The sequence below is a fragment of the Lycorma delicatula genome, chromosome 7 (genome assembly GCF_047948215.1).
Source record: "Lycorma delicatula isolate Av1 chromosome 7, ASM4794821v1, whole genome shotgun sequence".
Lineage (NCBI taxonomy): Eukaryota > Metazoa > Arthropoda > Insecta > Hemiptera > Fulgoridae > Lycorma > Lycorma delicatula.
Window position 1 is genome coordinate 94193750 of NC_134461.1, and position 123995 is coordinate 94317744.

General features: G+C 29.0%; 1 protein-coding gene and 1 long non-coding RNA gene across 2 annotated transcripts; one reads left to right on the plus strand and one right to left on the minus strand.

Annotated features, from left to right (window-relative positions):
* Positions 1-813: 813 nt before the first annotated feature.
* GABA-B-R1 (gamma-aminobutyric acid type B receptor subunit 1) lies at positions 814-98243 on the minus strand. The gene is made up of 17 exons (XM_075371186.1): positions 98149-98243; positions 93635-93808; positions 90461-90559; positions 89236-89370; positions 88624-88794; positions 78385-78601; positions 75167-75315; positions 69569-69701; positions 69040-69167; positions 67289-67430; positions 47804-47954; positions 45725-45965; positions 39829-40036; positions 36365-36621; positions 31656-31793; positions 27338-27496; positions 814-1390 (listed from the first exon to the last, which is right to left on the minus strand). The coding sequence occupies exons 1-17, from the start codon at positions 98155-98157 to the stop codon at positions 1361-1363; spliced, it is 2541 nt and encodes an 846-aa protein (XP_075227301.1). The 5' UTR covers positions 98158-98243; the 3' UTR covers positions 814-1360.
* On the plus strand, positions 82691-88939 carry LOC142327844 (uncharacterized). Its single transcript, XR_012757110.1, has 2 exons — positions 82691-82881; positions 88626-88939. It is a non-coding gene; the product is annotated as an uncharacterized LOC142327844 (long non-coding RNA).
* Positions 98244-123995: the final 25752 nt, after the last annotated feature.

Sequence of the window (123995 nt, forward strand, 5' to 3'; positions counted from 1 at the left end):
AGTAATATAATAAATTAAGTTAAAAAATTATTACACTATGTATGACACCAAAACACAAAAAAAATACAATTCATAATAAAATATCCTGATTAAATGGTTTCTTGAATATGAAACCTAAACAGTTCAGCAGGTTACTTTATTCCTTGCTTACCTCTTCCTTTTATGATATTATGTACTTGTTACAACCTCACTTTTTTCTGTTTTAGTCTCTAAAACCACCATAGCTATTACTTCAGAGAATGACTGAGGATGATATGCAGGAATGTAAATGAAGTGTAGTCGATCTTGTACAGTCTCAGCTTGACCATCCTTACATCCTCAAATAAGTTTACATCATTACCTGTAGTGAGTGCATTGTCCAGAAGGGAAGCAAGGTTTCATTACTATTCTTTTAATTGAAATTTTACAATATTGAGTTTCGTACATAAATTAAAGAAGGATAATTAGAAAACATACAAGAATGTACATATAATAAATGGTCATTCAATATTCCAAAGGACAATGTAACTACATTTCTTCTCTAAATCTTAAAATATACCGTAGAAACATATTTAAATTATCAATAAAAATTTGTTAAACATACTGCAGTCATCCAAACATTTATGTATCATTATATTAATATAACTCTCTAGACAGAGTAAAAAAATATTGTCAAGAACACTCACCTTTAGATAGGAGCAATTTCACAACTTCTGTACATCTTGAGCCATAAATAATATATAAAATTCTAAAAAAAAACTATTTTTGCTCTATAATGAAGATGCAGTGATATTATGAAAGCATTATTAAAGGTGAATGTTCTTTACACTTTATCAAATTGTATCTTAGTTTTAATGTATTATATATATATACATATATAAAGTTAGAATTATTATGAATGTAAGAAAAATAGGTGCACAAATTGAAAAATAAGGGAATAAACAAACTTTTAAATTGTACAACAGATGTTATTACACAACAGTCTATTACAACTAATTTATAACAACAACAACAACAACAATAATAATAGTTATACAATAAAAAAATAATAAAAGCTCATTAATAAGTTCTGTATCTTACACCGTACTATGATTATCTTAAATAATTATTTTAAATAATCATTTAATGATTATCTTAAATAGACTGAAGATTGCAGATAAACATTAACGGGATAGAATACTGATAGATAATTAGAGGTAGAGTGTTAATGAGGACAGACAGGAAGGGTAAACGAATTGTATAAATAATTTCTATTTTGATGTTTGCTCGAATAAATATTCATAATTGGTATCAATATGATTCATAGTTCAGTCTCACACAGTCTGTTGTATAACGAGTGTTTCATTTCATTAATTCAATACGAGCGACGAACTGATTTGATCTAGAGTTGAGCATCTTCCCCTTTCCCTCCCTAAAAATAAAATAAAATTAACCGAAATTCAATATTCTGTTTTGAGTAAAAAAAAATAAATAAAGAAAATATATATATATATTTTTTTTTCTGAAGAAGGGGCATTCAAAATATTAGCAATACATAAATCAATTGAGTGCTAAAACCATTAAAAAATATTAATGTTTTAAAAATCCATTATGGTTAAAAAAAAAGTAGAAATTGAATTAAATTTAAAACATGCTGTTGATTAAACCTTATGTTAAAACCAAAAGTTTTAATTTATTAGTTAAGATTATAATAGATTAACAAAAATTTTTTTTTCCAATTAGAAAAATAATTTTATTAAAAGATCTGTAAAATTGTGGACTCAAAAATTATGTTTGAAAATTTAAAATCTATGATCCCCTTCGTGTACAAATAGCCAAAACTTTAAAAAAATAATTACTTTTATTCATTAAGAATGAGAAACATTTTGATTACTCCTTCTGTATTAAAAAAAATTCATTCACTTAAATGCAATGATAATAATGAAATACGTACATAAGAGAAAAATATTAAATATTCCTAGCTTCAGGTTAAATTTATAAATGTTTTATAACTAAAAGGTTAAAAATCTTATTTTATAAAGTTTCTAAAATAATACAGCTGAAAAAATTAGTATACAATGGAAAATCCGAAGTGATTAATAATACTTTTCTTCAACTGATAGTAAAGGCTAGCAAGTGCGTACTCTTCCTGTACATTTAAATAAAGCTGTTTTCCTAAATGAGATCATTGCTAAATTTAGTGATTATTTGTATAAGAAAAAGGCTTCATTTAAAAATGTAGATATAGGAAAAGGCTACAGTCTGACAAAGAAAAATATACCTAAATGTAAATAAATACAATCCTTAGAATAGTAAAAAATTCCCTTTTCTTCATGAATACAAAGCTATTTACAATATTTTTAACTATATCTTCCAGTTTGTTTATTTAAAAATAGTTAGAAATAAACAAACAATTGTGCATATAATTGCACTCAAATGTTCACACACGCACAAACTACATACAAAAAATTACACATAGTCAATTAGCAACTGGTATCTGAAACGTTTAAATTATAATGCAGCTGAAGCATTAAATAAAACATTTTTATCACTGTTTTAAAACAGCCAAAAAAATTTAACTCAATAATAATTTCTTATGTTTATCAAATATTAACTACTGTGTAAAGAAAAATATACTAAAAATATACTTGTTTTTCTCTGTAAAATTATGAATTTTATAGAGAAAAACAAAATGTCTAATGAAATTAAGTAATGCGTAGTAAAAATATTTTAAATAAAAAATATTTTACAAAGTAACACTTAAATTAATTTTGAGCATGTCCAAAATAATTTTACATAATTAATAAAAAATCAATATTAAAAAAAAAAATGTGGCTATTATGCTAATACATATTAAATAAGTAAAATCTCGTTATTACAACAAAAACTGTATAAAATCTGATTATATTAACTAATTATAATAAACAGTAAAAAATTAAGTAAGACCGCATATAAACCATATCATAAAACCACGAGATAACAAAGTATTCAGCTGCTGTTAAAAATTGTTAATAAATAAAAAAGAACAGATATGGACAATGTAGTACATAAGATACAGACATATAAATTGAGCTTTTACATTTCACTTATAATAAAAATAAATAGAAATTACTTCAAATGTCACATTAGAGCCACATTAAAAGTTGTGTAATGGTAACTCTTCAATCAATAAAAATATTTGAGGTGGAATGAATTATATATTTATTTAAAAATTACTATATTACATATTACAATAAAAAAATTATCTAATCATTTTTAGAAAAATAAATGATGCTAACACAATTAATAATCTAACTCCAATTAATAAGTATCATGTGAAACTTGAAAACAAAGTTTTAGTAAGTTGTAAAAACATAAGTAGTTTATTAAATCATAAAAAATAAACTAATTAACATGCAAAAAAAAACCAAATGAATTTATGAGGAAAACTTAATATTATGTCTCATATTCATAAAAACAAGTTTGCGGTAAAAACAGGACAAAAATATTAAAATTGAAGAAGCAGTTGACTGCAATTTCCTAATAAGAAAGTCTGACTGTGTCTTATTTTCTTCCCTGATAAAATTTTTGATGTCTCAGGTTCAAGATAATTCCTGAAAAGTATTAATCTTTATGCAATTCGCATTTCAAAATCAATGATCAGACACAAAAAGACAAAATGAAAGAATTGTAAAAGAAAACTCGCAAGTTCTGTTTGATTAATTCATTTGATTAACACTTTATAATTATTTAAAATATAACGGGTACAGACCTAACTGACAAAAAACAATGAAATTGTACAAATTATATAATTAAGAAAAATAGGAGGCATTGCTTTTCGCAGTACCAAGAGAGATAGATTCGTCAAGCAAGGGTAGATGGACCCATAAACAGACCTCCAGAGATGGCTCCACCAGAAGCATGGGGAACTGCGGTATGAGTTGAACCAGTTTCTTATGGAGACTTTAAAGCATACCTGATTCCTGTGCACATGGGGGCTGAAACTCTCTCCCAAATGTGACTATTGTGTTGGGGTGGAAACTGCAGAGCAAACTATATTTATGTGTGACGGTTTATACAGCATATGGAAGCATGGCTGATAGAATTCAGCATGCTAACCCCTGAAAACATCACAGGGATTAAGCTGCAGAGTGAGCAGACATGTAACGCTGTGATGAAAATGTTGGTCACAACTATTTGAACCAAGATGGTGAAAGAAGTTCGAAGAACCCCTCTGATTTCCTTTCGAGTTGTCCATAGTAAGAAAAAATGTTTTGACCCCCCCCCCCCCCCACAAGGAGAAGTGACAAAAAAAGGGACACCATTTAAGTTACAAAACTTACAAAGACAATGATTTCACTACCATGGTACCTATCCAAGGACAAAAGGTGAAAAATGATGTAAGAGGGAGGGTACTGGGTTAATCAACCACAGAGAAACTACCTCTGTCCAGATGGTTTATTGTGCCCAAAACTAAATAAAAAAAAAAACAGTCAAAACACTCTCAATAGGATATTTTTTTATATCTTTTCTTGGATAAAGACAAACAGTAATAATATATTAAATTATTATTTAAAGCTGTAAATGATTCAACTCTAATAGCAGATGTGCAGAAGCAAATTATAAAGATGTTTTCAACAAAAAAATGTAGAATTATGATTTTTTAACTATTCTTTAATGAAATAACAAATAATAGAATATAATTTTAAGGAAATCACTATTGAGTGAATTTCCAGTGTCTAATTTTCAATTTTCATTGAAAATTAGACAATAATTGTTCAATTTCATATTTTCACTTGAAAGAAAATTAGATAGCTTAGTCGTAGACTAAACTATCTAATCTAGCTTATAATCTTACATTTAAAATGAAAAAAATATTGTAGAAGATTTTCATATAAATCAAATTAACATTAAAAAAAAACTAAATTATACATGCATAGATGTACGTCAATATTATGCACAATAAGTGACTTAAGCACTGTATGAAAACAAGAAAAAGAAGCATGCTCAAAACCATGCATAATGATTATTTTTTTTCTCAACTCATACCGTCAGTTATTTTGACATACCATCAGTTAGTTTGTTATACTTACATATAACAGAGATGTTTATAAAATCTATTGAATTATGTATACAAAGAAACCAAATAAGAAAAGTTAATATAACGGTACTTATGTATTACAGCAGTGCCACTATGGTTAGGTTATATATAATAGGCGTGTAAATTTATGATGTTTGAAATAAAGTAGAAACATAAAACTAGAAATTGAATCATTCATTCAAATTTCTGGTGTCAAAATTGGGCAATACTTGTTAATATTTCTTGAAATACATCGTTGGATGTATGTTTTCAGTGTCACATAAACTCAGCAAAATACAACTCTATATGGTGACTGGCAATGCCTCTATATTTTTTATTTCTCCATTTCAACGAACCCCATAATCTTTCCATATTTTGTGTGTGTACACCTGTTTCTGGATCAACAAAATTATAGTTGTGATTGACAGTGAAGTGTTGATAACCATGCTTCTTCAATTCATTTGTCCTATACGCTCTCCATGAGTCAGAATAGAGTGTACCATATTCCACATGCATTAGGATTTCATTCGTGACAGTATTGAAGGATCTGTCAAAAACCTTGACTATAAAACATTCGCCCACCTCCCAACAAATTCCCCCAAAAACCCACTGTTGGGAAAACATTCATCCCACCTGATTTTTTCGTCAACTGAATAGATTTTCATCTATTTCAACTATTCTACCTGGACCTCCTATTTTTCTATGCTGATTTATTAATTGTGAAACACATACCTCATAAAGGTAGTTGTTCCAGTTTGTACACGTATGACTGCTTATGTCTAGCTCATGTGATCACCATTTGAAAGAACTCATTTCATACACCCAGGCATAAATGAAACAAACTCAGAAAACTTATTTTGCTGCTTTCCATCCAATTACCTGTGCACGTACTTATTTTACTGTGGCAACATCTCTTATTGCATTGTCAAATGACTCCTTCACTAGAATACAGTCATATCATGTTCTTTGGCACATTTTCATCCCTTTGGAAGAATACCTTTTTCCTACAAAAATCTAACAGCTTCCTCTTCGCAGTGTGAGACATCCTGAATGCTAAGTGTACACATTTTACTTATAAGTTCACCATTAACTTATATAATATTAACAAATATTTTTAATTTATCATTTTATTCATAGGAAATAGAATTTAGTTATTTAACTTGCTACAAGTCACGCTAGTTATAACCCCCCAACAATGGTGGTGCCATTATAATACACAAGTACCAATATAACTAAAATAAATCAGGCAAAATCAGTATTTATTACTGAAAACTTCAAATGAAAAGCATTTAAAAAAAAAAACAAGGACAAGATTTCTTAAACTGTATAGATGGACCACAAGAAGCATAAAAATAATTACATAAACTAATGTTTACTGCACTGACTGTTAGAAGTACTGCAGACTACTGAACTAAGTAAAGGAAATACAAAATGATGTTTTAATAAAATATTGGTATACCGATGGTTTGATTGCTAGTTGCAATGTAATGAATAAAATATATGGAAACATGTTATTAAATTTCTTATTAAATTTTTGAGGTAACAATAATTTCTATTTTAAACCTGAAAGAAGCTTTGGCTATGATCAAAGGTTAGTAAAGACCCTGATAGGGAGCTGATGTCGAATAGGTCCTAATACTAAATTGTCATTTCATTTATGGCTACTATTACAGGGAAATGGATTACAGCCATTAATATATATGTAATTTTCGGTTTACTAAATGTCAGCTATACCAGAAAATTCAATTTCCATGAGTTCTTGAGGATTTTGTGATTGCTCAACTTCTAGGGAATTTTACATGCTTCTGTGGGTTGTTGTAATGAAGATGTGTGAAATAGATTAAAGGAGGATTCTTTGTTTTCTTAAACCAAAGATTTTTAGCTAAAGAATTTGCTGTTGGGGTTCCCAACCCTAACAGAAAAGTTTCTAATTCTCTTGGTATGTAGATCTAGCAATTTGACACTGTAAAAAAAAATCATTACGGCAAACCAAAAAAAAAGGGGAAAACATCATTGAAAAGAATTGTGAAATAAACAGATGGAACACACCAAAAGAAACAACAATCTTGACAGAGGAATACCAAACATAAAAAATTAGGATTATCTAAATTTGGTAAAATAAGAAGATAATGGGCCTTCAGGACACTTTGTTTAAAGAAACAGAAAGACAGAAGAAAAAAGGGTTAACCAAGAAAAATGTGGGTGGATTATGTCTTGACAGCAATAAGTGGATATGACTCTTTTTGAAGGGTTGCAAGAGACTGGCAATAATAAAGAAGCTCGGAGAGGGTTAGTCAAAGTTATTTCCATTTAAAATATATGCACATAAAATTTGACTACTAAAGTTATTAAACTGATTTATAAGAACTAAAGATCACTAATTTACCACTTTAATTAAAGTGAATAAACAGAAATAATTTTTTAGCCCCAGGATAAATGTAGGTGCTATCGGTATATAGATTCATTTATAATGGAAAATACACTTAACTCAAAAGTTTAGTTTTCTTAAGTCAATTAAATTAGAAAATTCATTTAGTTTTCATCTCTATAACCTATTCCGTTCATACCATTAGCTTGCAGGATGTCTAAACCTGAAACTATGTTATTTATTCATAGACAGTTTTGTCTAAAACATGTTCTGTTTGAAAAGATGAACTCTCCAAGGAAAAAAGTTTTTTCTAGGAATGTTTTATTTTATTACCTGAATTAATTAAAAGATAGCATATAGAAAGGTGATAGATAAATTCTAAAATAGATAGTTCCACCAAGAAACCTTGTGGAGAGGGAGCAAAAGGTCAAAAGAAATAAAAGCTAACCAAGAAAAGAGTTGGTGGATTTGTCACTGAGGTGGAGGGAAAGACATCAGGAATTGGTAAGAAACCAGATATTGATTGATAAGTGCTAGATTCAAATAATGAAAATATTGACTATAAATGAAAATTTGATCACTGATAAACAAGTGAATGAATAAAAACTTTTTATGATTAAATGATTTATTCTTTTTGGTTGATGTACAATATCAAAGTCAAAAATCAAACATAGGTTTTCTACAGTAAGTGATCATTCATATTTTAATTATGTATTTAATTTTCTCTCTTAATCTGTTCACCAAATATTATAGAAAGTTTCAAGTGCTTCTAACCTTGACTTTTCTTTTATACTATAAATGGTTCAAAGCTTAAACTGGCTTGGTTCAACCATAACACAGGTAATTTCTTTAAAAAAATAAATAAAAATATAGAATACTGAATAAATAATGTAAAAGAAAACAGAAAGCAAAGTTCCATTAAATGAATAATTTATAAACATTGACAATACAAATTATTTTGAAGAAATAAACTTCAATTCAGTAAATATAGGGAATGCTAATTGAGGAAATGTAATGCATTTCAACTTCATTTTTGAGAAAAGGAAATTACTTAGAATTTAAATTAACAAAAACATTTAATACTATAGTTGTAATTTGTTTTCGGAAAATGGCACATTTCATTCTAGTGCTAAGAATTTTCAGTGTTCTATTGAATTAATAGAGAAGAAAGTGTATCTAAACATCCCCTCATGGCTTGATGCTCCTGTCCCAAACAACTATTTTTAATGAAAGTGTGTTAATCTAACGTCGTATTAAAGTTGCTCAACACTAGATAAATGGATCTTTTCGGAACAAATTAATGTTACATTAAGTAGAAATAATTTATTTTCATCATTTCTATGAGATGATAATGACATTAAAGACATTAACTGAACCCAAACAACCAAATTATACCAGTAATATATTCATTCAAGCAGTACAAAAAGTAAACATCCATTTTCCACATATGCTTCATAAAAAAGTAAATTACATTAAGATAACCTTGTTTAATGTAATATTGTGTTGAAGCATTTAGATCCTTTCCTTAATATCATGAAATAATCAAAGTTTATTCAAATTTTCTTTACACAAAATGCCTTAAAAAATAGTTTTTCAAAAACAGGTTAGCAAAATATTTCCTCAATATAATTAAAATCATATGCACCTCTTACAACCTGATGTTTTTTTTGCAAAATCTATCGTGGTGAGTAGCATTTTGGAAACTAAACAGAATGAAATCAGAATAAAATGCTAGTGGTCTGAAGCTTTGTTTAATTGACTGACATCTGTAGCTCACTGAAGTTAAACAATGGGACTTTTAAACCACTTATTAATGGCTATGACCACACAACAACAAACAAGAATAAAACTCAAAGTACAGTTTTTCTGCTATTATGCATATTTGTAGATAGCGTTCTTCTACCACACGGGGTTGCCTAGCATTATTTGTTTGATTGGCTTCTCCAAACATTTACTATTATAAATTTCATGATTTAACAATTTATCTTTTTTCTCAGAGATGTTTTATATTGATTTTATTTACAATAAAAATAATGAAAAAGAATAGAATTGCTTTTTCAAAAAAAATATTGGAGCAATGGTTAAAAGGAGAATTGAAAAAACATGTACATTCAAAACTGAAAATACAATATTTGAAAACTATGACCGATTCTAAATAAAAAAAATAATCACACACTTCTTCAAGGAACAGTTTTTCATTATTTACTTGTTCAAAATGTATTTATAGAAAAAATTAAACAGGCAGAAAATTAACTGAAACTTTGAAAAAGTGCTTTGTCCTCTTTTACAGGAACTGTTCTTTGTTATTTATTAACTGATTATGGGTTTTAGAAAAAAAATATTTCCAGGAATAAAAATAAAATAGAATTCTAACTACTGTTATAGAAAGCATTTTTTTTTTTTTTTAATACAAAGGAGGTTCCATTTTCTTTGCCTCAAAACTATTCTTTTTCATGGGAGAAATTTCAAAAGAGAATATTAAACCAAAATTTATTTTAAAAAGCTATTAAATTTACAAATATTTAACCATTTTGAATCAAAATTAACTTTCCAGCCAAACTATATACATTTTTTTTTTGTGATTTACTACCACAGGAAGACTTAAACAAAAATTCAAAAAATGTTCATATTTTTTTCCTCTTTCTCCCAGTAAAATGTAAAAACTAGTAAATGGAAGATCATGAATGGAAAAATGAATATTCTTGCTAATTTTTATGAGGGTTGTATACAAATACTGCATCTAAGTAGAAAGGTAAATCTATCTTTAAAATGTATCTATGTATGATGAAGTATTGTGAATTCAATATCATTCCACTGTTTGACCAACCACGTAGAGGAGAATTTGATCGTAAATAACCTTTTAATGAAATTATTTAATGGGAAACAATTTTAATTATTTGATAACAGAAACTGATCTAGAAACACTAATTTATATTCAATTTTATTCAATAATAATAATAATAATAATATAACACGTTACAAATTGCAAACTGATTATTTTACAACAAAATCATAACGTATTTAAAAAAACAGTTTCATAATCAGAAAAAAAGATTCACATCGTTTATACCAGAAACAAAGAATTTTAAAACAGCCAGATTAAAAGTAAAGTTTGAGAAAACAAAAGATTGAACAGATTTATAAATTGCAATAAAAGTAAAAGTAAGATATGTAGAAAATGTAAAGAGTAATTTAAGAAAAGAAAGTAATTAAAGTTTGTGAAGAGACTTTAGATAGAAATATAAGTTAGATGGTAGGAAAAAAGGTGATTTTTTTTTAATATGTACAAGAAGATAGATAAGCATAGAAAATGATAGTAGTAAAATATAATGGCTTTTGAAAATTAAAATAAATAGAAAATTTAAAGGAACAAAACAAAATGTCTACAGGAGAATTATTGTGATAAGAAAAACAGAATACTTCAAGGGATGATAGTTGTACTGTATAGAAAAATAACATAGCATTTTGGAGATATCATAGCATTGAAGATATCAATATTAGATGGAAACCAGTATGGATGAAAAAGCATAGTTTGAAAAAAGGATAAGAGAGCTGATGGATCACAGGAATATTTAGCATTATAGAAAGGGAAGACTAGCTGATAACATGTGGTAAGAAGAAAAAGAAACTAGCGATGAGTTCAGAACAGACTCTAAAGTTACATCTGAGTTTGATAGAGCTTTAAATGGTTTACACAAAAATAAGGAAGTTGAGATAGATGAAAGGTTACTATTTGTCATGTGGTACTGAGATGACGAAACATTAAACACAGGTTGTACAAGTTAGAATGAACATGATATAAAACTGTGGTGGTATTCAGATTTTAATAAATGTACAATAATTGCAATTCCAAAGAGATCAGGAGCCAGAAAGTTCGAGTGTTATCATTCCATCAATAAGACATCTGTATGCTCAGAATATGAATTAAGATAATCTATCAATCCTAATTCTTAATTTTTGAAGATAGTTGAAGAAAGATAATGTTAATTATGTGACATTAATATATATTGAGAAGCAATAAAATTACAATGGACAACGTCTTTTATAAATGAAAGCAGAATTTTATAAGAAATGAGGAACTATATGTAAAAATAAATTTCCTAGTATCAAGCACAGATTAAGAAATTAGAAATAATTTCTTTAAAAACTATTTACATATTCTAACAACTTTCTGCAAGTAAAAAATAAAAATGAAAAAGATAGAAAGATAAAGAAAATAATTCTAAAATTTGGTGTTATAGAAGAATGTTAAAAATTAAGTAGGCTTAAAAAGTTTGAATTTATGATGAATAAAAAAAAGGGATAAGACAAATTATTAAAAAAGAACTGAGTTGGTAGGCCATATGCTAAGACACCAGAGTAGGTTAATTTAGTAATAGAAAGATGGAAAAAGCAAAAATTAAGCGAAACAAAGAGGAATAGGATGAAAAAAGAATAGAATATATAAAATAAATAACTGAACAAGTCAGATGTAATAAATGTTGAAATAGAGAGACACAAGCACAGAACTGAAAGAATGGAGTTGTGCATCAAACCAGTCATGTGAGTGATGAAAAAAATCACAATCATTAAAAAAAGTTTATAACTGTACAAAAAACAAATAGATAAAATAAATAGGTATCATTCCACCTCAAATAAGACATTTCAATAAAACAACAAATATTAATGACATAAATAAATATTATCATTTAAATGTTATTAAGTAATACGTAAGCTAATAACACTATAATGATAATTATTAAAATTAAAATTATGAATAACAATAATGTTGATAACAACACAACAGATTATATAAAATATTGTTATAACGAGATTTCACTCATTTTTATTAATGCAACAAATAGCAATACAATAACAATAAACAAATAAGATAAATTACTTTAATCTAATTAATCAATAAAAATTAACATAAAAATATATACTTCAGTATTTTAAATTGTATAGAGTATACTATAAAATAAGAAGTGGTCCTCTTAAAAATCAATGTATATAATGAAACATTGAGACTTCTGTTATTTTCTTTTTCTTAGGGAAAATGCAACTGTTATACTCATGCTAAATTGTTAGTTATAAACACACATGCTAATACACGCTCACACACACTTATAAGCTTTAAATCTAAAAGAATACATCAGAATAAGTACACATATGTAGACATGCACTCATATCAATATAAAATGAACAAACATACACACATACACCCACAAAATATGCTACAAATAAATTACATTGATAACATCTCAAAATTCACAAACTCCTTGTTAAGCATGTTGGTATTATGTAGCTTTTTTCACATTTTTGTCCATAATGTTAATCTCAGTTCTTGAATAAATATATGTAGTAATCCATTAAACCACTGATATCATAATAGAGATCACACTATTTCAGGGAATATGTCAGCCCATTAGGTATCTTAATACAAAATTCTAAAATTTAAAAGAATATCTTAGTTTGATTCTTTCCTTTATTGTTTATAATTGTAAACAAATATAAGTAAATTTCTAAAAAAATGTATTTCATATTTAAGTCATTTATAGAAAACCATGCTTCTAATAATGAAATTTATTGTTTTTGCCAATAATTTTTAGTGTGATATTTTAACAATTTAACTTATATCCCTTTCTGTTGCTTCATTTCCATCCTTGATCATTTCTACAAGTTTTTCATTTTATAAATCAGTTTTATCATATCCAATTGTTATGCATTACAGATAAAATTACATTATGGTATCTTTATAAGTTCTCAGTTAATTAGTTCTGTGCAGGTGCTTCAATCACACTACAGTAGGTCGTATGATCTATGAATCCTACTGATGATCTATTGGTTAATTACTGTTTTTAGTAGGAACAATGAATTCATACAAGATGGACTATGCCAAAAAAGAATTTCAGTGTTTTGTAAATGGTAATGTTGCAAAAAAATAACTTCTTTATAGTATTATCATGCACATATTTAAATTTTATATTGTATATAAAATTATAAAAGTGAGATAAAATGATGAAGTTAATCTGATATTATTTTCATATAAGTAAAGCTTATAAGCTCATATTAATAAAGCTTAAATAATAATGAGAAAAGAAACAGTTATCATAAAATAAATACTGATAAAAATAGATAGCAGAATATAATTTAATCAAAGTATACAATATAAAATACTATAACATGACACTAAAGCCTGTAAAAGTTACATAAATTATCAGTGAGTAATAATACTAAATAATAACAGTAATAGTAGAAAAGCTAAAAGTTAATATATACATGAGATTGGTAGAATTGCTTTGCTTCAGAGGTAACATTACATTAAAGAATAAATGACTAGCACCATGAACTTTTGATCTAAAGGTTGGCAGGAGTTATCAATTATGTTATAGTTTTTAACCTGTTTGAGTTATTAATGTAGTAGAATATAATTTTTTAACTAAATAAGAAAAACACAACACCTGATAAATTTTATGACTGAAAATTGTCAGTTATCTTCTTTTTTTATCAAGGATGAACCACCAGGTGACATAAAGGTAGTTTTCAGTAATTTTAGTCATGTAAAGCAAAATTTGCAAAAAGTGGTAAAATAACATTGACCAAGAGAAAATTTCAGATGAAGAAGGTGTACAATAAATACAAATATTGTTTTTCATATTTGAGGAATATATGATGCTTAAGATAAATTATATATTGTTATAAGACCAAATATATACTTATACTGTTATAATATACTGTATATATACTGTTGTAATATTCCATTAATATATACTTATATTGTTGTAAGACCAGATGATATTTATGTCAAAGAACACACCCAAAATTATTACAGAAGTAATCTAATAAAGAAATTAACCTAGTAGTTGTTATTAGCCATTATTCTATTCGTTACAAAAAATCAAGCAAGCTTAAGTGCCATTTAATACTTGTGATAAAAAATTAAGAAATTGTTAAACTTACTGTTAATTTGTTTTCTTTATATTTCATATCCGTTTTTCCCATGATTCTTTATAGTAGGTGCCATTCCTACACAAACTGACTAAAATATGTCCATAACACATGGTGTAAATTTAATGGGCACATTTGCTTACAATTAAAGGGTTGGAGTGCTTACCCAAATGTGCACATACTCACTTGGATGGTTTGATCACTGAACTTCAGTGACCAAACAAAAATTAATACAAAAATTGGGTATAGCCAGTTTTCCAGTCTACTGAGATAAAATAAAATGTGAAATTACTCACAAACAAGAACCAACATTAAAAAACAAACTTCCTTTAATTCACCGTCATCATAACTTCAATATGAATATACAGACAACAAATATAGACACATTCACTTAAAACGTGTTAAACCACCCAATTTCTCATAAATTCTCAGCTTTTCAAACAGTATTTTCAGGCTACTCAATGTACCTGTGCTACTAAAAAATCAAATGGAGAAACTTAAAAAAAACCTGCACACATAAATGGAAATAAGGATATAACTATGTACTCACTGACTGACTAATTCACAAAATACATACAAACAAAAATTGAAAAGCTGGATTCAACATCTGGATTAAGGTCCAAATTCAAACCATCATTCATCAAACTAATACCATGCCCCAGGAATAAGTTAACTAAATTCCTCCAATTTTGTTAAGTTCCACATTAAAGATGAAACACATAACAGCTTTAAACAAATATACCAACCAATAAACACAAAAAAACATTTCACAGTAATATTTCCCAAGGATCTTGTACAAGACAATATTCTATCTCAATGGTTAGGTTATTTTTTCTCAACATATAATTTTTTCCTGATAACCTTGATCCATCCCTTCTTCCCCCATTTCTGATTTTTTGGATGTAGGTTTGACAGTCCTAGAGTTTTTGTATGAGTATATGTATGGTTGACATTGTGGATCTGTCTCTGAATCTCTGCTTCCTATCACATGACATAATATGCCTAACAACAAAAATGCCAATTGGGTAGAGCTAGGCTTTCTAGTTGCCTCTTAAAAAATCTCCTAACCACATCATATAAACAAATTAAAAACGTTGTAATATAAAAACAAAAATCTTCAGAACATAATGATTAAATATAATCATTTTCATTTATTTTATATATATATATTTTTTTTTTTTAGTGTGATCTCAAACATGTTTTGACATGTATTTTAACAATGAAGATGAGATGAATGAATTGATAGGTGGAAAAATGTAAAATCCTTGGTGAAATTTAAATCTAACCTGGCTAGACTAGAAGCTAAAATATTATTAGAAATAATTATATATTAGAAATATAATTAGAAAACAGTGTTTTGGAAGAATTTCAGTCTGAAATATTAATTTATGGGGAAAAGGCAAAATAATTGATTAAAATATTCACTAAAACAACCATAGCGGGGAAGACAATTTGTTTTTATTAATTATCATTGGTTTTATAATAAAAAATATATTAAATTAGTTATATGAATATTTATTAGCTTTATGGTACTTAAAACAAGGAAGCATAAAAAATAAGCAGCATGACAAACTTTTAATAGATAAACTTTAAAAAAATTTGTCAGATGTAGAATGTTATTTTGATAAAAACTGGTTCTTGAAAATAAGAAACTGTATTAAAATAATATACAGTTAAACAAGACCAACAATTACGAAAGGTAAGGCTCCATTACAAATAGCTGTTTTATTAGCTGCTTTTGCCAACAGGCTATACCACATTGTTACAATTTTGACAAGAGTTAAAAAAAATCCTGTAAAAAGTTAAAATAGATTTTAATAATTCTAGATTAAAAAATATGTGCATTTGCACACACACAACACACACAATATGTATAGAAAAATCAAGATATTATCATATACAATATTATTTAATAAACATGTAATACAAATAAAATCAGTATGTGTAGCTTTATCAGTACAATGATTAATAATATAAGTTATATTTTAATTATACTATAGTAATGTTAATTTATCTAACAAAAATGTACTTTAATAAATTTAATGATTAAAAACCTTTAGTTATGAGGCGCAGTTCAAAAATAAGGGCCGATCGGTAACAAATTGAGAACAGTTGAAAAAATTAAAAATTGATTAATGATTTCAAATAAATATTTATTTTATTTTTCTACAAAATCACCATTTTGTTACAAGATCTTTTGATATCGAGAAACAAGCTTCTTCAAACCCATTGCATAAAACTCTGAAGAATAATGCCTGATCTAGCATTCCCCTTCATCAGTTTTGGATGATATGATGCAGTTTAGAAAGTGCTTCACAATATACTTGTGATATAATGGATGTTCCAGGTTTCAAGAAATCAAAAGCATACCCTTTTGGTCCCAGAATATAATTGCTATATGATTTTCCTTCGAGACAGGGCTTCTTTGAATTTTTTTGGTTAAGGTGTACAGAATGACGCCACTGCATGAATTGTTGTTTCATAATTGTTCAAAATCCACATTTCATCTCAAATGATGATAACAAAAGAAAATTTGTCTCCCTTGTGGATAAAGCAGTCATTTTGTAATCTTTGTGAGTGCTTGTTAACATTTTCAGCATGTGTTGTATTCAAAGTTTACAATAGCCTAGAGTGTCAGCTACATTTCTCAGCAATGTTGTCTTTAAAACTTCTAGAAATTCTAGAAAAAGATTGCTAATTGTAAAGCGATGATTTTCTCTCACTTTTGCATTCACACATTTAACGAGATTGTCAGCCCGGACACTAGGCCTGTCACTTCTCTATTTGTCATGAAGATCTGAATTGCATCACTTTTCTTTCACTTATTGTGACAGATTCATATGTTTCACACAATTGATGGTGAATTTCAGCAGGATTATGTACTGTTAGGTTTAGAAATTTAATCACTAATTGAACTTCACAACTGGCAGGATTTGTTATTACCACACTCATTTTAACACACTATCTCACAAAGGCAAACAAAGGTAACTGAGTGCAATGTGGTGGTTACATGCCCAACAGATCACTTAAAGCTACTGCACATGCACGAACCAATTAGTGTTGCCAGTTGCTACTTATAACTCACTGGCCCTTACTTTTCAACCATGCCTTGTTTATTAAGATTGTGATCAAATAATTATAATTAGTTATTAGGAATTATAAAATTTAATACTTCTGACCTGAAAAATTTATTATATTGTAATTAAATGATTGTCACAGCAAATTGTTTTTCATTATGGTTTAGGTTATAAATGTAGAGTTAAAATGCTGTCATAAATTAAAAAGAAATTGGTACCATCCATTATATAATTCAGTCTAAAAGAGCTGCTTTTACTTACTTTTAGTAAATACATAAAGTTTATATTATATAATTACATTAAATGTAGTTTTATAGTTGAGCAGTAAAAAAAAGAATTACTGTAATGAGACAAATAAAGAGCACCAATGTACAGAGGATTTGTCGACCCTTTTTCAGTTCTGTTACTCTCACAAGTATTACATTAATGCATTATTTAAAAAAATAAACTATTCCTTGATAGATGTTTGGAGAATATGTAACCACTGGATTTACTCTTTATTATACATCCATGGGGTAGTAACATGATGACAATATTTTTAAAATATCTGTTTTGTCCACTTCTCCCTTCCTATATCATTCATACTGATGTTTTAATTCAACATCTTATATTTTTGATTTACATTTATGTATATCTTGTCTATATTTTTTTCTTAAATCTTTTGTCAAAGACATCATTGGTAGATCTCTGATTAATATGATTGATCTATATCACATACATAATGGTCTCTGTAATTTACTAAAAATAAGAGTTAATGGGTTGGATAAAGAAAAGTAATATTTATTGCTGCATATTTCCTTGTCCTTGCAATAGTACTATATATTATGTTGTTTTTATTTCTGGTAACCCCTTTGAACCAAAACTTGTTCCTACCTTAAAACTAATGTTTTTGTATTACAACACTGCTTTAACCAGTTTATTTTCTTATTCTACAACTAAATAATTACATGAATTTTATTTATTTCTATAACATGAATGTAAGATACTAATTAAATTTTCTCATGTATTTCCCTGTAAAAATACTGAAAAAATTTTTCAGTTTTTTCAAACCACCCTATTTGATATAAATTAGTATAAACAAGAATCAGATGATAGTGTTTAGGTAAAATACAGAAATTGATGAGAACCTCTGGTTTCAAAATCAATGATGAAAAGAGGCAGTGTACAATCAGTAAATTATAAAGCATATAAAAGATAAAAATCATTTTCATTTAAAATTTATTTCTATACTCAATCAATATTCAGATGACAATTCATAGTTCTGTTTGGTAAAAGTGCACTTATGCTTTCATATTCTTTAAGTAAAAAACCTAAAATATTTACAATGAATATTTTGAGGAGGTAATTTAATTTGTATTTCTTGATTTTTCCATATCTTTTTATGAATAGATGTAGTTAGTGTTTGTTGTAAAAGTAGATAAATATACAATCTCACTGTTTGATTCAAATTTTGTAATTTAATTTTTTTATGTTTCCAGAACTATTCATAGTTTTTTGTTTTTTCATTTTAGAATAAGTCAATGATTATGGCTAAAAAATGTAAGTGTGGAGTTACACAGCAAAAAAAAAAAAAACAGCAATTAAACAAACAAATGGAGAACTTTTCAAAAATGTTACAGCCGATAAAAATGTCACAACTTCTACAGTTTAAGGCTGAATGAAGCAAAAAGGTAGATTAATTCTTTATAAAAAACTGCAATTTACCAAAACCTAAAGAAAAACAAATAATAACTGTGAATATAACAATTAAATGAATTTACTTCATATAATTCAGTATATACTCCTTTATGAATACACACATAAATCCTAAAATTATCTTGGCAGTTGTAAGAGAATCCCTGGATATGAGAAGAATGGATATGAAGTTTTTAACTATATCTACAATATAACATTTTTATCCTACTTGTATTTCATTAGCAACAAAAGAAAATGTACAATCCATTCATAAAAAAAACAGTATTTATAGTTTTAAGCATAGAAAAACAGAGTGAAAAAACAGAATCTTTTAACAAAGATTGATTTTTGATCAAGTAATAAAAACTTCACAAGGTTTGAAGAACACAGTAGGAGCAAAAAAATTCTGCAGGCTGATTAAAAAAAATTACTAGATTGTGCAAACAGTATTGCCAAGTATATAACTATATAATATAAGTATAATAATAAGTATAATTAAGTATAAGTATATAATAAGTATAATAGTATAAACACTATTGCAAAGAGTGTGAAAGGTATTTTTTATTAAAATGAAATTGCTGCCAGAGTAGTCTTGTAAACAACTTTCAAATATTCTCACCTGGTTTTTAATATTGTCACACTGCAACACCAGTACTGAAATCTCTAACATACATAAGATCTGAAATCAACTTCACTATTTTATTTCTAGCTTTTAGTGAAATAAGTTTTTATCCTTCTGTTCTCATATCAGATGATTCTATACTTTGATCAATTTTTATTCATTATATTTATTGTTCAAAATAATCTTTCTGTTATCACCATTTCTTCAAGGACATCTTCTCAGTTAGCATTAATGCTTCTTTTAAATAAAATATATTAACATAGTCATTAAATTCTAATCTTTATTTCATAATAAAAGCATTTTTTCATAAATATCTGTTTAATAATATTTTTAAACTGTGGTATAAAAAATATTATACTTTCATATATTATTAAGATAGCTAAATTATCAGTTTGGTTCAAACTGTTAGATATTTTTATCCCATCCACCAGTTACATTAATTACTCTCAGATTGTAGTATGCAGAAAAAATATTGATCTTGTATTAATTAAAATTAAGTTCATTTTTTGAGTAAGAACTGGTTGAGAGGCCTGCAACTAAAAATTACAATTCCCTTATTACTATTTCATAATGAAGACAAAAATCTAGAGTTCTTAATTTTTTCTCCCAAAAAGTGTATTAAATTTTCACAAAGAATAAATGTTATTAGAAATATGGTAGCATCAATGTTTAATAAATTAAATATTTTCTCTTTTTGTAAAAATTTTGATACATCTCTAGTATCAATATAAAGACAAAAAGAAGGCATTTTAGCATAAAATTTACTATCTGATATATTTTGAATATGTGAGTACAAACATAATAATTTTTTATCACTTAATACAACATTTCTATTCAAATTTCTGTAATAAAATAACCAGAAAACATAATATAAAGTATTGTATCATGTAGAAGCTTTTTCTGCGTAAAAAAATATTTTTCAAAATAAAATTAATAACAAAAATATTAGATTTTCAATGAAATATCCTATTTTTGTGATGATATTAATCTAGATGTATGCATATTTGGCTTTAAATGGAATTTCTATTCCATGCATGTGTACAATATGCAATGTGATATATTGATTTTATCAGTACAAGTACTTATATTCATAATTTTTATTGGTCCCTTAAAGTTTTCACTTTTGTTATATGTAAAGTCCTTCCTTTATACGATTTCCTTTACTTCTTAGCAATCCAACTAAGAACCTCCTCAATGGTGAACTCGGTCTATTTTATTCTATCCATCTTCCTTCATATCCAAAACTGAAAAGCTTCAATCTTTTCTTCATTTCCTAACATCTATGTTTTACATCCATACTGGCACATAACATATTTGTTCTTGGTAAAAGCTTAGTTTAACACTACTATTCTTGTGTTTATGTCTACTTCATTTTTCTACATCTATTAATATACTTTCCAATTCTTTTCAACGTCTTCTATTCTTCTTCTTTTATCTTTTTCTCTATTATTTACCCTCATAATTTTGTTTTCTCATATTCATTTTTATTCCAGGTTTTAATTCTTTTTCTACTACAGGTGTTATCCTTTGAAGTGCTTTAATCTCATTGGTTAGTATTACCATATCTTAGAGTCCAAAAATTTTAAATAACAAATTTTTTTACTTGACATTACATACAATATATAAATTTTTAACATAAAAATACATTTTCTCTTTTCAGAATAGTTATTTTCAATAGATATCTATGTTTATTACCATCATCAAAATCACAGTAAAGTTTGTTTTATTTTTATTGATGTATTCCAAAACATTAAATATATCTTTCATTTTCTCTCTTTGATCACTTCTTCCTCTTAAATAACTGTGTGATATTGTTTTACTAGTAAATCCATAGTTAACTTGTACCATGTATTTCATTTTGAAATATATTATATCTCAGTGATGGAATAATCTCTACCAGGCACATTATGGTGTAAAAAATGATATGAATGAAATACATGAATTCAAACTGTAAATTAATTTCAATATATATTACTTTGAATTTCCCTGATAAAGACTTCATAAAGAAATATTTTAATATAAAACATTTTTTTATTACTTTGAAGTTGGTTCCATATACCATTATACAGTTTATAATCGTGATGGCAGTCACTTTTAGACCAGATATTCATTTTACTTCCTTTTTATTTGTAATTACATAGTTTTTAACCTCCAAATGTTACTAAAATATTACTATGAGTGAAACATAAAAAAATAAACATTTTACTGAAGAAGCATTTAGAATAAGCTACATTTTTGAAGAAATGAACAGCTATTGTATTATGCATTTAAAAATTATCACTTTATATCAAGATACAACTTCAAGAACAGTAACAAACTTGAAGAAAACTGCATGCACTGATTAGAATCATTCTCTTACAAGCACACCAATCTTCCCTGAAAAACTTTGACATAGTTATCAAATTCTGTAAACCTTAATTGAAGGAATAATTATTTCAACCAGAAAAATGATGCAATAATTCAATATCTGTAAAACCCCAACGTGAGTCAGGACGACTTAAACGGCCGTATCAACATCACTCAGTCCTCTGAGTACTGCGCAGCTGAAAGCAATGGAAAACTACAGCTGCTTTTTTTCCAAGAAAATGTGGCTCTCTGCATTTTCACATAGCAATAATGGAGGAGCCTTCCTTGGTAAAATATTCCGGAGGTAAAATAGTCCCCCGTTCGGATCTCCGGGTGGGGACTACTAAGGAAGGGGTCACCAGAAAATTAAAAAATAACATTCTACGAGTCGGAGCGTGGAATGTTAGAAGCTTGAAAAAGGTTGGTAGGCTAGAAAATTTAAAAAGGGAAATGGGTAAGACAAATGTGGATATAGTAGGAATTAGTGAGGTTTGGTGGGAAGAGGAAGGCGACTTTTGGTCAGGTGATTTTAGAGTAATTAACTCAGCGTCAAATAATGGGCAGGCAGGAGTAGGTTTCGTGATGAACAAGAAAATAGGGAGGAGAGTGGAGTATTTCAAAACGCATAGCGATAGAATCATTGTAATAAGGATAAAATCGAAACCTAAACCGACAACGATTGTTAACGTCTATATGCCTACAAGCACCCATGATGATGATGAGGTAGAGTGTGTATACGAAGAGATTGATGAAGCAATTAAACACGTAAAAGGAGATGAAAATTTAATAATAGTTGGAGATTGGAATGCAAGCATTGGAAAAGGCAAGGAAGGAAATATAGTGGGTGAATACGGGCTGGGCAAAAGGAATGAAAGAGGGGACCGACTTATAGAATTTTGCACGAAGTATAATTTAGTAATTGCCAACACCCAATTTAAAAATCATAATAGAAGAATATACACTTGGAAAAAGCCAGGCGATACTGTAAGGTATCAGATAGATTATATCATGGTTAAGCAAAGATTTAGAAATCAACTCGTTGACTGCAAAACTTACCCTGGAGCAGACATTGATAGCGACCATAATTTGGTGATAATGAAATGTAGATTGGGGTTTAAAAACCTGAAGAAAAGGTGTCAGATGAATCGGTGGAATTTAGAGAAGCTTGAGGAAGAGGAGGTAAAGAAGATTTTTGAGGAGGACATCGCAAGAGGTCTGAGTAAAAAAGATAAGGTAGAAAATGTAGAAGAAGAATGGGAGAATGTTAAAAAGGAAATTCTTAAATCAGCAGAAGCAAACTTAGGCGGAATAAAGAGAACCGGTAGAAAACCTTGGGTTTCAGACGATATATTGCAGCTGATGGATGAACATAGAAAATATAAGAATGCTAGTGATGAAGAAAGTAAAAGGAACTATCAGAAATTAAGAAATGCTATCAACAGGAAGTGCAAACTGGTGAAAGAAGAGTGGATTAAAGAAAAGTGTTCAGAAGTGGAAAGAGAAATGAACATTGGTAAAATAGACAGAGCATACAGGAAAGTTAAGGAAAATTTTGGGGTACATAAATTAAAATCTAATAATGTGTTAAACAAAGATGGTACACCAATATATAATACGAAAGGTAAAGTCGATAGATGGGTGGAATATATTGAAGAGTTATACGGAGGAAATGAATTAGAAAATGGTGTTATAGAGGAAGAAGAGGAAGTTGAGGAGGATGAAATGGGAGAAACAATACTGAGATCTGAATTTAAGAGAGCATTAAAAGATTTAAATGGCAGAAAGGCTCCTGGAATAGACGGAATACCTGTAGAATTACTGTGCAGTGCAGGTGAGGAAGCGATTGATAGATTATACAAACTGGTGTGTAATATTTATGAAAATGGGGAATTTCCATCAGACTTCAAAAAAAGTGTTATAGTTATGATACCAAAGAAAGCAGGGGCAGATAAATGTGAAGAATACAGAACAATTAGTTTAGTCATGCATCAAAAATCTTAACTAGAATTTTATACAGAAGAATTGAGAGGAGAGTGGAAGAAGTGTTAGGAGAAGACCAATTTGGTTTCAGGAAAAATATAGGGACAAGGGAAGCAATTTTAGGCCTCAGATTAATAGTAGAAGGAAGATTAAAGAAACACAAACCAACATACTTGGCGTTTATAGACCTAGAAAAGGCTTTCGATAACGTAGACTGGAATAAAATGTTCAGCATTTTAAAAAAATTAGGGTTCAAATACAAAGATAGAAGAACAATTGCTAACATGTACAGGAACCAAACAGCAACAATAACAATTGAAGAACATAAGAAAGAAGCCCTAATAAGAAAGGGAGTCCGACAAGGATGTTCCCTATCTCCGTTACTTTTTAATCTTTACATGGAACTAGCAGTTAATGATGTTAAAGAACAATTTAGATTCGGAGTAACAGTACAAAGTGAAAAGATAAAGATGCTACGATTTGCTGATGATATAGTAATTCTAGCCGAGAGTAAAAAGGATTTAGAAGAAACAATGAACGGCATAGTTGAAGTCCTACGCAAGAACTATCGCATGAAAATAAACAAGAACAAAACAAAAGTAATGAAATGTAGTAGAATTAACAAAGATGGACCGCTGAATGTGAAAATAGGAGGAGAAAAGATTATGGAGGTAGAAGAATTTTGTTATTTGGGAAGTAAAATTACTAAAGATGGACGAAGCAGGAGCGATATAAAATGCCGAATAGCACAAGCTAAACGAGCCTTCAGTAAGAAATATAATTTGTTTACATCAAAAATTAATTTAAATGTCAGGAAAAGATTTTTGAAAGTGTATGTTTGGAGTGTCGCTTTATGTGGAAGTGAAACTTGGACGATCGGAGTATATGAGAAGAAAAGATTAGAAGCTTTTGAAATGTGGTGCTATAGGAGAATGTTAAAAATCAGATGGGTGGATAAAGTGACAAATGAAGAGGTATTGCGGCAAATAGATGAAGAAAGAAGCATTTGGAAAAATATAGTTAAAAGAAGAGGCAGACTTATAGGCCACATACTAAGGCATCCTGGAATAGTCGGTTTAATATTGGAAGGACAGGTAGAAGGGAAAAATTGTGTAGGCAGGCCACGTCTGGAGTATGTAAAACAAATTGTTGGGGATGTAGGATGTAGAGGGTATACTGAAATGAAACGACTAGCACTAGATAGGGAATCTTGGAGAGCTGCATCAAACCAGTCAAATGACTGAAGACAAAAAAAAAAAAAACCCAACATGAAATATACTTAAAAAGAATAATAATTATTATCCCAGTGAATTCATTTGGTCTAAGAATTATTTTGGATGATTTTTACAGGCAAATCAAACATTGTGAGAAAAAGATGAGTGGAATTGAGAAACTATTTAAAATTACTAACTACTTAAAATTACTTTTACATCACAAACCAAACAAAGATCTAATAAATACATGGTTTTTCAAAATTTATGTTGTAATTATATTAGTGTTTTAACTGCCAGCAATAAAATCTGTTGATGCCAGGGTGAGAACAACATTACCAGTCACTTAAGAAGATAACAAGGATGATTGAAAATATATACATTACAAGGTAATTTTTAAAAAATGTAATATTTATTAAATTAGGTTTTGTACATCACTTAAAAAATTAATTTTAGACTCACGAGAATTGGAAAAATTCAAACTTTAAAAATTATCTAATTTTTTTCTGATTATTATTAACAGGAATACTACAGAATATGACAACATTACTGATACAGATTGGCATACTATCAAGCTGTGAAACGAAAACATTTAAACTTTTTCTGCAGAAATAACCAAGTAAAATTTGAATTACTCATTACTTTATGGTAAGTAATTGGTCACATAAAACTCAAAATCTGACTAATAGGTGCAAAAATAAGATGTAAAATCACAATTTTTTGCTATACTGTAATTTTTGGATAATTAATTGGTCATCATTTTGTACAGAAGTCTGGTACAAACTTCTAATTTTCCCAATTTTCCTTTACTAAACAATTCCTTCAAAATGAGTTAATGCTTGATGACACTTTCATTAAAAATATTTAACTAGTCTCCCCACAAGCATACTTAGGAAGCGGGATGAATTTATTTAATGAAAAAAGTATTACTTTACTTTACCCCCAGCAATTTTATTTTCTTGTGTTATTGTGCAATAATATACAATTACTTAAAATAATATTATTAAACTGATATCTAATATAAAAAGCAATAGTAAATAATTTATATAATTACAAAGTATAATTATTTAAAATGTCCACTTCAATACACACATATTATTAATGGAAGCAGAACACAGTTCAGATTATTAGTTTAGTTAGTTATTATTTAAAAAATATATATATTAAACAAAACTCAGATTGTAAGTCTTCAATCAGTAAAATGTTAAAATGATTATAATAAATAATAACTGGGATGTCAATGGGTTTATATAAAATAAGTGTGCTGCCTTGACATGTATGTTTGGAGAAAGTAAGTAATTTGAGCTGTTTCTATAACTTTGATTTAAAGTTTTTGTAGCCATGAATGTCATTAACAGTTTGTTGACAGTATTTACAAACATATCTTTAATGTTATAAAAATGTAAAATCAATTTTATTATGAATTACTAAGAACCTGGAAGTTAAGTATACAGTTGACATAAATCTATTTTTAATTCATGTAACCGAGTGAATGCACAAATATAGCGTGTTTACAATCATAAGATTGTTAATTTTGTAAAATATAGTAAAAATGTATCATAGACACATTGATAACAAGATTAAAATAAAATTTTTTTGTATTCATTTTAAGAATAACACAAATGATGATAAGTGAGTTCCATCCAAAATTCTCAGAAAAAGTTTATATTAATATAAATATTTACATTACACGTAATTACAGTCAACATAAACATAAGTTATATTTTTAATTTCTTCCATACAGCACAACAGTGTAACACAACGCATGCATTAAAAACATTCAGAGACATACATACATACATAAAACCATTTATTTTTCATATTCATCAATAGTGAAATTATTTATTATTTTGATACTGAATGATAAATTATTGTTTTTTATTTTTTAGAAGAAAAAAAATACATTGAAAATGTGAGTAATTAATTATATGTACAATCAGTTAAAACTAATTTTTCAAATAATAATTATTTTCAAAGATATGATTCAGAGAATTCAAAATCAGATGTACTAGCTCTAGATGAACGAGTATAAACAGAAACACCACCACCAAAAGCTGAATCAGAAGTACCTTCACCTGTAATGAAATCAGCTACGATAAGCGTATCTTTATTTACCATTAAAAGTCCAGCAGTTTGATCAGTGGTTGGTCCTATACCTCCACCATCTCTGCAGCGCCCAGTTCCTCCTGTTCCATCTATACCACCACCTGAACCACCCTTAGCTGCATCTCTTTCAGCTAGCCTCAATTTCAACAACCTTATCTTCTCTTCTTTCTGAAATATTAAAAATAAGTAATTTAAAAAAAATAATAATAATAAAATTTTTAAGTTTACTTAATAACAATAATAATAAAGATCAAAAAGTCAGAAATTATATTAAATTATAGGAAGAATTGGAGGCTCAGCTGGACTTAATAGATGCCTCCCTCAACTTATAATTAAGGCCTGAATATAAAACCTTCAACAACTGAGTCCCTAGATAAGCTCACAGATAAAACTATTGTCTAACCAAGCTACAGCTACATAACCAGCTACACCTTAGCATTGAAAATTGAGCCTGTTTAGTGACTGACCCAACAACTTACATGGTATTTTTCCAGAATGGAATCAATCAACATACAAAAGGATTATAAGCTACTTGGAAGATTGGGATAGTTCACAAGTTTCCTAAAGATCAATAACTATATTTTGTAGTATTCTAAATATCAGTTTTATACTCCCAGAAATTACCAGTTTTAATTTTTAATTACTTTCAGAAATAAAAATTGCTCATAGACAAATCAGGTGAATGTGAAACCCAGAAATTCTCACTAACAGTTTATTTAATTCATTCTGCTGTAAAACCTAAATTATGTTAGTGCAAGTGAACTGTCACATGTTGTCTCATTATACACATTCATCATTAACCAATTGTGCATAGATTCATGAAAGATTCTGTTGTACATATTACAACTTACTCTTTCATAAAAACATATTAGAGCCGTAATATAAATCTGAAAACAGTACACCATATCTTCCATTACATAGGAGAGTTGTATAACTCAAGGTTTTATGTGGACCAATGTCTAGCATGTTAAGACCAGACAGATTAAACTGTGTTTCATCTTCCAAATAATAATTCACTGTTAGCAACTTTATTTAAAAGTCAGTGACAGTAATTCAAATACTTGGCCCTGTCTGGCTTCTCAGTTCAAATATGGCTTTAATTTTAAAGAATTGCAAATGAATAACATGATGAATATTTCAAACCAGCTCTGTTGACATATACTAATCTTCTAATTTTCTTAGGAGTTTGAAATTATTTGATGTTGAATGTCAGGGAAAACCACTGATATCCTGACCATTGATTGTCAGCTATATTTAGAATTAGTTATAGATCCTGTTATATTCCATTTATCTAGCAACTTTTATATACCAATAGTTCCTTAAGTTTTTAATATAACATCTTCATTTTTCTTACACACACCCAAGGCTCAAAAAATAATCATCTGTTGCTAGGACTATAAATTTAATTTTTTTTTTTAATAAATAAATAAGTAAATAATATTGAACAAATAATTTCTTTTACCACACAAACATGATTGACTGACCATGGTCTGGAACCCAAGTCAAACATTACCTTGTATACCAGACCTATCACATATTAAGGATTGAAGGAAACAAACGAGATAGTCTGCTTTGAAATAAATCATTTGGTATGCAACAGATTCTGTTAGAAACCAACCTCTGCTAGCTGTAAAATTCCCAATATTACCTGCTAAAGCTATTTGTTTCGCCTTTATAATACACATCTCTGTAGAACTGTTCCTGATTTCTTTCATAAACAAAACTAGTTCTTGCCTCAATACAGGGAATTTTTTTGTATTTTGGTCCGCAAAACCATCATCTTTTGGAAGAAATCCCAAGCAAGAAATCCTTTTCTTTTGCCAATTTCGAATACATGACTCACTGATGTCATATTTTTTACTGGCTGCTCAGTTACTGATAATTTCAGCTTCTGACACAACTTTTAATTTTTTGGCAATGGTAAATGAACAAAGGATTGTTTTGTTTGAGAACATGACTTTTAACCATAAGATATTTTTTTAAAAAGAAGAATAATGTGACCGAGATATGACACATTTACAAGTTTGAAATCAGCAGAGTCCTGAAAGGTAAATGAAAAATGTGAAGGAAGTTCACTTGAACTAAATAAAACTAAAAACTAGAATGTATCATTCATGCATTAATCATTAATGATATCATGATCATTAATCATTATAATGATATGAATAAGAACCCGCACCCTGAAATTTTGAATAGGAAATCATGAAAAATGCTAGCAGGCTTATGCAAAAAAAAAGGCATTTACTTCAGTGAAGAAAAAATCTCACTTCTCACTAATCTGAGTAAACCTGGCATGAGGTACTTTTTTATCTTGTAAAATTCATTCATAAATTCTGACTGATTTAATTGTCAGATCCCTACAAACATTAGATAATGATGGCAAACATACATTGCAACTAGCTTTAGGAGCAGTTTTTTCATCTCTTGACTCTGTTATGTCAAAGTATTAATTTTACAAATTAATTATTTAGGATAATATACAACATTTGTAACAGTGTAATTAGTTAAAAATTAGGCAAAAACAATACATTATTAAATTAGAAATTAATTTTAAGCCATAAAATGGAATGAAAATTATTTAAATTATCTAAGTATGAACATTTATTTATTACTTATTAAGCCTGTTAACAATAGAAAATTTGTAATAGCAGCCTTCATTAAAAATAAAAAAATTGCAGACAATATTTTATCTATAACATTAGAATGTATTAATAATACGAGTATCAGAGTCCAAATAATCAGCTCCTTTATTTTTCTTTCCATGGTGCTCTTTACACAGATCAAAAATGTTTCACAATAAAAATGTTAAAATATTAATAAGCTTACATAAATTAATTAGTTATTTCTAAAAAGGATCGTTTTAAAATCTAACAATGAAAACTTGTTAAAAAGTTTTATTTCTTACCCTTTTTAGACTTCATGGTTGCCTAGCAACTGAGAAATAGTAGCAGACTAAATAGCACTTCCAATACTTGAAACCGAATTGTCTAATGAAAGTTAGTACATTTTTTAAATAGCATTTCAAAATTTACACATGCAAAATAAAATCCTTTTATTAATTTAATAATAAAATTAAAATACATATTGTTTGTAAATTGGTGTACTCACTCAATGATAGCTAACAATATTATTAAATAAACAAAATCATAAATCAGTATTTGTATCAAAACCATGTAGTTCAATGCTGCTGCTACCTACTGAGTAGAATTAAAGACTGAATTATCATTAGAAGAGTAATAGACATTAAAAACAAAATTAATTAACACTGTATTTAGTAAATTTTATTTTGTAAAATCTTCATTTCAATTTGTTTAAAGTATTTTAAAAAATAATTAATTTCTAGAAAGAAAAAGTAATTGAAATCCTCATTAGTTTTAATTTAACTTAAAATATTGGCCTATGGTCTGTTGAATGAACCATTCTGTACAAGACTATGATTTTTTTCTCACTTGTGAAAACCTACATACAATATAAAAAAGATAAAAGCTGAATTTAAGAATTATTTCATCATTATTAAATCAAAATTAAAAATTGTTCATTAAGCTATTTATTCAATAATATGTGATAATAATTAAATAAATAAAATCAAAAATAAGGAAGGTGGTATGATAATGAGATAGTTCAGTACTGTTATCTACTAAATAGGAGTAGACTGGCCAGAAGCTTAAATTTTCTTTAATTTTTATTATTTAGGGTTGGAATTTTGTCTTAAAATTTATTCCCACTAAAGAAGAATGCATGTTTTATGCTATTGGTAAAATTTCATTGAGTTGTGTTCATGAAAAAACTAATTGTTTTGACAGAGAAAGTTCATTAGCATTTTATAACATAGATTTATTTTTAAGTTGCACTAATTTAATATATTTCATTATTGGGAGGATAAGTGTGTAATTATTAGGTAGAACATTATATAAAAAAGTTTAATTTTCAATTCATTAATGTTTTTCACCATTTTGCAGAAATTTTTCTTGACATTTAGAGTTTTTTAAATTTTGCAATACATAGTCTGCAATTTAGTAACATATAGCCAGTAATTTAAAATAACAATATGTAGCAGTTTGTGACAATAGTTACAGTAAAATAAACATTTGTAATAGATTCAGTGGTTCTAATAATTAATAAATTGGAAAATATTGACATCAAGCATTTTTTCATTACAATATATCTTTACCAGAATAAAAGATTAAATATAATTAAAATAAAAAAAATATTATAATTGATATCAAGCTTAAAATTACATAAAGAATAAATAGGTATCCCTACTATTCACACAGTAACTTTATTCAAGACGACAATTTATACTTGCGTTCAAAAGTTGTGATGTTACCTGTGCAATTAACTTTTGTAATTCATCATTTTCTATTAACAACTTTTGATAACGATCTTCATCCTCTTTGGAGACACCAACATCAGGGTTATATTTTGACTCTGCTTTATCTCTGGGATGACGGATCACTTCTATAACCTATTTGTATTTTAAATACATACAAAACATAATAAATAACCATCTACAAACAATTTATTAAAAACTTAAATTAAGAAATAATTTTTCAAATCCAAAACAGAAGCAATTTAAACAGAATAATAAATAATTATTTAACAGAATGTACAAATATCTGAATCTTATAATAATAATAATAATTATTATTTTTTTTTTAAAGTCTGATCTAATAAATCTTGTGCAATAACTTCCAGCTTGACCCAAGAACAAATTAGCATTGATTATACTTTACGTTAAATCACTTTGTCTTTTTTCTGATCTTCCTACAGATGATCAATTCAATTTCCAGTTAATTCCTTTTTCCTGCTTTGTTCTACCTTAATACTTCAATACTATGTTTTTGCAATCTATTAACTCTACAATAAAGATATATAATAAAATAATATAAAATATAATAAAATAAAATACCAATGTGCAAAGCCAAATGTAAAAAATTACTTAGTCTAAGGATTGTTTTGTACTCCATGTATTTATAGCGAGTTGATCAGTACAGTCATTATAATTGTAGTTTGAGCTCAACGCATGTGATAACTAATCCTCAAAGTAGCCTTCAAAAATTAATTTGTATTAAATGCTGAGTCGACTTATAGGCCAGGATTTGTATTGTATCAAAATACTTAAAATCACTTTTTTAATATTCCACTGTGACACTAGTGATAGTATTTCACACTTTAGTTCAAGTAAGAGATGAGTATTCATCTCTTACTGTGAGTAAGAGGTGTGTATTCAAAATGTATGAAATTTACATTATCTGTTCATTTAGTAAACTAGTGGTATGAATTTTTGTACATGTACATTTATAAATTAATTTGTATTTAACATGTTGTCCTTTTTTGTGTGTTTGTGAAATATCACATTTTTTATGCTGATCTATTTGTGATTTGTTTTTATGAAGCAAATATTGATTCAGTTCTATAAAAGAGTATCTTTGTTTGAAGCTATATCACATTTGGAAAAGCCGGCAACAGTTTTTAAATCTTTTCCAGCAGTGCTTTATATTCAACATTTTAAAATGGAAATAATATAATAAAATTAAGTTGTGAAGTAAAATTTATTTAATTTTAAATAAAAATTGTAAATATTTTTAATATTATTTCAGCTTTTACGAATGCAAATATTGAACAATATTTGGTGCTATGAAGATAGTAATTATTTAAATGAAATAAAATAGTAAATTAGCATCACAATTTAAAAAAAAAAATGTTTTCAACTTTTTGATCACATGGGGGCTCATGCACCACGGGACTTTTTTAAATTATTAAAGAATCACTAAAATTGATTTTAAATAAAGTTAAGACAAAATTAAAAGATATTTTAGATTTTATTTTAAACTTTGAGCTCCCCCCCATAAGGGAAAGGATATTAAGTTATTTTAATCACTTTATTGTTACATTTTGAGCATTAAAAATCTGAAATTGCGAAAAACGATTTTTTTCATTTAGGGGCTCCCATACTCAAAAGAAAGCAATAGAGTAAAATTAATTTTTAGAAAAATAATCCCAAGTGTGATCAAAAGATTAAAATTTTTGTATTTTAAATGTAATGGATCTTGATAAAAAAACCTTCAACTTTTGTATGAAAAACCGTTTGTTAAAGTCACCCTGTAAAGATTTGAAATTTTATTTTGAACAAAACACGACACCATTCCTTTTCAACTTTTTCAAAAAAATAATACATTTTTCTTCCCCCCCACGATGGTAGTTTCAGTTTACTAAATTTGAAGAAAATCGATCACCACGGTCCAGAGGTTAAAGACCAAATACAGCCATATACATACACATATATATATTAAATAAATACATATTACATGAATACATACATATATTTGCACAATGTCTGTCTGACAATTATAAATTTTTTGGACTTCGGAGCAATCGAATAAAATTTTTTTCACAAATTAACTACAATTTACTTAAACCTTTTCTATTTTTGTTAAATTTATTTTTTTTAATGTTTCCTTAAGACACAAAATTTAAAAAATGACCAATATTTTTAGATTTTTTGACCAATTAATAAACAGAGTGATCATAAATTATTCAGGGAATTTTAGGTATTAATAAAAAAAATAACAAAGCAATGTACCAGCATAAATGTTTCATTGTTGAACAGGTCATTTCAAACAGTTTTGTTCGCAACAGTTATTAACTTCAATCAAGTCTGACAAATGTACTTTTTGTGATGCATAAAATGTCTAGACAATATTCAATTTCACACCACACATTACAAAGAATATTTGGAGTTATTCCATTAACACCTTCCATTATTTAAAAAAAAGCATGTACCTTAACTTAGTAGAACTGGAACTTAAAAAAGACATAATGTATTTTTTAAAAAATAAATAAAAGGTGTTTGTTACAACCACTGTTGCATACACCCTGTCTTTGACAAACCTCTAAAGAAAGAAATCAAACGGCGTAATATCAGGATTGAGGTAACCAGGGAATTGGTTCATCACAACTAATGCAATGTTGAGAAAATTGTTCAAGTAGGTAGTCCATAACATGTAAATCATAGTGTGATGGTGCATCATCACACTGGAGGTAAACGTGGGATTGCTCTGTTCAATTTATTGTACTGCACACTCCTGTAACATGTGCAGATAACTAGCGGTAATAACCATTGGTTCAGAAAAGAAGAATGGTCAGATTACTTCATAAGCAGTCAATGCATACCAAACATTAATTTTCAGGCTATCATGCTGTGTTTATCAAACGAGAGAGTTCTTATTACTACTTCAAATTCTACAATTATGACAGTTAACATGATCAGAAACTTGGATAGTAGATTTATCAGAGAAGATTACTTTTTCTAAAAACGCATTATCTTCATTCACTTTATCAAAAATGTCCATGGAAAAATTGTAATTGTGTGGTTTATCATCATCTTCAATGCACCAAGTGAATTTTGTATGCATGAAGTTTTAGGTGTTTGTGTAGAACCTTCACAATTGTTGACTGCGGTATCCCCAGTTCTATACTAACAATATGAGATGATTACCCAGTCTTCTCTGAAAAGTTTCTCTTACTCAATCCAATATTTCCTTAGAGTTGGGAGATCTACCAGCACCTTTTTTGAATATTGCACTTCCTGTATCCTTAAACTACTGATACCAATATTTAATATAGTCTTTATAAGGAGGATCACAGCCATACTCTAAACAAAAATGTCTTCAAACAGTAGTAACAGATCCGCTTTCATGAAACCATAGTACAAACATTAATTTCTCCTGCACAGTAGCCATTGCTCAACTAACGATCCCCCTGTCATTAAATTGTGTTGGCATATTCATTCAAGGTCATTAGTAACTCCTTAACACCTCAACTAATGTTTGAAAAAATTAATGCACATTAGACTGCTTTGATCATTTCTTATTAATTTCTAAAATGCACCAAATAATTTATCTTCATGTGTTTTCCTGTTAGAACTACAGCTGCTATAACAGAATATATTGCTATAGACAGAAAAGGAAAATGTAGAAAATTGTGCAGTCAAGAGTAATTTAATTATATATATTTTTTATGTTTTTATTTTTATTTATTTTGGAAACAGTGAGTGAATGTACAACATTTTTACATTCATTTATAAGTGTAACTTTAATATTGTCTTTTTTTATGTTATCTTTAGATGACATACATATATATATATATATATATATATATATATAGACAAGTCTTACCTCGACAGTACAAGGCAATATGAACATTCCTAACATGGGTAAACAAAATATTAGGCACTTAAATGTTACAGCTGAATGTAAACACTATAAAAAAGGTGTTTTTTGACCTCACAATCTCGAAAACACAAAAAAGAGTCAAAATATGTAAAAATATCATCTCAAGCAACCCAACTACAATGAAACTCTAACCTTCACTACTAGAAACAATTATTTACTTGAAACACACACCTCATCTATTGAACTTAACAATGTGGAGTACCTAGCAAATACAAATGAATATAAATTTAGATTCACTGACTCACTGCTACACAAATCAAATAAAAATAACAACTTATTTACATTACTTTACATTATTTAGATTACAACTTATTTATGCTCATAAACAAAAGATTCAGAAAGAATACTCATAATCTTCTAAAAGCTAGACACAATGCAGTTTTCAGTACCTAAAAAATGAAATAGATTATCACACATAGGAAACACTCACCAGACAATCACAGTGTCTTTAGAATATAGGATGCAAGTCTAATTTTTCATGCGAGAAAAAGGACACAGGATACAAATTACTAGAATAAAAGCACACAAGTCTTAAGCATTGCCCCTTGCATTAAGCTGATTAGATCAAAGACTGAATTGTATACTACAACTCCTAACAACCATTCTTGCACAACATTTGATATTACTAATGAATTTATGTTCATCATCACTGAAAGTAAAATACATGTACATATATAGTTATTTTCTCTATTTCTTTGTATAACAATAATAATCAAATCATGAATAAGACAATAATTATTTTTATAAATTACATCTATTAGTAAAAATAAAATAACTATTTATAATTATTAAATATACTTACTTTAGGTACAAAAATTAATGCCATTGACAGAAAACAACAGAATATTAAAGCAAGTGCTACAAATGCAAAACTAGCATCCTGCTGTGAAGCGATGACCATTGTGACTGGGGCAGTTATTAAACATAAAACAACAACATTGTATATTGACATTCCAACATATCGTGAATCATTAATCTGTTTAACTTTTATACTTCTTGTTTCATAAGCAAGAAATAATCCAAAAACTAATACAAGTCCTTTGTAGCCATACACAAGACCTATTCAAAGAAAAAAAAATAACAAAAATATATTAACTTTATACGATCTGATGAAAAAAAAAATAATACAAGATCATTTTTCCACGTGTTATTCATTTGTTCACTTAAGACTAAACTTGTAAACTAGATTATCTGAAATTCTTGTTTATTCAGATCATTTCAGCATGGCATTAAATTAAAGGAATGCTATATTAACCGTCCACCCAACTTGTCATTTACAATAAATTTGTATTTGACAGGTACTTGATGATTATATTGCTTTTGGGTTGAATAACCCAAAACAAAAATTAAATCATAACGCTATAAACAAATGGGCCATTTTGGTTATCTGCAAAAAATTATTTGGATCAACCAGTCATCTGACGCACACTTCTCTTCTGAGTCTTCTCTGAAAGCAAATGATATGTATCATATGCATTACTGAAGTGAATTCCAAAAGTAGGACGTTACTATTTTAGTCAATTTTATTATAAGTTGATGCACAATACTATTCACAAAAATATTTTTTTTTTAAAACAAAAATTGTTTTATTTACAAGTATTAAGACAAAAAAATAAATAAGCATTTTTTTAGAAAACAGATTCATTCTCTGATTGCAAATAATTTTTTTTTTATGGACCATTAAGAAGTTAATTTAATGATTAGTTTAATTTCAGAATGTCCTTAATAAACCATTAGTCCATAAAACAGGTTAAAGGTTGTTAAAATATCAATGAAAACTCATTTAAAAGATTAAAATCCTTGACTTCTTTGATATTAAAAGTTTTAATCTTAAAAAACTCAGTACTACATTCATAAAACAGCAATATTTAATTCAGTTTTAATATTTACATGTGTTTAAGTATAACCCTTGAAAATGTTGGTATACATTGATTATTTAAATGTGTCAAAACCAAATTAGAAGGTGCTAAGAATATCAAGGTAGTTTTGCAAGATGCTTTAGAAAACTTGATGCTTTGCTTACAGCAAGAATATCGATTGAGAAACATCTAGAAAAGAACAATGTTAATATTGATTTTTTGGAAAAGGCAATTAATCACTTAAATATACTCAATACATATGTCAGGTATTATTGTATGAACAGGTTAAATTGTTATTGTAATTATGAATGTACGAGGGTAAGTCAATTATTATCCGCAATGTAGTTATAAAATTTATTGCAATACAAATAGGAAACTTACATGTTCATCATTTTTCAACATAGCCCCCTTGCATTTCAACGCACTTGGTCCATTGTTGCACAAGCTTCCTGATGCCCTCATAAAAGAATGTTTTCGGTTGAGCTGCGAGCCAGCAATGCACCGCTTCTTTCGCTGCTTCGTCCGAGGTAAATCGACAGCCCCTTAATGCCTCTTTGAGTGGACCAAACAAGTGGTAGTAGGAAGGGGCAAGATCAGGACTATACAGAGGATGAGCCAGTACTTTAAAGTTGAGTTTATGGTGCATTTCAGCAATGTGGGCAGTAGTATGTGGGCAGGCATTGTCGTGCAACAACACAACACCTTTCGACAGCAGTGCTCGGCGTTTGCTTCGAATTGCAGGCTTCAGCTTGGCAGTAAGCATCTCACTGTAACACGCAGTGTTTATTGTCGTGGCCCTTTCCTCATAATGTTCCAGTACTGGGTCTTGTGAGTCCCAAAAAACCGTAAGCATCAGTTTTCCTGCGGATGGTTGGGGTCTTGAACTTTTTTTGCAGGGCGAATTTGGATGTTTCCATTCCATACTCTGCCATTTACTCTCCGGCTCGTAATGATGGATCCGTGTTTCGTTACCGGTGATGATTCTATCTAAGAAGATGTCCCGTTCATTACCATAGCGATCCAAGTGTTTTTGACAGATGTCCAAGTGCGTTTGTTTATTATGCGACTGTGTGAGTTGTTTTGGTACCCATCTTCACAGACTTTATGAAGCCCAAGTCTGTTGTGGATGATTTCGTAGGCAGAACCGTGACTAATTTACAGATGATGTGCCACTTTATCAATAGTTACTCGTCTGTCTAAGAAAACCATGTCACGTGCACGCTCAATGTTTTCCTCATTTATGGCGGTAAACAGTAGTCCGACTCCTTCGTCGTGCATAACACTTGTGCGACCATTTTTGAATTTTTCAATCCATTCGTAGGCACTCCATTGCGACAACACACTGCTCCCATACTGCACCAAAAGTCTTCGATGAATTTCGACCCCTGATTCCGACCACAAAAAACGAATCGCTGAATGTTGCTCTTCTTTGGTGCAAACAGAAAGCGGAGCAGCCATGGTTAACGGCAGGGCAGGGATAATGGAACTAACTTTTTTTCTTTTTTCTGTTTAGCTTCCGTTAACTACCGTTTAGATAATTCTTCAGAGGATGATATGTATGAGTGTAGTCTTGTACATTCTCAGTTCGACCATTCCTGAGATGTGTGGTTAATTGAAAACCCAACCACCAAAGAACACTGGTATCCACGATATAGTATTCAAATCCGTGTAAAAATAACTGGCTTTACTAGTACTTGAACGCTGGAACTCTCGACTTTCAAATCAGCTGATTTGGGAAGATGCATTCACCACTAGACCAACTCGGTGGGTTAATGGAACTAACCTAGCAGCATCAAACCTGCACCGACATAACAAAAATTAAACCACGCATGCGTCATCTACGCAATATGACAGTACTACCTACATAAACAAAGATGCAACTAAATTGCGGATAATAATTGACACCCTCGTGTGACTTTACTTATGAGATTATTTGTGAAAAGTGGATTCATAAATGGAGTGGAATGTAATTATATGTTCTACACATTTTTTGAAAGAAAAAAACCATATGTCCATGTAGAATTTATTACAGTTAGAGTAATCAAGTTTTTGAATCTCACTTAAATCAAATTTCTTTGATTGCTTACATACAATTTTGTCTAAATTTTATTTTTCAAATCTGAGCAAATTTTCACTATGGTTTTGATTTTAGCAACTGTTATTATTTGTCTCATTCTATTTTTTTTTATTCTGAAATTTATGTAGCAGGATTTTTATTTTTATTTGTTTTTTATCCATTGGCTGTCCTGAGTAGTTTATTAGCGTAGTTTTCAGTAACATTTTTATAATCTCTATGTTAAAATAAAGTTTACTGCAGTCAATTTAAATACTTTCTACATTTTTTTAAACATGATACATCATAGACAACCAAAACCCAAAGCATAATAATATGTAAGAAGATACTTACCGAGCCAAACATTGTTGTTATTGCTCTCACAGTGTTCCAATTCTGGTAGAATTTTAATGTCATCATCAGTTGATATAGGATTTTCCAATGGAAATAACTCAATACGGCGTTGTAAAGGATCTAGAATTTGCCATGACAAAAGCAAAATAAAATCAATAATAACCAGACCAGTCACCATAGTGTACAACTTCCAAGGTTCAATTTTTTTCTGAAAATAAAAAAGAGAACAAAAGTAGTTACGTTTCCTTTTGACTTACTTTTAACATTACATTATACTAATAATTAGGGTTGCAAGTTAATTATTGGCCAACACAGAGGAAATATTAGAGTAATCAATTGAAAGTCAGCCAAGTGAAGTTTTTAAAACTACAACTGCACACCAACCTGCTAATTTTGTTGATAAAATATATTTCTTGAATATTTGAATATTAAAACATATTACTTTATTGAAATTAATTTTTTTTAAATTCATTTTATTCCTCTGTACTGTTAAATTATATTTTAAAATCTATTAATATAAACCACCTGGTACAGAATATTGAGATAAGGTATATCTTACCTTAATTTTATCATGAAAGTACTTTTGCAGGATCCCACATCCTCAGTCATGATTGAATTCATTTAATTAAACTGTATTAAAAAGATATTAAAAATTAAAATAAATCATTCACATGGTGTAGTGTTTGTTACAGCAGTGTAATATTATAAAGAAAATTGCCTATTAATTTAATATATGACTGCCTTATCTGTAGCTGTTTTTATAAGATTGTCTCCCTCAAATACTATCTAATGGTTTATCAAATACGAGTTGTTTATTACAAGGAGAATATCATCAATTTTTTATCAATCAAATTTTAATCTGATAAACCATCAGACAGTGTTTGAGGGACACAGTCTTATAAAAACAGAAGAGCAACAGTTTGCAGTACTAATATAATAAATTAATATGTAATTTTCATTATAATATTACAGTAATGCAACAAAAATTACCATGTGCATGGTTTATTTTAGTATTTTTAATTTATCTTTTTTATATGCAGTTTGATTAAATGATTCAATATGACTAAGGATGTGGGATCCCTCAAAAGTACTTTCATGATAAAATTAAGGTAAGATATGTTTTATCTCAATATTCTGTACTAGGTGATTTATATTATAGAATTTAAAACATATTAATACATTAACATAAAATTAGAAATAAACACCTTTACACTATATCCTAATAATTTACTTTTTCTTTACGATTAGAAAAAAGAACACTTTTTTTAGAATATTTCTTAAAGCTGATCACTATAAGAAATCAAAATGTAATATAATTATTGGATTAAAATTTCAGGAATAAGTACAAGAAAGTAAAGTTTCCTTAACTTTCTTCTTTTTGCAATATGTACCCATCAATATACATTTTTCTTTTCTACCTTTTGTAACAAGATAATAAAAATTAAAGAGCCAGATTTAAAGTCAAGCGATTAACAAATTTATGATGAATAATAATAACTTACAAAACAGATTTAACAAACAATTACAAGAATAAAACTTATAGTTTCCCCAATATGTAAAGGAAAATGATTTCAAAAATTCTGAAGAATAGCAGTTATCATTATAAAATATTTATGCAACTGTTATCAATTCTTGTAAATTAAATATTTATTAGTGTAGCTTATAACTAATTTTAAATTATTAGGGAAGAAGTTCTAAAAACAAATTCCATCAAATTAAGGTAAATTTTCTAATTAAACAGAGATTGTGTTTAGCAAATTTAGTGAATGTTTATTTACAATAATTTTAATATGATTAGTTATATTTTGAAAAGGTTGTAAAAATTGGTTAACCAAAAGGATTAAAAGGAAATTTTCATAGTTTGAATAACATTTTCATGACCATCAGCACATTCATGGCTAGATTTATAACACTTCACATTATGTAGACTCAGCTATTGCCTTACTATACACTACATTTCCTTTTGAAATACAGCTAGCACCCTTTCTTAAATTGTTATTAGTAATAATTGGCAAATATTTGTATGCCATATTAAAGGCTAAAATGTACATTTTTCTTCTTTTTTTAACCAACAGTTTAGGCTCTTGTAAGATTCCACTTGTTGCAAAATTTTTTCTTACTATCATGGTCTAGATAATGTTAAATATCTGGAGATAAAGATACATTTCAAAAACTTCTTCTACTATATTTGTAGTGAAAAGTGCAACTCTCCAAACAATAAGAAGTATTGACTGGATGTAACTCCAATAAATTGTTTTGTAAAGTTTAGCCTCAACTATGTACAAATAAAATGCTTTTAAATTTCTTAAAAGTACTATTCTACATTATTTTTTATTTCCATATCTGAGATTATCTTTAAAACAATCAAACGCCCAGATATTGAGGGAGTAAAATTGATTTTACTCCCAACCTATATTTTAATCACAACCTATATTGAACATGTTATTAGGATTGATTAGTGGTTTTTTTTTTATCAAAAGGGCAGACCAGTGTCTTAAACAAAAACAATTTGTCCTAATTTAAAAAATTCCTGAACAGAATTACCTAAATTCAGTATTCATGCAGAGCTTGTTTGAATTTAGAATAACTTTTATTTAACTATTTAAACATAAAAGGATAAAACTTCTACGAGGTTTCAAAGTGAAGAATGTTAACTCATGAAAAATTGTAATCATGATTACTATAAATGCAACTATTATGTGCTATAATGTCTGCATTTCATTTTTTGTCTCCCATTATTAATAAATTACCAATCATTTAAAAGATCTCCTACTAATTTGTTTTAAAAAATTAAAAGTTTTATTCATAGAAACAATATTATTCTGTCATTAAGTTTTCAGGTATCACTAATTAATTAATAAGTATTCAAATAATTTTTAACATCTTTGAGTTGTAATTTTGTTGCTATTTTAATAATTTAGTATCTTCATAAAATTAATTAACTATTATTTCATAAATGTATTATCTTTTAACTATTAACATGAACTTATATCACTTCTATTTTCTATCTTATATTATGTATTTTGTCACAACGCTCTGGATCAAGGTTTGTCACTGTTCCCCTTGATCCATCCAGGCAAATGCTGGGTAATTCCTTTTATTTATCTGTGGAGTATATCATGTCTACTAATCTAATCTTGATGTGATCTGTAAAATATATTATCATACACTGACCAGGATAAAATAATTATTTATGTGCTGGTTACATCAGGTTTTAGTTTCGGATTTTTAAAATTTCTTTCTTAGCTATACACACAATTCATGTTTGCTTAATTAAAAAGATATATTCTTAAAACAATTAAGCAAAGATAATTTTATTTACACATACTGATTCGTTTAATTTTTCTTTAAATAGCAGCATTTGCTGTTATGAATATACATTACCCAGGTTTCAATCTATCAAGTAGGATATTTTCATTAGCAAAACGTATCTATTACTCTAGTGGTCTGGCATCAAAAAGGCCTCAAAATCAAGAAAAGTATTCTTGCCTAACCCTAGAATGGAAATTTGAAATAATGGGTGGAAAATTTAAAGAAAAACTGCTATGTTCTTTTTAGTAAGTTCTTATATTCCAACTTTAGTAATGGGTAAATGTATAATTACACAGTTACCCACTGAAAGGAATACTACATATGACATTTTTATCATAAGTTAGATCAAGAATCAGTTAACTGATGTAATTTAGAGACTTAGGCCAACAAAATAAGCTGTTCTTTCTTCTTTTCTCACACTCTTTTATTTCCAAATGCTTATTTTCTTTGAGATGCTACAATTGCTGTAGAAATAATTCACAACTATAAACAATTCCTTTTCAAAACAATACAACTCATTCTTTTAGTCTTTTGAAGCTAATTATCACCCTTCTGTAGAGTACCTAGTTGACTTTTCAATGGCGCCCATCTTAAAAAGGATAGGAACCTCTTAACCATGTGACTGAATTATATTCTATCTGTGTTGTGTTTAATTGTATAATGTGCTGTTTATATCAAATTCATATTGTTCAACCCACTACATTTGACAGAAATAACAAACTACACAAATGTAACACAGATCAAATATGTTAATTGAATGTATACAAGGGATTTGAGGGATTCCAAACTTTTTTTTAAAGAAACAATAACAACAGCACTAATGGATATTTCATGAAGAAGATAGTAATAATTAGCTGATAAAAGCTTTTGAAAGAAGACAAGTTCCATTAATTTGAAAATAAGTCATTTATAGTTTTCCATAATTTTAAAGTGTTATATCATGTTGTGGAAATATCATGTTAACAAGAGATGATGAATATTAAAAATTAAAAAACATAACTGCAGAAAAAAAACTGCTGAAATATTGCTCTTTAACATAGGATAATAAAGAGTGTACAGGTGACAATTTTGTATAGGTATATTTTTTCAAATTTGTATACACATTTATATAGCCTGTGACACTCCAGGTAACATAAGAATTCCAATGCAGGGTCATACATCTAAATCAGTTCAGCTGTTGAGCTGCTATGATGGAACAAACATAAATTAACGCCTAAATCATTACACTCCTTTTTGGGCTGTCATATAAATAAAAGAAAGGAATTATTAGTTAATATTTAGCAATAAAACTGTGGTGCAGAGCGGACCAATGATGGTGTGCCAGACAGTTTCACATGGCTCCTTCCACAAGTCTCTCCTGCTAGAAGCTTAGTTGTCAATTAATTTACAGATTATTTAATTTAATTTCTAAACATAGATTATTTTTATTTATAGTTTATATTTGTATCTTTATTTAGTTATAAAAGAAAGGGATTATTAGTTAATATTTAGCAGTAAAAAGAACATGCTTACATGATCGAAAATACTACCTGTCAAAAAAATCACAAGATTTTTTTTCTTAAATGTTTATAACAGTAATAATAATTATAAAATAAATTTATAAATTTTACTATTGTAATTCATTCATTCAATATCGTAGCAGATCTTAACACACAACTATTTTTTATACAAATAAATCGATACTGAAAATACTATTGATTATTGATTTAGAATTGTATATATGCTTTTTTCTGGCCTTGTAGTTATAATTAAACATATATATATTATATATGTTTATATAGCCTATGACACTCCCTGTAATGTAAGGATTCCAATGCAGGGTCATCATACATCTAAATCAGTTCGGCCATTGAGCTATGGTGAAACAAGCTTACGTACATACACTCTAGAAACATTATACTCTTTTTTAGGCAGTCATGTAAAAAAGAATGTCTGCCTAGGGCAAGAACAGTCATTGATGTTTCATTATTTTATAGATAAAATCACTAGAATTGATATGTAAGTCAGGAACATTTTTACAAAAAGTAATACAAGAGAGCAGAAACAATCTTTAAATATATATATATATATATATTTAAAATGTTAATTTTATCATGAAAGTACTTTTGTGAGATCTCGCATCCTCCCGAATTAAGGTAAGATATGCCTTATCTCAATATTCTATACTAGGTGGATTACATTAATAGAATTTTTAATATAATTTAACAGCACAGAGGAATATTATGAATCTTAAAAAGATTAACTTCAGGAAAAAAAATATATATAATATTAATTTTATCAAATAAACATTAATTTGTTACAAAAACATTTATAAGTAATAGAACTCATATTTTATTTCCCAAAACCCAATTTAGTTGTTGCTATCATACATATTCAAAATGAAAATTATTTTAATGTACGAAAAGAACTTTCACATTAAAGATGATGAAATAAAGAAATGTAAAGATTGATTGACAAATACTTTGATAAATATCACAAATAGTAAAAGAATAAAAATTATTAAAATGTATACAAGATAATGTTTAAAACAATTACCAGCATTTTAAAATAACAACTTAAAAGTATTTTTTCAAAGGGAACTTACCATAGTATCAGCTTTGGCTTTAGTTGTGAGTCGATGAACACGCCAAACTTTACTAAACATTGCACCATATGCCAATGTGAAACCAAGAGAAAGAAACCACACTCGAGCTTGGCATACATACGGATATACATCTGGTGAAACAAACTGACCATCAAGTCCTAATAGAAATACGCTTGATAAGCAAGTTATCACACCGACCAACATAATTGTATTACAAACTGGATGTGAAAATTGTATAACTCTGTAAATAACATAAAGTATAACAGTGTTATTAACAAATTATAGTATCCTATAACTCCATTCATGAGTGAATGAAGGACCATGTAATCCGAAAATATCATATGATTTATTGAAATCAAAATAAGTGTAAAGTGTAAAATATAAAAAATTGTTTTTATTATACACATTAATAATAAATTCCAACTTTGCTTACAATAGCCAAAGTGGTAGCATCTCAGACTTTTATCCAGAAGTTAATGAGTTTGAATCACAGACAGGGTTCAATTTTTAAAAAAATAGGCCTACAAAGTGGGGGAAAGTCCTGCTGTACAGTCACTATATCATTTACATTTCTTTGAACAGGGAATGAGTAAGTTCAAATTGTTGTTGTGGCTACATAGTTGAAGATTGTGTATAAACCCACTAATTTAATTGAGTCTGTAATCTTAGTATAATTTCAGTGATTTTCATTTTGCTGTAAATATGGAAAATTTTAATTCTCCAATTTAAAAAATTAATAGATTAACTTTAAACTCTGATGTTCATATTTGAAGAATTGTACCAACTTGAAATTAAAAAATCAAACCAAAATGATGAAAGAAATGGGTACTGAACTTAATAAAAAAAGGATGTATTAAAATATCCTGATAATGACCTTGGATAATCTGCATAAGTAGGATCCAGATAAACAGAATTATATAACAAAAAGTAATATTTAATTAAAAAATTAAAACCAATGAAAAAAGCAATGTAAAAATCACATTAAGAACATTCTCGTTCACACAGAAGTTTTTACTTTTTTAAAATGACTTTTTTCAAAAATACAACTTTTTTCAAGTAATTGTTCAAAGCCTAATAAAATGTGTATAAAATACATTTACTGAGTCTGATATTTAATTTGCTGAAACACATTATGAATCTGAAAGCTTATCACCCATATTCTGTTATAAAGTTTACAAAAATTAATTTTGATGTTTAATTTTTTACTTTTTTAAGATTTACCACAAAGATACTTGATAAAATAATAAAAATTACTTGTACAATATATAATAACCATTTTGATATTGCATCTTTAATATATACTACATTAATTTGCCACAAAGCCCACTTTGCAGTGCAGTGCAATTAGCCAACTCTTGGCTTAGAGCTGAGGTAAAGAAGACCTAAACAAACTGGATGCTTAAAACATTTAAAAACGTTATATAAGTTTTTTAAGCAGTTTTGAAATATTATCATAATATATTTTGAGGCTAACTGTATGACTAGATTTAATTTTTATCTTCCTCCATTAATAAACTTCTAATCTATGTGTTAAAAATTAAGCAGAAATGAAAAACTGATAATTGCTGTAAAGATATTAATGTAGTAAATCCAGCTTATGGATTAAATACATTAATTGTTTGATTTCCAGATCAATAAAAAAAAAGGTTTTCCTATAACTTCTTTGCTTCCAAATGTTTTTGATGGAAATGATGTATGAAATTACCAGTGACGCTATTGTATTGTAATATAAGACTCAGTTAGAGATTAGGAAACCCCTTTAGAGTATGTTTGAATAAAATATTTAATCTATATGTTTTTTTTTGTTTTTTTTTTTTTGTCATATGTTGTAAATTTCATATTTAATAAAATATAAGTCCAAATATTACTTCAGGTATTTGATATCTTGGTTTTCATGAAATGTGTGTGTGTGTGTGTGGGGGGGGGGTGTGCATGCGTGCGCATGCATATTTTGTGACTAATATCTTTTTGATTCCAGGAGGATTTGCATATGATGATTTACCACTGTGTAAATTAATGATAAAACTAATATAAAATGAAATGAAATTTAAAAGATTGCATAAACACTATTTATCACACCTTCTATGACTATAACATATGTTAAACACAATTAATGATATTGCAGCTAAGATTCCAACACTGGATATTGTCCACATACAAATGAATAATGGTACAGACAATGTACGAAGAACACGACGTACGATAGTTCTATCTTGAGGAACTTTACCACCTGGAAAAAAAAATGAAATCAACAAAAACATTTATTGAGTAATATGATGCAAGCTAAAAGTGTAAACATAATTACTCACCAACAGCAACCATAAAAAACTTTTACCACTTCATTTTATCCATCGCAAATCTAAAATGACATCAACTGTGACACAAAATTCTAAGTACACAACACTAATACAAATTACCTTTTCTAGCAATATGATTAAGTAAAAATCTCTTACTGGATAGAATTAGAATATTCATGTGTATTTCTATTGATATTTCATTAGTATCCAAGAATTTATAGACTGATTTGAATGATTTATTTATAATAAAACCATTGCATTTTTTGGACTCAAGGCGGTTTTAGTCTTAAATTTATCTATGTAATATAATAAATGAGCAAGAGTATGAGTTCAAATAAAGTGTGCATTTTCAGCATAATTTTTTGGGGTGTAATATTTTGAAGCACTGATCAAATTGTATAATGCAAGAGATAGCTATTTGGTTTCAGTAAATATAATTTTGAAGATAGACTAAATTTATTATTTTTTTTAATTATTGAAACTGGGTGACCTTTGCTCAAGATGTCAGTAATAAAGTAGAAATATTCACTACTTTAAATTCTATAGATATGGGGCAAACAAAATTTTCTATAGTGGGCTTTATCTTTATCTGAACTGATACATGAATGACGTTTTGTCTTTAAATTGACATATAAAAATGTTTTCCTCATACCTTTATGATTTGTAAACTAAACAAAATCAACTAAAATCAAATCACAAAAAAGTGTCATGCGCTTGCTGATTCCCTCACTATGCCTACTGTGTGCTATATATAGATACTAACATGCATTTTCAGTAAGCGCTCTCTCTCTCACTCTTATACACAGCTTATGCATATATGGTGTTCTCCCTCCATACTCATGCACAGATTATGCATATACGGCATTCTGCCTCTCTCTTATACAAAGCTTATGCATATATGCGCGTTCTCCCTGTCTCTCTCACCTGCAATCTATGCTACAGTGTGATGCAATACAGCTGATCATATATTATAGAAAACACATGCTCCAACTTATAATAATGATTAAATTTCAATATTATGTTTAAATTTGTCTGTTTTATGTAAATAAATATTTTTTATAATGTGTATTTCATTGTTAGTTCATATTTCTTATTAACAAAAAAAATGTTATCATTTGTGTACATTGTGTATACATTATTTTACACCATTAATAATTCATACAATATTGTGTAAGAAGCTTTGTTTCTGTCGTGTGTCCATCATCGTTTTTTTCTGTTTGTCTCTGCTTGTTTTTTCTGTTTATCTTTCACACTGGTTTATAATTGATTCTATTACAGTCATAAAAATATTAGCATAATGTTCAGCAATTTTTTCATAAGTTTTTTTCACCTTTGTGACCACAGGTTATGTTCAAATCTTTGTTAACTGAAAAAACACTAGCAATAGTGAATCAGATGCAGCATAAATTATAATAAATTTATTTTTCTTTATTTGTTTTATTTTAATTTCATGCTAAATGAATCAACTTAAATCCTTGATAGATAATCAAGAACTTGTATGATTTCATGAAAACAGAAACAGATAGATTTGTAAAATCGGAAAAAAATGATCACATTATTTCAGTTCAAAAGAGTGAAGAAAGAACTGCAGCTGCATGTAAAGTATCCCAATCACAAGTTGAGAGTATATTATATGTATTAATTGAATTTTTTAAATAATGATTAAATTCTGATCAGAATAATTACTGCTGAAACTTTTAGTACACTAGCATTATTGCAATAATACATGAAAAGAGTAAGAATTTTCCTTTCTATTTCTTGAAAAGGCAAAATACAACTAGAAGTTGCAGAGTTCATGAATTAAGTAACCATTAAATATCTTCATATTTATGAAACCTGACTCCATAAATATTTCAATCTAAAACAACAAAATAAAATTGTAATTTATTTCTAACAATGTTCAAAAAAATTAAATTAGAAAACTTTATTAATATTTCTATTTAAAAATCATAAAATAAGCATACAAAAACATGCAAAAGGAGACAGTGACCAAAAAAATAATTAACAAAAAAAACATAACATTTTAACAATAGGTAATTAAACACTGAATGAAATAATTTATAAATAAAATTTATAGGGGAAAAATATCATTAAAATAGAAAAAAAGATTACTAATACAAGGTTATTGCTTAGCAACCACATAAAAAAAATGGCAGCACTTCAGGAAGGTATCAAAATTTTTCGTGTGGCTCCAAAAAGCAAAGTAAGTCATTTTAAATAAAAATTTGTTTATTTAAGATCACTGTTTCTTTTCTATTACAATACAGTTGATAGTTTTATTATTTAATTTATTTAAAAATTAAGAACAATAAAGATCAGTTGAAACTAGTTCACAAAACTTGTGAACATGTTTTAATTAAACTTGTAATTATTTTTTTAATCAGTAAACCCTAAAAATAAAATTAAAATGAATGGACACGCTTTTTCAGATCCTGCTATTTACTATGACCTTTATACTTCACTTTCAGTTAACCTAGAAGTAAATTCAAACAGGATCTTTCTGATGATCGGTACCAACAGTCTGATATATATGAAAAGAAAAGCAAAACTTTTAGTTTGTAATGGATATGTTTTCCACATGCATTTTAACAATGAGAATGAGCTGGATGAAATGACAAATGAAAGAATTTTGTACCGTCATTAGAAATTAAACGCATTCTCTGTTCTCAGAGAACATAGTGAATGTGGGTTTAAATTCTATAGTGTTTTGTGTAAACTTACTCAATATTTTATAACAAAATCATATTTTTATATCTTCATATGTAGATTAGTACATATAATAAATGAATGTAGCTTTAAAAAAAGTCCCAATGGCTCTTTTGGGATATAATAGGTGGAACCAGAATTCCATACAGACAATGTACTGATTAGATGGAGATTTAAAATAAAATTGAGTTTCAGAATCTATCCAGGAGAGTGGACAACTCATGATAAGATGTAGATCAAAGTTTAAGAAATAAAGAAAAGGCTATAACAAACAAAAACATTAACAGAGAAGTGAAATAGGATAATATAAATTCAATGTTCAAGGAATTTATATGAACAGACTCAGAAACAAATGACAAAGGAGATATTACAGAGACTGAATTAAAAATTAAGTTAGGAAAGAAAACATTTGGTAAAAAGGTAGATTCTTTAGGAATGAAATTAGTAGATAAAGCAAAACAGCCAAGTAAGATTTGTTGAAGGAGAGATGTAAAGATTATTACTGAAAAAGTTAATATGTTAAATAAGAAAATGAGATCATTTTGCAGGAATACAGCCAAAATGTATTGTTACTAACGTACATTAAACCAATTTTGTGAGGAGAAGAAAGTGCTAACAGATGGCATTTATACAGGAACTGTACAAAGGGTAAAAATTACCTGATTGTGGGTGGTGGAAAAGAAATTGATGAGTCCCCAAAGAAGATTCAGTAAAAGATGTATAAATTCTGCCAAATTAAGTGAATTAGTAATTACAATCTTTGAATTAATAAAAAAGTATTTTTTAAATGCCTGTAATTAATTAACAGCTTTTTCTAATTATGAAACAATAATTAGCTACATACAGATAAATTTTAATAAAAATACACAATTAAAAAAAATAGATAAAATCTAGTTTGTGTCTACAAACAACATTAGTGGTCTGCAATTGAACATTTTTTTTAATGTAAGCCATCTAAGTAAGGACAAAATTCATCAATAAGAATTTATAGAGTTCAATAACAGTAAATTAGTTTATATCGTTAGAACCCTAGCTATCATAAAAACTTTTTAAAATTTAAATTGGTTTTAACAGGAGATTGTTTTTGCTTTCTAGAATAATTCCTTTTTTAAAAATTGGGGGGGAAATCCCCAAAAATCTATTTAGAATAGCTTTTAAAGCAAATTATTAGGAATAGTATTAAAAAGAAAAATTAAGGACACATTTTTAGTCTAAAATTGATCAAGGAAGTCCGTGATTTCTTTTTTCTAACACAGAATGATGATATTCAGCATCAACAGACTATAGTAAATGGAAAATTTAAACTACAATGTCATGAATTATGACTCATACAGCACATGATACTTTGGATACCCCAAGGCAAGCTCATCTTATAAGGCTATGGAAAATTCAGGCAAACTAGCAAATATCATGGAAAATCAGAAGATAAGTAGGCATCCCACTGATATCTTGCAAATTCAGGAAAAAAGTCCCAGATGATATTTTTATACTTTTATATAAAATTTCAATCAGAATTGCATGAATATTAAATTATATCTGATACTTCATGGGCAATTTATAAATCTGAATTTTTAGATCAATTTTAAAGAAAAACTTTTACTCCCCTAAGTTCCTAAGTTTTTTTTTTAAATCCAGTTTTCTTACTGGTTGAATAGATTTGTACATTATGTTATTAACAAAACTAATTAAAATTCTTCAGTTTCAGTCAGCTCATAATATCCATATTATTGAAAAGGTCATTTCCAGTATTTCATTGTTTTGTCAACTAACTGATAGCAACTGCTGTTATGATGTCTTACTCTTTGTTTCATTTGAGGTTACCTTTAATGTGCAATTACTTTTGTTGTTTCAGATTTGTTGTTGAATTATCTAAATGTATGTGTGTGTGTGAGTGTGTGCCTATAGTATACACTATGGGTAGTTTGTCAAAATTAATGTACAGATCACTTAACATATTAATTACTAACCTTATTTTAAAAACTGTAAATAATTTACTCAGCACATATAAGTTCTGCCAGGAACTTTAGTGTTGTTAGCTGTAGAAATTTTGTTGATCATGTTTTTTGAACAATAATAACCTACTTGGTTGTTTGCCCATTAAATTTGTCTACAACCTAACAAAATTAACGCTACCTATATTCATACTTCACAGTAATGCTCCATTGATGTTCTGTTGCATACAAATTTCACAATCCGAGAATGTATTAGTGATATTCTAGTCAGGTCCCAGATGGTCCTAGCAATTATAAATATCAGATCACTAGAATATTCCATGAAATTCTAACATATCCTATAGGTGTACCCTGAAATATTGCCAGGGAATTTCTATATTCTAAGCATGTTCCATATTATGGGACTTGTCAATGATATCCCAAGGTTTCCTGGATAGTGATGTATGGGGTATATTAAAATATGAGCATGTTAAAAACTAAAAGTGTCTTGGGGGATTTTTCAGATTCTTCTTAACCGCAGGCTGAGCACAAAAACAGTTAATAATGAACCGGTAAGCAATAATAATAATAATACTGAAACACAAGGTAAAATTTTAGATTTTGTTAAATTTGTAAAAGAATCGTTGAAAAAGGATTCAAATTTACCAGATGATTTCTTTATTAAAGAATATCAAGTATTTTTCTCTAATATATCAGATAAAAATGATATTAATAAAAATAAAATAAAATTGCATAATGACAAAAGTATTTTAAATATTGAACAAAACAAACTCAAAAAACCATCAGTCAATATTAAAAAAAAATATCAGAATAACAATTCCGATATAAATCTATATATCAGAAAAACAACATCACAATTTGCATCAAAATTTCAAATACAACCAATCAATAAAACTGAGAACCAAATACCAAAATCTCAGTCAGATAAAACTTTAATGCCAGTTCATGATACAAAAAATAAAAATAATGAATACAAACTTACAGAAGACAATAATCATGCAGGAGGTACTAAAATTTTTAATTTTAAAACAGATAGAAAAAATGACTCATATACACCAAAACTGTTTTTCATTAATAAAACTGAATCAAAACAACCCTTAGAAAATCAGTTAATCTGCAGTAAAAGTATAAAAAATCCTATAGTGATATTAAAACAATTAAATAAAAGCCAGGAAGAAGATGAATATTGCTCTGAAAGCTGTCATGAAACAGATCACACCAAAACAACTTTAACAAAAACTGAATCAGAAAGAACTGAACATCTGAAAACAGAAAATGAAACAATAGATCAACACCAACTAACAGTTAAAAATGAAAAAATTCCAAGTGAATCAGTAGGTAAAAGAGATAACAAAGTTAAAGATAAAGATTATGTGACATTAATACGTGAATTTCTGAAATATGAACCCAACTTACCAGATGATATGTTTACTAAACAGCAAGTTTACTGCTCTGCTACAAAAGATAAGAATGAAACTGACAACATAGTACCATTAATTGGTAGTAATAATACTAGCCCTGTAAATGCTGATAAAAAAGTACTTATACAATCATTACCAGTCAGTGTGAAAGAGAATTATAGTTATCAAAATTATAATTCTGATAAAAATCTTTTTAACATTAAAAAGACAATAAAATTTATATCAGGATGTCAAGAACAACAAATCTGTAAAAATGAGGAAAATGTAATACCAGTAGGTAAATCTGACAAGTCTTTTATTTCAGTGTGTAATATAAAACACAAAAATAATGAACCTAACCTAAAACAGGACAGTAACTGCAAAGGAGATGACTATAAAAAATGCAATAATGTAACTAATGAAATTAATAGCATTTTTACAACAAAGCTGTTTAAAATAAATAAACCTAAGTCTAAACAAACAGCAGAACTTGGATCAACTTATATGGATAAGATAAAAAGCTCAATTGGATTATTAAAATCATTATCTAAGAGCTTCAAACTGAACAAATACTACAACAGAGATAATCATCAAGAGATAGATAGCACAACTCTTGCAATGAATAAGAAAACGCAAAAGATTGAATTTCTACCAACTGAAAATAAAATAATTGATCAATTGGAAAGAAAAAATAAAATTACTAAAAAATATGAAAAACGTATTGATGAAGAATGTAAGGGGTTTGTTCAATTACTGAAAGAAGCACAGATAAATGAGCCAAATTTAACAGATGGCATGTTTATAAAAAAACAGGTTAATTCCTCTTCTAAACCTGATGAAAATGACACTGAAAACAATTTAATACAATCAAATAATATTGACAAGAAAAATGTAAATACATATCAAAGCAATTTTAAAGAATCTGCATTAGTTGATGTAAACAGGAATACAAGTTTTATTTTAATACCTTCAACACCAAATAAAAGCATAGCAGATGATCAAAAAAATGATTTACCAAAAGAGATTTTAAATAATACAAGAAATAAAGAAGAAAAAGAAAGATTATTAATAAAATATGAAAACAAAAACACAAAACTAATAGATAGAATAATAACCCTAGATCAGAATTTCCAGATTGATGTAAAAAGAAATAACGATGAAAATGATGGCAGCAATAAGATAATTGCAAAATGGGTGAAACTGTTACCAACATTAAACCAATACACACTAGAACCCTATGACCAAAATAGTAATAATGAAAATTATTATTATACATTAAATGATGGTAAAAGCGAAAATTACATTTTAAAAAATGAAATTATGACACCAAAATTTGTGAATGATAATGTTAAGATTATGCCCAAATTTAAAAAAGTAAATAAATTAAAAATTAAAGAGTTAGGAATTAAAAACCTACTATTAACAAATGGAAGTAGAAAAATGTCAACCGATGAAAATCCTTTGATGGCTAAAAAAATAACCATGACTGCAGGAAGTAATGAAAATGAAGAAGATAACATTACTACATCGAAACAAGACTGGAAAAATGTTACAAATAATAATTGGTCAATCAAAGATGAAAAACATATTTTTCAAGTACTTCAAACAATACTATCAAAAAATAATAAAAAAACTCTTGTAGTAACTAAATCAAATACAAAGAAACAGAATAATCAAATAAAAGAAACAGAAAATAAAATATTTAACAAACTATTGAATATTAATAATAAAACTGAACAGCCATCTATTGCTGATGTGACAGAATTAATGAAACATGTAGTAATGAAAACTAAATCACTAAATTACACCCTAAAACAACCGATGCAAGTTCAACAACAGTTACTGACAGTTACAGGAAATCAAAAAATTTCACCCATAAGAAGATCATTATCACTGATATCAATGAATAAAGAAAACAAAGATAATCTTCAAAATGGTAATGGTGGAGCTGGTGATAATTATTACAATCAAATTATTAATAAATATAAAAAATGTTATTTAATAAATCAATATAAAGAGAAAATATTACAGGTGTCATGCCCTGAACAACCTGAAAGAAATAACAGCAATAAAGTAGTAACAAAAAACAGCAAAAATTATAAAACACAAGAACCTAAATTTCATAATAAAAAACCTATGTCTCAAGAGAATAAAAAAAATAAGAATTATATTGATCAAATAACAGTGCCAAAAAGAAACAACGAAATGACTTTAAAACAAACTACTGAAGATCACAAAGAAAATAAAGCACAGGAACCCTTACTTTTGTGTAAAAAAGCTCCAACCATAGATAACAGACCTGAGATAAAGGAATTAAATTTAAATGCCAAAATTATATCAAACAATGATAGAGGTCCAACATCAGGCATACATCCAGAAAACACCACTAAAAAAATAGAATCACTTCCAAACATAAAAAAATATCTAAATGAGTCTGCACTTAGATTACATGCAGAAGTAAAATCTAACATAAAAACAGAAAACAATTTTAAAAGGGAAAAAATGCCTGATTACTTTAATAGCAAAAAAATAAAAATAACAGCAACAAAAAACAACTTTCCGATGAAAACTAATAGAAAGTCAAAAAAAGACTTACCTTTAAAATCAATGAGAAAAACTGATATTCTGTTACATAATGCAGATTCAAAGAAAACACTTGTAAATATCAAAAATAAAATTGTTGTTGACAAAGTTTTCAATAAAAATCTATTAAAGGAGTCAAGCGATAATAATGGGTTGTTTTCAAAATCATATGAACGTCAAATCCAGGACATTAATGAAAAAGAAGTGAAGAAAAATTCTACAATTGGATCAGAATCAGAAACTTATGAATACAATGACTTTTTTAAAAAAATAAAGAAAGTAGAAGAAAAATCAAATAAACAACAAAAGGAAAAAATTAAGACCCCCAAATTCACACAAAAAAAAACTGAAAATGAATTATTGAAAGTAAATAGTAAAGAATTCATTAAATTAATAAAACCTGTAGAAGGAATACAAAAAGAAATAAAAAAATCACCATTACATGAATATTACAAAGATTTAAAAGTAAGTGGAATAGAAAATATAAAAACCCTTCCACAACAGTATAAAACAAGTGATTTACACAAAGAAGAAAGTAAAGACAAATTTAAACGATTAAAAACTGAAAAGAAAACATGGTCTTCAATCAAACACAATCAGCAAGCAATACATAACCAAACTGAGCAACCAAAATTAGTGATTCCACAAACAATAATGGAAGGCCAAGAATTGAAAAAAAATTATGAAAACATAAATGTTTCAAATAATAAAAAATTGGCCATAAATCAAAGGCTGAATCAACAAATTCCTCAAAAAAATGAAACAGAAAAAGCACTTAAAATAGCAGAAAGAATGTTTTCATCAAAAGATAAGCCGGTTAGTTCAGAATTAAAAGTCAGTTCAAGAATAACCACAAACTTCAATAAAAATTTATTTTCTGATAAATTTATTTGTACAAGTGGTAATAGAGGATATAAAGAACCTTCAGTTTCAGAACTTCTAATCAGTGAATCAAAGTTCAGAAATCAAAAAAGTTTATTACAGCAAGTAACAAACATGAAATATAATAATTATACATTTAATAATGAAATACATTCATTCAATAAGAATATAGCTGAAGGGAATAAGAAAAAAATTGTTGTTAAAAACGATCTAAAAAAGCAGTTATCAGAAACCTGTTTAGAAAAATTCAATTCAAATACAACAGAGAATAACAATAAAAAGAATACAACAGAAAATAATAATAAAAAGAATGAAAGCACATCTACAAAAGAGTACTTGCAAACCAAACTCAATAACATAAAACAATACTCATCAGGAAGTGTTGTATCAAACATATTAATACCTGCAGCAGTAGTAGCAACTAATACTTTTTTAAAAAAACCCATTAGTTCAACAAATTTAGCAAAAGCTTCAAAATCAATGACTAAAATATTAAGTGAAAGCAAATCATTAACTTTCAATTCCAATAAGAGTTCAGCGCAAAAAACAAATTCATTAATTAATATATTAAAAGTGCCAATTAAAAATGATGTTAAGTTATTTAGCCACATACAACAACATAATTTTAACAAGAATAAAATAAATGATACAGAAAAAAGTTATAAAAATAAAGTCAGTAACAACATTAAAGAAAAAACTGATAATACAATAATTTCCTTACAAAGCATAAAGAAAAACTACAGACAACTGAAAGATATAAAAAATGTACAGTTGTTAGCACACCCATCAAAAAACAATACAATGCAAAAAAATTTTACTGATATAAACCATAACAAAGATAAGAATTTTAATAAAATCAATAAAAATAATAATGAATCCAATCACAAACTACCAATCATTAGGAAAATAATGGTATCAGATCATGTAATGAATCGTCAAAATTACTTCCACCCATTTAAAGATAAAATGAATCAAAATTTTTACTGATTAAAAACAAGAACAAAAAATAGGGCTGCGAAATATCTTTTTTAGACATAAAAATTTCAATAACAAGGAATTTAAAAAAAATACAACAAATAAAAAAAATAATTTTTAAAAACGCTTAAAACCTCATTTAATAATTAAAGTAAAAATTTACATAATACAAATAAAATGGATATTTATACCAGAATATCAAGTTCAAAAAACACCACTTATAGAGCTAGCTAGTAAAAGCACTAAAATAACTCATAAATTATGCATCTCTTGAATGTCAAAACACGATTTAAAAATAGAGAAAAAGACTATTTGATGAAGACATTACGAACAAGAACATTCTCACTGTTCACAGTTACCAACAAATTAAAACTAAACCTGTAATGAATGAAAAAACAAAACGAATAAATATTGGTAAGAAGAATAATTGGAAGAAAAAGCTCTTAATGAAACTGTAAAATGTAAAAGTTAATATTGAATTAAGCAATAATGATGCAAATTAAAAAATAATGAAGTCACTGAGAAATAAAACTGACAGAGCAATAAATATTTTTAATGCATATGTTTCTTTGTCTATGTTTATTTCTAATGTACATGTTTATTTTTATTATGCTTTTATCAAAAGCATAAGAAAATTATAAATGAATAATATGAATAAGTATAATCAAAACCAAAACTCAAGTGTCAAAAATTGTGTATTATAGTCTAAAATAATTATGATTAAAAAGTCATAAATTTCCAATCAAATTTACACATAAGGAAAATTACACCATAATCTAGTGACACAAATTGATTAAACTAAAAACAAAATATGGCACAAACATGTACCATACTGTGACTGTAATGTCAAAATATAATAGAAAAAAATTGAAACGACTAAGATATTAATATCAAAAAGGAACAATCATTAACCCCCACTTGTAAAAATAAAAATCTAATGGTAGGTATGAATTCTGAAGATAAAAAACATGTAAAGGTATAAAGAAATTACTAAATATCAATATAAAAATAGAATTTAAAATAAATTCAATTTCTTGAATGGTATTAGTCCCCTGTTACTGAGCAATGAATTTTATGTAGTATTACTAGCAAAGCAAATTTAATATAATTATAATCTATACTATTGCAAAGGGGAAGGGGTTTTCTTTGTATGGGATAAACAAAAAACTACCTGATCAATCGCAACCAGATTTTTACCCATGTTTCTTGGCATAACTGAGAAGGATTATAGATATATTTCATCTAAAAAATCTTGAAAAAACCACAATAAAAAAATACATTAAAAAGATAATGCTTCACTGCCTTTATACATAGTATGTTGACTCTCCACTAGGCAGCAGATATGTTGTGCTCAGACAACTTTTTTTACATAATATATTGGCTCTCCGCTAGGTGGTGGACATGTTGCACTAAATTCAGTCTTCTTAATCTCAAGAGCAGAAGCTGCCAATAATTGTTAATTATTGAATATCAGAAAATTTTAATTTGTTTCTTTGATATACGTATAGTGGTTAGGTTAATGTAGTTGTATTCAATTTCTCAGGTAATGTGATATATTGGTTCTGTGATAGGGGATAAATATTTGATTATTCAAATTTATTTATCTATTTTGGCAGTATTTTTTGAGTGATAAATATTTGATTATTCAAATTTATAAAATGAAATAAATAGAATTAATTAATAAGTAAATAAAAATACAGATATCAAATAGAAATAAAAATAATCTCTGCTTAGAAATTATATTAAATAATCAGTAAATTAATTGACAACGAACTGCTTCTAGCAGGAGAGAGCCTAAAGCAAAGCTTTGCTTCTAGCATGGAGGAGGCAATGTGCAGCCACCTGGCACACCACTATTGGTCCACTCTGCACTAATAGCAACTAAAATAAAAATGTGAGCATATACAACAAACAAACCCACGCATCATCATTACTTACTGAGAATGATTTTGGCAGTATTTGTTCAGCAATAAATATTTGATTATTCAAATTAATTTATTTATTTATCTATTTTGGCAGTATTTGTTCACCAATAAATATTTGAATATTCAAATTTACTTATTTATCTATTTTGACAGTATTTGCTGAGTTCTTTTTCTAAAATCATGACGAAATGGAAGAGATGTAATTTTCGTAGAAAATCTGAAATCTGCAGATGCAAGGCAAATAACCACATTGCATTTACATGAGACTATGGAAGACCATGAGGATCTATTTTATGATGCTATACAATATAGGAAAGCCACTTTAAAATTCAGATATGCTTTTGATTTGGATTATATTAATGGTAAAGATTTACAAATTGGTGCAATGATTAAAATATGCAATCACTGATTTGCAAAAAATGGAAAGATGAAGCACCTGGTATGTGTTGTTCTAGTGGGGAAGTTACACTTCCTATACTTGAGCTACCAGAACCAATCAACAGTTTAGTTTTAAGATCTCATCCTTTGTCAAAACATTTTCCAATATTGTTGGAAAATACAACACTTTATTTCAGGTGATTTCTTTCAGTTCTAAACAAATCGTAGACAGGAATTTTATGCCTATGTTTAAAATTCAAGATCAAGTTTACCATCGCATAGGAAGTTTATTGCCTGCACATGGTGCCGATCACCAATTTTTACAAACTGACTTCCTTTCAGATGCTGATCAAACTTCTCTTCGTACTAATATTATTCCAAACTTGAATAAGGAACTAACAGCACTCTACCAAGTTTTGTTAGAACATAATAATCTGATCACAGTTTAAGTGCAATATTGGCAACACATCTTTGGGTAACACAGAAGATTTTAAATTAATAATTCATGCTGATCATGTACCTGTTAATCAGCATAGGGGTCACTATAATGCTCCAACTATTAATAAAGTTGTTTTTTTACTGGTCAATGAAGGTAAAGGACCTAGAGATATAATCTTGCGTTGTCGTAATAGTCTAATGCAACATGTGTCGAGCTTCATCGCTCATGTCCTTTACAATATCCCCTTATGTTTTTGAAGGGTGAAGATGGTTATTATCTAACTATTCTGCTAAATAATAATGAACAAAATAATCCAGTTTCCTGCATGTAATTTTATGCTTATCAACTTATGGTTTGAGATAACATTGATAGTTTTTTACATTATTACAGAAACTTATTTAATCAATATTGTGAATAACAAAAAAAAATTACATGCTGATGATTACATTTATCTTTGAGATACTGTGCTACAAGAGAGCAGTGTTAATGCTAACAACAAGGGTCTAAGTGTCATACTTCCCTCATCTTTCACTGGTTCACCATGGTAAATGCATGAGAAATCTCAAGATGCTATGACACATGTGCATAAACATGGGTGTCCAGATTCATTTATAATTTCACATGTAAACCTGAATGGCCAGAAATCTACTGATAGACAGGACAGTATATCCAGAGTTTTCCATCTGGAAATGAAAAAACTCCTTAGACTTTATTAACAAAAAATAAATATTTGGTTCAGTCAACTACTATGCGCTAAGTGTTGAGTGGCAAAAACGAGGCTCATTGTCACATATTGGTATGATTAATAACTAAAATATGATCTGACAAAATTGATCTTATCATATCTGCTGAACTCCCTGATAAAATGTAGACCCATTATTATATGACATTGTTTGTAAACATATGTGTCACAAATCATGTGCTGATATAAATAGGTCTCACCATGCATGATAAATGGAAAATGTTCAAGAAAATATCTTCTAATGTACACTTGCAAAACTCAAACTGCAGATGACGGTTACCCAACTTATCGCAGTAGAAGTTCAGAGGACAGAAGTCATACAACAACTTTAAATGTGCAAGGTAACATAATTAATATTGATAATAAATGGATCGTCCCGCATTGTCCACTATTGTCACGTTGTTTTAATGCCCACATAAATGCTGAATTTTGCAACTCCGTGCAAGTGATTCGATATATCTGCAAGTATATTATCAAAGGTTCAGATCAAGCAACTTTTTCGGTTGAAAATTAAAGAGATGAATTGAATCATTATGTTAATGGTGTATATATATATATATATATACATCTGAGGTTGACTGACAAACTAACTACATTATCCCACTATTGTTCACTTAGAAAACTATCAACATATTTATTTCACTGAACAAAATCTTTGAGTCCTTGAAAGTCCACAGAAGGCTACTCTTATTACTCTTTTTGAACTTTATCAGTTCGAAGACTTCACTAAGACACTGTTATATCCTGAAATTCCTAGATACTATACCTATGATAATAACAAGTTTAGCAGAAGAAAGCACAAAACTGACATTGAAGGATTTCCTGGAATCAAAAAGGATGCTGCTATGGGTAGAGTATATACAATTCATCCAAACCAAAGTGAATGCTTTTATCTGCATATGTTTTTGATTACTTGAAAACTATTGAAGGTGTGCTACACCAAACATATAAAGCTGCTTGCCCTGCACTTGGCTTATTGGAAAATGATAACCACTGCAGACACACTTGCTGATGCTTCTATCTGTCTGTTAGTCTTCACCTAAATTGAAAGAATTATTTGCAATTATATTGGTTTTTTGTTATCCTGCCCAACCAAAATATTGTGGGAATTTCCCACAATATTTTGGGAACTGTTCCCAACAGATTGTTGGGAACAATCTATTGTTCTCAACAATAGATATTGTGGGAAATGTCCCAAAAAGATTTTTGTAAAGATATTTTATATCAAATCCGACATCAAACCAAAAATATTGAGATTACACTTTCAGATGAAATATTGAATAGAGGTCTCAATGAAATTGAAGTTATTGTTTTTACGTAAAGTAAGAAATACTTATCCGATTTAGGTTTACCAACACCAACATGTGTTAATGAAGAAGCTATTAATGCTTATGATACAATATTCATAAAAATGGTCCAGTTGGATAAATTTTGCAAGATGCTATGTTATAGTGTAGGATGAATGCACAATGAGTCATTGAGCTTATATTGAAGCCGCTGATCGAACCCTTCGAGTTATTAGATCCTGTGGTAAATTTACAGGTGGTATAACTTTTGTGTTTGCTGGAGACAGGCTTGCCTGTCATCACAAAAGGAACTAGGGCTGATGTTGTTCAGGCATTCATTAAACCATCCTAATAAAAATTTGTTCTCATTATTAACTTAAGAGTAACTTGAGAGTTCATCTTGTGTGTGGCAATGCTAACTTTCCCTTACAACTACTAAACATGGGAAATGGGACTCTTCCTTACAAAGATGGTTACATCTATGTTGATGAAAACATTGGTACCAGCGTGCAAACAATGGATGATTTCACTTCCAATATTTATCCAGTAATTAGTAAGCTTTTACAGAAACCACACAAGTGGCTTTGCAAAAGATCTATCATAACTCCTCAAAATATTTCTGCATTTGAAATTAATATGATTTTAGAAAAAGTTGAAGGGCAAAGGAAAAATATCGATCTGTAGATTCTATAATCAATATTGAAGATACAGTTCACTATCCTCCAGAATTTTTTAATTTTCTTAATCCTGCAGGTTTTCCAGTTCATAGTCTCAATCTTAAAATGGGAGTTCCAATTATTTTATTGTGAAATCTTAACCCTCCAAGGTTATGTGACGGCATGAGGTTGCAAATCAAAACTATGCAAAATCTCATCATTGAGGCTACTATTTTGACAGGTCCAGCTGCAGGAGAGCTTGCTGTTACACTTTGCATTCCAATGATCCCAACAGACTTACCATTTCAATTCAAGAGGCTGCAATTCCCTACAAAACTTTTGTTTGCTATAAAAATCAATAAAGTGCAAGGCCAGAGGTTCAAACACATTGGTACTGATTTACTATCAGATTGTTTTTCTCATGGACAATTATATGTTGGACTTTCCAGAACTAGTAATTCAGAAAGTCAATGCATTCCGCTACCAGAAAATCAAAACGCTGCAAAAAATATCATATACCTGGGAGTTCAATCAACTTGATACTGCTAGAAAATGGATTGGCTACATTATTATGTAGGGCGAAGCCGAGATGGGGATGCTTTTATACATATGTATATATATATATATGTATAAAATAGCATGTCGTGAGTGATCAACACCCAGCAAAAAAAATGGATAAGTATCTTTTTTGAAGATACTTATCCATTTTGAAATTCCAAGTTGAATAGGTTAAAATGGAGTAACAATGAAATTATTTATTTCTCGATAACAGATGCAGATTTCAACTTAATTTTTGGTGTGTAATCTTAATATGAATATCTAAAAATGGTTTTTAAACCCCAATCTACATTTCATTAACATTAAATTATGGTCACTATCAGGGTAAGTTTTGCGTTCAACGAGTTGATTTCCTAAATCTTTGCTTAACCATGATATAATCTATCTAATACCTTGCAGTATCGCCTGGCTTTTTTCATGTGTATATTCTTCTATTATGATTTTTAAACTGGGTGTTAGCAGTTACTAAATTGTACTTCATGCAAAACTCTATAAGTCAGTCCCCTCTTTCATTCCCTTTATCCAGCCCGTATTTACCCACTATATTTTCTTCCTTGCCTTTTCCGATGCTTGCATTCCAATCTCCAACTATTATTAAATTTTCATCTCCTTTTATGTGTTTAACTGCTTCGTCAATTTCTTCATATATACACTCTACCTCATCATCAGCATGGGCGCTTTTAGGCATATAGATGTTAACAATCGTTGTCAGTTTAGATTTCAATTTTATCCTTATTACAATGATTCTGTCTCTATGCATTTTGAAATACTCTACTCTCATTATCTTCTTGTTCATTATGAAACCTACTCCTGTCTGCCCATTATTTGAAAGCTGAGTTAATTATTTTAAAATCACCTGACCAAAAGTCGTTTTCCTCTTCCCACCAAACCTCGCTAATTCCTACTACATCTTCATTTATCCTATCCATTTCCTTCCTTAAATTTTCTAATCTACCAACCTTTTTTAGACTTCTAATATTCCACGCTCAGACTCATAGAATTTACTTTTTAATTTTCTGGTGACCCCTTCCTCAGTAATCCCCACCCGGAAATCTGAACGGGGACTAGTTTACCTCTGGAATATTTTACCAAGGAAGGGGCCTCCATCATTTTTATATGAAAATGCAGAGAGCTACATTTTCTTGGAAAAAAGCTTCCGTAGATTTCCATTGCTTTCAGCTACGCAGTACTCGCAGTACTTAGGATTGAGTACAGTACTCCTAGTACTACGCAGTACTAGGATTGAGTGATATTGATAAGGCCGTTTAAGTCGTTCTGACCTACTCCCTTAACAACTACTGAAAGAGCTACTGCCCTCTTTCAGGAATCATTCCTTAGTCTGGCTCTCAACAGATACCTCTCTGATATGGTTGCACCTTCGGTCCAGCTATTCTATATCACTGAGTACTTAAGCCCCCTCACCAACAGCAAGGTCTCATGATTCATAGAGGGAGCATTATTGATTACATGAAAAAAAGTTTGAAAATATACATACATGTGTTAAATAATTTTTAACTAAAAATAAAAATGGTATAAATAATTTTTAACCAAAAATAGTTATAGCCTGTAATTCTTAATTTATAGATAATTTTTATGCCTTTTAAATAGCATAAAAAAGGAGGAAATTTCAATTTGACTCATATATAATTACTTAACATACAAAATAAAAAATCTGATGTGGACACCACATGACTTCCTTTTACGCCTCCTATTAAATTACATAATCATATTTTTTTAAATGAAAAGTACATAAAATTTTATTTCATTAATAACTTTTGATATGTTTCCATATTTTTTTTAATTGTTATTATTGAATTATTTATTGTAAATTTTTTTACAATCAGAGGTTAATAATTATTAATAAATCAAAACATCTAATTTAAAAAAAAAAAAAAGTTAAAAATAAAAAGATGAAGTCAGATTCAAACCGATGTTCCTTCCCCTTGTATAAGACCCAAATATTTAATTATTTAAAATTTTATTTGGCTATAACTCTGAGCAATGAAAATAAGCACCACTTACGATATATCGTTGAAATGCTCTCAATGGGGGCTTATTTCTGCAGTTAAGAAAAAGTCCAAAATACAAATTTTTTGGATCTTGGGCTTTTTTTGACACTTTTGGCCCAGTTGATTGCAATCAAAAGGGGAGGTGCACAACTAGATGTTACAACAGTCCTAAATCCAAGATTTCAACATCCTATGGTTAACCATTTTTGAGTTATGCAAGACACGTACATACATATGTACGTACAGATGTGACGGCGAAACTAGTCAAAATGGATTCAAGGATGGTCAAAATGGATATTTCCGTTGAAATCTGAAATTTTTCGCGATCACAATACTTCCTTTACTTCATACAAGGAAGTAAAAAGAAGCTATGCAGTGATTTTGGAATCATGCTATTTGCTGTTATCATAGAAGCTACCACATACATAATATTTTTTTAGCTGTGGTGTGTAAAAGCTTGTTGGTGTGAGAAGATAAACTGAACTTTATTTAGTCAAATTTAAATACATTTAAATCTTTTTTGGGTATTTAAATTCATTTATATACCCAAATTTTCAAATGAGTTGTAAGAGTAAAGAATATGTAATACAGTAGAATAGGGTAATCTTTTCTTTTTTGAGTACATTACAAGTACTCATAAAAAAATTACAAAAAATTCAAGAGAACGTTATTAACAATAATAGAAAGAATATTAAGTGTATGAGTAAACATATGCCATTTGTAAACAATAAAAAATTAATATATTTGATTATAATAAATTTAGATTCCAGACTTACCAATCCATCTTTCCTTTTCAAGCCATGTCAAATTATCCATCTGTGTGTCATAATAACCTAGCTTTACATATTTACCATCAATAACTTGTTCTATCTGAGTTAAAGCAATACGATCACCTTGTGAACTGAATGCAACAATGCCCTATTTAAAAAAATATATATAATGGTTAAATTTATTCACCAGCAATAATTTTGACATAATATTTAATAAAATTAAATTATAATTTAAATTTGATGTCTACCAATAATGACCCTTATATAAAAAACAAACAAGATTTGTAAAGTCCATCTTTTCAACAGTAAAAAAAGTTTTTAGAAGAATCCAAAAATAGTTTTTACTTTTTCATTCTTTATACAATTATTTTATAAAAATTGTTATGAAAGCTTAGTAATATTATTTTAATAAAAAATGGTTTTATTTGTATTATAGCTACAATCAAAACTCCATCTGTGACATACTATTCCATCAGTTTAGTATCTTAGTAATTCATCCAAAATATGATACCTGACAATGCTTAAATGCAGCCATTTCTATAAAAATTTAGTGTAGATTCTTTGAATTTCTCATTTACTGATCTTAAAATTATTTGATTTTTAATGTTCAATTAGATTGGGAGAAGATATGATGATTAATTAAACAGTGTTAACAACTCTGTACTAATTTTCTGTAAGTAAATTAGTATACAATCTAAAGTCATTTATTCTTAGTATTATATCGTTTAATTTTTCAAATACTATTTTCTGAAAAGTCTATGCAAACCAAAACACTAGATTCCCAAATCCAAATTTTCACTGGTAGATAAATATATCCTGTTATATTTATCTACCAGTGAAAATTTGGATTAAACTCCTAAGGATGTTAAACCTAATCTGGATGATAAACTTCTAGTTGCATTTTGCCCTGATATAAAAAACGTAAAGCTGAAAAAAGGCAAATGTAAGTACCATGTGAAATTTCCAACATTATGAATTTCACTATTACTACCAAAACTATTCATGAGGTAGCTTAAAAAAATTCCAAGATATGGCACTTTTGATGTTATTACGTTAGAACTAACGTTTCATGAAGTAGGCATAGTTCATGATGTCAGTGTGCTCAGTGTCATATTCTTCTTTCCACTCCAGCAATACAATCGTCTTTAATATAATATACATGTGACATAACACCATTCAAAATGTCCATCACTGAACAACACAAAAATATCTAATTCTGAATATCATTTAAATTTTTTTTTTTAAATATCAGAAACATTAAAGTAATTTGTTTTTAATGTTATTTGAAATTAAAACCAAATCATTTTCAATAAATGAGAAATCCAAAGAATTCAAATAATTCAACCATCACTGAGGTGACATATGTATTTGCCCACCAAATAATAAAAAGATCAATAAATTTGAATGACAGTACTATACTTAACTAATTTGTATAGAAGACTGCATTTAAGAAATGTCAGGTGTCATATTCTGATTGATTACTACAAAATAAAAACATGTACCAAAACAAAGCATGCTGAATAAAAATTCTGTTTAAATAATGTAAAATTGTATGCAGTGGATAGAGTGCCTCACATTACAAAAACCAATCAAAAAAATTGGTCAAACATTTCATTTTCAACAAAACTGAAAACAACATTAGAACTAATTAAGGAGATAAATATGACCAAAAATATTAACAAGTTATTCTTAGGCAAGAGAGTCAAAAAGGTAACATTCTGTAAGAAAAAAAAAAGATTATAGAATTGAATACCTACTGAAACACCAAGAAATTGAGTTGAGTTAATAGCAGAATAAATATCATCGGCAATTTCTTTATCAGTATATGTGAAGTTTTTTAGTGTTTTGCCATGTCTATGTAACCGACTCATTGTTTTATTAAAAGCTGAAATAAAAGAAGTAAAAACAAATAAATACTAAAATATCAATGATTAATATAAGTTTACAAAAATTATACAATGAAATTTTTTTTCATGAACCATGATATTTTGTATTGCTTGATGATATTGACGTTAGCAGATTAAACCTATGTGATTGTTTCAAGTGACCAGACCTTAATACCAATGGAAGAGACATGAATTCTAAATGAATAAAAAGTTCCTAGCCATTATTATTTTTAAATCAAGATTATTTTAAAATAATTGCCACATATAAAACACTTTTTTAACGTTGATATATTTTATTATTCGATGATTTAATTAATGAAATAACATAATTAAAATCGATATTAATTAGAATTAATTCGTATTATATTAATAAGTAGAAAAGAAGTATTTCATTATTTACCTAATGCAACAGACCAGACAGCATCATAAGCTAAAGGTGCCTCTTGATATCCTTCTGGATAACGAAGGTGATCAATATCATAACCAGTTTCCTTCAACACGTAATTTAATCTTTCTCTAAAATCTTCTGAAGTCTGCAAAATAATAACACCATCTCTAACTGACAGCATATTCACATTAAAATATAAAGTTTTGCTTCCAAATTACTTTGGATCAAAAAATTTCTTTCAATAATTAAATAATTAAACCAATTCTGAGGCTGAGAAGAATGGAAACTATTTGTTATTACGAAACTGAGTATCTATAGACATAAACTAAGAGTAGAGCTAAAAAAAAAAAAAATTCTGCCTTCCATTGAGAGATTCATCAGAAATATTTTGGGTTGTTCACTATAAAATGCTTATCATTCATACGCTTCAAATATCATACATCACAGTCTAATGTACAAGCCTGGAGCTTATATAATGAATTAATCATCTAAAAAAATTGAAATGAATCTTGTAGAAACAAAAAACTAAGAAGAATTTTTATAACTTTTTCTTTATTTATCCTGTTACCACATATATGCCTAACTTAATATCGGGTTACGGCTACGGTAGCAGCTCAGATGTCAGCGGAAGTACAGTACACGTACGCGCATACATAAGCGTCACTCTTGCCGCACAGTTCTCCCACCATAGCAGTGCTGTGGCCCCACCACTCTCAGGCTCCAATAAAAGAGCGTGCATGAGAGTGAATTTTTAATTCATTGTCAACCACTACCTGGAGAAAACCAAGAAAAAGACAGAAGTTCCCTAGCCACCTCATCGTGGTACATCCCGGCAGATGCCAACATCCCCGCTGGAACAGCAGGCCTGCCTGGCCGGCCCGCTGAGGAAACCACTGATGCGGACGCTACCTTCCTGCTTCAGCTCGCCGGGCTCCATTCGCCCTGGCCGGCAGACTCAATAGCAAGAGTCACCCCAGCGGGGATCGCTTGGGGAGAACCGCCTCGGCTGCGCTGGCGAAAGATGATCTATGCTGACCTGACACTGTGGGTCTCTGGGGACCACCACTGCCACACTGTAGTGGGGAACCAACTGCTGCTAAGAAAGCCCAGTCTGATTTCAATGGATAAGCCACAACTCCTCGACTACAGCCAAGTCGACTTCGCTGGATGCCAGCTTCTGGACCCAACAGCTTTTCTCAGAGCTAACACAAAAAACAGCCCTTTTCAGAGCTACTACAAGGTTATAAATTACAACAGACTGTCAGAGCCAACTGACAAAAATAACAGCCCTTCTCAGGGCTACCACAAGATCAGAAATTACAACGAGCCGTCGAAGCCAATCGACGGCAACAACAGCCCTTCTCAGGGCTACCGCAAGGTTATAAAGCGCCATGTGCTGTCAAAGCCATTTGGCAACAATGCATAAAATTAATTTTCTTTCATCATCTTTTGCATCTTTTTTTAATTGTAAAGACCTTAGAAATTCTGACACATGTATTTCAACAAGAAAAATGAAAAGTATAAACTGAAGGTAAAAAATTTAATTTCCACTGGTTTTATTTCCAACAAAATTTCTGTAACATGTGAACCTTAATTTACTAATATGTTGAAAAAATATGTAGTAATTGATGTTCAGGAGTTATAATTTTTCTTCTTAAGTTTTTTATTATTATTATCTTTAATCACCATACTTTAGTCAGTCCATTGCCCAAGTCTCTTCAATGGGACTGTTTGGGCCTTGTGGTCCTCCCAGTACTTTTTCATATGTTCCTATCTTTGTGCCCTTTCTAGTGTTGAAGATGTTCATGTGAGTTTTTTCTTATGAGTGTGAAGGGAGTGAGTGTTTTTGTTTTAGATTTTCTTGTTTAATTTTATCTTATCTATGGTGTCTTCTGATATAAGGCCATCCTAGGCTTCAGATCCTCTCTTACTTCTCTGATCCAACTGCATTCTGTCTTGGTGTTTTTTGAGTCGAGGTTGTACTGTATTAGCTATTTCAGAAGTCTTTAATCTTTTATTCTCCATCTTAACTTTATATGATAAAAATAATTTTATTAAAAATAAAAGTAGTATATAAGATAACAGATAGAAATTTCAAATCTTTACAAACCAGTACTTTTAGCTAAAAACATTTGTATTTTTTATATTGTCTTGTGATCCTTAGTTTTGTAATAACTCATACAATTTGTAAAAACTCTCTGACTAATTTCATACATTTTTTTTCTGATTGTAATTTCAATAATATGACTAATTTCAATAAATTTTACATATAGCAACACATTTTTTTTAATGATCTCTGGTCAACATATAAAGGCAGGGATTCCTCCTATCCACTAACACTTAGTTGACCATAAATGTTGTCTCACTCTTAAAAACAATTTTTTAAATAAAAATTTTACTGAAAATTTTATAGTCTAATTTTTGTAATGCAAATAACAAATTATGAAATAGAAACCAAAAGTAACTGCAACATACTTTCCACGTTATGGATTTTATTAAGCAATATTTGTTTTCAGTTATTAGATAGATGAGAATATTTAAACTATAATCAGACTGCATTGCACACAGAAACAAATAAATGAGCAAATGTGCATCATAGATGAACGTAATCTCTTGTACTACAGCCATATGAACACATATGAGGTGGGATCAAAAAGTATCTGATTTTGGCCCATAAAAACAAAAATACTTAACCTATTTTGTTTAATGACTTGTTCCTTTCAAAGTAGGCATCTATTGATTTAACACATTTAGCCCCAGCAATAAGATCTGGGATCACAACAATTGGAAATGCATCCCATTATTATTGGAAGCATTTTTTAGAAATTTTTAGTGAGTGCTATATAAGTACTCTTGTTGCTTATCTTTTTATCTCTTTGTCTTCAAATTTCTTTCCTTTAAGGGAATGTTAAAACTAGGAAAAAGCCAAAAATTTCAGGAAGCCATGTTTGATGAGTAAGGAGCCAGCTGAAGTTGTTTAATCCCCCTTTTTGCCAAAAATTTCTGGATAAGTAGTGATGCATGGAGTGGAGTGTTGTCATGATGAATTTTTCAATCATCAATTTCCCAAAGTCGTCATCATTGCTCCAAACAGCACCTCTTAACCTACAAAAAACAGTTATGTGATACTCTTTATTGACAGTTTGCCCTTGAGAAGCATACTCATGATGAACCATGCCTTGGTAATAAAAAAAAAAACTGTCAGCATGACCATCATACTGTTATGGAAATTTATCCCAACAATGCTCCAGTGCATGCATCACAACTTATCCAGAAATTCTTGGCAAAACACAAGATTGAACAACTTCAGCAGGCTCCTTACTCACTAGATATTACTGCCTGTGATTTGGGCTCTTTCTAAGCTTAAAATTCTGCTTAAAGGAAAGAGTTTTGAAGACAGAGAAGAGACCAAAAGATAAACAAAAAGAAGACATTAGGTACTTATCAAAAATGACTGAAAAATGCCTTCAACAGTGGAAACATTGCTGGGATAAGTGTGTTTCATCAGAAGAAGCCTACCTTAAAGGAGACAATAGGTTATACATTTTTGTTTTTATGAGTCAAAGTCGGGTACTTTTTTGTTACATCTCATATACTAACTATTGTATAATAGAAACTGTGTAAATAAATTCCACAAAATAAATTACATTACACTGTAAATCTAATTTCTTCTCAAGGATTTTCTACTCAAAAACTTTGTAAAAAGGAAATTATGGTGTACGGAAAAAATATTTTATGTTCTTCTTCCACAATTTAATACAACATGGGAAGTTAACACAAGGAAAAAACAGAAGATATTAATGAGAATGCCCAATAATGTTAGGAAGAGATAATAGAAAACTGAAAACAGATGCTGAAATAGAAACTGAAATGCTGCAGCTATGGCTAGTTACTGCTCTTAAAAAAGAGTTGGCACTACTGATTCAAATGTTAACTTCTTTGGGAAGCTGCCTACTGGTGTTAATACTTTGCCTAATATGATGTCTTCCCTTGCAGAACAAAAAGATATCAATAATAAAAATAAAGGTATCAATAAAGAGGGAATTAAATTAAAAAATGTAAAAAAGATTTTTAGAAAATAACATAGTTTTTAATCTCTCTCTCTCTATTTCTATATATATATATACATACAGGGTCATTCACGGGAAATGGATGCTTTTAAAATAATCATAAAAAATTGAATATTTACTTTAAAAAAGTTTTATTGGTACTGAAACACTTGTTAAATCAAAGCATTTGTTACTTACTCATGAACGAAAAATTATGTCCGGCAAGTGATGTCCATTTTGGGCAATACATTGTTGTAGCCTTTCACGGTAACTGGCCTCAATTCTTTGCAGCATGTCTACATCAATCTGGGTGACGTGATGACAAATTGCGATCTTTAGGCCCTCCAATGTAAGCGGTTTATTGCCATACACATGCGATTTCAGAAACCCCCACAGAAAAAAATCACAACTACTCAAGTCGGGGAACCGAGGGGGCCAAGGAATGTCGCCAAATCTGGAAACGATCCGTCCCGGAAACAAGTTACAGAGAACAGCCATCGTTGCCCTCACTGTGTGCGCTGTAGCTCCATCCTGCTGGAATAACACATTTTGAAAATCGATTCCCCGGTTTCGCAACTCAGGGATGAAAAACGTATTCAACATCACAATGTAACGATCAGCTGTTACAGTTACGGCAGCGTCATTTTCTTAAAAAATATACGGTCCAATAACACCGACCTTTGCTATTGCACACCAGACAGTCCTTTGGGCTATGAAGTGGTCTCTTGTGAAGCTGATGTGGGTTTCTTTCTGCCCAATACTGGCAATTCTGTTGGTTGACGAAGCCATTCAGATGAAAATAGGCTTCGTCACTCATTAACAATAACAAATTTTCGTTTTCTTCAAAAATGGTAAGCATTTGTCGACAAAATTGTAATCGCTGCATGAAATGGGCTTCTGACAATGGCTTCCCTTACTCGTTCGATGTTCTCCGGAGTGCTAGCAGTTCATCGGGGACCCGGTGGTTTTTTCTTCAATATTGAACCACTTGTTCGAAGGTTGTTTACCCATTGCACTTGTTTACCTTCTCGTAACACAATATTGATGTGTTACGAGAAGGGACACTTGCATTACGATGGATATTAAACTGGCGGCGGAAATCTCGCTGAACAGCAGTTACAGATTCATCATTTCACACTAACCTGTCATACGTGTACAGGCGTTGGTCTAGCGTCCACGGCTCCATCTCAACGACTAAAATGTAAATACTATGAACAAAGGAAACGTCAGACACCAGCCACGTGCCCCTCCCACCACGAACGCCCGAGTACAACCCACTTCAAAAACATCCGGTTCCCATGAATGACCCTGTATATATATTCATTCATGAACTATATCAAATTATAGCTTATCCAATTACAGTTACTCTACCCCTTTTTCTGCAATAAATTCATTTTATTGTACCAATAAATAAGCCTAACTGAAAGTGGACACTAAAGAAATGCCAAACAACACACAATAGTGTAAGACTGAAAGAAGATGTTTATGAAACACTGACAAACTGATTTCCCCACAGACTATTAGCTTATTTTTTCTTTTGCTAAAATTTGTAAACTATCACCATTCCAGATATAGTGCGTTGATTATTCTGATTCCACATGAGAGCTTCAGTTGTTATATGACCTTCAGCAGCAATCCTCATCTGTTCTTTAGTACATTCTATACCTTCTTTTTCCAGATTAACCTCAAACCAATTATCTTCATACCATCCTAAAAGCAGAAAAATCAAAATCAAATTGGCATGGATAGTACATGACATAGAATAATTAATATAAATAAACTATAATGACTGACTCATCAGAAGGCAACATATAATGAAAAATATACTATAGAGAAACACATAAAAATATTAAACCATAAGCCCTCCCACAACTAACACAGAAAATAATACTGGTCAGTAGACAAATATTAATAATCAAGAAAATATTAGTATAAAATACACTTATACCATATCCAAAAATTATGAAAACTAATTTTTTTTTGAGAATAATTATTCAATTTTTCCTAAAAACTGACTTTTATAATTAATTATCTTTTAAAGTGAAAAGGTAGTTCCTAATAAAGAAAGTAAAATTCAAAAGATACAGGATGTAGAATTTCAAATGAATGGAACTTTTCTTTAAAGGCCTTTTTAAAGCTAGTGGTTATCAATACCATATCCATTTTAAATTTACAAACATATTAATTTAAAAAAAAATAAAATTCAACATAAACTGAATATTATTCGATTACATACTTAAGAAGTTCCTAACTATTTTAAGGTAAGTAATAATAATGAGAATGGTACATCCAGAACTACTCAACCAGAGAATATGCTGATATTTATATCTAAAATGCCTTATTAAAAAAAAAATTTTTTTTTATTTGTAAGTGAATAGTTTAATACTTAAGTATTTTAATTTCATTATGCTGCTCAATGAATACACGAGGTATAAATGAAAGTTGAAAATAAAATATTGGAAATTTCAACTACATGAAAACATGAAGTTTTGCCGTAATCAGAATAATTCTAATCTTACACATGTCATTCTAAACAACAGTTATAAATAATCAGGAATTTATTTTTCATTTGTATACTGGTAGTACTTATGCAGATCTCGGTGGTAGTAGTATTATATTATATATCATTTAGTTGAGATGCCAAGTTTTGATAAGCGTACGTTTACGTGACTAATGTATAGGTTATTATCATAAAGTAAGTTTTTTATTTGCAAAATTTGATTTTTAAAAATTCATTTTTCTCTCTTTGACACATGTACCATAAAAATAATCAATATAAGATATAGGAGGATTTTATCTCGTATGAAAATGTATTTTTTTAAATATACAATATAATTGCAATTTTTTGTAGTTTTCTTCATTAAAGCAATAAAATTTTTCTCCTTGACACTTGGTAAATTCAGTTTTATTCACACAAGGAAAGTGTCCAAATAGATGAGAGCAGAAGCATAACTGTTTTAGTTTCTCTATTATATAAAGAGCTGTTTGTATGTATGTATGAGTCATTTGTTTGTATGTTAGCAAATATCTCAAGAACCACTAAACTAATCAGTATCAAATTTTAAGAATAGCTTCATTATATAATCCAGAGTGTTATAAGCTATATTAAGATGAAAAACTATTTATTAAAACATGATAATAAATAATCCATTATGGTGCTGCACTTCTCATTCGGGCTGCTAGGTGACAAGCCTCCAAATTCTCAAGCTTCTCCTTTCTTATGGCGAGTCGCTCCCACAATATTTTTCAGTAGAGGTCTTATTGAAATTGAAGATAAGGTTGTAAGTCTTATGAAAAGTACTTATGTGATTTTGGTTTACCAACACCAATTTGTGATGAACAAGATAATGAAAGCCCCTATGATTCAGTGTTCCAAAATTCTTTTAATGTCAATGAACTTCAAGAGTACATAAATATTAACCTTTCTAAATTAGTAGAATATCAGCACCAAGGATTCCATCACTCACAATATCCATAGTGACAGAAAAAAAATAATTTTTTTAGATGCTCCTGAAGATACTAAAAAAAAAAACCTTTTTGATTAATCTACTTCTTGCATATGTTCGAATAACAGATAACTTGGCTCTCAGTGTAGCATCATCAGGCATCGCTGCAATGCTCCTTGCTGGTGGTAGGACTGCTCATTCAACTTTTAAATTACCATTAAATGTGGATAAAAGTCAGTTTGCTCTATATGAAAAAATGATCTTGGTAAAATTTTTCAAGACATAAAACTTATTTTATGGGATGAATGCACCATGATTCATCGAGCTCTTGTTAAAAGTTATTGATTGTTTTTCGGTAAACTGCCGGTGCGGGCAAAGCTGCAACAGAGGATGCCTATTCAGTAAAATACAATTATGTAATAAATTATTTCTATTTTACTGTTAAAATAAATATATTGAAAGAGTACTATACAAAGGAATAACTAGGATTCTATAAAATAAATAACTATATAGGAGGGATACTAGTAATTGCTGCAACCAAATCACAGAAAAATCTCCCTTTTTCCTTGAGGCATATTTTCATTAATTTCATAAATAAATAATAAAATTACTTTTTAATATTGTATACATTTTCTTTTTTTTCATTTATCATTTTTTTACAACTATTATTTCTTTTTTTATAATTATTATACTGCATTATTATTAACTATTATTGCATCAACATTTCAAATAATATTGCACAGTATATTTCTAATACCATATATATTATTATTAATGTTTTTTTTATTTTTTATTATTTTTATTTTTACTTTTCTTAACTTTACTTCCTAGTATTGTTAAAAGATTACATTTTTTTTTAACAAAGAATTTATTTATTTGACTTTATAAGTTTTTTCTTATATATTTATTTATAAAATAAGTAATTCTGTTTTAAAAATAAAAGTAAACAAAAATATATTCCATTGAAGCTCTATGACATCTCACAATCAGTAAAAATTAAATCTCATGATCATAACTGAAGATGACATGGAATAATCTTTAAGATTACTTTAACAAATTGTTAAAAAATAATAATACAAACAATTGTTAATAAGTTTTGATTAATCACCATTAATTTTTAACCATAATGAAGAAATATGTTATTTTTGAGACTATTTTATATCATAAGACAAAAAAGTCAGCTAGGTGTTTCAAAACTTTTGGTTTACCATTGAAACAGCTAACATTGAGAACAAACTACCATTAGTGAGTATAAAATCTCACTCATTTTACCTAATCATAGGTAACAACTGTGATCTTATAGTTGAAATAGTAACAAATAATTTAGACTTACCTATAAAAAACCAAACATACTGTTTGCCATATAATTCATGTCTATACATTTCACATAATACTCTACGTGCAGCGACAACATAAAATAATCCCACAATAATTCTTGCATCTTGTCTTCTTAAATTACGAACAGCATCAGTAGGATCACTGAGAAAACTCTGTCTAGTTACAATTTCAATACCACTCTCTTTACACCTAGCTTCTAAATCTTCAACAGTCTAAAAATATCAAATGTAACACAACACATCATTTAAATGTTTTTAATTAAACATAAACATTTAATATACTTTTTGATAACATAACAGAAGGAAAAGTAAAATGTGTAAAACCTCTTGAAAAATTTTTTTTAAAATATTTTCTAGAGTATTGTGAATATAAATACCAAAACACAAAATATTTGCTTGATACGATGCATATCTGTAAGCTCATACATGTACTATTCAACAATATATCATAAGTGGTATGTATTTTCATTGTTTTCAGAGGTATAGCCAAATAAAATTTTAATTAATGAAACATTTGGATCAAGGTCAACATCAGTTCGAATCAGACTTCATCTCCTTTTTTTTTAACTTTTTCTTTTTTTAATTTATATATATTGATTTTTTAACCTCTGATTGTAAAAAAAATGTTTATGATAAATAATAATTAAATAATAACAATAAATTTTTTTAAAAAAATATTTATATATGTGATATATATATGAAAACATCAGAAGTTATTAATGAAATAAAATTTTATGTACTTTTCACTAAAAAGAAGTGTATATAAATGTGTACAAGAGTCATGTGCTGCTCACATCAGATTTTTTTTATTTCTAAAAATAAAATGAAATTTGAAATAGCTATTACTTTCTGGTAAATGATGACTTTATGGTTTTTACAAAATATCTTTCGAACTATTCGATGTCAATGAGAAAAAAATGGTTATATTAGGCACTGGCATTTTTTAAATTTTATTGTGTACAAGTTTATTGTACAGTTTAGTTTAAGTTTACAGTTGAGTTAGATTAAAAAACAAAGGTACCTTTGTATAGATTTGTCAGGGTTTTTGAAAAAAATAAATTCAGTAACACAATAAAACTAAATTGATTAAAAAAAGGTAAATGGTTAAAAGAAGAAACCAGTTGATGTGACACTTGATCAGCGAAGAAATAGAAGGAAAAAACTATAAATTCTGCGTAATAGTGTTTTATGTAGAAGATAATTATAGATTATTTTGAAGAAAATCGTATCTGGAGATAAGATTTCTGGGGGAGAATATAAGCCAATGCAGATTGGTCATTATAAGCCATTATAAATTTTTCAAACAGCTTTAAAAAATTTACAACTACTCATGAAAAATACACTCATACAGATGTATTCTTTATAAATAATTATTATTCTAAGATAAATATTCAATTTTCCTAAAAAATTATCCAAAGAAATATGTTTTACATTAGTGATAAGTACCTAGAATGAGAAAATCAACAAAAAGTAATAAAAATGAAAAGTAAAAAAAAGTATTAAAAAAAATATTTAAAGTATTAAAAGAATAAAAGTAAAAGTTAATAAAAGTATTAAAAAGTTTAAAATGTGATGGGTTAAAGGAGAATATAGAAAACACAATGGAGATTTTTAAAAAGAAATAAAGAGGATTTATGAAAATTAGAAAACAGTGAAGATGGAGGATGAATTTGTTTAAAACTGTTTTGTAAAATACTCATTAATTGGTCTGCTGAATTATATACTAAACATTTAGGTTTATTTTATCTGGTTTAAAGGAAAAAAGATAAAGATTAAAATATGAAAAGATAATTGGAAAATAACAGGTAGATGATATTTTGAGATTAACAGATTAGAAAAAAAAACAATAGTGAAAAGCATTAGAAAAAGCAAGTAATTAATACAGATGGCAAAAACGATCAAATATTTCACGGTGTAAGATAATTTGAATAGAACCAAGAAAAGTTAGAAAAATTAGAATTTTATTTAGAAACAGTACACTACTACATTTGTTATAAAAGTACTTCTTTAATGTAAACAAAAACCATATTCTTTTTTGGTGATTTGATAAATTTTTGAAAACAAAATTTACTGTTAAAAAATTAAAAAAACCGGAAATGACAATGATTGTAAAATGAGAATACATAAGTAAAAATTACTTTAATAATTGTTTATTAATGACAGAAATACAATTAATTATTTGAAAAATTATTTTTTCAAAGTTGGCAATAAAATAACAACAGCGAATCAACAATGCGCAATACTGTATAGTGTTTAAATCATTCTGTAATGTACATTGCGTATATCGGGATACTGTGAACTGTGCGTATATCGGGATACTGTGAACTGTGCTGTCGTTAGCGAAGATTTTCGGTGAATTTTAGTTTGAACGTGATCGGTTTGCCATTGCAATAATGAATGAACTTATTTACAACAATGGAATACGCTGATATGGTATAAATTTTGGATCTGTAATAGTAATGCTACGGTTGCTTCGGAAGAATATGAAATACGTACATTTTCCGAATCACAGGATTCCAGATCCCAAAACAATTCACTCGATTTTTTACAATTTTCGAGAAACAGGTCCCACTACCTAGTATTCGTACCAGCTACGAACCATCTGTCCAATACATCGCTGTTATTGATGAAAATACTATGCAGTTCAGCGCAGTCCATCATCAGTACACGTCGTCTTTCTAAGCGGATCGTTGTTTCGCATTCAGTGGTTTGGAGAACACTTCTTTTTCCTGTTTAGCCTCCGGTAATTCCCTATCAAATAATACTTCAGAGGATGAATGAGGGCAATATGTATGAGTGTAAATGAAGTGTAGTCTTGTACAATCTCAGCTCGACCATTCTTGAGATGTATGGTTAATTGAAATCCAACCACCAAAGAACACCGGTATCCGCGATCTAGTATTAAAATTCGTGTGAAAATAATTCACGCGGATAGGATTCACTAGGACTTGAACGCTGAAACTCCACTTCCAAATCAGCTGATTTGGGAAGATACATTCGTCACTAGATCAAGCCGATGGGTTTGGAAGACACTTAAACAAAACAAGTTTTACCCATCATAAAGGGCCAGTTCAACATGTACACCCAGGAGACGGTCCGCATCCTTTGAAGTTCAGCAACTGGTGGAATACAAATAGACAACTCTACAAGTGTTTTTTGTTTACCGGCGAGGCAAATTTCAATCGAGATGGCGTCAATAACATACGCAATGAGCATACATGGACATAAGCAATTCCTCGTGAAATGGTGGAAGGCAATTTTCAACTGCGATATAGCGTCATGTATGGTGAGGTCTTCTTTACAATCAGATGTTTGAATAGTTCATATTACCTGGTTGCTTAAATGCGCAGGTCTACTTGCACTTTCTCTAATAAGAATAGCCGCAGCTGCTTGAAGATGTTCATCTAGCGCCGAGACGCAGTATATACTAACAAGTATACTAACAACATGATTGAGTGCCTCCCCACTTCTCTTGTGCCGTTTCCACTCACTTATATCATTATTAACCTGTAAAATGGATCAGTCGTGGAGGTTCGCATTCCTGGCCACCAAGATTTCTTGATCTAACACCTTTAGATTTTTGCGTCTGTGAATGAATGAAAAATGTTGTATACAAAACAAAAATACATTCTCGTGAGGAATTAATTGTCTCCATTGTTGATGCGGCTGAGCAACTTAAGAACAGCCCTAAAGAACTAAAGAGATAAAAAAAGCATTACAGAAGCATGCCACGAAATGGTTGAAAATGGTGGGCTCATTTTTGAGCATTTATTATAAACTGGTACGTATAATGCACTTTGATCTAGTTACCGTCTAAATAAAATTCGAATTTTTCTAACTTTTCTTTGTTTTATTCAACTTACTCCATTTTATTCAGAATTAAATTCTCTACAATTTTTTTTTAAGTTTTATGTGTTTATTACCAGTTTAACAAATTATTTAACATGAAATATAAAAAAAAATTTCAAGTTTTTTTAATTTGAAAATGTGAAATTTTGATCCTCTAACCTGTATACGTAGGTAGCGTATACTAGAAATATAAAATTTAAAAGGAAGATTTGAAAGAGATTATACTAGTTTTATTTAAAAATGAATAAATAAAACAGAAATAAATTGGTAAAATTTTTATTCTTGAATTCTATATGGTGGCAGTGGGGTCGTGATATTTAAAAAAATATTTATGGTCCGATTTAGCTCATATTCGGAACATATATATATATATATATGTTACGTGAAAATACATATTTCTGAAAAAAAAAAAATTTTGAAGTTTTTTTTAATAAATATAAGAAGAATCTGATTAACAGATGAAATAGTTATTGACAAGGCTTGATGAATCGATTATTCAACCAATCGCATGATTTCAGATTTAGTATATTCTTGGCTGCAGTACTTGGTTGGAACCTTCTCATTAAGTTAGGTTAAATTTTTTTCAGTACATTTTGTAAAATCTTTTCAGCTCGATCATCAGCTACGTAGTATTAGCTCCATAGGTAATTTGAATTATAATTCCGATGCTCCCATTCTTAACAATATCAACACAAAACAAAAATACTTTTTAATAGCTTCAGTGCAACCTATCTTTTGTTTTTACCTTTGAACAAATAAGTAAACAATGAGTAATATTTAATGTATTTTAATTAGGTCTTTATTAGGTTGATATTGTACATAGTATACGTCGAATTCATATTTTTTCAAGTAAAAACTTGATTATAATTTTAAAAGTCAATTTAGTGATATGTTATTTGCTAGAATGTATTTCATTTTATAAATATTTTGTTTAAAGCAAGTATTTTAGTTTAGGCTTATATCACTTTAATTTTAATTTATATTAATCGCTTATATCAATTTTACTATTTTTTTAGTCATCAATAGATATTATATATCGTTGTTTTACATCCGAATACAACTGTAGATTTTACAATCCGGCAAGAGCTATTGCATTTTCATTCAACATATTTCAGAAAATTTGACGAATATTTTATTATATGATTTGTGTTAAGTATATAAAAAAATTGTTGTATCTCCAATTTTTTCCCCATGATTTCATATTTGTATTGTATTAAAAAGTTCTATCACTTACAGTATTAGTAGAGGAATAAAATATTTTATAATTATGAATATTTAATATATAGGAATAAAATTATTTAACGGTGTACATTTTTGTGATTGAAAAAGTAAAGTAGGATAAATATATAACAATTATCTCGCCTTTCATAATCTGTACTTTTTTGATTCGGACAATGTCTTTTTGAACTATAAATATATAAGTTGTTGAATTTTGATGTTTTCAACTAACTAAACTCTTACCAAAACCTTAACAATTTTATTGTTTTGGGAGTTTGGATTCAGTCTTACTTGAACCGAGGGGCTACTTCAATGAACGTATATTTCACTCTTTTTTTTTTTTTGGCAGCGATGGGGGCGTTGGGCAACTCGTAAATTACAAATGGAATTAATGATAATTGGATATATCACTTTAAAGAGCTCGATGAGACGAGAAAATTGATCCAATTAAAATTAAATTCTGATTCCCCAATCCGAAATGACCACCGACAATGGTTTTTTTTTCAGATAGCTAGAACTACGGTTGTATGCGACCCTTTAATTTTTTTTGTTACTTGAGGTATCCTGATTCACTTTTTGGAAATTTTCTGCGATAAAAGAAGCTAGCTCGGTAAACCTCAATTAAAGTATTCAGCCTTCGTTTGTAGCGGCTGGCAGGTGGCAGGAGCGCTCAAAATTTTAAAGATACATAGTCATGTGGGATTTTAATGTGCTCTGTGAGACCAGCAAAATCGGTATCAAAAAAATTAAATTCTCACTATTTAAACCAAAATGGGGGAAAAATGTCATTACGTTAATTAAAAATTGAAAAAATTATTAAATATTTTCAAATACCACTTTTAATTACATTTATTCTTTACGAATTTCATTTAATTTAAGTAAATAACAATTTGCAACAATTTTTTCATGCACAATTAATTCTATCTTTTATTTTAATCAATCTCATGAATTAAAAATACCGCCTAATAAAATTATTTCAGTTAAAAAATTATATCCCTTCTCACCTCATATTAAATGTTCAAACGCTCTCCCTGTTCCTCCATGCAGTAAAATACGAGTAGACGCTGCTTCTTACAAATTGTGAAAAATTTCTAGTAAAATCTTCCTACATTCTATCTAAATGCGTTCTCTTAATTCTTCGTGGGAAGTTCGCTTTGAGCTATAAATGGTTTATTTTAATTGCTCCCTCAGAAAGAAATCAAGGGGATTCCGGTCAGGTGACCTGGCTGGCCATTCAATAAAAACTCAGTTTTAACTATCATTTTTCTTGTCTCATCGAGCTCTTTAAAATGATATATCATTTCGAGTTACTTTCTGGTCCCCGCCACCCTAAATAAAAAAAAGTTAAAAATATATATTCATTGAAGTAGTCCCTCGGTACAAGATTAGACTTTAAGAAAAAATAAAACTCTGAGTATATTTGAAAGATTTGGGACAAAACATTCTTTCACCGCCAAACCTTTTATTTTTATCAGATTTTCTAAATTTTGGCTGTTAACCCTATCATATTGCATCGTTTTATTATTTTTCCCTAAACTATTCGTGAATGCTATTTTAAAAGAAATTAAAGAACTGGTTCCTTTTCACCTCAAAAAAAGCAAATGTAACTGTAAAAGAAAAACTACGCCAGCACAGGTTCGGTTATTAGTGAGAAAAAGTAAACTTGATCCAGAATTACCTCCTATGCGATCCTCAACTTACCGAGAGTACGGACATTCATCGGCAGAGGAACAGGTTCAACGAATCATATTTTGGCAGCCTCTGATAGAATAAGAACCGGAGTCTGGACCCAATTGATAAATATCAAGTATTTATTTATTTTTCATTTATTTTTTATTTTTATTATTAAGAATGAATAGAGAACAATTATTTGACAGAGAGGATCAATTAATATCCTCTGTAACAATTGGTACTTTTATAGAAAAATATAATGTTTCTCAACTTAATATTGATGTTCACCTTCTACGAATCAAATTAAGAAACCTTCAAGAGTTCCAAGGCAAATATGATGCCATTCAAATGCAACTTCAAATGGAAGATGATGATATTTGTTCAGACCTTGTACAGATTGAAGACAGTTTATGCAGTTTTGAATGTAAACTGTATGTAAAATATAATAAAATTACTGTATGTAAAATATGTAAACTTGAATGTAAAATGGATAATGTTAAACATTTGACATTGATCAAGAAATTAATGTAGTTACAGCAACTAAGCAAACGCAACTACAACCAATTAATTTACCATTTTTCAGAGGTAATATTCTTGACTGGCAACATTATTATAGTTTATTTAGTGCATAATAGAAATGATTTAAGTAAGTTACAAAAAGTTCATTATTTACATACCTCCTTGAAATATGAAGTGGTGTTCACTATAATTAAAAATTTATTAATTACAAATGAAAATTATACAGTTGCACTAGATCTATTAAAAAGCTGTTTCAACAATAAATATTTGATAAACTACCATAAAGGGAGACTGGATAATTTATCCAATTTTATCAATGCTGCAAAGTATCTTTATATGTCAATGCTCTTGAATCAATGAATACTCCAGTCAATAAATATGAGCTTATTGTTGTCTAATTATTAACATCAAAGTTAACCACAATACCTCTAGATTACGGAAGGAGAAACTTTCAACTCAAAGATTTCCCACTTTCAAGGATTTCATAGAATTCCTCGAATTCAGAAGACAGATTTATTGAAAATATCAATGTAAATAATTCAATCAATCAAAACATCTCAAGATAAATTTCCAAGGGACTGTGATACAATAATAATGTAAACTAAATCTTAACGAATGAATTTCTGGAACATCATAACTGTTTCAATTGTTTACTCAAAGGTCATTCAGTTGACAAATGTTACTCTAAACTTATAAGTGATATTTGTTCTCAAAAACATAACATTTTTATTCACATAAATAATAATAATTCTGTTTTAAATTTCATTCAAATAAAAACATAATTTTATGATTTGTGATTTTTTTTAATGATTTGTTAATAGACAAATCAAATATATGTTATTTACCTCATCACCTGGTATTTAAATCAACTAGTTTAACAACCAAACTTGGGTGGTCTTTGACAATTCATCTAAAACCATTAATGGTTTATCTCTTAATGATACTCTATAAGATTTATTTTCTATATGTTAAGATTCCAAATTCATAATTGTCATTACCTCTGACATAAAGAACATGTATCGACAGGTACTAGTTAATTCCAGTGATTCTAATTTACAATGGATTCTCTGGCTTAATTCTCCAAAACAAGAGATGAAACAGTATGCACTACGAACTGTAACTTATGGAACCTCATGTGCACCATATTTAGCCATAAGATGCCTCATTCAAATATCAGTTGAAAATGAAAATAATTTTCCACAAGCTTCTCAGGCTATTAAGAATGATTTCTACATAGATGATCTCAATACTGATTCAAATAACCTAACTGAAGTTGTTCAATTAAAGAACGATATCTCCAAATTATTACAACAGTATGTTTTTTCACTTCACACATGGTATTCTAATAATTTCAGTATTTCTATGTCTAATCATAATTCATCCACACAATCTAATCAAGAACATAATGTACATACTCTAGGAGTTCTATGGAATAAGTCAGAAATACTAAACTTCCAAATCTCATCTAATAATTCTAAAATTTATACTAAAAGGAATATTCTTTCCATCATAGCAGGTGTCTATGATCCTCTAGGAACCATTGGCCCTATTATATTTTCAAACAATCAGTTTATGCAATCATTATGGCAACTCAAAATTGACTGGGACAAAATATTACCCAAACCATTAATAATACAATGGATTTCACTGTATAATCAATTACATTTGAGTCATTTAACATAAGTAGATTCATTAAGTTTAATAATAGTAAAATTTATTCTATTCAATTACATGGATTTTCTGATGCCTGTATTAAGAACCACGGTTGTTGCTTTTATATACGCACTTTATTCTCCATGTAATTACATCTAATTTACTGTTCTAAATCAAAATTAGCCCCCTTAAAAAAAATTACATTATCCAGACTTGATTTCTATGGTTGTTTACTACTTTTCACGTTTATTCATGAAGCAAAATTACTTGATATTTCACTGTGGTGTCATGGTCCTCCTTGGCTATCACAATCTTCTTCCCATTGGCCAACGGATCGTAATATTACATTCAATGATAATTTAATTCCTGAATGCTTATTAGAAAGGCGAAAAACTATGTTAACATCATGTATATCTAATATTCTGTGATTACACACAAACATTTTCATCTTTAGATGCTTTATTACAAATATTTAGAATATTTAGTTTCTATTTCAGATTCATTCATTGAATCAAGACCATCTGAACGTAACTTTAGTACTCTATCCATCAAAGAATTAGACCATACTCTACTTTTTTATTCATCGATCACAGTCCATGCATTTCAATAATGAGAAAGAATCTTAAAAACCAATCATTGATAAACAAAGTAAGCTTAGTTCACTAGATCCATTTTTGTATGATTTAGGTCTAATCTGAGTAGGAGGCAGACTTCAACATTCTCTCCTACAATATCACATTAAACATCCTATCGTGTTATTTGAGAGTGCGAACATTATGAAATTAGCAACTCTGAGTACTTGTTTAACGTGTTTATTAACTTGTTTTACATTTGATGCAGAAACTCAATCTCGACAACTTTGTTAATTACCACCTGAAATTTTATGTTTAAGTTGTTTTAAATACAATGCAGGGGCTGCAGTATAGTTAATAACAGATCTAAAGGATGTGACTTCTTATGGTTTAACTATGATCTAACTAAGGATGTGACTTCTTTTAATTTAACTTTTAGGGGTATAATTGTTTAATATAATATAAGCTTGTGTTTTTAAATGACCAATCTGCTAGCAAAAAATTAGTTTGCAGTAGCACTCAATTAGAAAATAAACAACAATATAGAACAATTTGAACCTGAATCAAAGCAGTAGCTTTCTCACTATAAAGCTGGTGCTTTACTATGGGCTGTACTCTATCCCAGAAAAAATTATTAATGGTACTTAGTTCCTGATCAACAAACTAATTTCTTTTTAACTGCTAAAAGCATGTGAACTATTTTAAAATATTTACAAGTACATTTATGAATATAATTTGAATTTTTATACTTACAGATATAAAAACCTCTTCAGCTTGTTGCAGAATTGCAACTCTTGACCAGCCAAACCGCTCCATTAATTTAATACGAGTTGGGTTATGTACAGTTGCTGATGGGTGCGTCCGAAACAGTGTAGGAAATCTATTTCTGTCTGATAGAGCAGGTGAACTAGCACCATAACATAACTAAAACATAAATAGATATTTACTTATATATAATATAACAAAATTATTAATATACACTAAACTATGTAATAATACATAATATTAAATATGTAATACTATATAACTATGTAATACTCTTTGAGATATTAAACGTTTTTTAATCAAGCTTTTGAGTCTTTTCTTGATCTTCAGACTTTGTTTTTATATTTGTGTTTTGTAATTATTTCTAGATTGATCTATTCAATATAATATACTTTAGAAGTGTCACATCAATCACTAATCTTAGAAGAACATTTTTTGAGATTAAAAGGTAAGGTTAGTACAGAAGAGAGAAAACATTAAATTTTGTCATTAATTATAAAACAGTCACCATCAATTCACATAGCAATAACTTAATGACAGATGCCTAATTCACAATTACTTAAAATTCTTTATAAATATCTTTTATATTTAAAAGCTTACCACAACAAGATTCCACATCTTAGCAGCTTCAGCTACTGTCGTACAAACTGTACTACAACCTGCCAACAACATCAATTTGTGTGGCTTATTATATAATAAATTATACATCACAGATGCTCCCAAACCTGGCTCACACTGTAAAAATAAAATAATATAAAATTACATAATATAATTTTAAGGAATTAACAAAAAAAAAATTATGTGAATAACTTACTCACAGCAACAACAGACAATTCTTTTAGATTTCAGATTTGTATAACGTATTTTTCCTGATCAAGAAATAGAAAATAAAAGAAATATTTTTTTACACCCTAGGAAAATCACAAGAAAATCTGAAACCTCAAACAAAAATTGAAAATTTAGATTTAAAAGAAAAAATGGATGGCATTTTGAACATTTATAATTTTACTACTTGTATTTTTAATGGAAAAAAAAACTGCGTGAAAAATAGTGTAAATTTGCTGCAAATAGCCAAGTATTAGCTTATAATGTAGTCTTAATCACTAAACTCTTCTCCAATTAGACTAGCCAGGAAAAGTAAATTTTTTAGATTAAACTGCAAACATTTTACTCTCAACTTGTGTGTTCAAACCAAGTTAACTATTTTTTTTTTAATTTTAGATTTTGCTTTTATTAATTCTTTATAATCACAATGACTGTTTGAAAATTAAAATGCATATCTAAATCCAGATTTTGAGGTTTTGTTAATAGTTCATACAGTACATTGTTGTTCTCTTTGCTATTTTATTTTAAATCATTTAGTATAAAATACTCATGTATAGTAACACACTCCAGTAATGAAGGGAATGATTAATGAACTTTCAAACTTGCCTTTTGTTCTGATACACATACTCTTATAATGTTGTCTTTAGATACTGTACACATGAACAATGAAAGAGTGCTGTACTTGTGTGTTCAGTTCTGTGAATAATGACAATCTTGAACTATCACTATGTCAATAACTTTCATATCTACCAACAGCAGCTAGACCTTTCTTCTCCAATTTTTTATTCACAAATGTAAAATCATCTTTTTAGAATAGGTAGCATATAAATTCATAAACATTAAAGCAATGTTTAGTATAACAACCACTATGAAATAGAATTAAATGGTAATAATATACCACAAAACTTGAAGAAAAAGTTATTTTATTTCCAACATTTTAGAATTAAAAAATAAACGAATAAAACCATCTGTGTACGTTACTTCAAAAAAATGTACTTACTTCACTGTCATTCCAATGAAGTTTTAAAGTAAAACCTGGAAGTAGATCCTTCCGTTTATTAACATCTTCTAAAGCTAAGTTGGCAGCCGGTTCACATGCCTAAAACAGTAATGTATATTAATAATATATTATAAAATACAATTGTATATAAATTTGCTGGTTTATATTATGCTGAACACATACAGGATAACATTTTGATCATAAATGAATATTGTGAGCTGTTCACTATTACTCAGTTTACAAGTAGGATATCACTCAAGCATGTCAGAAATGTCTTGCCTGATATTCTGAAACAATTCACTAAAAAGCTGCTTTAAAAAGAAAAAAGAATACAGAACACTTTTTTGTAAATTTGTCCTGACAACCTGTTCAAAGTACTTATTTAAGATTAGATTAAAATTATGAAAGATATTTTTTTATTAAAAACTCAATTTATGATTGTTGATTTTTGTTTTTGTTTAAAGTGAGATCTCTTTTGTTTTATGTTTTTTTTATAGGTTTTAAGTGGGATTAAGGATGAAAAATACTCTTACACACATGTAGGAAAAACTTGTAGTAAAAATTTAATTTTATGAAAATTAAGTTTTTACATATGCAAAAATAGAAACAAAAATTGTAATTTTTTAAAAATCTTAACACTTCCAATCTTTTGATAGTGTCTTAAAAGAAAATGTTAGAAATAATTAATAGATTTTTTTATCAAATAGTATATATAATATCTGCTGAGCAACAGCTGAAGCCTTCATTTAAAAAATAGGTTTCTACACCTTCCTTTTTCCCTTTACAATGAAAGTAATCAGTATTGATGCCTACACATTAGTCTGTGCTATTAACATATCTCTCTAGCCCACTTGATTACTAATATATATATTTCTGAGGGATAAAAACTTGATATCTGAGAACTAACTTTCATTTTCATGCATCTCTTGGCCTAGTATGGTTCATATCCTTTTGTGTTGCAACAAAAAATATAGTAGGAAATTCAAATCAACTTTAAGGCTGACAAACATTACTATATGAACTATAAATACTGACCTCAATATTCTGTCAGCCTTCATAGAAAGCATATGTTGCAAAATAAGTGCATTTGAAATGCCTATTTATTTAGTATTTAGTAGTACTGCTAAAAAAAATATAACTCAAGAAATCCAAAACTTAATGTACAAAGAAAGCTTGATTGATTTAAATAAATAAGATGATTTTTACAGAGAGTAATTCAGTACACATGAATAATCAGCTATAATCAAATTGATTAGAAGGTAAGTTAACATAAGCACAGAGGTTACTCAATTAAGCATTCTGAAATGATGAAAAAGATGCATGCAGTTGTAATAAATATTATTTCTGTATTAACACTGTAACTCATTTTTTTTATCTTTTCCACCTACGGTAAACATAACACAAGCTACAAGATTTGGAATATAGCTTTAAAAAAATTACAATTAAATATTTTTTTAAAGAATAAAGATGTACAATAAAGATTTGGTAAATAATTTAAAATTAAAGCCTCGCCCATTAACCAAAATCTACAAAAAATTTTATTTTTTTAAGTTAAATAAAATAAAGTACCTTACTAAAGCTGAATTTTATACATTTATCTTAAAATTATTTAGACAAAAATCAATCAACCTAAGTCAACCAAAGATTATCAATTTTTTCTTTTTATTAACATAATTTTACATAGACAGATCAATTTTATCTATGTTATATTGTTTCTGGTCAGTCCTTTCATAGTTATTATGCAGCTTCTTTTTTAATCATTAAGTAGATAAAACTGTTAATTCTACTTGTCTTGAAGTGGGAAGCACTTTTACTTTATATTTTAACATTCTATTTTGGTCAAATAGTATGTGTGTTCTACATTGTGCTGGTTATCTAGTTGATAACATTTTAACAAATTTGGATGTATGTTTATAAATTTCACAATGTTGAAGGTGTTTAGATAATGGCTTTATCTGAGTACACACATTATAATAATACAATGTAAATTAGAAAAAAAGGAAATGATAAAAAATCATTTACATAAAAATTGAAAGATGTAGATTTTAAATAAACAAATTTATTAAATAAATCAACATACTTTTGAAACACTAAGACAAACATTTCTAATAGTGTTTTTAAAGTAAAAGAAAATTACAAATAATTTTTGTGGTACGGTAAATTTTAGGAAATCCCAATCAAAAATGTAAATTTACCTAAACATTTTCATCATTGAAACTTCTAACTCAGATGGAATGCCATGACGTAATGTATGATTCTTATGTAGGTTGGATCCTAAGCTATGGAAAGAACTATATGAGATCCTACTAAAATTAATATAAAAATGTCAACATTTTTAGGAAAGATTATTTCTTGCTTTCAATTAACAAACAAAATAAACAAGATACATAATTAAAATCAATAAACATAAACTAAAAGGTATAATAATACACACTTTCCTAAAAATCAGTTAAATTATAGTAATTTTATTAAATATTAATACTAAATACTAGTTTATCTAATAAACTAATCATTAACAGACAGTATTAAAGAATATATACATGCATAGTACACAACAGAATCAATTTTTCCAAATCACTCCATAGAAAAAGAACATACAAAAAATTAACCACAACAGCCAAATCGTGTATAAAATTATGACATAAAATTAGTAAAATTCTTGTTGTTAAGATATTACTACTGTATTTTCTGCTAAGATCACTATAGTTTCTATGTTTAGTACTGCTTACCTATATTAGCTTTGTTCTTTTATCTCTTGTTGATACATTTTGTACTTACAATAAGTACTGTACTGTACAATAAGTTTTGAGAATGGAGTGATCCCAAAATGCATCAAGAGATAAAAGAATGAAGCTAAGAAAGGTATACAGTACTTAACATAGAAAAAATAAAATTATCTCAACTCAACTGAATATCATGAAGTTTGCAGATACACTACGTTTAACTATATTTAAATGAACAAATACATGACACATGAAATACACTCATATATAAGTGTACTTTACCACAGACATAGAGGTTTCTTATTTATCTCACGATAAGTTTAATTGGCAGCATAACCTAGACTAATGAAAATGGAGTCAGTAATATATCTGAAGAGTTCTTAATTATATTAGGGCATGCTTATCAGTGAAAAACATAAACCTACTCAAACTTAACTTAGTATAATATTACCTGACCACCCTGCCATCCACCTTCCCCACCAATTGGAAATATTCCACCAATGTGAAGGACATTATCATCATTTTCTAGTACTGCAGAATGAGAATCAACAATGCATATCAATAAACTTAATAATATGTAGATGATGGAGAAATTAACTTTAGATAGCCATCCCAGCAAATGCAACTATGGAAAAAAAATCATACTTATAATGATAATATTAATCTCATTTACAGTTAATCTAATATACAAAATGTATTAAAAGCTATTTACCAAAAAGAGAAACAAAGCAAAAAAGGAATATTAATATATTAAACAAATTTCTAAATTAGTGACAAAAAAGTAATTAAAAAATGTATCAACAATATAGCATTACACTATTCACAATTCTTTGTGCTTTATATTTTCATTGGCTAACATATTGTGTTTCAAATTCTGCTTTGGTGATTGTTCCTAAATGTTTCAAATTTCTGAATTTTATTTTTCATGATTCACCGCAGTGAGAAGTCACATGACCTTAGGGGTCAATATGTTTACATTCTTGAAAATTGCTGTGGAGGAATTGGCGACAATCTGGAATGTTTTATTAAGGTTGTAAGCTCTAATGCTAAGAGGGGATTATTTTTCCTTACCCACCTCTGGGGAGGTGAAAAGGGATGGAAAACAGAACTTTGAAACTAATGTATCTCATTGTAGTTAAGATGCAACACAAAAATTTATCAGGAATATTTTCTCCAGGTTAAGAATTTCTTTATAACCATCCTAATATTGGTTAAAAAGTATTAATGTTGTATTCTGTAATCCCTGTATTTCTTCAAAACTTGTTGCAGTAGTAAGTTGAATTCAGTAGTAGAGTTGATAACTCAAACATTTTTTGGAAACTCATAACAGGTTTCTTCTTTAACACCCTCTTAAGATTATGGTAACTAAATTTCATAATTCCTCTATATTTTGTAATCCAACCATGATAAAAGCAAAAATTCAGTTCTGATTTTGAAAGTAACTCAAACATCATAAAAATAGCTGGAGCTTGTCTTTTATCAACCACTGAAATCCATGGGGATTTTAGTGGACAAGTTTTTTGCAACAAGGATTTGCAAAAAATCCTTGCAATGGATTTAAATCTAAAAAGTTTACATGGATAAGATCAACAAATTCTTCAAAAATGTATTTTGGTATTTTTCTTTAAATACTCCTTAAGAATGAATTAATATGACTTAAAATGAAAATGGATTTTATATTTCCATTTTGTATTCTGGAAGTGCTGGAAATAATTAACTTGATATTATCATAGACATGAGTAACTGAAACTACAAACCAACAGGAAGGTTTCCACGCTGACTTACTTATCACAAATTTTCCAACTTTAAAATAAGGTGAAAGTTCACATCTGACATAATTGTTCCTAAAGGTATTCTTTGGAGAGTAAGCATACTTTGGTTAATAAACCCTAAGGGATTAAAAAAGGTCTTAGTGTTAAAATTAAACTTTGATTTTGTTCTATGCCGAATAAGTACTTCAGCTAGTTACTTGCAAGCAAATTTATGCATTTTGTTTTGTGAAATTATTTATTTTTAGGAGCATCAGTTATGAATATATTATTTATAATAAGTGATTAAACCCTGATGATGTGAGCTTCTTGCCAAAATTTGTCATAAACAAAAAGTATAAAACCATTAAATCGATTTAGTTCAAAAATTTTAATTTTATCTTTCAATCCATTAATGGAATTTTGAGATTATCAAATTAAATAAAATTAGCTGCATAAGCATAAGAAATTTATATTGCAGTCCAGATTCACAACTCATAAATAATGACAAAACTTGGGTTACATAGGATGGAGAATGTATACTTGATGTTATGCAGTTTTTAACAAGAATTTTTGGTCCTGGGTAACAAAGTAAATTGCATCCCCTTAGAATCATGCATTCTGTCAGTATTTATTAGTAGTTAATTATTCCAATTGATGTCAATAAAAGTTTTGAAAAATGGTAAAATAAAAATATCACAGTAAAGAGTAAATAACATCAATTAGTACATCAATAAAATAACATCAATAGTACAAAAGGGTAAAAGAGCTCTCCAGAAACTTCTCCTCCATTGTCTTGCCCTCCATTCTAAGAAAATATTTCACATATACAATGATGTAGGAATATCCGTGCCAGTTGTCATTAAAATCATTACAATTAATCTCACAAGAACCAGTAATTTCATTATAATAAAGTGATGGTTCATCAAGATAATGTAATTCTTAAACATTTCAGGGGACAGTACAAATTGAACTGATAATTTTAATATTCTTTTTTGAAATAAAAACTTTATCATTAAACTAGTCAAAAAAAAAGTCATATCTAAGTGTGGATGTACAAAAGTATAATAAGCAGTTACATTATGCTATTACTAGTAGCTGACACTAGAAATTGTAAAGATAGGTGACATCAGTAATTATAAAACCATTTACTGTTATTACAACTGAAGTAAGGCCATTTATAAACATTACAAAGAACAGGATCCAAGATTTCAATAAAAGAGAACATTCCTTCCTCACATTTTCAATAAATAGAATAAAAAGATGGAGAACCAGTGAATATAAAATGGCATTAGAAAACTAAGAGATGGTCAAGAACTCATAAGTCAAATTGTCAACTTCAAAACAAATTCAAATCCAAGTACAATGCCAGTGATGATCATTCTTTTCACAAAACACTCACTAGGATAATATAGAAAGAAGAAATTTAAAAGACAAAGACAACTGATGGGAATATAGAATTTAATTTCAATTTTTAGATATTATTTAATATCAAACTCAAGAAGAACAAAATTGCATACAAAAAATTTATAGATCTTGATTTCATATTGAGCCAATGAAATAAAATTATAAAGTAAATAACACTGAAATACACAGAAAGAAGAGTTATTTATTTTTTGTTTTAGAACCAGATAGATACAGTGGAAAGTAAATCAGGAAAATCAAGATTAACAACATAAAGAAGTGAGAGAAGGCTGTAATATTTCTACTGGAAAAATATACATTACAGAAAAAGTCCAAATAACTTTTTGAAGGCAGGGTAGCAGTCTAAGAAAAAGGGAATATAATTGCAGTGGTTATAAACATTTCATTTGCTGTACTTCACGTAATCCATAAGAAACTAAATTTGCTTTTATTAAAATTGCTGGCTATAAATTAAAATTAAGTTACTACTACACAAGTTTATGAATCTATTGATAAGAGATTTACAATCTGGAAATAAAAAGAAAATATATTAAACTAAAATTTTAAAAAATTATTTCACAGTAGAGGTAGAATGGAAATGTACGAAAACCATCACTGAAGGACATGCACCCTACATATGACAATAGCATCAAACAGATTTAGAAATAAAGAAAAAAATAAATAAAACCTGTAATTATATGAAATATGGAATTTTTAATACAGAAAAAATGAGAGTATATAATAACAATACGGATTAATAAAATAATAGAATTGATCAAAATATGTTACAGGAGAATGCTGTGGATAGGGTAGATAAACATAAATATGTTTACAGTGAAATTTGAAAAGCTTAGCAGAAAAATTAGAATTTTAGGGGATACTTATTCACCAGCCAACCAAAGGTACTTAATTTTCTTACAGAAAGGTCGCACAGAGGATAAATTCTGCAAGGAAAGAAAAATATTAAAATACTAATTAAAGATCCCAATAAATTTATTTACGCATATTAACTATTTATTATTTGTTTATTCATACAGTAACAATTAGCTGACGCTCATCAATAGTTACTATGATAGATGATAAGGAATTCTGTAGCATGTGAAAAACATCAAGCCTACCTGACGCTTGAACCCAAAGCCTCCGTATGAAGGCAGTAACACTACCACTCCGCCACGGAGACCGGCAACTGACCACCATAAACAATTTCAGAAACTGTTTATGATGCATAGTTTATTAGATTTAACTCAATCTTATATTTAATATATACTACAATGGACTCAATTAAGTAAACATTTAAAACAATATATACGTACGTTAGTAATAAAAATACGGTACTCAAGTTTACATTACAAGCAGGTTGTAGAATATAAACATTTTTTAAATTGCATATATTTATCTTAAAATAAAGAATAATTTATTAGAAAGCTTATTTTTCACACCACAGTGTTATATAGAAAAAGAGATTTGGTTTAATCGGATATTTTACAAGTAAAAAACGTAAAGTAATAATAGTAGATATAAAGTAATATTGGCAAAGAACGTATTTTATAATACATTATAGACTTAAACAAAAGATTTAAAAGGAAAACTTTGAGCACTAGTGAATTAAAAAAAATGATTGAACTGTAGGAGTAAACGTTTCGTTTGCGGAATTTCATCTAATCCACTAGTAACTAAATTTATTTATTGAATGTTTATTTTTGTAATGATTTCAACTCGGTAAAACGTAATTATAAAACAAATTCACAATTGAAAATAAAAGCATTAAAAAATAACATCCAAATGTTTAATTTATTTTTGTAAATAAACTTACTTTCGTCATGCCGGGAGAGCTAGCCTTCTGAGCACGCCTCTGACCTACGAATTTTTGTTATTGATCGAACAGGTAGGGTTCAAAGCTAACCAGGGATAGCAAGCAATGCTACTGAGGTTAAGGCATTAACACGCATGCGCTTTTATCAAATTCGCGCCAGCTTGTTTTTAACGGTACTGTTATTTCAAAATTACTACAAGATATCGTACCTAAAAATAAGGAAACAAAGTTTACAATAAATGATGAGGGAGCGCATTGTTACGGTCGACATTGATAGAGTGAGAAGCACTCTTAATGCCTTAAGAAGGGTTTGGCATTTAATTGTCACATTATAGGCCAATTACGTTTAATGTCCATATTTTCTAAAGTGAAAATATATGAAAAATAAACCTTTACCATTTCTTGAAATGTATAACGTATAAACAACCATAGTCAAGCATAGTCTTAGGAAATAATTGCCTATTGATACAGCCCCCAGTTTTTGGGAAATATTTTAAATTGCGTAGATAACAGAAAGGTTCCATTTTCAATTTTTTGTGATCTAGTAAAGCATTCCATTCAGTGCCACCAGGAAGAGCCCTTAGTTCCTTGCTTTCTTATTGTTTATCACCTTGATCCATTCACAGTTACCGCCTTCGCAGGTGATGCAAGTGTACCTATTTCTGAAGAAGATGATTTAAAAGGAATTGCAAACTGTACGAGAAAAATTCAAAGAACTATTGACTGGATGGCTGGATTGTAGTCATCTAACTTTAAACATGGATAAAACCGTTGCATTGTGCTTTTCAGGTAGATTTAATAGACGTAACATTGTTGACCTCGTGAATAGAATTCTCTTTTATGATAATACTGATATCTTTTATGATATCTTTTATTTTTTTTTTGTCTTCAGTCATTTGACTGGTTTGATGCAGCTCTCCAAGATTCTCTATCTAGTGCTAGTCGTTTCATTTCAGTATACCCTCTACATCCTACATCCCTAACAATTTGTTTTACATATTCCAAACGTGGCCTGCCTACACAATTTTTTCCTTCTACCTGTCCTTCCAATATTAAAGCGACTATTCCAGGATGCCTTAGTATGTGGCCTATAAGTCTGTCTCTTCTTTTAACTATATTTTTCCAAATGCTTCTTTCTTCATCTATTTGTCGCAATACCTCTTCATTTGTCACTTTATCCAGCCATCTGATTTTTAACATTCTCCTATAGCACCACATTTCAAAAGCTTCTAATCTTTTCTTCTCAGATACTCCGATTGTCCAAGTTTCACTTCCATATAAAGCGACACTCCAAACATATACTTTCAAAAATCTTTCCCTGACATTTAAATTAATTTTTGATGTAAACAAATTATATTTCTTACTGAAGGCTCGTTTCGCTTGTGCTATTCGGCATTTTATATCGCTCCTGCTTCGTCCATCTTTAGTAATTCTACTTCCCAAATAACAAAATTCTTCTACCTCCATAATCTTTTCTCCTCCTATTTTCACTTTCAGTGGTCCATCTTTGTTATTTCTACTACATTTCATTACTTTTGTTTTCTTCTTGTTTATTTTCATGCGATAGTTCTTGCGTAGGATTTCATCTATGCCGTTCATTGTTTCTTCTAAATCCTTTTTATTCTCGGCTAGAATTACTATATCATCAGCAAATCGTAGCATCTTTATCTTTTCACCTTGTACTGTTACTTCGAATCTAAATTGTTCTTTAACATCATTAACTGCTAGATCCATGTAAAGATTAAAAAGTAACAGTTCCCCAATCACGTAATATTTGCAATTCGGGATAATTGTGGTCTGCCATCGAATCTTCCTAACCATGTGAAACGCGTCGCTGTGAACAAAAAGGCGGTGTGGTGTATTAAGGTTATGTTACAGTTGTACATTTGGAGCTGCGTTATTGATGAATTTTTAAGATGCTGCATTTTATAAAAGTCAATAGATTTTATGATTTAAAGGCATTTTCATTTGATGAGCTGTATTCTCTTCACTTATCCAAAAAAAAATTATAACTGATTTTTATATTGTTTGGTAATTATAATACTCCAGCAAATTTTGTAAATTCTGCATAAGAATATTGGTGGTTATAAAAATTTCCCTTGAAAATTTAGCAGATCGTTTCTCTCTTGGTAGATACATTAAAACCCTCCAGGATATGCTTCTTCTCTTATTCAAAATACTCTATAAGATTTGAAGTTAACCTGGAACTTTTGATGTTATCCAAATTAATCGCTTCATTACTAATACTGTATTGATTCAAGACAAATTATTTTTCATATAATGTAATTTAATTACATTCGTAAGCTATAATATAGAGCTAAGACTTTAAATATTATAAACAAAGATTTATAGAATCAAGAAGCAATGAACTAATCCCTAGTTTTCCTAATCCTTTTTTCTCTTAACTTAAAAAAACCTGTGGAATTTTTTTTACTTAGATCCCTTCTAATCTTTTGTTACAATGTCTTCCCCTCCCTAAGAGCTGCCGGCCACTCTTAAATGTACATTGATGTTACCTGCATTAAGTTTTTTAATGGTTTTTACTTATTGTATGAAACCTGAAAACTCACAGATTACAGTTTCCTCTCCAATCTAATTTGATGAAAATGAAGACAGTACATAATTCAATCCACAAATAAATTACAAAATTTATCTTATGCTTTTTGTTATGAAGAAATTTGGTGGATTAAATTATAAGAAGTGAAATTAATACATCAAGACATCTAAATCTAGTATGTTGTGCTTTTAATAAAATAATTTGCCTGGGAAATAAGTCTCATAAGCAGACAGATATGAGTCATAACTCAACAGATTGCCTGACATGACACATATCTATTCCCAAAAAAAACGCTGAGCCAGTCTTATTAAAGACTCAACATCACAAGTTATGCTTGCTGAGGAAAATTGATATTGTTTTTCTTATGCCTTTCCCTCAAAAATTATTGCATACCGCATGAAGCTGACTAAACTATAGCTGATATTCAGCCCTGAAATTGGTCCTTTTACTCTGTTCATAACATTGAATGGTTATATCGTGTCATAATAAATGTAAAGAAATCAACTTTATATGGTATCACTTATATATCTTGCATGACTTGTATAACAGAAGTCACAGATCAGGAATTTATAATGTAATCACTTGTTCAAACACTTCTTCATTCTGTTTAGTGCTCGTAAAGGAGCAATTGATGAAAGACATGTTGATATCGCTATTTCCAACTTGTAATTCTGTGTTTTGTAATTCATTTTTTGTGAGCAAGCATACAGTGAAACTAAAATCTGTAGATGATAATCTCATGTTTATACTAATATTATGAGCGACATAGCTATGATGCCAGAAAATCAGAGAGAAGTGAGCCATACAGATTCAGATCATAATATTGAACTGAAAAATGATTGTCACAACATTTTGGGAATAGAAGAATCTACTAGCAGAATAGATGAAGATTGGGACTGCAGTGATATCAGTGTTATTATAAATTGAAGGATGTTAAACAAATCAAACTGTGCAGCCTGCCCTCGATGGCTGTTATTCTTCTGAATGAAAATGCATAACCTTACCCTATAGGCCACTCAAAGACTTTAGTTGTTGGTTCAAGTTGGAGATTTTTATTGTTTGGACACTGCTTGAATACCTTCTCTTTATTAAGATAAAGATTTGTCTGTTAATTGGTATAATGAACTAACAAGGGGGTCAGAAATGGATGGGTGGTGAAAAAATCATTTCTACAAAAGTTGGTGTTGTGGTGCAACAAGTACCTGAGAGTGGAAAGCGACTAAACGAAAGTCTAGTGCAGATATGTTTGTAAGATAGAGTGATCCAAATAACAAAATATTTGGACACTGTTTTTTTTATATTACCAGAATTAATGTACATACTATATTTGTCTATACATTGTGGAGGAATTTTCACCATAGCTTTAGATTTTTACTAAAGTAAAACTTGCCAGTTTTTATCCATTTGTCCTAACATTGCATAAGAAGAGCTGAAAATTTTTTTGTAATTAAGAATTACATTAAACCTGATCAAAGTTTAGATATTTATTTTAAAACATGATAGAGGAACCGCAGCCAATACGATTTTTTTTTTTTTTTTTATTTCTACTTACTTAGGAAGAAATTGTAGTTTGAAAAAAGTCAATAAAATAATTATAGACATTTATATATGTCATTTGCTATAAACAAAGGATTGAATGCAAGAAGATATGAGATAAAAGTCCCACAAAACGGCATTGCCATTCTCAAGAAAAAGGTATTTCATGCCGGGCATAATAACAAAAGCCAGGGCTGAAGCGATTACCCATTGTCTTCTACCCAGAGTAGGCCAAGCCCACTAAAACACAGGAATTCTTTCACCTGTACAAACGACACCTTCACTCTGTTCAACACTGGGACTGATCGTGTATGTAAATCAATATTCTTAATGAAAGTGAAAGTAATTGTCTCTTGCATCTGTTTTGCTTTATATGCATCACCGCATTATGATTGTGACAGATTATGTAATTAAACAACTTAAGTTACAACTTCTGCTAGGTCACAGAGAATGAATCACAAAATGTACCTCACTGTTGGGAACAGTAACATCATGTGTTGCATCGACTACTCTTTTACCAGCATTAAATTGAATGAAATGAATAAACATGTGATTAAAGTATAGATAGCTGATTGGTGACAGCACATTATCCACTTTGCTTCTACTTAATAAAACTGTAATTAATTAAACTGTAAAATAGTTAATCAAATGTTTTATTAAATGTAAATAAAAGATTGTTTGTTTAAATTTAAACATATTGTCAGATATTGAAAAAACACTGTAGACAAAAAAATTTGTATCTAACATTTTGCATGACTGTCCTCACTGTAATTTGGGTGCTGATCTCAAAATATGCTATTGAAATTGTGTTATTATGCAAAGGTTTTACATAAATCGTAAATTTGTAATGTTTTTTTAATAAGAAACTCATTGTGAACTACTACTCGTTACAGTTCAGAGTGGTTTCTGTATTTTTACTTTTAAACAATATGCAGACTTTCTTAATAAAGAAAAAAGAAAGCAGTTTTATTGGATAATGGTAACAAACAGCCATCCATTCAAGTAGCTCATGCAGTCTACATGAAAGAAATATATGAAACTGTGGAATCAATATTAAAAGCAATAAAATACAAAGAGCATATATGCAAGTTTGCAGTCATTTGAATGTTGTTGCGTTACTTCTTGGTTTACAAGGAGAGTTTACAAAATATTGTTTTCTTTGTCTTTGGGGTAGTCACGGTACAAAAAGTCATTACTAAGTAAAGAACTGGCCATTCTGGCAGAACTTTATGGCCAGTGAAAAATATGTAAAGCATTTATTATTAATTATGAGTGGTAAAATCATACCGCAGCCATTTCACATAAAACTTGGACTAACGAAAAATTTTGTAGAGCCACTAGACAAAATGAACGAGGATTTAATCATCATTTAACAATAAGTTTTCCTAAACTGAGTGATGGTAAGTTCAAGGGGAGTACATTTATCGGTCCACAAATCAAAACAATGCTTAAGGATATAACTTTTAAGGATAAACTTAGGGAATGTGAATTAGCTGCATGGAAGTCCTTCAAAGACATTGTTTTGTGTTTAGGCAACAGAAAAGATGAAAACTATGTTTTTATGGTTAATAAGCAGTTAAAAACCTACAAACATTTAGCATGTAGGATGTTATTAAAAATTCATTTCCTACAGTCCCACGTAGACATTTATCCTGAAAATTTGGGCTCCGTCGGTGATGAGCAGTGAGAGAGTTTCAGTCAGGATATGCTGACTGTGGAGCATCATTACCAAGGAAGATGGGATCCTGGAATGATAGTCAACTATTGTTAGTTTTTATTTAGAGAAACTGATCAAACATCGTACAAGCAAAAACATTTGTCAACATATTTTAAAAATTCAGTTCCAATGATTTAAATGTTTAAAAATTGTATTGAATTTATTTCAATTCATCTGTATTTGAATAAACAAAAATTTAGCTGATTTAAACAAATTATAAATGAATACACACAAATAATAACTTTTTGAAATATTGTTATCACACTGATTATGCATTTATTGGTAAATAAATTATATGTATCTAAAAATGGGATGTATTACACAAAATTTTATAAGTTTTGAATTCAGCACCCAAATTTGCTGAATATTGTACCATGTAAAATTCTAGATACATATTTTTTTATGGTTTGCTGCGTTTTAAAAATTCTATTAGACATTTACGGTACTTACTTTTTGTTCAATCCAGATTTGAAACTACGGTTGATAGTCAATTCAATTAAAATTTTCCTTATCTTCCATAATCATTCTCCACTTTCAATATTACATTTAGAATCGGTAACCATTTCTTTGTCAGTTTCCATGAATTTAAAAATATCCCAGTACAGCACCTATAACTCAAAATCACTTGGCAGAAAGATTAGTAATGTACATAATATGAACTGTTAATTTTTTTTTTTTTTTTTGTTTTGCGTAGGAGGAGGAAAAAGCTCTTACAGCCACCATCTGGGCCCGCAACAGATGGTAGTGTCGGGCTCTCACCGACTAAAAAACCTCCCCCTTTATGACATAGGAACTGGACCTAACCATAAAGCATTAACATGGTTCCCATGCAACACAAAAACATTGAAAAAATCAATGTTCCTATCAATGGGGAAACCTACTGGGACCCTATTAGGGATTGGGATCGCGGACATGACTTAACTAAGTAATAAAAAAATAATATCTATGTTGAACCTGAAAAAACATACACAGCATATACAAAACTTTGTATCTACTTTGATAAAATTTAATCTACAATGCTTATGTAACTAATTTTAATGTAAAATTTATGTTGAACCTGAAACAGAAACATACACAAAAGTACACAAAAAAAAATCCCTACAGGAAAGTTCCTATCAGTGGGCCCTACTGCGATTTTATCTGAATATTATACTATCAACTTAAAAACTACACAACTTATTTTTAACATGCAAATTTATAATATTGAACAATAATAACAAAAGTAAAGTACCTTTAGTAGAAAATTATCCTACAGTAAAAGGGAGTACTACAATGTAAGGAGGTCCACTTACATGGCGGCTCTCCCTTAGAATATTAAATGAACTGTTGAGTTACCTGAAACAAAAGCAAATAAGACAAATTCAATTAGCGATTGTAAAATTAGTTTTGTTTTAGTTATTAAATTCATTTCATTTATGATAGCATTGACCTTTTTCTAACAAAAATATTTATTAGGAATGATTAGGTGGTCCATTTTTACTCCTTAAATATTTAGCCTGAGAATCACTAGCTAGGTAGGTAAATAAGAAAAGCTATACCCTGCTCCAGACAAAATACCCCAAGAACACTGAATTTTTTACATCCCCCCACATCATTAGATGTCCATTGAGAAATCATTGAAAAACTTCATTTTAATAGATCAAGGTGGAACAAAATGAAGGAAAGAAGTGGAGGTTAGACAGCAGTAATCCACAGAAGATTGCTAAACAAGACAACTCCCTCGAAGAATTCTATTCCCCTTTTAAGGCAGCATGGATTCCTCTCGTACAAAATCAGAGAGCTTTTACCAAGAATAGAAGCAAAAAAATTATTCTGAATTAAGGTTCACTGAAATCGTAACAGATCTATATCGCATCCAGGAATATGTGTTATATGAACCTATTTGGCAGAGCTAAAATTTTCAGCTAAGAATAATGTTGAATGGTAACAAAAATTAATTCAGGATGACGGTTCGATACACCACCTGATCCATTTACTAATTTTTATATTATTTTTTTTAAAAATCATACTTAATATTTTTATAGAATGAACTATAAAAATATAGTTTCATTTATTTTCTTATTACTTTTTACAATTTTATATAGGTTTCCACTTGCTTTGATCGCTCTGGTATTTAAAATTCATGAAATATTTATGTACAATCTACTTTGTTAACTATATTCTACAACAAATTTTGACAAAGAGGTGCGAGCATGGTTTCATTAAATTTTCAAACCGCAAAGCAAGCAAAACAACAGAATTTCCATGTCAAAAAAAGCCTGTGAAACAACAGTATATCTTCTATTAAAATAATACGTAAATGAAGATGTCACTTTGTTTCATCTATCGAAACCAGTTCTCTATCTGTAAACGTATAAAAAATTCATTTTTATTATAAAGTTTGGGGGTATAAGTGAAAAGATGACTGTCACGACAATAATTTCATTCTTATTTCATTTATTTTACACGATGAAATCTCACAAAATCAGTTTCTTTTCATGGCTATTCTTTATATTATAAACAAATTATTGTCTACAAAAAGAATAATTTAGATAATATATTAATATTATATAATATAATAATAGATAATATATTTAGATTGCATTTCAGTTTCGTTAATAATGATGAAAAAATCAAGTTATGTACTGTTAACTGACAAATACTCAAAATATTATTAGAAAGGTTTAAAATATGAATAACAGTCTTCTTGAAATACCATAAGCCAAGAAATGTACATAAGCTTATTAAGTTTCATTGCTGTAACTAACAAAATTCATAAAAATTTGTGTATATATATATATAAAATGTAACATTATATGAAATATAACACCTAAACACAATAATTGGATTAGTTATACTTACCTTATTTATTTCCAATAACTGGTGTTTGCAGTAACTTGCACCTTCAGTTTGTATTAAATTATAACTTATTCTTTTTAATTGATTTGTATTTTTTTTCATTATAAAATTTTCACAACTACATTTATGTTCATAATATCATTTAAAATTTCACAATAGATAACATTATAATTTGTGTTAAAAAAGAGAATTCGTTAAAAAGAAATAGGTTTTAATGTAATAAAAATAGAATTTAATTTTTAATTTAAAAAACAGTCCGTGGAAATTAATATGGCAAGTTTCACTTATCTAATTACTACTGTGTTTTGTTGGTTTATGTTTCAAATAAAATATTTATGAGAAACAAATTAGGCATTGACCAGATACTGGCATTTCTTGATCTGTAACGCTGCTAAGTTTCTTCTCTTTATTATACTGATGTTTGCTTTCCTTTATTGCATTTCTATTGTAATTTGCCACACAAAATTTCTGTCTCACATGACATTTTATGTCAGATCTACTTAAAATTTTTAAAAAGTAGATATAAAAGTAACTGGAGTATCAAAAGAGAAAGTTACCTATCGATGATGTAAACTGGGGTCTAAACTAATACCCTGACCCTCTCTTTTTCTGTTTAGCCTCTGGAACCACCATAAGGTATTAATCTTCAGAGGATGATATGTATGAATGCAAATTAAGTGTAGTTTTATTCAGTCTCATGTTAACCATTCCTGAAATGTGTGGTTAATTGAAATCCTACCATGAAAGAACACTTGATATCCACAATCTAGTATTCAAATACATTTAAAAGTCTTTACAAGGATATGAACCTTAGAACTCTCAACTTTGAAATCATTTGATTTGCGATGACTAGTTAACCACTAGACTAGCCAGGGAGGTCTAATGCCTTGACCCTGGTACAAGGTAAGTGATAATGGCTGGTTGAAGCCACAAAGTGAATAGCTCAATTACTTGGTTGCTCTAACTGAAGCTAATCATTACATAAATGGATGGAGTCTTTTAATAATTACTAGTATTATCATGAAATTATATAATGTAGTAAAGAAATAGTAGTACCTTAATATTTTACCATTTGGCAACACAGCTTTACATTTATCACCATGGCTAATCCAAAGATCAAATCCATCGAGCAGCTGAAAGAATCGGTCGATCTGGTACTTTGAAGACATAGGATGCAGCATAAGGTGAAAAGTTGATGAGATGTGGAATGTAGTCCGGTAATCTGTATTATTTCAAGTCTCATTTTTATTTATAGTTTGTAAATTTTTGTAGTGAGGAAGATAATGTTAATTTCACACTTTGATCTTGATCGCACTTTTATTTCCCCCACAATTTCAAAATATGTAAAGATAAAATAATTACACGCTAAAAACCAGGGTCAGTTCATGCCTTTTTAATATGAAAGGCAAATATTACATACAAAAATTATTAAATTTTGAAATAATTTGGACTACTGTTATGCTAGTGTTATGCTGTGATTTTTCAAATAACCATTCTACTTAGGACTTTACCACAAAAAAATGCTGAATGTTGCAAGTAAGTTAATTTTTTTTAATAAAAAGATTAGCGAATAAAATGAAATAATTTATTATGGCACCTCTAAAATCAGCTGACCCTGGTTTGAAAAAATTAAACTAACATGCAAGCATGCATCTTCTTTGAAGCAAGTGGCTGAATGCTGATTGGGGAAAGCAAAGGGGTATTAAAAATTTTAAATATTTCAAATAAAAGAAAAAAAGAAAATTTTTAAAACTGTAATTAGATATAAAGATGCTCTAACCTTCAATTTGATTAACACTTACCAAAAAAATTTAAGAAAAAGCTTATGTAAAATAATTAATATTAAATAAAAAAAATATATATAAAAATAAACATATATTATATCCTACGTGAACCAGATTTAAAAGCTGCATTTAATTAAGAAATTGAAACAACTTATTTAAATGATTAATTTTGTCAATGAACTGAATAAAATTTAAATAATTTATAAAAAGGGTAATTTTAAAAACCCACTCATCAATATTTTAAATAAAATTTCATAAAACAATTAAACTACAAAAAGGAATTTTTATGTGGTGTAATACAAAAAAAAAATATATATACATATATATTGATTTATAAGGAAAACTTCAGCTATGGTAGTGAAGTGATGAGCTGAAAAGACAAAGAAACATAATAAACATAGAATAACTATAAATAATATGAATAAACTATTTCTAACATAAACATATTTATATATCACCCCCCAATATATAGACACATTTATATACACAGCACCCCCCAACCGAAACCCGATAAACGATATCGGGATGATGAAATACGGTCGCGACGCGGTTGACGCGGTACGAATGCTTTATGTACCCAGCCCCACGAAAACTATTCATTGCATACTACATAGATATTTACATTTTCAATAAGTAATCAACAACTATAATTAAAAATAATTGTGTATCATACTTTGTATCTGATAAGCTAAGATGTGAATAATACACCCTGGACTGTTTCAGAGCATATCAGATTTGCCACTTGTTGAACAAAAACCTAAAATAATGCATCCTGAACTGTTTCAGAGCATATCAGATTTGCTATCTGTTGAGCAAAAATCGAAAATAATACACCCTGAACTGTCGAGCATATCAAATTTGCTGTCTGTATAATAAACTCTAATCTGTGTGTTTTTACAGTTACATAATTTGAAACTGTATTTCTAATAATGAAACCGAATTAGAAGACTGAACTAGGGAAATATTAACCAGAAAATTTTTGTTTTATAATTTCAATAGAAATATGTTATGGATTTGAGGAAACATAACTTAAGGGATTTTTCTATTATTTTCAATATTAAAAATAGAAGATTTTTCAAAGAAATCAATTACTCAGAGTATTTAATAATAATGAATTTATTTGTATTTTACATATTTCTTTTTTCCCTTTTGTACCTGTGCAGGTGTATGCATTACTATCCAGACCTCTTAATTACCCCTTTTAAGATTCTCTTAAGATTGCATTTTCACAGCATAATATGGCCAATCCTGGTTGGAATTTTAAAAAAAGTCTATAATTTATATTATTGAAAAAAAGGTAAGTTGTAATGATAGCAAATGGAATCAAAGTTGTGATTGATGACAATGCAAGTTAAAAGGGGGTATTAAATAATGCAAATACTAAATGTAATATTGTAGTTACCTTAATCTGTAGGATTATAGAAAAAAATTAAATTTTATTATTCAGTAATCCATAAGGAGGGCTTTTTTCATCAATATGAAATATAATTACAAAGAAATTCTATATGTGAACAGTGGGAGGTGTAGAATGATTAATAGCAGGCGACAGGTACCGATTAAATTATAAATTCTAATCTCGTATAAGAAAGAGAATGTGCTTGATTTCAGTTTTACATGGTTTTGGAAAATTGTTTATAAAAAATATACATTTATAGAAATAAACTAATAATTTCAGTGGATAACCACCAGGCAGCATATTGGCATATACTACTCTAGAAGACTAAAACCAGGGGGTTTGTATATATAGTTTGCTCATACAAAAGGTTTAATGTAGTGAATTTTTAGGTTGTAAAAATTATCAACGGTAATACTGACGGATTCCTGATGGATATACTGTAATAGTTCCTTGATGGTTCTCTGCAGAAGTCCAGTATACTTTCAAATACTGTTTGATGATGTCAAAAATAGATTTATGTAATGTTAGATGGTTAGGGTGAAAAGTTTTTTTTAAATGAATGCCAAAAAACTGATGATGTGTTCTATTCTTAAATTTGTTTATATGTAGATAATCAAAGGGACATTTTAAAATTAATTTTGTTGTTAAATATGGTTATTTATTTAAGAAATTACTTAGGATAATTATAAAATAAAAGCGAATCCACAAAGAAAATAAGATGCGAGGCTGTTTCACATAAACAGATTAAATACGATTGAAAAAAGCCAATACTATGAATTAGCAAATCACAAATTTCTCCTTATTTAAAAATAATAAATTTAAACAAAACTGGAGAAATTGTATAAACAGCCTGTTAAGTGGTTTATATGGTAAGTGTTTCCTTAAAATCAATTATATTATAATTTAACCTCTTTGAAGACACAGTTATAATTTAATAATTGATAATCAATTTATATTACATTTAAATTTAGATATTCAACTCAAATACAACAGAATGAATGATATACATAAAATACCCATCAACTAAACTTAAATTAGTGTAATTAATGTTAGTAAGTTAGTCAATATTAGTAAAACAATTTTTTATGATAAAACAGTTATATTTCTAAGCTACATAAAAAGAACATGCAATTACAAGCTAGCTATTTATTTTATGTATATTATTAAAATTACTGTATGTATATGAGCCAACAAAACCATGTAAACATAATTTGTATACAAAATATACATAGTAAAAACATTTATCTCTCTCCAAAGAGGTTAAATTTAAATATTTAATTAAAAGGTTAGGAAACTAATTTATTTAATTAAAAGGTTAGGAAACTAATGCTTATTAATATTTTTTGAAAAAAATTGTATTGTTTGCACTACATTAAAAAACAAAATTCACATAAAGAACAAGATTATAGTGTACTACTTGTTATTATGAAAATAAATGGAACCTTTACAGTATGTGGTCATTTGACTATTTTCTTAAAGGTATGAATATAAACTGGGATTGTATTTTTCTTCCTGTATGAAGTTTTACAAACGGCTATACATAATTAAATAAATTCAGTAAAATAATTGTAACTGAAAAGAAAAAGCAGAGTAAAAAATTGTAAATGATTTCAATGAAGAAATTATTTGAAATAATTGGCTAACTTTTTGATATGAATGTAGTGACAAAGGAGGTATAGGACCTCAGTACCTTAACCACCAAAGTACATAATCAAACAAACTTGAGAATTACATAAAAAATATATTAAAGTGTAGACTAAAATTCATTTAGAAGAAAAGTGAGTAATTAAAAAAATTATGTCATTTCTTTTTCTACCTAGTCATCTGTATAATCAGAATAAATAAAAAAATTTGCACCTGCTTGAAAATAATTAAAAAATACGATAAAACCTTTTTGATTGTATGACAGTATTCAGAAATTTGTGTGCAAGTTGGCAATTCACTACAAACAGTAATGGATCAAATGAAAATATTGAAAATGGATTAGAATATTCTGTTTTTATTTATTAGTGAGCTGAACAAAAATTAAAATAAATTTAGCTAAAACAGGTTTGGTTGATTACACAATAAAACAACTTTACAAAAGATTTCTTTTTCAGGTTACAATCAAGAGACCCAGAAATGAATGCAGTTAACTACAACTGACGTCCAGGAAAAATTTAGAAATATGGGAAACAAAAATAAATTTTAAATTATCTTTAATCAAGATAAAAGATAATTTCTTATTATTATAAACTCTTGAGAAATATAGGAAGAATACCTCTGCAATAATGGAAAATATTTGTAGAAGTGATAATTGGCTTTTATTTCTAGAATTTTCTAGAGAATTACAGAAAAAAGAAATTGAACAACATAGATGTGAAAATGTGTGGATGTCCAATAAGATTTGGTTCAATGATTTTGTATGAAAGAAGATTAAGATTGTTCAAGTGGGGAAATAACACAATTATTATGATCTGAAAAAACTAAAAAAGAATAAGAGTATTTTAAATATGATACATAACTGCACATTATTGTTTTTTTAATTCAAACTACAGTCTTATCTTAATACAGTTTCTAAAAAATATTTCCTAATAATTAAAGTGTTTGATACATCAAACAATAAAATTTGATAGTTCCTGCAAGATAAGATATTCATCGTACTAAGGTATTGTACTTCTTTTCAGTACACATTAAAGGTAGCCAAGTGCAAGAAAAAACATGTCTATTCAGTACATATAAATTACACTTAACTATTTATACAAGTAATGTATCCAGATGTAATATAAAAATTATATTAGGAAATTCCTATAAAATTATTGAAAATATTAATACATTTTATAGCATTTTCTTGAATAAAATTCATTTTAGTTCCTACATAAAATTCACCGGTAATTAATTTTATAAAAATTTTGCCATGTTGATGTATCCATTTCAAAAAAAGATTACACACCCCTCTTTTTTTTAAATAAAATAAATTTTGTAAAATGGAAGATTATTATTTATCTAGAATAGATTTTAAATTTTAAAAAAATCATTAAAAAACATAATTTCATTAAAAAAAAATCTGTTTTCGTAAAAAAGATAATCATATAAACTGTAGCAACGTGCTTTAAAAAATTTACGTTAAAGTTTTAATTTCATTAAACTGTAATTAAGAAAAAAAATTTTAATTTAAAACCGATATATTAAAAAATAATAAAACTTTGTTGTATGCAATAAAATGAATGTCCCTCACTTTAAAATAATGTTCTAAATTATGTGGTTATCCTGTCTAGAAGATTGTTCAAGTTACCACATGAATGAGATGTACACAGTTTAACAATTTCGGCGATACTGTCTTTTACTTCGTATGAGGTTAGACGATTGAAAAACAACTAAATACTGTTCTGCGTATCTGATTGGTCAATCATATCGGAGTGTTTCGTTACAGACCCGAGCGACTCCCTCGTGACATATCTTATCCGTCCAACGTTAAACGTTTAAACATACAGCTTTGTTATAAGAATTGAAAAACAAGTTAATTACTTTTCTGTTTCTGATTTGGTTTTTAATTGTTTAATCGTTCTAATGAATCCCTCCTGACGTAACTTAGTAATCTTCAATATATATATATATAATCACTTTAAAATATATATTTGAATTTAAAATAAAAGAAGGAAGCAATTTCAAAACGTTTTTTTTTTTTACTTTTACCTGTATTAAAATATTACATAAAAAACAAATTACGTCATCACAATTGCCGATGTATGTCGAAAATTGGACATTTTTTTTCAATAGTAATTTACAGAACTGACATTTTTTTTGCACCGATATATTTTTTTCAGTTAAGAAAAAAATTTTTGTAATATTATGTTCTCTAAGACAGAATAAGGTATTAATTTGTTAATTAATATCAGCGAAAATAGCTAAATATAAAATGAATTTTGTTATAAATTAATTTCCAGATATAATATTTTTTATTAAATAGGATATATTTGGTCCCGCCTTTGCTAACAGCGAAGGTTTCACACAAAAATTCTTCCTATACCTAACTTCAGATGCACTCAAATAATTTTTGATTGTGTCTTTAAACGCCAAAAATACTATCCTCGTGCTAACAAATCAAGTGTTGACTGCAATAACGACAGTTTTGTCCAAAAATTCAATTTACTTAAAGTCATCTTGATTTACTTAAAAATCAAGAAACACATTTACAAAGTTAGTAAGCCTCTAATAAAAACATACCCTTCTCTCTGCTCTGATCCGCATTCGGCAGTGAGGTCACTGCTTATCATAGACAATGACTCGAAGCCTTTTACATTTCTGATGCACTTTGACCTCCAGCCTTTTACTAACAACAGATTCTAAAATGACTCTGTCATTTCTGACTGAAAGCTCGTTTCGCCTGTGCTATTGGCATTTTATATCGCTCCTGCTTCGTCCATATTTAGTAATTCTACTTCCCAAATAACAGAATTCTTCTACCTCCATAATATTTTCTCTTCCTATTTTTGTATTCAGTTATCCATCTTCATTATTTCTAATCCGACGTCAGATTCACCATCTGTTGTCGAATTACATTCGCGAATGGTCAGGAGAGTGTTTAACACATAAATGCACTTATTTGGGTGTGGTAGCACACACACACACAATCATATATATATATATATATATATATATATATATATATATATATATATATTTGTAAAAGTCACAAGATGGTCGAAGTATACTGATATATATTTCATTTTTCATGAAAAATCCCGATTCGTTAGTACATGTCTCTTGGTGGTCAGGTTTATACTTGTTATATTAATATATATATCGAAGTTTTGGAAAAATTTAGTACTTTTTAACAGGATCCGAATTTTTGGAAGAAAATCTCAGATATCTCGAAAACGGTCAGTCCTAGCGCCCTGAAAAATTTTCTTAACACCATCCGTCACCATCATTCTTAACTCCCAATGGTTCCCGTCTGATGATAATATTTTAAAGTGCCCACGGGGCGCCGTTCGGAAATTGGGGAGGGGGTGCGATGGGGTGCCACCGTAATATCTCAGCAACCGCTCGTCCGATTTTTATGATTCAAACGATGTAAGTATCGGTAGGTCGAGCGCTAACTGTTTAACAAATCTGGTACACACTTGATCAATCGGATCTTGGTTATCCGGAAATTAATTCGTTTAGCCCTATTTGATTGCACTCACCCGACGTAAAACGTACCGATCCGATCTTTCGCTAAATACGCCCAAACCTGTGCGCTAGCGAAGCTGTAAACTATAAACTTATCGAGACTGAAAAGCGGAAAATAAAAAATATTTTAAAACACCACTGTTAAATTAAACGCACTAATGTATAAAAAATAATTTTAGAACGGTATCTCAGAATGGATTTGACAAGCTTTGACGGTGATGTGTAATATTATGTGAAAGTCATAGCTTCAAATTCAAAATTTGATGTTTTTGACAATTTTTTCTTATGCGTGATGAATGGCCTAAAAAGTGGGGTTTAAACACGCATAAGAAAAAATTGGCAAAAACATCAAATATTTAATTTGAAACGATTAATTTGTACCGATCACTGGCGGAAAATCCCGATTCGTTAGTATCAATTTCTAGAATTAAATTTCTTACTTAACTTTCATTATATCAATATTTATCATTCAAAAAAAATATTTTTAACACACGAGGTAATCAATTTTGGACACCTAATAATCCAATTTCGAGACGCCACCCACCAAGGCAACCTGTTTGGAAGGTCTACATGCGGAAGGCGTGCCATAGGCATGCTTCTGCAGCTAGTATATTCGCTAAATTGGGGCGACGGAAGCGAAGAAGAAATATAATCACCGAATCCTTCTTAAAAAAAAAATGTGTAAATTTATTATACTTCGAAAAAAAAGCGTGTGCGTGCGCACGCACACATTTTCAGATCAATGATCTTGTACAGTTCCTGTACAAGATTAAAAAAGCAATTGAAATGCAGTTATAAGTGTTATATATAGGGTGATATTTAAGTATGGAAACAGCTTTATACTGCATACCTGAAAGGTCTTTGGAGAGAGAAAGAAATGGGGTTCACCCCGGTTAAAAAAATCTGTATTATGACGGGTTTTTAATTTTTTCCGCCATATTGAATGAAACTTAATTTTTTAAATAGGAAGGTTGACGTACGATACATGATTTCGGTTTAAAATTTTACAAGAAAAACAGGTGGTTAACGCCGTTTTTCTGTTAACGCCTTCGTTTTCGAGTTTTAAGCATTCAAATTTGGAACGATGGAAAAATCGTGTTAATAATAAAACGCGATGCATGATCAGTTTTATTGCATTTTCCATTGATAATGCAGACGATAGCAAAGCCGTAATGTTGGTAATAATAAACAATAACTAATCTGTATAATAACATCTGCATCAGGCCTATCTGTCGGTCGGCAATTTTTTGTTAAAGCCGGTTGTAACAATAAGACATTTTTTTTGTCTGTTCTTTTAAGTTGTTGCATAGTCATTACACGATACAGTTTAAAACTTAAATCATGACGAAAAGGCAAGAAGTCTATTTTACACCGTTTTAATGTTATAACTTAAATATATATTTTTTCAGACTGGCAGAAATTCTTCTTTGAATATCAACTATGGCCTGTGGAGTTCTAATGGAAAGTCACCTACTTCGTTTTTGTGTTTGAAACTTACCCCGTTGTACAATATTATTATTTAACAGAATTGTGTATGCTACTCTCTGCTGGGATACTGGCATTCAGAAATTTTTCTGTGGATATTTGATGTGTTTCTTAAAATGATGTAGGACACGCATAAGCTTACATTACAGTAACTCTTACTTCGATTGAATAAGGGCATTTTAGAAAAACACAACTGCAAAGAATGAAATTGTTCTGCAGTGAAGCGGTAAAATGTTTCCTTCTTATCAAAATGGGAAAATATGGTAGATATAACTTTAAATAAACTGTAAATACAGTATCAATGTAATGTTTTGATGCACCTCAAATATTGTTTATCATTTCTTATACCCACAAATTGGTATAATTATCCCACTAAAAACAGGTCTTTCTAAATGCAGTTCAGAAAAGTAATAAAACTTAGTCGAATGCTATAATAAAATTAATAAAACCCAGTTGTCTGTGTATTATTAAACGACTGAACAACCTAATTTTTCCCTTATAAGATTCTCTTTTCTAATTATCCTAAGACATCTTAATTTTGACTAAAACCTGATTTTCAATGTTTTTCTGTAACAGAAAAATTCAGTAGACTCTATTCTTTTCTTTTCTGCGTTTCCTATTTTCCAACAGAAAGTGCTTCACTCCATATAAATATATAAAATTTTTTTCCAATTCTAAGATCTAAATTTAATACTGGTCGACTTCTTTTGTTTACGAAAACTCTCTTTGTTTGTGCTAGTGCTTCTGATATCTACTGTACTTCAACTTTATGTAATCTGATTTACGGTTATTTTTTCTTCTAGCTATAATTTAGTAGTCGGAATAGTTTTATAGTTTTAAATAACTTTATTCAGCCGATCCATTGTGTTAGTGGTTTACTAGCGGGGTGGGGGAGAGTTTTATCGATACGGGAACAATCATGTATTTACATTTTTGCAATATAACTTAGAGAATTGATTACAATTCACTCTGGAAAACAGAAGATAACAGGCAGAACATGCTACATACTTGATACACTGGAATTAGTGCTGGAATGGATTGTTTACCAAAAGCTCATAACAAGTTGTCCAGGACGGTTCACCTCGTGGAATTGCTTGACAATGGTTGAAGGAGTTCATTGTTCAAAGTAGGATAAAATGGCTTTTTTGCATATGTAGTATACTATGTACAGTAGTGAATGTTGGAATATCAGTACCTCAGCTTCTCGGTTTTCTTTTGCTGAGTCAGTTTTTTAATTAGTCTTCGACCTGTAGGTTTAGACTAGTCTCCCACCTATGGGTTTGGAGTTTCAGAGAATACAGTTTTAAATCTAAAGCAGTTATAACGTGTGTATAATATTTGATTAAATAGGATTCAAATCAAAGTATATTGTTTTCTTTAAACGTTATGGATTTGAAGGTTTAACATCCAATAAAATGGTGTCATGGAAATTTTCGGTATTTTTATTTATTAAGTCAAGCAACTTCATAATGCATGCTGTTTCATTATCAGGATATGCTACAGGAAAGGTCTTCATTTCTGTTAATGTGGGATAATGCTTAATATGATTGAATAGTTATGACAGGTTACTAAAAAACAATTCCACAGCTGTGGAATGACAACAGGAACTTGCAGAGAAAAAAGAATTACGGTATGAAAAACCTTACATTTTTTCTGAATATTTTAGCACTTTAGTACATTCAGCGGATCTGGAGATGAATGTGTTTATAAGCCCGAGTATTCTGTTCAACAATTTTTTTCTATGTATAGTTTAAAACCTTTACCGAAATTCAAATAAATTTTATTATTATTTTTTTTTAACAAGTTCTTTATGGGTCTAACTGTTACATGCTACATACCAGTGATCTCAGTCTCTCCTTGACTGTTTTGTCATGTTTCCCCCACTGATTATATATCACGTTTCTCTTCTATCATAATTATATGGTAAACAGCAAATAATGTCGAAAATAATTTAAGATTACCATCTGTTGGAATGCCTATACAGTACATCTACATTCTTCGAATCTTGTAAAATGTACTCTATAATTATTTTAAACAAACTTAATGGCAGGTTAACAAAATATCCTTAATATAAACTCTTATTAATGACAAATAATGTTGTTAATCTTGTGATTATTTTACAAACATTTTCTTATTTTTATATGTCTTTATTAGCATACACATAGTGGTTTTTGTTCTTGCTTTTATCCGGAATTGAAAATAGCTTTCAGATTGATTGGTGCCATCACTCGCAGACTCCCGTAAAAGAGAGAACGGCAGAGCGAATCTTCAATTCGTCGTCAAGCACTGCCTGCAGAAGGAGCAGAAAGAAGAAGTTCCCTGGCCACCTCAACGTTGGACCTCTCGGCGGATGCTAACATCTCCGCCAGAGCAGCAGGCCTAGCTGGCCCGCCGAGGGAGTCGCTGGCCGCGAACGCTACCTTCCCCTCCACCTCGCCGGGTCTAGCTAGAGGAGAACCGTCTCGGCCATACCGTCGCAAGAGACCGACGCCGACCCGACCCGATATTGCAGGGCTCTGAAGGCCACCATTGCGCCACACTCTAGTGGGGATCCAACTGCCACTGAGGAGAACCTTAGTCTGATTCCAATGCATGAGCTGTAACTCTCCGACCTGAGACAACATCGCCCAAGACCACCTTCCAGACCCAACAGTCCTTCTCAGAGCTAATGCAAAAATGGCCCTTTTCAGGGCCATCAGTCCAAAAACCTCAAACAGCCCTATTCAGAGCTACCACAAGGTTTTAAATTGTCACGTACCAACGAAGCCATTCAGCAACAACAGCCTTTTTGAGAGCTAGAACAAGGTTTTAAATAAAGTACCATGTGCTGTCAAAGCCATTCGACAACAATATGTTTTAAGAGTTATAATCATAATGGTTGTGGGCAAACTGACATCACAGGTCAGTTAGAAAAGTTATATAGCCATCCATCAGAATAACTAGCATTCCGTGCTAGGCCTAATAGATAAAAACAGTGATAAAATGGGTTTCTTGTTGTTTTCTTCATGAGCCAATCCTATTGAAATGTGGGTGATATTCAGCCTTCCAAGTGACAATTCATTCTTTCATCATATACAATGGCTGTACATTATTACCCTGAGATAAAGCAACTCTGACTGGTCCCTCTTATACTTCGGGTAATTAACACGCATCAAAGCATAAAAAAATTGGTTTTCATACTCTTTCTGTCATGAAACAATGTGATATAAATCACTGTAGGCACTGCTTCAGCTCAGCTGGGAATAGTATGAGTGATGGTAAATGAACCTAATTAAGTTGTTTTATGCAAGAAAAATATGGTTAGTAGTCTTGGCCATGTTAAAATATTGGTTTCTGTATAAACACTGAAGTTAAAAAACATCAGGCGTGATAAATAACACACACGTAGGTGATGATCATTGATTTATGTCTTATTTTGCTAGCTTTTCTAGAAAGTAATACAAGAAAGCAGATATGAATGGAAAATTTTGCTAAATACTTTCCAATTATACCCAGAAAAACTGGGTAATAAGCAAAAAGTAAATGGTTATTAATATTATCATAAAATATTAAAATGGAGTAATTCAAGAACTACAGTGATTTTGTTTCACAAGAAACTACTTTTCCACAGTATTATACTCTGTAAGTCGTGGAGCATAAAGCAGTCTTATTACTGTTGTTTAATAAGACAAGTCAGTAATAAAAATTAGTCTGTAATTATAAAACATAAATGTATATATTTATTTATTTTTTAATAGTGATATGAAGTCAAGCACAATAACAAACATTTCCCTGAATTCCATTGTTTACGTTAGACACACTTCACTAAGTTTTTGTCAAACAGATGATGGATTTTGATTATCTCTTGGTTTACGTAGAGCCCAAAGTTCATCGTCAGTTCCGAGTGAAATATCAAGATTCACCACAAATTTTACCTATAAATATATAAAACAGGAAAAAAAAAATAAAATAATAAAAACAAAAAAAAAAAATATAATAAATGTTTAGCTTTAAGAATTTCTGTTTATACAAAATTTCATATTTTATGGGAAGTCATAAATAGTCATATATAATTGTACTATTACATGGATATTAAAAAGAATATACAAAAAAAAAAAATTTAATTATACTCATATAGGAAACTTTTTCAAAATTTTCCAGTTTGGCACAAGATTTACTCCTCAAAAAAATTATTTATAATGATAAAAGTTGTTTCACACAAAAAATAGGTTTTTTTTTAATAAAAACACCAATTTTTACAAAATTTTATCTGTTTCAATTTTTTATAATTATTTTTAACAAAAATCACCTTTTTGGTTTCAGTGATTATTCGATGTAACACTCACATATTTGGAAGGTGATTTACTAATATATTTATAAAATACAAGAAATTATCATTAAAAAACCTCTTTATCAGAACACATAAACCTATATAGACATCTAGAAACAAGAAAAAGTTAATGAAACTTAGCAGGTATGAACACTTTGTATGTACTTGTTTCTTGCATATTTTGCAAACATGAGGATTTTTTTCTCTTTCTCTCAGATTGAGGTATGATCTTATTGCAAACACAACAGTTTTCTTTTTTTTTAAAAAAAAAGATTCAGGACGTGGTATAGCATTGGCTATTCTGCCTGCTTGATTTCCATGAGATTTATACTGTGTGGCCGATTTTCTACTTGTAAATGCCAATCTTTAGAAAGTTCTTCCACTAATGCCACAGTATAATCAAGTCTAGATCTATAAAGAGCTTTGTCAGTATTTAGTTTATAAATTATATAACTATTAAGAACCATTCTTCCAAAAAAGCTAAAGGTCACTTTTTTCCAATATTTAATGGTCTTCCTATCATCTAGGTATTTCCACATCTGGTCAGATCCATCCACCCCTCCATCATGAAATTATTGAACATTCTTATCATTTTAGGTTTGTTCAAAATGGTCATTGTATTTCCCCTTCTCTGTTCATTTTTAGCCGTGGCATCTGTTGCTAGCACTAAAAGTTGTTTCCTTTGGCTTTGTTTTTGCCTGTAACCGAGCAACATAAAGCCTTTTCTAAGACATTTTGTTGTTAGTTGTGGAGAGGGAAGGTACTGGGTACGCTTACGCATGTGCGTACAAACGTGTTAGAATGCATATCTGATTAAATAAAATAAATATTAAACAAGTTTGTTCATTACCCAGTTCCTTAACAGTAACAACAGTGCTACTAGAAAAAAAATCGCAACTGTAAATTATGCAATTTAAAAACAAACCAAAGCCAAAATCAAATCTTAAAAGACCATCCAAAAACAACAACCAAAACATAAAATCTAAAATTCCTGTTGAAAATATTTTTACCTCCAGTTTGAAGGAAACTCTTTAATCCACTCTTAGAAATCACCTAAGGTTGATTTCTTTGGTTGATGATGTTCAGTACTCTGCTGTTAGTAGATGATGGTTGCTCTTTAGTAGGTTGTAGTCTGCCACAGTTGGTTGTAGGTCTGAGTTCTTTCTGAAAGGTTCTAAATGCACTTGCTGGTGTCACTTCTTAAACCTTTTCATTATTTTTCTGGATTAAGGATAAGTTATCAAAGATTTTCAATTCGTCTTACCTCAGCATTTTTTGGGTTATATTTGGAAAGCTTCTGATATTAAATAAGTTACATTTGAAAAGTTCAGATCGTAAATTACAGTTTGTATTATTTTTACAGGACTATTGGTCATTTGTTTTTTACTGGAAAATCTTTAGAGCATTTGGTAGAGATAGTATTATGTCTACTGTTGATGTGAAGAAAGGTTTCTTTCTCAGTTTGGGTTATGTAAGGACTCTTTATACTATTATGAACAGTATAAAGCTGTTCAACCAGTAATGTTAGTTGTTAGTTTTTTCTTTGATATCCAAGAAACAATTGATAGCACTGAGTGGTCTGCAGTTTTTGGCGCTCTTTGAAGTGTAGCTTGGTCTTTGGGTGTTTTTGTCTTAAAAAATACTATTTTGCTTATTGGGAAAATATCTCCATGCAGAAGGCTTGGTTTTTGCTTTTGTCTCATCTGAAGGTTATTTTCAACGGGAATTTTAGGTCTTATGTTCTGGTTGTTGATTTTAGATTTCATCTTGGCTTTGGTGTTTTTTAAATTGCATAATTTACAGTTGTAATTTTTTTTCATCGGGTGTTATTGTTGGTGTATAATGTGATTGTAAAGTTGTTGGATGGGATGGGAATAGCAAATTTGCTTTCTGTATGGTTTCTAGCTTATATGAAATTGTAAATGTCTTTTCTTCTAAATGTATGACAGAGTTTAGAAAAATGTTTAAACAATTATGTTGTGGAAAAGGGTTTTTGTTGGTTGTACTCCTCACATTATTTTTGGTTATGCTGTTTTATGTTAGGCTTGTAATAACATGCCAGGATCCTTTTAAAAATCTCACAAGTTTTGTTTTCTGACGGTATTCAACTTTTAACTGGATATGGTAATTTTAGGAATACTGGTTCGCAGCATTCTCCAGTTTGTTGAGATGCATAGATGATGATGAAAATAGTATGAAAGTTCTTACTTGAAGTTTCTGATTAATTTTCTTAACTGTTTTCAATTGCAATTTGTCACTGTCTTGTGGTCCCCATGTTTTATAAGGTCTTCAATAGAGAACTGTAATATTCAACAGTTAATAGGGAATTGGGAAAGCTATGAGAGGATTTATAGTGTTCTTTTTACCTTTTCATTTTTGGTTTGTGTATTACTTTCTTCTTCTCATTTCATTTTTTGTTTTGGCAATAAATTTTCTTTGTCTGGACAGAATTTAGTTGATTTTACTGGAAAGTTTGATTTCTTCTAACCAGTTCAACCTACTGAATTTAATAGATTTGCTCATATGCTTCTGTGTAGGATAATTCAGGCTTTCCAGACAGGCACTCCAGGGCTATTGCTATGTGCTTCACTTTATAATGTGTCCTGATTTCACAGGTGGTTGTCTAATGCAAGCCTTTTCTTACCTCCAGCTCTTCTGAAAGTGCCTCCACCATGATCTTCAATGGACAGTGAAAATGTTGGGGTAGATCTCATTGTTCCTGTAAGATGTAAAGATGCAAGACCGGGTTTTGTGCTGAAACCTGAAATGCACCGCTAACAAATTTGGATGATTTCCATACATTTTTCCTTCACTGGTGCCTAATACCAAATACAGTTTCTGTGGATGTGAGATGAATTAGTTTTTGGTATGTATGGGCTCAGGCTGCTGAGTTCATTACATAAATTAAGGATAACTGAAGGTAGTGAGTGACCAGTTCTGGTTCCAATAAATAACGTAATACGTAACAGATAATGTAATACTTATCTCCAGCAGTGAAAGTGAAGTTGTAGATGTTATTACAAATGGACTAACTTTGTCCTCAGTTTAAGAGGGGAAAGTTATTGATTTAT

Bases quoted from the DNA above. Each gene is read 5' to 3' on its own strand.
- GABA-B-R1 (XM_075371186.1), bottom strand. The intron at 90,560-93,634 runs GTAATATTATAC...TTACTGTTTTAG, and splicing joins GTGGATGGCAGGGTGGTCAG to GCATGTGAACCGGCTGCCAA. The intron at 1,391-27,337 runs GTAAATAAAGAT...TTTTATTTTTAG, and splicing joins AAACTGCTGGACTTTTAATG to GGAGGGAAAGGGGAAGATGC.